The sequence below is a fragment of the Electrophorus electricus genome, chromosome 17 (genome assembly GCF_041902795.1).
Source record: "Electrophorus electricus isolate QZ-2024a chromosome 17, ASM4190279v1, whole genome shotgun sequence".
Lineage (NCBI taxonomy): Eukaryota > Metazoa > Chordata > Actinopteri > Gymnotiformes > Gymnotidae > Electrophorus > Electrophorus electricus.
The window spans coordinates 11,907,310-12,015,476 of NC_137513.1; the positions used below are offsets into that span (position 1 = coordinate 11,907,310).

Consider the following 108,167-nt stretch of genomic DNA (forward strand, 5'->3'; position numbering starts at 1 on the left):
CATTTTCTTAATACTTCTAGAGAATCTGATAATGAGTAAATAAAACATAGAAATTAGCCATGTAGCAAAATATTATTGTGTCATTAATGTTGTATATTGTACCATAAATATTTGCATCAATATCAACAGAGATTAAACAAAGATGAAACACATGTGTCTGATATAGGGCAGAATTGATTTTGTTACTTTTTTACCTTTTCATTAGAAGTCTATTTATAATCTCTTTCATCACAAAGTTTAGTTTAGGCCAACAACAATGCATTTCACAAATATTCTATCCTGTTATGTAATTTATCCTGTAAGGTTTATAGAGACAGTTTTATTTATATAGTCTCTTCATAACCTTGAAAAAAATCACTATTTTTAATTTATTTAGGTAACGTATTACATTATGTTAAAAAAGTAAGAAATTGTGACTAAAATTATATAGAATAGTGAAGAATTGTCTCAAATTTCAGAAAAGGTAATTAAAGTGAAACCAAGAGTTTTTTTCTTCATAACTTACTGCAAGGGAATATAACCATTAATATATGCACAAACCATCTGCAAAATAACTCTTTTCCACAGCAAAATCATAGCCTGCTGGTCAACTCAGCACAGGATCTGCATGTGTGATTCACATGATCAGTTGAGAGAGGATGAGCTTCAGCATGATGTGTCTGATATTCACATGCTCTACTCCATGACCTATTGGAAGATAATGAGATTGTGTGTGTGATATTCATATTCTCTACTCTATGACCTACTGAGAGAGGATGGGTAGCTCATTACCACCTCCCACTACACTCTTAGACAGTTTAGATATTTACAGTGCAGATTCTGACTAGAACAACTCATTGGATCTCACCAATTATTCTAAATATTTCTGCCTAATGATTATGCTCACAAAGATTATCTAGCCATTGTATATTTAATTAGTCATTTCTATTTCTATAACTTTAGCATAAAAATCAACTTTATTTATTTTGTGTTGTTAGACATCAGCCAGATGAGGATGTATTCCCCCTCTGAGACTTGGTTACTTTCATGGTTTCTCTGTCTGGAACTTACACATTTCACTTGCTTAGTTAGGGATTGAAATTCTCTGTAAAGCTGCTTTGTGGCAATATCTAATGCAAAAAAAGTGCTATGCAGATACATTTATAAATGAATTTTGAATTTTCATTTCCATTTCCATTAACGGCATTCATCAGATGCTCTTATCCAGAGCACTTTATAAAGGTACTCTGTCATTTACTCATAGAATACATCCTAGCCAGTAAAGTAGAATTGAATGAGTTTGTGTGTATGTCTGTGTGTGCCTGTGTGCATACATGTGTGTAAGAAAAGGGTCAAATTTGACCATGGACAATGGAAAATCAGTAGAAAACCTAACTTATGACTTAATTTTTGCTTTCATAGATGAATGTTTGATTGACAATTCCTTTTGCAATACAGTATGAACTGGTACAAAGTGTAATATTAAGGTATTGACACACACACACACACAGACACACACACACAAACAGACACACACACACACACACACACACACACACACACACACACACACACACACATACAGATATGTGGCCCTTGGGTTTTAACTATAACAAAACTGGTTAAACTCACACCAGTCATCAGACATCTGCAACCCAAACTTTCCATTCACAGCTAGGGTGGCACTTCTAATGGTAAATGAGTTACTTAACAAATACACATAAGCCACTCTGCTCACACACACACACACACACACACACACACACACACACACACACACACACACACACACACACACACACACTGAAACTGAAATAATTAAACATAGAACACAGGCATGCCCTAACATATTCATTCGCAGAGAGAGATGGGAAGAAGGTGAGAAACAGCACAGGTCATGTCAATGTTGTTTGTAGGTATGTTCGTTGTTATAAGAGAGCGCGTTAGGTATCTCTGTTAATGTGATAAAAACTTTATGCATGCGCGCACACACACACACACACACACACACACACACACACACACACCCACACCCCTGCACACATACACGCATACACATACATACAGAGAGAAACACACATGAACAAAGGCCCTGCTATGGCCTTTCTACAGTTTTTCTACACACAAACAGTAATGAATACAGTCATTGTGTGTATGTGATAAAGACTGACATGGAGATATTGAGAGGCTCTTAACCTCACTCTCCAGAATTTAGGTCTCCTTGGTAACCACGGCAAGCTCAGAATGTCAAACAGTGATAGGATTGCCTCTTTTGTCTGGCAAATTATTATTCAACACATTGATTGTCAGGGGAAATCACCTATGACCCCAGTGATAAAAAAATCTGAGAACTTTCACCATGGCTCTGAACAAAGCCATCACAGGACTTGATTTGGAGGAGCAAAACAGTAAAGTCCATAAATATTTGGTTATATACATTCAGTTGAATTGATCATTAAAGATTCTGTTTTTTTTTGTTTTTTTTTATTTATTTCAGAAAGTATGCTTGGTGGGCAGGACAGAGGAGGTGTTTCACAAAGTAGCCTCATCCAATGAGAATGGGCAGATTCTTTAAAGCTTATGTGATTGGACTTACCAACTCATGCAGAACATTACTTATAGAAAGGAAGCCAGGCTCTGGAAGGCTCAAGAAGGCACATCAAGAACCTGTAGCATCTCTTGCAGCTCTTACGCAAATTGCATCAGCTGAAGGTAATTAATATATAATTATTATATAATTATTAGGAAGGTTTATATATATATATATATATATATATATATATATATATATATATATATATATATATATATATATATATATATATATATATATATGCACACACACACACACAAACACACACAGACATACATGTGCTCTAAAAGCTAAGTTAAATCGCTGTTCTCTGTAGCTTTTTAAAACAAGCTATTCATATAAAAGGCCAGTGGAAACACTACAAAAACAAAAAGCTAGGGTTAGGGTTATTTTGAGTACAAAGAGAACTGAGAACTGACTGAAAAAGGTTTGGTCTGGTACAGCTACAGAGGGATTTTACCTAATGAAGTGCAAACTTTATTATGGAACAAAATACATATATTTCAGTTTATGCATAGGTACACACAAATTCCCACCTATATACATGTACATGACACACGACAAACGCACACAGATAGACTGTATTATGCACATGCATTAAGAAATCAGGAGAAAAGTAAAAGAGAAAAAAAGAGAAAGAGAGTGAGAGAGAGAATGACAGAAATTAGACAAATGGTGAACAGAACACTGGAAGGATTTGGAATGACAGAGGGAGAGAGTGTCAGGGGTCCTCAGTCCCCCTGCAGCTAGAATGTCACATGAGACACACACACAAATCAGCAAGGAAATGTATGATTACTACTTCCATAGTTTACACTGCTGTCCCTCTCCATCCAACAAAGTGCTGTAAAAGAAAATGAAAATATGAAGACACAGATAATGAAAACCGCAGTTATGTGTGCTGCAATAGCAGCATCATAATATAGTATGATTGACACACACATGCACACATACATGCACACATACACGCATATTTAAGACTGTTGCTCATCTTTGAGTGCTAGCATTAGTGACGTTAGGAGGAGTATTCATGCTATTCTCCGGCCCCCAGGCCATGACACACAGCGGTGAATTGCACAGCAACAGCTGCAGTCACTGTCTCCCAGGGCGAATGGGAATCATTCTCTATCTGGTGGACAAAGGGAATTTGAAAAGTGGCATTTCAAGTTCAGCAATTTTTTTTTCCACACCGAAAGAGAAAGTGCACCTCCCTCTTGTTGTCACCTGTCTTACAGCAACCACGCAGGCGTTACTCGTGGTTTGGATAAGTTCAGCGTCAGGTTTTAGCAAGTTGCATTTCGAGTTCCGCTATTTTATTACAACGAAAGCACGCCTGCCTTACACTACTCACATACCTTTTCTCTCTCGGTAAGCATGATTTGTTTTTGTTTTTTTTTACCATTTTCTAAGCAATACTGTCTATGTTTTGTGGCTAGGATGGTAAAATTCCTTCATAGTAAGTCATTTGATGTCGTTGCCTGATATTGTCTATTCATGTCATAATTTAAGAGCATTGTCACAGTGTTCAAAATGATTACTTTTTGGTACAGTTTATTTTGACTTTGACCAGAATAAAATTCTTGTCATGGGGGTTACTGTGGGTGCTGCCAATATTAAAGACAAATACATGGTAATCCAGTCAGTTTTGTAGTTTCACACACTTTTGAGGCTTGAAAATACCTAGATATCTTCTATTGTTATTCTAACTGCATTCTAATTATGACCTTTTCCAAATTTGCTGTTTTTAAACCATACCTTTATGTTTAAAAAATCATTTCTAATTATACATAGTACATCCTCTAGTTAGTAGTGAGAAACTAACCACTCCCCTACAGCTTCTCATTGATCTTAAACCCATTCCAAAGGGACAATCACCATAAAAGCCCTCAAAAATCTTTCTCAAAATAGGCTTAGGGTTAGATGAGAATGTCTTTGTGTATTTTATATTTATTCAGGTCATATTTAGAATAGTAGCTCTTAATATCACACTGTGTTGTTGAAACCTCTTGAAACTTCTTGAAACTCCCTTATTACATCCCATTTGGGTTGACAAATAAAGTCAAAACTAAAATAAAGTCAAAGTAAAACCTGACAGAACAAATGTTTTGAACCGCCTGAATATAGACCTCTATGTATGTATACAATTCTATATACTTCACTCACTATACTCTGCACTTCCCTTTTTTCAAAACTAATGTTTTCATAACCTTTTCACATCTCTCAAAACAGAAAATGAAAATGATTTATACCACCCAATCCCCAGACCATACAACTAGTGTGAGGTCTTTTAATCTGAGTATGCAATCTTTACTATATTTTATTTAATTGAGATGCAATTAGAATGTATAAATTAATCTTTCATTATATATAAAATAGGATTAATTATACTCTGCATGCAGTGTTAGTGTAGTGACTGTAACAGTACACTACAAACAGTAATGCAAACCCAAAGTTTGTCCAATGCTGACTATTATTTTAAACAATTCATATGAAAAACAGGTAAAAGCCCAAGAAATGTATTTATGTTGGGTATAAATATATTTGTTATCAAGTCACAACTGCTTGAAAACAGGCAGGGATATAAATTAATTTTTACAAAAAACTTTTATTCATTTTTACTACTATTAAAAAGGCATCTTTCTTTTTGGTTGCTTTTTAGTTCTGTATCATCTATTAAAATTCATTAAGCAAATTTAAATACAGTACATGGAACTTTTAATTAACAATTAATTAAATTTTTTTTACATTAACATATTAAAATAACACAGTTGTTTAATCTCTACCATAATTGTAATTAGTTTAAACAAGGTGATCTCCGTGTCCTCAAAACCTAAGAACTTTGATACAAGTGGGCAGGACCACATCCACCACTTTGCCCATGTCTCCAGCCTCAGCTCTTCCTGTACAACCTTTGCATCCACCTTTCATGGAAAATGAATATTTACTAACCTGAAAAGTTATCGCAGGTACGTTTTGTAGTTGTGCTAAAAACAGGCCTTGTGAGTTCCAAAGATTAAACAATGGTATTATCTGTTTTTGTTGACTAAACGTCCTTACTTGCTTTTTGTTTACATACAAAAAAACATTAATTAATTAATCCCTACAGAATTTAAATCTTAGACCTCCTGGGTTATTTTTCATCTGCGTCCAGCTGGACATATAAACAAGAGTTTTCATGAAAAGCACTTTAAGATTTGCAATGATTAGGTGTATCAGGTGATAAATAGGAGCTCCCTCTCCCTCAAACATTCATGTTCTCTGTCTTACTTTTTATTGCTCTGCAAGGCTGTGATGGAGGGTTCAGTTTCCCAAAAAGGTTATGGTGCTCCATACCTCTGAACACTAACACACCAATATAGTACAGCAAGCAGATAAAAACAGGCTCCCTCCAGTGTTTTAATAACACATCACTACGCATTGCATTTTGTAAAGTCCAACAGACCAATTACTGTAGTCTGAGGCAAACAAAGTGAGAGATAAACATGAGAGGATTAAATAACATTCCTGTAGTCTTTTTTACACATACTTTCCCACTGTGATACATCACTAATTAATCACCTGGCATCTACACCAGCACACAATTACAATGGACAAAGTGAACAGTATCACACCCTCTTGCTTTTCCCCCTTCTCTCTATCCCCCTCTCTCTGTCTTTTTCCCTCTCTCTCTGTGGAAAATAAGCAGTGGGTGGTAGTCTTGAGTCTATCATGTAGTAACAAAATTTCGCAGAATGGAGCAGAACCCGAGTGATCTCTCACAGCTGGGAAGCATTCGTGCTCCACTGCCTGTAGAGTCCAGCTGTAAGGCAAAGGAACAGCAATTTTACAGTTAGCAATGTTCAAATTATACTCTACAATGATAAAATTATACTCTTAACATAACTGTCAACACAGATAGATCCTGAAGAATTATTTATAAAACTGTGGTAAACTTTACAGAATTGTTAAATTACATAATGCTTGTATGTGTTAAATATCCTAGAATGACTTTAAGTGAAGTGTCACAGCAGAACATGCAGTGGCAGAAGCTTCAGAGTTTCACTGTAGGCTACCTCATGTTGTGACAGCATTGCAGGTGATGAATCAGCAATATCCAACTGGCCAGCAGAATAGCAAAATAGTTTTTGGTCCCTAAATTATAACTGTCCTTTTAAACATTAGGTTCATAAATTAGGTTTGCTCCAGCAACTTCAATTAGGTGGCTTTGCATAAAATGTGGTAAGATGAGTTAAGATCTATGTCAAGGACATCCCATCTCCTTATCAGCAGGTGCACAGAACCAGATAAACTCCACAAATAACTAATTATTAAAATAAATATCAAATAAATAATCAACTAATGCAGTCCAGTTCTATGGTAACAATAGATATAAGTACACAATACCAATAATAGCTGATGTTGCTGTAGCACTACAAGAAAATTTCCAATTACTTGGAATTTCACATCATTACTGTCCAGCATAGCATAGCAGAGATGGGGCATGGTTAGTTAAAGATAATAATCATCTTGATAATAACAATCCTAACAATAATAAATAATATTTCAATATTTTACTTAGTTATACCTATGTCTTTACTGAACAGGTTGGAAAAGTTAGTTACTTGCATGGACCTAATTTTTTTTTTAAATTACAGATTTAACAGATTTTAGAAGACAAATGCTTAATTTCACAGCATTAATTAAATAATACTTAACAATATAGCTGAAATAGTAATGTTTTGGTTTTCTTTTCAGTTTCTATGATTGTTATCACTTGCTGCTACATTACAGCTCACATCTTTTGATTTTGTTCTGCTTATCTTTTCAGGTTCAAACCACCACCATCACCAACATCCTTGTCCCCTGCCAGTTCCATTGTCATGGCAACCACTGCCGCCAGCAGCAGCGGCAGCAGTTCTGACAGAAAGTCTGCTACCTCCCCACTGATGGCCAAACCTCATGCTCACCAACAGCGGTTGGTTAGCAAGGATGGTCGGAGCCTTGTGCGGGGCCCCGTCTACCATGGGCGGGCAACATGGCTGGGGGCATTACGGGATGTGTGGGGTACATGGCTTTCCCTGCGCTGGCGATGGATGGTTCTGGGATTCTGTGGCTCCTTCCTCCTCCACTGGCTCCTCTTTGCAGTTCTCTGGTACCTTCTGGCACATGCCAATGGAGATCTGACCGTTGACCATGACAACCCACCCCCTGGGCACACACTGTGTGTCAAGTATGTGACGGGCTTCACAGCTGCATTCTCGTTTGCGCTGGAGACCCAGCTGACCATCGGCTATGGCACCATGTACCCCAATGCTGACTGCCCCACAGCCATCGCCCTCCTCGCCTTGCAGATGCTGCTCGGTCTCATGCTGGAGGCCTTCATCACCGGTACAGACCACAGTGTTTCTCATGCTAAAGAAAAGGGCAAACCATAGGCTCTAGAAACATAATACAGTGATACAATGAGACTGACAGTGTATATGGATGTAGCCTTTGACTTGGAACACCTACTGAGGTCTGTAGGTCAAAAACATCTGCTTAATATTGGTGATATTCATCAGGCAGTGACACACTACGGTAAGATAGAGAGTTAATAAAAATAATAACAGTTTTAATGGTGACACATTATTTTGAGTGATCCTTTATGATTAAGTAAACACTCAATAGACTCTCAGTAACATCAATGATGTAGCAGTAGGGAAGCTTCTGACTACATTCAGTAGATTAATTTTAATAAACTGTGTAAATAAGGTTTGTTCACTTTATTTGAAGTGTCCAAGTTCATATGTAGATGTTAACCTGAGAAGTCACTGAACATATAACAGGCAGAATAATACATACTCAACAAGCTGTTATAGACACGTTGTTGACTTCAACGTATAATTGAATTCTGGATGTGATTAGGTTGATTGGGTTGAGGCTAAGGTTAAGATTGGGGTTAGTATTAGGATTAGGTTTTAGGTTGGGGTTGAGGTTAAGGTTAGTTGTGTTGGTTTGAGGTCTGATCACTGGTGTGTGACCCTTGAACTGTTCTACTTTTGACCTTTAAACCTGATTCATTCATGACAATGCCACAGATATAATGCTACAGATACAATGCTACAGATACAGATACTCTTTATTAATCATCTATAAAGGGTCACACAAAATAAAGAGTTACCATTTTAATTTATATATAACCTTTGCCATATGAGACCGTGCATGCAGTGGTTTGTATTTAACCTAAGATAAAATATATAGCCAATCTAACTGACAGAATGAGCATAATATGTAATGAACACTTGGTGTATATATGAGGACTGTGGCAACTGAGTTTTTAATAAGTTGCAGTTTATTAAGAGTTTTTCTAGAAGACAAAATTAATCATCTAGAGGTATGGTAAGAAAAGCAGGCACCAGGTTTTCAGCATCTTACAGACTGAGAAGTCAGGAAATACCATGTAGCTAAAAAACGGATTGTGAACACTAGAAGGGAGTTTAATGGCCATGACACCAGCAGTGTCAACTGAGATTTTAGGGACAGGTTGATAATATATATAATGAAGAAGGTACTGAAAACTAAGCTTTGAGGGACTCCTTGTGTAACAAGAGAGGTAGAAGACTTATCAGTAGATAGAAAATAACATCTATGAGAATAAGGATACTGAGGATACCATAGTAAAGACATAAGGAGGCAGACACATTGTGTTTGTTAGAAACTAACATGGACAAAACTCAGTCAATCCTTATTTTGAAGGGTACTGACTTATTTAATAGTTACAGTGTATGTAGAAATACTATGCTATGAAAAAACAACAACAATAGTTTTCATAATGTGACTCCTTAAACCTGCAGTAAAGTTTGGACTTCTATGGTGGGGAAAAAAGCAGATTCTTTGATTCTGTGCATGTACACAGTATTTGTATGGTAGTATTCAAAGAGTATGAGTATTCAAGAATTTAAGCAAAACTTGGTGAACAAAATGTCTTTTGAGCATGTAATTGCAGTGCCAAGCCAAAATTCGCAACTCCTTAAAACTTACTGTGATTTTCATCTATTCTACCTTGCAGATTTTGTTCAGGCTGTTCTGGTTGTTAGGATGCCATTTATCAACTGCAATTTTTAAATATTGCCACATACTCAACTGAACTGAGATATGGACTTGGCCATTGTAGGATATTCACCTTTTTGTTGTTCAACCACTCTGGGGTTGCTTTCGCCTTGTGCTTGGCGTCAAAGTCCTGCTGAAATGTGAGGATTCTCCAAAGCTGCAGTTTTGGCATTTAGTAGGTTGTCTTGTGATATCTCCCTGTATTTTGGACCATGTTTCCATCCTTCAGTTCTAACAAGATTTCCAGGCCCTGAAGCTTCTCCACAACATGATGTTGTCACTCATAACTCATTATTTGCATGGTGTTTTTTGAGGATTGCAGAGTGTTTGCACCAAATAATGTTCTGAATTTTGGTCAAAACACTCAATTGTCTTCCATCTGAACACAAAACCTGACCCCATATTTTAGCTTAAAATGAATTATTCACTTTATTATCACTTTAAATAAATGACTTTTGAGGTCTTTCAAAATAAAAGTAAAAATTTTAACTTTGAAAGAAAATTATGAAAGAACTATTTGCAATCCAAGAATAATTTAACAGCAAGGCCTTGTTGTCCTATACATCTCCAGTATTAAGAAATAAAACAACAACAACAAAACATTGTTGTGCAATCTCTTTATAAACATGACTCCCAAAGTTACTGAGTACTAGGGGAAAGATTTAATGTTAACTATCAGAGTGGGCAATCAACAGCTAACCCCAAAGCTGTTGAAACAGGTTAGCTGTGGCACTGTCACTTTCCCTTTTGAATCCTGGCTCTCATCAGGTCCAGCTCTAGGAGATGTTTTTTTTTGTCGAACTTATTGAACTGGCCTAAATTTTTAGGCTTTACAATTTTTTCATGTATTTTGTTCTGTACTGACTAATTCTTTCCTTCTGATGTTCCAGTTTTGATGGTTGATGATCTATCTTAGGAGTTTGTGAATATGATAAAAGACCCGCTTAAAATAATACACAATAAAAAATTACCCAATTAATAAATCACTCTTAAACCATCAACCTTAAAACCTTAAACCTCAATCTCAATTCCTCTATCCTCAAACACAAATCCTTTCTTACTATTTGATCTCTCCCTCTCTGTCTTGCCTCTCACTCACAGGTGCGTTCATGGCCAAGTTCTCTCGTCCTCATAAGCGCTGCAGTGGTATCCTGTTTAGTCCCCAGGCTGTGGTGTGTGAGGTTGAAGGTCAATGCTGCTTGATGTTCCGTGTGTGCAACCTCCTGTCGAGGCCACTGGTTGACGTGTATGTAAGTGCAGTTCTCTATGAAGAGCGGGAGGATCACACACTGCACCAAACTGCCCTGGAATTCACCTTGGATGGCCTGGGATCGCGACCCTGCCCCCTCTTCCTATCACCTTTGACCTTTCTTCACCCTTTGACTCCGGACAGCCCGCTCAGCTGTGTCCTTCCACCTGTTGGCCAATCACAGTTCGAGCTGGTGGTGTTTCTCTCTGCTTCTCAGGAGGGGACAGGATCTGCCTACCACAAGAGGACATCCTACTTGCCTGATGAGATCCAGTATGGCCGCTGCTTCTCCAAAGCTATGGTCCTGCATGGGAAGGCACAAAACAACTTAGACACCATGTGCTATTTTGACACGCACCTCTGTCCACTCATGGTACCCAACACGCACACCAATTCTCGGGATAAGGAGTGTGTGGTGCAGGTCAATGGAGAAGGCAATGACAAGACTGAATAACTGTATTTTTTCCTGTCCACTCTGTGCATACAAAGAGGAATTTCACTTATGACCAACAAGCCAAACAAACTATACATTTCAGAATTTTCCCTGGTCCAACATGCCTGAGTTAGCACATGAAGGATTTGAGAATAGACTGATCAACTGAATCAAGTGAGTTAGATTTGAGAAATGACAACTGTACAAACACACAAACAAAACTCTTAAGGACTAGAATAAGAGTAACTGTCCTGCCATGTTATTTTGAATACGGTTTACACTAGATTTAAGCTGGAAAAACATTAACTCTATAAAGAGGGGATATAGCACAATATGGGGGCAAATAATTACATAATAATGTACAATAATGATATTCATCACTGCTGATAGAAGAGCCACACACCACTACTGTCAACATAAATTAATCAATTAAGTACCATGTGATTATGGTACTGGTTAGAACAATAAAGTATTGTATACCTTCAAAACATGCAAAATAGAAAAAAGTGGTACTGCTCACCTCTTCAGTGGATAATTTTAAAAATAATCACAAAAATTGAGAGGATACCTGGAAATAAGTTTCAAGATTGAAGATTTTACTTTTCAATCAAGCTGCCTCCAACTCTAGTTGGCAGTAGTTTGCTGAATACTGGCAGTGTAATGTGGGCTAGGAATGACTGAGAATGCTAAAAAAAAAACTGCTGACCCTTTCTCTGAAGTGGTGAACACATAACCAGGATTTCCTGGATTCTTATTATCAGGTTAAAATTTTACTCATTTAAACTAAATTCCTGTGACACTTTCCAAAGAGGAGATATTGGCAAAAAGCTGGGGCAAGCATTTAGAGAATTATTCAGTATCAACCGAAATTGAACCTATGCATAAATCTGGATGATTTTATTGGTAGCCACACACTGTATATCATCTTTATTTTCTGATTAGACCTACATAATATGTTGCATTATTATTGTAATTATCTTCTGTTAAAATTCGTTTGCTCTTGAAAATTGGTTCTTCGCTCCCAGTGTAGAGTAGGAGGATTTAGAGTATGAGGATTTTCATTGGCAAAGGTAATTGGAAAGCTGTGGTTATTTTTTTTTCTCCTTAAGAAATCAATCAAATTTACATGATTATCTTCTATTGAATATCCATTTATATAAACATCTAGAGTACTTTTAATGCTAAATTTAAAAAAAGTAATGGCATAATTTTGTAACATTTGTGACATGAGAGCTAAAAAAAGTTCTTAAAAATGAAAGCAATTTTTGGTTTTGATTTTTTGCTTAACTTTCTAAAAGTAAATCATAAGGAGAACCATTTAACCTATAACAGGTCACCTAGAACACACCAGAGGATGCCTATAATACATTACATCTGGGTAAGTTCAACATCTTTAAAAGTGATACATTTACACAAGCTTCTAACAAAGTTTTTGTAAGCATAGCATGCACAGATCCTATGCATACCATCTTTGTGTAAGCTTTACTATTTTGCCTGAAGGTACATATTACATTCATATACAATAATGAAAGTACACACACTCTTATACACTAGTTAAGAAATTCCAGACCTAACCCAGACATTAGCTAGCCTACACGCTTATATATCCCAATATGTGCGTCTGCATCAGAGATTTAGCCAATTGGCAAATAATTTAAAAAAACAAAACAGTTATTTCCTTTATGACTAGAAGGCAAAGAAAACATTTAATTATCTAAGAATTGCCTTTGCATTTTTACGCATTTGAAATTTGATGTTCAAAAACATAAAGATAACCATTGTCAGTTTACATTTCTGGTGAGGGTAAATGGGTTGGCTGAAAAGTACAAGAGAGGCAGAGGGGAGTAAATGTGAAGCAAGATGCATTGCTTTTAGCTGTTATGAATATGGTTGAAATTTGTAGAACATGGTGATGTGGCCAAATGTATTAGCCAACATGAAATATGTATAGATAGGTGTCTTTCACCAATTCATAAGTTAGTTTGATAACTATCAAGGTTTTGTGAGAACATATTTGACTTGCATATTTAATAGGATAGAAATAAATGCTTTGCCATCATTAACCCAAATCAACCAGGAAAGCTTTTCAGGAATGAGCAGAATTTCCAACATTTCTGTTAGTTTGCTTAACATACTCTGATTAAAACACACACAGAATTAGATCGTAGATTTTGACTGTGTACGTTACCTCAGGAACTTCATTGAGAAAATATTTTATTTGCAGATATGATTGGCCAATGGAGAGAACAACAGCAACATCAGACAACATATTGAAGTATTCTCTACCCACTATCCACTGACATACAACCTTATATGACATAGGAAGGACAATAGCCTGAAACATAAGTTGTGAACTATGTCTGGGATAAGAGGTTAACTGGGTACCTAAATTTTAATGTGATGCAGAACCCAAATAAAAACATAAGGAATCCCTTTCATAGAAATTACATAATATACCAGATACATTTTAGCAGTAAAATAATAATGGTCATCCGACCCAAGAGCACAGATACCTGGTGCTTTTGGGGAAATACAATTTGGCCCCAGATTGCTCTGGTATTTTAGACATTCTCTTTCCATTTCCAGAAATGATTATGCTTGAGAATGGTCTGTTCCATTCTATGGAAAGCTGAAACAGAGACATTGGCAGCAGCCAGTATAATTCAATGGCAGTGAAAGTGCAACAAGTATTGTGTGAAATTGCAGCAGTGAATTGTTAGAGGGTAGTCAGCATTAATTACTAAGGACATCAGACTTTACGTTACATTTCGTTCTCTCCATAAAATAAAATCCTTATGCTATATCTGGCAAGAATCTAAGAACACTATTAAGATAGAAACCTGTTACAGATACCTGGTTAATCTGGTGTCCTCCCTTTGTCTTCACTATGATAATTATTGCTAATAAATAATCTACTCAACAATTATTGTCAGATTTCATAATTTTAGAAATGCCATTTTCTGCAGACCCCATGAAATCAATCCATCCTCAACAGTCACAGCACCATGAGGCTTTGTAATATCCACTAGAAAGATCCTTATACAAGAAGTTCAAGAAATTAGATGAAGTTGTATTATTGTATTGTTGTATTGTATTGTTATTGGGTTGTCACAGGATTGTATGTCTCTTCCAGAGAACCAGACTCAAAGACACAAAGAATCAGACACAATAGAAGTCTGAGAATTTGGGGAGGATTATTGTGCCTCATACTGAGCCTCAGTCCAATAATTTTTCAGGTATGCCAGATAAATTAAAAGCCCAGTGGTGGAGACAACCATGTGCAGGTCAGTCTAGCATGGAGGTAACATATTGTAGCAAGGAAAAAGCCAGAAGACATTTTCTACTCAAGGAAATCTGCTTTATTGCAATGGCAAAGCATTTACAGTGGTGTTTGCCCCCTTCCTGATATTTTATTTTTTTGCATGTTTGTCACACTTAAATGTTTCAGATAATCAAACAAATTTAAATATTAGACAAAGATAACACAAGTAAACACAAAATGCAGTTTTTAAATGAAGGTTTTTATTATTAAAGGGAAAAAAAAATCCAAACCTACATGGCCCTGTGTCAAAAAGTGATTCAGGGTTCCATTTATATTCATTTTGCAAACACTTTTTGCAAAACATTAAACACACCATTGTAATCTGAAATCACTGTTTATTTTGGAACATACTGCTATGCAATTTCTTCTCCCATTTACGAATTACCCAAACCAGTCCACACATGTGAAACCACTTATGACTATGAAAACATGCACTAGTAATATAACTATTAAATCCTCTTCTCTACTGACATCTCTAGCCTTCTTGCTGCATCAAATGCTGTCTCTCTCAAATTCAGCACTGACACTGGAGAACCACAATTGTCCGTTGACAATCATACTGTAGACATGATTTAGCACCCTCTCCCTTGGAGCATGGATCACAGTTTTTGTTGATGACTCATGCTCCAAACCAAGTGATAGCATATACCTATGAGACTATGCTGGGTTTACACTTACAAATGTAATTTTTGAAATCCATTCTCTGCCTTATTCCTCAACTCAGGCAGCTGAGCTGATAGCTCTGATTCATGCTTGTATTCTTTTCAAGAAATCCTAAATCCTACTCCTGTCTCATGCACCATTTTCACAGGGTGTCTCATGGTGTTGAATAAAGGGGGTTTCTAGAAAACATTCAAAAGCGTATTCAGGGTGTAAGAGTGTACTGTAAATCTGATTCTAAATTCCTGCTTAATTTGTGCACAAATAATGTGACAATAAAAACAGTTAGGGGCCCCTTTTCAGTTTTTCAGTTCATTACAAATTGACTTCACATACAGGCCGACAAGTGGGCCATTCAAGCTAATGTTGGCGATTATTGATCAATTTTCTAAATGGCCTGGGGCATTCCTGTGTGTTAAGCAAAATGTGAAAACAGTAGTAAGAATTTTGGCAAAGGAACTCATTACAAGTTATGGAATACCAACTTCAATAAACAGTGACCAAGGTCCTGCTTTCATGTCAAGGTGACAAAGTACTTATGCAAATACAAAATATGCATGAATACTAGTGCAACCACAAAAAGTCACTTTTCAAACTTTTGATGGGAAGACCGTTTCCCATGCAATGGGTAAAGTGCCAACCAGGGCTCACCAGTGCTCAAACTAATTGTGCTTCTTATCCCTGTTTACTAACAGATAAATCAACTCACCAGTTTAAACCCAGAGACACGCTCTTAATCAAACATTTGCTTCCTTTGGCAAGATTCTTTATAGACCATGTACCACCTTCATTGCAATGATGAACAACTGTACTAACTGATGCCAGCCTCAATGGATCTATGGTAGTAGATAAAGGGGCCCCTGTTTACAAAGTGCTGTCAGGATGTTTTTTATTCTTTTTTATATCTCTCTCCCTCATTCTATTCTGACATTAGGCTAACCTGGTTATGCCCAAAATCCAGTGGTTCAGCATATCTGGCAATACTGTTTTACCCTTAAGATCATCTTACCCAGCTGGCACTCCACTGTTATCCTTTAAATCTTGGTAACTTATGCTTATCGGGCAGAATAGACACAAGGGAAAACAAAAGTGTATGTTTGCTCTTTCACCAGTGTTATTTTTAGCTCTGTTCCCCATGGCGACAGGATCATTTCATGCCCTGAGTCAGTGTGAAGGCAACACTGCTTGTGTCATGTCCCTCAGAGTAGTATCTGATGTCACTAGATCTGCTCCGTGTCATGGAGCATGACATGCATGATGCATGGGCCTAGCCCAGACCCAAATCTAACTTTGACTCTTCCAACTGTTTATTGCAATTGGTCATAGCTAATATCATTAACATAACTTTGGACAAATGGCTTGATTCTACATCCACTAATCAATTACACAGGCCCTTTATGCTTAATGTTCCCCAAAGTGGTCTCAGTGGTGGAAAAACAATGTAACTAATGTAGCACTTCAACGGTGCAGCTGCAGTATGTCTGCATATCAAACAATAATGCCTTACCATTACTCAGACATTCCTGGTGTGTCCACACCATGAGGATAGCATCACTTACACCCAGATGGCCATGAGATCTCCCACAAAAAGCAAAGTGCTTATTTAACAATCAGAAACTTGTTTGTCCATTTACAACCCTGTGGTCCACATATGTTATGTTCTGGATCTGTGACAATAGTAGCAGTGGTAGCTAATGTGGGCAGTGGTAGCTCAGTGGTTAATGTACTTGACTACTAATCTAAAGGCTTCCAGTTCAAACCACAGCCAAGTTACCACTGTTAGGCCCCTGAGCCTCAATTGCTTAAGTTGTATTCAGTCATAATTGTAAGTTGCTTTGGATAAAAGTGTCGGCTATGTGGCAATAGAGCCTGTAAGAACACACTTTAGCTGGATTGGCACTACTCCAGTCTGTCCATGAATAATATCTTTCATTAATCTTGTTGGAACAACCAGTTGACAATATTAACACATCCCTAATGCCTTTCAGGGTCACACCTGATCCTTTGACTAGTCCTGGCACAGCTATCGGGTGGTCCTTATTTTTGAGCAAAGGGACCACTATGGTCCTGAACAAGATCAATGGCTTAGCCTGGCAGGTCTTGAAATTAGGTAATGGCACCACCATTGTCGTTGTTAAACAATTAGCTTGGCCTTGACCTTCTGCTAGCAAAAGGAGGTGTGTGCATTGTGCTCAACACCTCATGCTGGTTTTAACCCTTTGTCATTTCTGTCATGAAATCTCTGATTACTAGGACCATCAAATCCATGATCATCCCAGCCTTTCTACTCATGCATGCCACGCTGGAGGCAGATGATGATGATGATCACAGCAGTCTGGCTGAAAATGTTTCCTTGTGTGTTTTATCTATTCACTAGTCTGCATCTCCAGGAGAAAGATCTCTGTCGTGCATAAAATGGGCAGGTCAGGAATTTTCCCCATAAGACTCAGGTTTTCACTTGGCCCTGTAGGAATTCTCTATTGTTATTCTGTTAGAATAAACAAGGGCAATTTAAGAATAAAATTCTTGTCAGTATAGCACATTATGTTCTATCTGCAGAACCAACTACTTCTTAGATTTCCCTTGTGTCTGTAGATTTCCCTTGTATCTAATCCCAACCAGCTCTACTCATGACCCCATGAGCTTCGCACACACTTTCCTTTCCTCACACCACTTTCCTCTTCATCACACACACCTACCTCAGCCCTACAAATACTGTTGCTGCTAATAAACTATAGCTTCTCTGATTACAACCAACTTTGATCTCTTGATTTGGGGTGGCTCTCCGAACTCATAGAGAGAATGGACTGGACAGAAATGAAGACGACTGCACTCAGGTTGAATCGCAAACTAAAAAACCTTACAGATATACAATATTGTACTCAGGCAAAGAGAACCATGAACACCATGGAGCTGCCATCTGGACACATAGGAGAGTTGTTTCGAGTCTGGCATTTTACAATCCAGTGAGCAGCAGAATACTCTCAGCTACATTTTCCACAAAATCAATAGACTTGACTCTGATTCAATGTTATCCATAAACTGCCGACATGCCAGACAAAGAGACTGAAGTAATCGCAGAAACTCCAAAGAAGAACATTGTATTGATTATAGGTGATTTCAATGCCCGAGTGGGACAAGATGCAGAAGAGTATGATGTTCTTGGACACAGTAGACACAGTGAGAGAAACGATGTATCAAACACTGGTGGATGTCTGGGCTGAACATCAGTTGGCTATCACTAACACACTCTCCATTTACACAAGAGGCACAGATACATTTGCAAAAGTCCAGATGGCATGACCAGATTACATCAGTTGCTGACATCAGGTGCTCTGTGCCTCCTCTTGGAGAATTCTCTACTCTTTTGTGGCATGTGTGAACACAGGGAGGGAGCTTTCAGTTGTAGGCATTTTCTGAAATGAGTTTGTATTTACCCTCATCTGTCAGAGGTTCTTAGGCCTTATGAGTGTGTACTGAACGTAATGTTCTGTAGGTTCTTAGATAGGGCCCTATGAGCATGTACTTTACATCTACAGGCTTTTTGTATGAAGCCTCAAGTGGTTATAATTAAATTGGAGCCTTGAGTGATACAGAAGCTAAGACTCTGGAATAAGAGTACCAAGATATACAGGTACTTGTATTTTGTAAACCTGATTGTTCTTTTTTTTTCATTGGTGTTGTGGAGCCATGTGCCTTGTTTCTTTTGCCTTTTCTATCTTGCTTTTGTGATAGGGATTTAGGGTATAAGTGGTTATTTTTTCTTTTTTTAGAGAGGTTAGTGGTCAGGTTAATGTTAGTTAATTTTGGTTGTGTTGTTGTCTTAAGCCAACCCAGAATAAATATTTCTGTTTGGTTTGGTTTATATTGTGCTTGTTTTTGTGCATTATACAGATAAAAAAAAAAAAAAAAACATGCTTGAAACCCAGTGGAGTGGGCATCACTGTAATTTTTGTTTTCTGTTGCACCCTTTTTGGTTCTAGACTAACGTGTACTTTGCTTGACTGTTTTCATTTTGGAGTGGGGTGTGTGTGTGTGGGTGTGTTTGAGTGGTTTAAGGTTGTGGTTTGACCATGTTCAGTTTAGACATGTTTACCACTGTACCTTCATTGGCGCAGTTAGACATGCTGTAAGGCAGTTATGTTGCTGATTGCTGATTTCTTCAGTATTAGGGTAAGCTGTTTCACTACAAATTTGAAATCAGTGCTGATAATTATTGGATGAAAGAGTGTTGACTGAACATACTTGTTCTGTGATGGGGAGTGTAGGCGGTGCTGAAGAAGGTGTGGAGGAAATGGAGGTGGAGGCCATGGTGGGACCACATGGCATTGCACCTACTAGTCCTTTGGCACCTGGTTCTCACCCTGCCTTGATGATACGCCTGAAGGAACTTGAGCTGGAGCTGCAGCATCGGCAAGTTCTTGCCCTGGATGTTCAGGCTGAGAAAGAAATCAGATGGCAGCAGTTGGAATTGGAAGTAAGGCTAACAGAGAGACCTGTGCCTGTCCCTCATTTGTTAACATTCAGTCGGGTGAGACCTCTGATTTTGAGATTAGTATGCAGATTTGGCTTGTATTTCAGTTTTGGGAGTTGTAAGTTGATTTCTATTTTGATGCTTTTCAGCATGTAGCCACCAGTTTGAAGTGGGCTAAAATAGTGTGGACACTTCTGCTGTAAGGCTCAGGAGCTATTCTCTAGTTTACTTATCGATAAAAACCTAGATCACGATCTGGAATAGGCTTCTGTTTGAACAGCTTACAAAAATGATTTTAAGTGTGATTTACTGGAAAAACTTTGTACAGTCATGGCCAACAGTTCTGAAACTCAAATTTTCATTTTCACAGTTTACTGCCTCAGTTTTTTTTTTGTCAGATGTTTATATGGTATAGTGAAGTACAATTATATGTATTTCATAATTGTTTTTTTTTAAAACCTTTTTATTGACAAATACATCCAGTTTAAACAAAATTATTTTCTCTGATGACGCCCAGTTCAGACTGTTTGGGACATCTGGACAAATGATTGTCTGGAGAAGAAAAGGTGAGCGAAACCATGAGTCCTGTGTCATGCCAACAGTGAAGCATCTTGAGACCATTCATGTGTGGTTTGCTTCTCCTCCAAGGGAGTGGGTTTGCTCAAAATGTTGCCTACTATAACCAAGATAACCAAGAGGCTTGGTGAACATTGAAATTTTGGGTCCACGGCCAGGAAACTCCCCAGATCTCAGTCTCATTGAGAACCTGGGGTCAATCCTCAAAAAGAGGGTGGACAAACAAAAACACAGAAACTGTGATCAACTTCAAGCACTGATCAGGCAAGAATGGGTTACCATCAATCAAGCTTTTGTCCAGAAGCTGATATCAAGCATGCCAAGGTGAATTGCAGAAGTCCTTAAAAAAGGGTCAACACTGTAAATATTAAGTCTTTGCTTAAACGGAATGTTTTTTCAATAAAAGGTTTTTAAAAACTTATGAAATGCTTAGAATTGTACTTAACTCTACCATATAGGCATCTGACAAAAGGATCTAAAAAAATTGAGGCAGTAAACTTTGTGAAAACCAAAATTTGTGTCAGTCTCAAAACCTTTGGCCATGACTGTATGTCTTTATGAGGCTGCTGTTGCCGTCAATGGGTATGCGTTAACTCATAAAGTTGTTTTTCCGTCCGCTGTACAGCTGTACATGTGGATCAAGTCAGACGATTAGTCCCCAATGATTATAAACTGAATGAGAAATGTGATAATGATTCAGATAGTACTAATGGACCTGAGACTTGTGTATGTTTTCATTGTTGCAAACCTGGTAACCTTATCGCTGAAGAGTTTTGAAAAGGAAGAATGCACTGACCTCCCCCAAGGACGTTGCCCTGATTAGTCAGCTAAAGCTTGTGGGTTGTAATATTGATGAAAAAGATCAGTGCCTTGGCAGCTGAGACGAGTTGAGGCTCAGTAACATCATGACATCAGGGGTAGGTGTACCTCGGCAGAAAGAGAGAATAGATTATTAGGCATGTGCAGGTACAATGGTATGTAAATTCTGGTGAACTATAATGTGCAAAGATAGACTCTGACAGATCTAGCTATGGCAGCATAGGTAAAAGGATAGAGCCAGAAGGAACCACAGGCACCCTGGAACATCAGCAGACCACCACACTCAGTCAACAAACTTGCATGACAAAAGAGAGGTGAAGTGACAGCATCATAGCATCCCAGTTTACCATAACTCTCAATGCACATGGACATCCAAATCTACACCTTTACATAAGATGTGTAGTTAATAGTAGTTAATAAAATGCCTGACTGTACAGATAGGTTTTCATCCTAGCCTTAAATATTGAGACTGTGTCTTTAATATTTATAGGAAGGTTATTCCATAGTGTGGGAGCTTTATAGGAAAAGGCTCTGCCCCTTGCAGTAGATTTTCTTATTCTTTGTACAAGTAAAGTGACTGCACCTTTTGATCTAAGCAGACATGTTTGATTGTAATGCACTAGGAGTTCTCTAACGCACTGTGGGGCAAGACCATTGAGTGCTTTGTAGGTCATTAGAAGTATTTTATAATCAATACGAAAATTTACTGGGAGCCAATGTAAAGTAGCTAAGATAGTAGTGATGTGATCAAACTTTCTAGTTCTAGTAAGAACTCTGGCTGCTTTATTCTGAACTATTTCTAGCTTGTTTAGGCATTTAGTTGTACAGACAGATAGTAAGCCATTACAGTAGTCCAATCCTGAAGTAATAAATGCATGGACTAGCTTTTCTTCATCATGTGAGGACAGTATGTTCCTAATCTTTGCAATGTTCCTGAGGTGGAGAAAGGCAGTCCTAGAAAAAATATGTACATGAGCTTCAAACGAGAGATTGGGATCCATAATAACTCCAAAATGTTTAAGTGTTAGAAAAGATGTAATTGGGAGACCATTGAGGTTCAATGAGTAATTAGAGTGCGAGGCCCTAGAACAGATCCTTGTGTAACACCATAGCTAACCTTGTTATATGCTGAGAAGTCTCTATTTATGTTAACAAACTGGTAGCGACCAGCTAGATAAGATTTAAACCAGCAAAGGACTATTCCCCTAATCCCAACAACAATTTTGAGTCTGTCTAGTAAAATGTTGTGATCTATAGTGTCAAATGCTGCACTCAGATCAAGCATTAACAACTTTAATCATTAAGGTCATTAACTACTTTAATCAGTGCTGTCTCAGTACTATAATGAGGCCTAAACCCTGACTGAAAGACTTCATTTATCTGGCTCTGATTCAGGTATGAGGTTAGCTGTTAATCTACAACTTTTTCTAGGATCTTGGAAATAAATCGTAGGTTTGAGATTGGCCTGTAGTCAGACAGCTGATGGGTCGAAGTCAGATTTTTTGATAAGTGGCCTGATTACTACTAATTTGGATGATTTAGGTACATAGCCAGAACTTTAGAGAGCATAGATGAAATCCATGATGCTAGTTCTACAATAACAATGTATATGTGGGATGATGGCATATTTATATGAAAGTGGACTCCACTGACGCACAGTGAAAACCAGACGTGGAATACCATTATTCAAATAGTTGTGCCTAAAGAGTACAGACCTCAGGTTTTAGCTTTAGAGCACATGATCACTTTTTATGTTCCTTTTGATATACTTATTTTATATATGGACAGACATTTTATGAATGTGTACTTCACACATGAAAATAAAAAAACAAACATTGAGCAGTTAGTCCATTGTGCACTTAGACTTTAGACAATACTTTATTGAAACCAAGAATATCATCAACTGAATGTGTGTCAAGAGCTTGCTGACCCAGTTCGTTTCCTAGATTTGGTAAAATCCAGTTTGTCAACTGTGACACAATATTAATGGAAATTACCTTCAATTGAAACTGCATGCAAAATGTTACCACACATAACCCACATCCATGTTTAGTATGTACTTGACTTTCCAAAACAATGGAATCATTTCTGTGTGCATATGGCCCATTACGAAGACATCACCAAAGGAGTAGTTAACATTATTTACTGATATATTAGATATACCTTGAAGCACCTTTCCTTGAATCTGTACTTCTCTGAGAGCATCAATGAATTAAACAGCCTTCTGTAGGTCTGCTGGTAGAGAAGAAAATGGTCTCTTCAAAATCACCTAAGATTCCTTTAGAGGAAAACTATCAGCATTGTTTCATCTGATGATGGTTTCTCAGAATCAAAGTTATGTTTCTGAAGTTCCTACATTTGCTAGTAATATTCTTAAAATATTGTTGTTTGCTTTCAAATGTCATACACCACAAAGCACAAATATTTTCATACATTTTCATAAGACTGGAATAAAGTGTTAAAACATTCTGAAAAACATTTGTCATCAGTGAGAAAGTATTGTACCTGTAATCCCAGAACAGCAAGCTCCTCTTTTCTCTCTCTGGCAGCCATAACATCACCTGCAATTTCAGTGCACAGTAAGAAGACATGCTAGTATGGACTGTCAGGTGGATCACAATGTACCATTAGGAAAGGTAGCAATCAGAATAGGCACCAATTTTGACAGGCTCATCAAGCAATTCCAGAATTCAGAAGTAGTTTTTCAGTGTCTTATTTGCCAGTTTTGCACTGTTTAATCTGTCAGTCATTTTTTTCCAACAGCTATATTTTTTAGATCATCAATAATCTTGTATGGTTATGTGCTTTTTTTTAATGAGTTTCATAAATAACCAATTTCATTAGTAGAGGCAGAACTCCTAACAAATCATACATAACATCTAGAGGAGGACACATCAAATTTACAAACATCATACACATTTATAAGCATCATAGTCTGCCACTCTTGGGGAGGGTAATAATGGTATTATGTCCTCCTGGGAGTCTGTTTTCCCTGTGTTCCAGGTTTTGCCTCTGACTCTCCAGTATTCCCTATTCTGATCCATACCAGGTTTTCCAGTGAGTAGAGGACTATATAAAACAGGAAGAGAAGAAGGGTTCTGCTTAGGGCTGGTTGGAGAAGTGACTGTTGTTGATGCATTTTGATCTTGTGATTGCTTGGATTTGTGTGTATGACTTTGGAGTTCCCCTTGGTTTGGTTGTTGGATAATATGTATCTTGTATATATTGTCTTGTACATACACACTGGTGATAGGGAGTGGCAGCCATTTTGTTTGGGTGTGGGTCTCTCTGTTTATCTCAGTGTAGTCATTGTATGTTTCCATTTGTTATCTTAGGCAGTTGTCTTTCTAGTGTGGTTTTGTTTGTGCTGGCCTGGGCCACTCCTGATGCTGTTGCACCAGTTTCTTGTATTTGATCACCAAAACTTGTAAATACATTTGACCTTTGCAGTCAACCTTGTTGTCTGGTTTGCATACCATTATTCATTTTACTGCTGTTATACTCAAACCTTATGTTACGGCCTCCCAGTCTTAGATAGGGTCGTAACAGCGGTCTTGAATTTTCTCCAGTTGTACACAATCTGACTGGATTGGTGGAGGCCAAACTCTTTAGAGATTGTTTTGTAGTCTTTTCCAACCCGATGAGCATCAACAACTCTTCTGGAGTCTTCAAAAATCTACTTTGAAGTTCAGACTTTGCTAGATCCCTGTTCTTTGAATAAAACAGGGTGCCCACTCATACCAGATGGTCAGGTGTTGTCCATCAACGGAATGACATTCATCTTCAAATGATCTGCAATTCCTAAAGGTTCACATATTTTTGCCACTCACACATGTAATATTGGATCACTTTCCTCAATAAATAATGGCAGAGTCTAATCCTTTTCTCATTTGATTGATTTGGTTCTCTTTATCTACTTTTATGACTTGTGTGACAATCTGATGAAGTTTTAAGTCAAAGTTATGCAGAAATATAGAAACCTCTAAAACCTATTTCAAGTACCACTATATATACAATATGCATCCTTCTAACAAAGCAGTTGCCTAATGTTTATTAGAGTGTTACATTTACTGCATTTAAAATGCCATGGATTCCTTGCAGGATACAGTTAACTCATGTAATGAGTATCTTGCTTCTACAAAGGTCCTTGCGGTGAAAAACAAGCCCAAGATGAGGCTAGTATTGCTCAACTGCAAAAACAAAACACTACATGGCTAGACCACATAGCCAACATAGGAAATAGAACACATAAGCCAAACCTTTGTATGGTAAACATTCTAGAAAACAGTAAAGACCTGACACAATTCATTTCAAATATGCTGATGGAGTTCATGGGTGTTTGTTAAACATCCAGAGCTGGAGTGAGCACATTGGCCCAAGACCAAAAACTGGACTGGCTGCCCAGACCTTTTGTTGTGTTCTTTCGCCATTATAAAAAGAAGGAGTACTCAGGCAGGCTAGAGAGCCTGGAGTAACTTATAAAGGGAGTGCTCTAAGATTGCATCTATACCTTGGCACTACTTTGTTGAGGAAACGTTCAGCTTACAAAAAGATAAATAGTTCTCTATTTGAGAAGAATATGTTTTCAGCTGCTGTATTCAGCTCAGCTATGAATAAATTTTAAAAAGGAGACATTCACATTCAGCTTCCCAAAGGAGGCCCAGATGTTTTTATGGAATAAGGACACAGTGCCCTGTTGAGGCTGACTGAATGGAGTCTGAAAGACTGAAGCATGGCCATATCTGTGATTTGGTAACTTGTAATTCAATGGACCTTTGAATGTCATACATATAGCAAGATGATGTAAGACCACCACACCATGGTACACACTTTAATTCTTTTTATCATCACTCAAAATAATGTTATCTCAGTGAGGTAATTCACTTGTTGGCATAATTGCTATTATTGCAGATAAGTAAATGAGTGCCAAATTATTAAGCATAGTTAGCTTGATTTCAATTATTTGGACACCTGCACAGTGAATCACTGTTGATAATATTGGGAGTTTCTGATTTAGTATAGCCTGCAGTTGACCAAGTTCTTTTAGGCTAGCAAAGGCAATGTTTATATTTTTATTACTATTTTTCTTAACATTTTTGTTTAATATTATTGTTTTTTTGTGAACATTGTGTGATCTGTCATGGTCAGACTAGCATTAGACATTTGGTCTCTCCGTTACTTTTAAAAACATACAAATGGATAGTATGGTGAACATCTAAACCAGAAGGAGTTGTCACTCACCTTGTAAGTTGGAATGTCAAGGTCTTCTCTATTCACCCCCATTAATTTTGGAGTCTCTCCCTGGCTCATACATAAACAAACCCAGAAAACATTATTGTCTAGTGGCCGGCTGCAGTAGAACAATTATAGGTGATAATTACATATCTAATCTTGAAGGAGTGAACATGGAAGCTATGTATGCTAGCTGATATTCAAGAGAGCATATCCTGGTTGTTATGTCGTGATTGCTGACAGCATTAAAAGAGAGGGGGCATGCAATAAATGTGGCCAGGGTTCGGGTGGGGATACTGTCCCACCTACAGTCTCTACTATGCATACCCTGGCTCCAATTTTGTTTTATCGCGCAAGCACATACAAGATGGCAGCTCCCATTTTGGCTAGCTTGGTGGCATCAAAAATCCACAATGGGAGTCAGAGACATACTATCCATTTATATATGCAGTCTATGGTAGGCATCCTCTGGTGTATGTCCACAAAATTTGCTACAGAGCTGACTAGCTTTACAGCCTTTGTTGCCTTAGCAACTGACCTACACTTATTTTGAGCTCGGTTATTTGAACAGAAAAACAGATTTCCACAAACTCAAGTTAGTTATTTAATGATCTGGATAAGTTGCTAAACCCAAATACCCACTAGTAGTAGCAGGTAAAGGTAAAAACCCAATCCGAACCTCAAGCCCTTCAAGCTTTAAGTACGACCTTGCTTGACTCACCATCCTTCAAGAATCATAGAAGCCAAGCACCAAAAGTTTTAGTCCTAGCACCCAGATGGTGGAATGAGCTTCCACTAGCTGACCAAACAGCGGAGTCCCTTGCTGTCTTCAAATGCAGAATGAAGACTCATCTCTTTGAAAAAATACCAATTGAACTGAATCAGACACTCGTAAGAAGATTTTATATTTGCACTTGACCTGTGTTGTTTAGTAATTGCTCTCCAATTGTGTTGCAGTCTATAACATATCGTAATGTAACCTGTTGTACTTGAAGGGATGAAATTCATCTTTCCCACTCTTCAAAAGGAAAGGATGTGCTGATTACTGAGAACTGAAGTCATTTTTCTTCTTTTCTTCACACTTTTGCAAACATCCTAACTGACTAGAATTTAGATCATAGGCTTTCTCTGGCTAGACGCATCTGTTAATGCAATTAAAAACAACGTATTGCTTTGACATGTACGTGACCTAGTAACACATTAAAACAATTCTGATTAATGGAATTTCAGTTCCAGTTTACTCGCTATCAGGAGGATAATAAGTAGATGTCTGTTCAGGTAATCTGCTGGGCAGAAGGCAAGTAACAGAAACGTCTGACCAACCTAGCACTGACACTTGGTTCTTGCAGTGTCTCGGTTAAGAATATTTTTTGACTCTAACCAATTTATGCTAAGGATACAAAGCACTTTTGTAAGTCACTCTAAGAGTGTCTGTTAAATACCATAAATGTAAATGTTGTAGCAGAAACAATAAATGATTATTTCTCTTTTTACTTAAAATACACTGATTTAATAATTGATTTCATTAAATAAAATTCTAAAACATTGCTGGTCTAATATTTAAACATGAAAAGTCAAAATGGAACCCACAAATTCAAATAGTATTAAATGACATTTGTGATTTAAATCTTATAAACAAACTAAAGCAAGACTTTAAACCTACGATATTACAATGATTCTATCATATTATTGGTTATAAGTACCCACAAATCCAACTTTACATATTCCTTAAATGTACAATATAACATATTTAAATTCTTTTTGATTGTATACTTGTTTATTATTACTATTATTTTTAAACATAATGTAAATGGTAAACATAGATAAAGCTATATCTGTGGGTGGTTTTAGCTAGTTACAGTGACATTTTTCAGTGGACATTTGTGCTTCAGCTTTCATGAGTACAAGATACAAGGTTCAGCATATAGTCTATGTAGTGTGATATAGTCGCCCATTTTATCTGTGTCCCCTTATATCAGAACATGTACACTTTTTTCTATCCTTTATGCTGTGTATATGTGTGCGCATGCATGCAGGATTAGAGACTCTACTTCTTGAAAGCATCTTTTGTTTAGCCTTGTGGTGTATTTATGTTTATGGCCAAATTTTTGTGTCACAGAATTATAGTGTGATGGGTTTGCTTCGAAGCGTATGTGTGCTTGTGTGTTTAGGAGCAGAATGCAGACTGCAGCTCCTTAAATGCAACGTGCCGCTGTTTCCTCTCTTCTTCCACCCTCCTCTTTTCCTCTTGCTCCTCACAAAGCTCTGCCTCAAATTTACTGCGCACAGAGAGCACCTGAGCCTGCAACACACACACACACACACACAAAAAGATTAATCAGAGGAGGACCTAAACTAGCAGGCTGTCTCTACAATACGACTCTCTCTCACTGGACCTGGTTCCACACCACTTAAAAAGACTGATTATAAGGGCAAAGTTGAAAGTTCCATATGGTGAGAAAGGTTCATTGCAAGGTTTTATTTTGGTAATTTGAACTACTCCTTATCCTAATATATGTGCGCCAAGCATGCCAAACACCCCATCTCCAACACTCACCTTGGCTTCAAAGAAATCACAAGCACTCTGCACCCCCTCATCTGATACATTAATCTCAGAAAGGCGAGCCAGAGCCATCAGACCGCTCTCCTGCAGCTCACCTGCTGCTGCCCTCCGGAAAATGAGCAAAAACTGGGAGATATATATGAGAATGAGAAAGAGATTGTGAGTATGGATTATTACTGTTGTATTAAAGAAAAACTTAAATTGCCTTTGCACTGTGCAGTCATAACTTGTAGGTCTGTTGTCACACTATAAGAAACGCTTTCATTGAAATCCTCCAAATTCCATGACAGATTATACTATAGAGATTTTCTGGCCATAAACCCAAGATGTTGGAAAATTATACCATTATACTTGTCATACATATGCAACAATTATTTATTTATTTTTTTAACAAAATGAGAAATCAAATGCTCTTTCTTTTCTCTGCGGCCCCACATCCACAAAACGTTCTTCCTGAATACCACATAATTAATTTTTTTTGACATGTTCCTATTTAAATTGTTTATAGGGTGAGTTGTGAATAATTCCAAGATGCTCCTTATTGGTTGTGTGTAGACAGGTCATTCTCCGAAAATAGTCACTTTCTGTTTTAGAAAATTTTGCCTCAAAAGTTTTTGTCTAATAAGTATTAACATGTCAGCAATCTTAAATCACACAAATGTCAAAAATGCATCAAAATTATTTGTGCACGTTTTTGGTCACTGGTGTTACAACTGCTGTATGTGTGAATTTTGATAATTAAAAATACTCAAATAAAAAGGTTAACATATTTCAGTGTAAAAACAGGTTTATAAATTAATATGCTCTAACTACTAAAAGTTAAAGTTTAGCTGTGAGGCATGTTTCTGTTTATGCCATTCTGTTTTTTACCATACAATGACCAATAATTGAGTATACAATTAAAATATTTTACTGAGATGCTTAAAAGTATTACAGTTGGACAAAAACAATATTTGCTTCTTAAAACATTTACATTATGCTACGTTTTTGAAGGGACAAGGCGAGAGGCAGAACGCAAATGCAGGAGGCTATTTAATGGGCAAGGGTAAAAACAACAAGGGAAGCTGCTAAACAGAGACACAGAGAAAACACTGAGGCAAGGTAATACAACTAGGCAAATGGAAACGCAAGGGCAATGACAGTGATAGCAAGAACAATATGAACATGACTGAACAAATCAAACTTACCAAAATAACCGACAACATGGGAAACCAAACACAGGGCTTAAATATCCAAGACAATCAAGCACTAACCAGACACAGGTGAACAAAAACAAGGACCGGAATTAAGGAACAGACAAGGGGTGAAGAAAACAAAACCAAGAAATGTAAAAACCAGGAAGCAAAGGAAAACAGACACAACAGGGAAACTATGGAAACAGATGTCAGCAGAGTGGCCAATTTTTACACATTACACCAATAAAAAAAAAAAAAAGCTTTTGAGGAGTGCAGGCACTGGTTAGAGAGAGCACGACACCCCTTTTTGGTCATCACTAACCACAAAAACTTGGGAGTACCTCCAAAACGCGAGGAGGCTCAATTCCAGGCAAGCCTGGTGGTCGCTTTTTTTCACCAGGTTTAACTTCCATGTCACATATAGGCCAGGAGAGAGGTATGTGAAGGTGGACGCTGTCTCTCGGCAACACCATGCAGAAGCCCAGTCTACCAGCATGGAGCCAGTACTTTCACCCACCTGCTTCTTGGCAGCTGAGCTGGGACCTGGACCGACAGATAGAGACAGCAAATCCGCATCTGCACTGCCCACTAAACTGCCTTTGTCCCACTCCGCCTCCATCAAGGTCTTATCATGTGGGCTCATACCTCTGTGGGGACAGGCCATCCAGGAGCAACCTGCACAGCGCAGCTACTCGATATTGGTGGCCGGCCATGCACAAAGACATAGGGAGGTATGTTGCATCTTGCGCCGATTGTGCTCACAGAAAGATCCCTCACCACCTGCAGGTAAGCTGCTGCCACTGCCCACATCTATAAAAGCCTGGTCTCACCTGGCTATTGAATTTAATCACTGACTTTCCTGTGTCTGAGGGCAACTCGGTGATCTTGGTCATAGTGGACTGATTTTCCAAGATGGTAAGGTCCCTCCCCCTCAAGGGTCTACCTACTGCCTGGGAGACGGCGGACCAGCTCTTCCACCACATCTTTTGGCAATTTGGGCTACCGGAGGACATCGTCTCAGACTGAGGTCCACAATTCACCTCCACAGTGTGGAAGAAACTGCTGGGTAAGATGAATATCACAGTTAGCCTGACATCTGGGTACCACCCCCAGGCCAACGGGCAGGTAGAAAAAGGGTGAACCGGGAGCTAGGCAAGTTTCTCAGGCTGTACTGTCAGAGGCACCCTGAGACTTGGTGCACCTACCTCCCCTGGGCAGAATATGCCCAGAATTCACTAAAGCATGCAGCGACAGGTTTAACAACCTTTGAGTGTGTTCTAGGGTTCCAGCCCTGCTGTATCCATGGAATTCCCCCACATCCGACCAGCCAGTGGTAGAGGTCTGGTGTCGGTGCAGCAAGCAGGTGTGGAAGGAGGCCCACCAGAAACTGCGCAGAGCCATAGCTGCATACAAGCAGAAAGCGGATAGGAGGCGTGGCGATACCCCCGCTATGAACCGAGACAAAGGGTGTGGGTATCAACAAAGGACAGCCACGCAGGCTCCATGCAGAAACTAGTCGCAAAGTACCAAGGCCCATACACCATCTCTGAGTGGATTTACGAAGTCACCTACCGCGTCGGCTTGCCCGTTACATGTCTAGGGCGTTCCATGTATCGGCCCGGTAGTAGAGGGTCCCCTTGTGGAAGGAGATATCTCCTCTAGTGCTCCTCCTCCCCCATTGGAGATTGAGGGAAGTCCTGCATACACAGTAAGGGCTCTCCTTGATTCCAGACGTAGGAGTTGGCAGGTCCAGTACCTCATGGACTGGGAAGGATATGGACCTGAGGAGCGCTGCTGGACCCCGACCTCACCACCTCCTTTCATTGGAAACATCCTTAAAAGCCCGTCCCCTCGGCAGCCAGGTAGGCCACACGCCAGGAGGCTGGCAGGGTCTCCGGGGGGGTTCTGTTATGGTTGGTCGGCTGGCTAGCAGGAGGGACATGCCCACTCTTCCTACGGATCACACCCCTTACCTGTCACAATGACTGGAGTACTCATGGAAATCACCTGTTCGTAATCAGTATCTGCTTATTTAAACCCACAGATCCCAAGAGATGGGGCTGCACATTAGAGGACCCAAGATGCCAGTCTCGTCTAATAACTGTGCCCCCTCAGAGAGACATTGTTTAAGTGTTAGTGTTGCCAGACGCCGATGGATAATAAAAAGCACTTTGCTGCAAACCCGCCTCTCGCTTATTCCGTGCCACAAACGTCGCAGTAACTTTTCCATTTTTCTTCAATACGTTTGTGCAATCGTCTGTGCCGAGGTTGATTTTCCCCTCTATTTACAATGCTGATACCCCTATTCCCTCTTTGAGAGCGCATTTATTCCCTTACTTTTCCCCACTTGTAACATCTAAATATTTCTGATGTTTTTTCTGGATATATGCTGACCTACGTAACGCTGCCTTTAGAAACACTTGCTTTTATGCTGCACTTAACCTTGCCATGCCTGCCAAAATGTAAACAAATAAGCTTATCATGTGATGACAAAACATATTTTTTTCATAAAGTGTTACAAGCAAAAGCTGTAACATCAGAGACCGTTACACCAATGACACTTTGATACACAGTTGTATTCAAAATAGTATTTTTAAAAAAGGTGAGTAAAGCTCAAAATTATAATAGCTTTTATTTTCATACAAATACATTAAGAACACTGCACATTCTATTCCAAATCAAAACATGAATTAAAATTAATCAAATTTGTTATTACTTTACAGAAAAGGAAGAAAGGGAATGTTAGGCTGTTTACAAAATAACAGTGTTTGCACTTTTATTTACAAACTCAAACATTTACTGTATAAACTAAAAAAAAATGCTTGAATATTTAGCTTTCCTGAGAATGAATAAACTAATATTTTAGTTGTATAACCACCATTTCAGAGAACTGCTTCACAGCTGTGTTGCATGGAGCCAACCAACTTCTGGCACCTGTGAACAGGTACTCCAGCCCAGGGCGATTGGACTACATTCCACAATTCCTCTGCATTTCTTGTTTTTGCCTCAGAAACCACATTTTTGGTGTCACCTGACAAGTTTTCTATTGGATTAAGGTCCGGAGATTGGGCTGGCCACTCCATAATGTTAATCTTGTTAATCTGAATGTTGCATGCTTACTGGTGTGTTTGGCATCACTGTCTTGTCGAAACACCCATTTCATGAGCATTTCCTCTTCAGCATGTGGCAACATGACCTCTTCAAGTATTTAGATGTATTCAAACTGATCCATGATCCCTGGTATGCAATAAATAGGCCTGACCCCATAGTATGGGACATATCCCCATATTATGATACTTGTGCCACCATGCTTCACAGTGTACTGTGGCTTGAATTCAGTGTTTGGAGGTTGTCTGACAAACTGTCTGCGGCCCCTAGACCCAAAAAGAACAATCTTGCTTTCATCAGTCCACAAAATGTTGTGCCATTTCTCTTTAGGCCAGTCTATGTGTTCTATGCAAATTGTAACCTCTTCAGCATGTCGTTTTTGCGACAATGGGACTTTGTGGGGGCTTCTTGCCAATAGCTTGGCTTCACATAGGCATCTTCTAATTGTTACAGTACTCACAGGTAACTCGAGACCTTTCTTGATCTCCCTGGATTCTTTGCCATTTTGACTATTCTTCAATCCATTTGAATGGTAGTTTTCTGTTTTTTTCCACGTCTTTCTGGTTTTGGTTGCCATTTTAAAGCATTTGAGATAATTTTAGCTGAGCAGTGTTGTGGGAATTTACTTTGTTTCGCTTTACTTTGCTTTGTGTTTCTATAGTCACAGCATAAAAGTCCGTAGCTAGGCGTGAGAGCCAAGGACATCAGCGGCTCACATGCTGTTCTACCCATAAAGATAGAAGAAGACTGTAGAGAGAGAAGACGCCATTGGCATTCAGGCTAACCGAAACAAAGTTCAGATACCTTGTAGGAGCTGTTTTTTCTTTTTTTTTTTCTTTTCTTCTCCGTGTATAAGGGGAGACGGATTTGTACTGCGAGTCAGTTCTCTTTCTCTGTTATACAGGGGACAGAACTCAAACTTTTTACTACTCAATGCCTAAGGCTGTATGTGTTTGATGTGCTCTCATTTTTCCACCACAATTTGGCGTAGTCGGCAGGATGAGCAGCTCCACCGCTGAGGAGGGAAAATCAACACTTCACTGAGGACACTCCTTGGCAAAGCTGAGCTGGGAGGAAACACCCAGTCGGGGAAAAGTACCGCCAGAGTGAAGGTGTTTTCCCTCATCTTGCGGTGCCTGCCTTATCTTCAAAAAGAACCATGAGTGGGAGAGAGCAGTGATTGTGCAATTACACAGACCTTTATATTCCCTCTGTGCGGCCGTTTGGGAGTTCTCCTCTAGCATAAGAATATTTCAGATGTACTTGGAATAGCTTTGTTACGACGGTGCAAAGTAAAGTGAAACAGTAGCCTGCTGAGAGTGAGGCACCTATTGCTCAAACATGAGATTAGGGATGTCTAGGAGACATAATACGTCCGGAACTGGGAGGAGAATCAGTCCATGAGCGAACGGAGCATATGATACGTTAACGGGACTAAATTACAGCAGCGCATGCATTGAGAGAGTAATAAAATGGGATCCTAAAATACTAAATTAATGCAATATGACCCATCCGAGTGGAACCAGCCCTTACATAATGACATGCGAAGGGATTATGGGGAGAGTGCCCTAAAGTGGTTGCCCATATGGGTAGATTGTTATGGGTTCCCTCAGAATGGGAGCTTGAGTGTGAAACTGCTTAATAATATACTTAGACATATGGAAAAACGACCAGGGGATTCTGGTCATCATAAGGTATGGGATAGAAACCATGGGAATATTATAGCAAGTCTTAAAATGTGAATAATGGGGAAAAAACCCCAAAACAAAACAAAACAAAACAAACTAAGGGGACTGGGAGGGGGAATGAATCTAACTCCACTTCCTCCAGAGCTGATCTTGATCTCGACTCTGCTCCACCGCAACCAGCAGCCATGGTGCCTGATCCAGTGGCAGCGGAACGTCCACCCGCCTATGGACTACCTCAAGCAGGACCACACACTGGTCTCTTAGATGAAGCCCACGCCATAGAACGAAGGCATCACCCTCAGAGCGGTTAACCAGGAAATGGATGCTGACACCTCGTTTGGACTCAGCAGACTGGCTGAACACTATGCCAGACATCATGAAGCTCAAATTCAAAGAACAGAGCAGACAACATGGATCAAGCTATGTTCACCATGATGCAACAAGTGGCTCCCAGGGGGAGAGGACGAGGAAGGGAGCAAGATGCTCCAGGAGGGAGAGACATGTCATGGAGAAATCGATGTTACAACTGTGGAAAAGAAGGACATTTTTCCAGAGATTGTCCAAACCCAGATGGCCAAACCGCGAGAAGCGATCTGGAAGAGGTGGACTGATGGGCGGAAGAGAGGCGGAACGGCTGTGAGGGACCACTAACCCCATTAGAAAAGGGAATTGCCAGATTTTTATTCTATGTATTCTCAGCAATTAAGTAAGGGACCCCTAGCATTACCTCAAGTAACTTTAACCGTTAACGGCAAACAAATGAAGTTTTTAGTAGATAGCGGTGCAACGCACTCAGTAATTCAAGCCAAGGGAATGATGTACCGATTACTAATAGGACGGTGTCTATAATGGGTGCGAGTGGAAAGGTGGTGCATGAAAGAATGTCTGCGCCTCTCCAATGTCAGGTGGGGGAATGAGAGGTTCGACATGGGCTCCTTATTTCTTCTGTGTGCCCAATCAACCTGCTGGCTCGAGATTTGATGTGCAAATTGAGTTATACTTTAGTAAGCTCCCCAAAGGGACTCAGTGTTACCTTCGTGAAAGGCAAAGCCAGTGAACAGATGGTGCAGCTGGGAGAAGGGGAGCCGGGATATATCTACAAGTGGGGGTTGCAAGGTGGGTCAGGGAAAATAACTGAACACATGATTGAAACTGCCAGAAGGGCAACTATGGGTAAATTAACTTATATGGATGCGGAATGTTTGCATGTGACTGCATATGTTTCCGATGGTCCAGATAAGCAGTACGCAGAAGCTCTTTTCCGTCATTAAAACCTAGAGACCATTAGAACTATATATTTGTATTGGGATGATGATTTTGTAGCTGCGCAAGCTGAACTGTCCGATGAACAGAAACGGTATGATGTTGAGTACTCCATCCCCCATGTCTCACTAGGCAGAAATAATCCTTTTAGACAATGGTGCGAGGTGGGACCATGGATAAGATGACTGAGTCATCTCCACAGATGGGAACCCACTGAACAACCCACTATTCACTATAATGCAGGAGTAGATGCATTCTGAATGACTCTGCCGTATGTAATCACTGCTAACAGAACTGTAGAGCTTACCTCACCTCATCAGAGTATACCCTTGACTAACTTTGTAGCATCGGAATCCGAGCATAATAATTATTTGAGCGAGGTACCAGATATCTTATGGGCTAAAGGGAAAAACGATGTGGGATTAATCAAAAGTTGTGAGTCAGTGCAGATTACGCCAAAGGGCGCATACAGACCGAAACAACCCCAATACCTGTTGAAAAGGAGGCTATAGAAGATATTAGGCCAGTATTCCAATCCCTTTGAGATGCCGGTATAATAATACCATGCCCATCCTCGCCTGTTTGTACCCCCATATTTCCTGTGAGGAAACCAGGGCGTGATGAGTGGAGATTTGTACAAGACTTACAAGCAGTAAATGCAACAGTACAAGCAAGGGCGCCTGAAGTGCCAAATCTGCACACTATATTGTCACAAATACCACATGACAGTCGATGGTTCACCGTTGTGGACCTGGCGAATGCTTTTTTAGTGTACCGGTACATCCAGATAGCCAGTATTGGCTTGCTTTTTCCTTTGAAGGAAAACCCTACACGTTTACTCACCTCTGTCAGGGCTATTGTGAATCGCCAACCATTTATAATGCAGCATTAAGACAAAGCTTAGAAGGTCTTACCCTTCCTGCAGGCAGAACTCTGCTGCAATACATGGATGATTTAATTATTAGCGGTGCCAACAGAGGAGTTGTGCAAGCAAGCCACTTTATGCCTGTTGAAACATTTAGCTGCAGAAGGGCATAAAGCTAGTAGAGTAAAATTACAGAACTGTAAAGAGAAAGTAACTTTCTTGGGGCATATCATTAAGAGGAATACACACAGGCTGTCTCATAACCGAGCACAAGCTATAATTTTCGCTACCTAAACTGACCACAAAGAAACAGGTGTTAACTTTTTTAGGCATGTGTTCCTACTGTTGCATGTTTATTCCGTCCTATGCAGAACTGGAGGGACCACTACGGGCCATTATTCCCACCAAAGCTGGGAATGCGGTGCAGTTGGCCTGCACCCCAGAGGCGGAAAAGGCGTTTGTAGAATTGAAACAAGCACTACAAAGCCTGCCTGCCCAAGGTTTACCTGATCCCAACAAACCTTTTACTCAGACGGTAGATAAGAAAGGTGGTTATATGACGTCGGTTCTATGCCAGAAACACGGAACACATCAAAGACCAGTAGCGTACTTCTAGGCAAAATTAGACATGGTGGCACAAGGACTACCAGCTTGCCTCAAAGCAATAGCAGCTGCCGAGAAGGCCATACTAGCCTCAAGAGATATAGTGGCATACTCCCCTCTTACTCTTTTAGTCCCACACGCAGTACACCGGATAATGCAGGACCAGAGAGTGTCACACTTATCAGTCCAGCGATGGCTACGATACCACACCACCCTCTTAGACATGCCTAACATAACTCTTAAAAGGTGTACAACACTGAACCCAGCTACACTCCTTCCTACGGAGGAGGATGGAGACCCACATGACTGCACAGCAGTCTTAGCTGAGGTATGTACGCCATGGGTTGATCTTTTTGAAGAAGCCATAAGTAACCCAGACCTATGCCTCTATGTGGATGGGTCAGCAAGCAGGGACAACACCGGGGTCAATAGGGCAGCGTACGCTGTAGTAACAGATCATGAAACACTCAAAACAGAAGTGTTACCGTCTTCCTGTTCAGCGCAAGCTGCATAACTAGTAGCACTAATGGAAGCATGCAAACTAGCTGCAGACAAAAGTGTTAATATTTACACTGATTCCAGATATGCCTGGGGGGTTGTTCATGATTTTGGAGCCATATGGAAGCAGAGTCGATTCCTAACAAGCTCAGGTAAATATATTAAACATCACCATCTTGTAAACACACTGCTAGAAGCCATTTTGCTGCCTAAAACAATCGCAGTTGTGAAATGTGCAGCTCACAGAACCACAGAAGATCAAATTAGCAAGGGGAATAATTTCGTAGACAAGGTAGCAAAGGCAACCGCAACTAAAACTGCTGTGCAAGCAGTGCAGGGAACAGCTGCTACCCCGTAAGCCACATTATGAGAACTTCAGTCGGGGGCCACTGCCACTGAACGCACCAAGTGGAGGCAATTAGACTGCACAGTGCGTGATGGCGTTTGGACACACACACCCAAGGGCAAACCTTGCCTACCTAAATCTTATATGCAGGGCCTGATTAGAATTGCTCATGGGCGTAGCCACATGAGCAAAGGGGGAATCGTAGACAGCATATCAAAGTATTGGTTTGCACCAGGAATCACAACACTTACCCAAAATTTTTGTTCCAGCTCTCTTGTTTGTGGGCAGTACTCCCCCAAGGGAACCACCACACAGACCCCAGTGGCGGGACAACTGCCAGCAACCGAACCATTTCGACACTGGCAGGTTGACTTTGTTGAATTAACCCAGGCAGAGGGTAAGAAGTACATGCCGGTGTGTGTGTGTGTGTGTGTGTGTGTGTGTGTGTGTGTCTGTATGTTCAGCAAGTAGGTAAAAGCATTTCCCACGACCAAGCAAGACGCACAAATGGTAGCTAAGATGTTCCTAAGGGAAATCATTCCTAGGTGGGGCCTACCAAAGCGCATCTCAAGTGACAACGGCACACTGTTTGTACATCAAGGCCTTATAGAACTAACCAAACATCTAGGTATTGACATGAAAAACATTGCAGTTACCACCCCGCTAGGGCAGGGGTGGTGGAGCGGGCTTACGGTACTCTGAAAGCGGGATTGGCAAAAATGTGTCAACAGACAGGACTTAACTGGGTCCAGTGTTTACCATTGGTCCTATGGCAGGTGCGGACCAGACCCCAAAAACGCACGATACTCAGTGCCTTTGAGACGGTTTTCGGCAGACCACCCAACACAGGTGTAGGGCCTCCACTGACAGATAGCGTACTCCTAACTGATTCCATGGTACAGTACTGTATGTCATTGCACCGTGCCCTGTCCATTGTATCTAAACAGGTGCAAGCTGTCTTGCCGAGCCCTGCAGACAAGCACCTGCATGACATCGCTCCAGGCAACTGGGTATTGGTGAAAGATCTCAGACGAAAGCAATGGAACCAAGCACGGTGGACGGGACCACACCAAGTCCTGCTAACAACCCACACTGCTGTCAAAATAGAAGGACGAGGAACCTGGGTGCACCATACACACTGTAAGAAGGCTCCGACACCAGCCCCAACTCCAAGCAGCAGCACCCCAACAGACTAGGTCGGAACTGTGTTGAGTAGGGTGTTGAAGGCAAGGCCTAACCTTTCGACACTCGGAACCGTCAAGAAACCTATAAGATGGGTGTGTCGGAGCTTGTGATACTTGGGGTCTGGCATAGTATCCACTTGAGTACATCCAAACGTATAACCTGGGACACCTTGTCCTCCGGTTATTGGACCAGGCTAAGTAACGGCTATTTTAGTACCACTAACAAGGAACAAATTCCTTGGTATCAAGCCTTTAATAAGCCAGTGCAGCAGACAATTACAGGTCACCTGAGAGAGGACACAACAAAGCAGTGTCACGTTATCAGGGTTCCGTCAGATTCTTATGATTATTCTGCAAATAGAAAATATGTATGGGACATCAGAACTGAAAGCGAAGTTAAGCAATCAGTCAGTCTCGCCATTGCCAACACACCTGGAGATGGCAATGCCATTCAGATAACATTATGAGGAAACTGGAACATGACTAACCCCAACGGCAGCTATCTGTGCTGTGTAGAAAGGGTGGGTACTGACATTTATGCACCACTGACACTTGTAGCACTGCCATGTAGAGTAGATCACATTCAGCTAACACATAGACTGCATATTGATATGGACGATGCGTCTCACAACTTGTTGGGAGCATTGTTACTGTTCCAGGGCCCCAACACCACTGAGGCAGAATGCTTAGCAGCTAAATGCCAACATAATACAGCATGTATGTCAGCCATCGTACATGCCCAGCATATTGAGCAAGATTGTCTGGTATGCCAGCACACCAGAGTCCCATGGACTGTAATTCCTTTGAATTTGAATCTCTATGTGCCAGGTGATTAACCAGACCTCACACTGTTCCAGCCCCACTGACGCTGCACCACCAAAAATGATGCTGCATGTGGCAGCTGGAAAGGGTGAGATATGTGCATGTCAGATGAAGCAGCAGGTTCCTGTAGGCTGGTCTAGGTGCGTCGACTATGTGCAGGTGCACAGCAATGGCACTTGCAGTAACTCCAACAGCAGCTCCCTGTGGAACTGCTCCATGACAACCCCACAGGGATATCGGAATGTGATGTGGGTCTGTGGTTTGGTAGCCTACGGTGAATTATCACATAATTGGACTGGTTGTTGTTATCCAGCTGTAGTGCGCCCAAGGACGCAGGTGTATGCACTTCCCCATGCCGAGCAGCGCAGGGCGAAGAGAGACATAACCAACACAGCCTATCGTGGTAGAATTCTGAGGGACCCATGGACCACTCCGGGTGAAACCATTGGTTGGTCCCTTTTCCTGGGCGGTGGCACAGTAGCATCCCTGCAAAACATCAATGGCTTAGCGTATCAGTTACTGCAAGTAGTTAATGACATCTCAGCAGCTATAGGTGCCTTAAGGCTAGAACAAGAAGCGATAAGGGCAGCAGTGCTACAACAAAGAATGGTATTAGATCTCTTAACCATGAAGGAAGGTAGAGTATGCAAAATTATCAACACTTCTTGCTGTTTTTACATTCCAGATCTTAGCGCTAATATTACTGATTATATGAATCATAGGTGATATGCCATCACTCCACCATCTGCAGTTCCAGGTGGATTCTGGGACTGGCTGACGGCCTGGTTGGGCAGTTGGGCAGCGAACCTAGCGGCTGTAGCGTTGCCCATTCTGCTACCCATTCTTCTTCTTCTGTGTTTGCCTCCTCTTTTGTCCCTGTGTGTTAGACATCTCTCTAGTGTGTTCACCATGCTGGCTCTCAGCGACCTTGCCGCTGACTGACCCCACGTCTGTGAGGATGTTCCGCCCCCCGAGACGGGCGGTGTTGGTGGCCCACTCAAGGACAACGTAGTGCTTTTCTCTGAAGAAATGTGTGATAGTCTGTGATATAGAATCAAAGGGGGAAATGTGCAAATTTACTTTGCTTCGCTTTACTTTGCTTTGTGTTTCTATAGTCACAGCATAACAGTCCGTAGATAGGCGTGCGAGCCAAGGGCATCAGCGGCTCACATGCTGTTCTACCCATAGAGATAGAAGAAGACTGTTCTAACCATAGAGATAGAAGACACCACCTGCGCTCAGGCTAACCAAAACATAAAGTTCAGATACCTTGTAGGAGCTGTTTTTTCTTTTTTCTTTCTTTTCTTCTCTGTGTATAAGGGGAGGGGGACTTGTACTGCGAGTCAGTTCTCTTTCTCTGTTATACAGGGGACAGAACTCAATAAACTTTTTACTACTCAATGCATAAGGCTGTCTGTGTTTCATGTGCTCTCAATTTTCCCCCACAGCAGCCTATCATTTTCTGCACTTCTTTATATGTTTCCCCTCTCCAATCAACTTTTTAATCAAAGCACTGTTGTGGAAATCTCTAATAAAAGAGTCAGAGTCGTCCTTACAAATTCAAAGAAGAGAAAAGGTGTAAGCATCTGGAAAGTGATGAGAATGCGCTCTGCCCGATGTACATGATGTGCCCCTTAAAAGATACAAAAAAGCCTGTATGTAACGGGTTTAGTCTTATCTACTAGCACCAAGCTTCATTAACTGTATCACTTTTGTTCTGTATCAAGGACAAACACCTGCAGACAGCTTCAGGGTGCAATTTCAAGTTCTGGAAAGAGCTTTCTACTTGCTGGCACATTTAAAACACAATTCACAAACTAAGACAGTATGTGTTAAAATCAATCTCTACATATTTGACTCATTATATATGAATTTCTTCCACTGTTCTTCTGAACAATCTCTGGAACGATCCATTTTCCATTTTTATTTTTTAAAAGCAAGAAATGCACTATAATCAGTATGCACAACATCTGCTACTTTCATCCTTTAATAAGAGCCATCTGTTTGACACCTGTTTTTTCACAGAATGAATGACCTCTCTAATTGAACTTCACACTGCTATTATTTTGAACACACCCTTTAGTTAATGATTCAATTACACAGAATCACCAGCATGCATGTCACAACGGTTGGGTCTGCTGGTTTTTTATTAGTCTACTACACCTACTAGTAAATTCTTTGCCATGTAGAAATATAAACTAGTGAGTGGTTTATTTTCCAAGTGCTGTTTTAACATGGTGTGACCTTGGGTCAAGAGTTTGTGTGAATGCCTCAAACACTAGAAACCAGGTACTCATTACCTGTTCATGTGTGCGTTTTAGCACAAAAGTGTGTACACACCTCTCTGTAACTTAGCTTGCCATCATAGTCCTTGTCCACCTCTCGGATCATGGTTTTCAGGCCCAGATGAGTCTGAGGAGCTCCAAGCTTCTGCATCATCATCTTCAGCTCCATCAGATCAATGAAGCCATCCTTACCTGAGTCAAACCTATGAACCCATGCCCCCCCACAAACACAAACACAGAATCACAGGAAAGCAGACAGCTGCATTCAGTATAAATTAAATGCTTAAAAAATGAAAGAGACACTTAAATCACAAATCACATCTCAATGAATGAAAGACTCGAGTTCTCAATTAATTAAACAATGATGTAACAATCAGTGGAAACCAAAATCATCAACCCATTCAGGCCTGGATTCAAAATCTCACTAAAAATTAAAGGGAAAAAAAAAAAGGAAAATCATAGGCTGATCCAATTCATGTGTATTTGATCACAACAACCCGTAATGTAGACTCAGTAGTGTGGATGGCCCCCATGAGCCTTTATGCATTCCCAATGTCAGGGCATGTTCCTGATGACACAGCAGATGGAGTCCTGGGGGATGTCCTCCTACACCTGAACCAGGGCATCAATAAGCTCCTGGACAGTCTGTAGTGCTACTTGGCATCAGTGTCCCAGAGGTTCTCACTTGGATTCAGGTCTCAGGAATGTGAGGGCCAGCCAATGGCATCAATGCCTTCATCATCCAGGAACTGCCTACATACTCTGGCCACATAAAGACAGGCATTGTCCTGCACCAAGAGCAACCCAGGGCTCACTGCAACAGCATAAGGTCTGACAATAGCTCCGAGTTGTTCATCCTGGTACCTAACAGCAGTCAGAGTACTGTTGGCCATCGTGTGGATTATTGTGCGACCCTCCAAGGATACGCCTCCCCAGGCCATCGCTGACTCACTGCCAAACCGGTCATGCTTGATGATGTTGCAAGCAGCATAACCTTCACCATGGCACCGCCAGACTCTTTGATGTCCATCACATGTGCTCATTGTGAATCTGGTCTCATCTGTGAAGAAAATGGGGTGTCAGTGGCGGACCTGCCTATTCTTTTGTTCAGCTGTACAATGATCTTTGTCCCGGTATCTCCTCCATGCTCTTGAGACTGTGCTTGAGACACAGCTAACCTTCTTTTGACACCACATTTAGATGTGCCATCCTGGAGGAACTGGACTTCCTCTGCATCCTGAATGGGCTGCAGGTTCAGCCTCATGCTACCAGTAGCAACAAGGACACTTAAAAAATGCAAAACTACAGTACTGTAGAGAAGAATCAGTCAGGAAGGATAAGGAGAGAGTAACTGGATCTTGTCCCCACCTGCATTCACTTTTTAGGCCTTTCGTGCTGTTGCCTCTCCAGTGCAAGTGCACCTGTTGTCACTTTCATTTGCACTAAAGCAGGTGAAATTGATTCACAATCGCTTATGCTCCCTAACTGGAACTGATATCCCTTAAGTTTAACTGACCTGGTGTTATACTGTTATTAAGAGTTTCCTACCACACCAAAAACGCCAGAGCATGTAAAAAAGAGTGAATAATATGAATAAGAGTGAATCCAACAGTTTATCCACATAACTTCCCATACAACAGCTACCGAGAGAGCAAGAAATTGAAATAATAGGAAAAAGGAGCAGAAGATTCTATTTTTATTGTATAAAAGCGCCCCCCCCAAGTATACATACAAAGCTCTTATCAGGAAGTTTTAATCTCTTCTTACCAAAGGTACCACATTGTTCAAGAACAACAACTAACAAACCCATGAGTCAGTCAACCAGTTATGTAGCACAGGTGAGTTAAAACCACATCAACTAGATCAAATCAGAGAAAAGTTGTTTTGTGTTTCTGCCTTTATCCCACTCACAAAGACCCACTGACAACTGGAAAACTGCTGATGAAAAAAAACAACTACTGAAGAACAAAAATGCATTTAATGTGCACAAACACACAGGCACCTTTTTAGCTTTCGCAGAATCTAAAACACAAATGTTTATGATACGGTAAACATGTATGCGTCTTTGCCCTTGATGTGTATATTAGGGTTGGGCAGTATACTGTTATTAAAAATGTTACAATTACAAATTTTTTTTTACAAAAGACAAAATAAACACAAACACGAACAGCTGCAACTGGCAAACACACAGAAAAGCTCCCTTGCCATCATTTGTTTAAATAAAAAATGCACATAGTTTTGAGCCTTTTATTTAACTATTTGTAATAATGGTGCAGGCAGGTTTCTCAAATGTAAAGTGCCATTTTATGCCTTGAACTGATGTAGGTATAAGGTAACACACTATATTGCCAAAAGTATTCACTCTTCTGCCTTCGCACGCATAAGAACTTGAGTGACATCCCAATCAACAGAAAGCTTAATCTGATGGATAGATGAAAAATATAGGTTGTAATTGTCAGTCAAAATTCCAGCATCTACTTAATAATGCTAAATTCAAAATTGTCATTATATGCAAAAAATATACTGCCAGCTGATATATCATACATCTCTATGAGCAGTTATAATAAATATCATCATGTTGCATTGAAGATGTTCATGGTTCATAATAGCCTTACACAGATCATTTAGATTTTGTGTGATGCTAATGGCTAAATCAAGTAGCCACTCTGAAATTTATACATGTGAATTGGTTATGGACACATGTCTGGGCAACTCACCCTAATACTTTATGCATTGAAAAAAACAAAAAACAAAAAAACATTTTGTATTCAAGGAAACATTTTAATTAAAATTAGAAACTTTATCGTAATTAAAACATTAAACAAAAAAATTGCCTTAATAGTTAAGATTTCCAAGATAATTAAGATTTATTCATTTTAAAGTCTATATAAAAAGTAATAAATATTCTGTTAATAATAAAGGTAATCTGTTTTATTACTTTTTTGGTTATATTGTGATATTGTCTAGATAGTGAAAAATACTGTGATATGATTTTTCCTCACATCACCCAGCTCTAATGAGTATATTGGGCCCCTGTGTTTTCTACTTTTGTGCTCTCTGGTTTCCTGCTGTGGTATTTATAGATGCCAAGGCCTGGCATAGTGAGCTCCAGCAATCTCCTTCAGTTCACTAAATACAGCACCACCACACTGATCCAAGGCCTGCAGAGCATCAGCTCACAGACTCAGGATCAGTAGAATGCCAAAGCACCTGCACAAACTCTCCATTACAAATCAGCATAGGTCAACAGCAATGTAGTCAAGGGGCACATATCTATAAATTATTGGGAGCAGGAGTTAGCAAAAGATGCTGTGTGAGAACAAACACATCCATGGAAACATAAGAGGGCCAGCTGGAAGCAAAATTTAACACAGAGTTCATCTGTGTGTGCATATGCATGTGTATGTGTTGTGATTGCTAGCAAGAAAGAGAAAACTGTTCTGAACACTGAGACATGAAATGCTGTTTTTCATTAATTGCAGGGGTTATTTTGAGTACTTTTTAAGAGTTTGTATGTTAGCGCATGTAAATATAAATGCAGACCTGGACCAGAAAGTGTTAAGTATTATATTAGCTTGTGTGCAAGTTTTTTCTGAGTGTACTGAAACCCATGCACATGTTGCACCTATGGGTTTCATGACCCATTTTCATTTTATCTACGGCATGATTTTTCCTCACTTGTATTAAATAAATCAGGTCAGAACTTTATATAAAGATGAGCAGTAATTCAGCTAAATGTTACAGAGAGACCATAATGGGGACAATACTGCACTGGGAAATAAAACGAAGTGGTGGCTCATGCCTCCCTTTTATGCAGCTGCTGAAATGTTCACTTCTTCCCAAACTAGTAGAAGCTGAGTAGTAAGATGTACATGAACCCACAGAAGGTAAAGAACATATAATAATTACGAACATATAATAATGACAAACAAAAATAATACTTTTGGCACATCTCATTTCAAGGGACAAGGAAAATATACTTAAAACACCCACGAACTAAAGCTCATGAAATCTCCTATAATCATAATGCATTCGTTAATGAGTCTCAATCTATTAACAATTCTTCCAACAGGTAACTGCTAGAAAGGAACAGCCAGCTTCAACATGCAAATACATGGCTGTATATCTTATATATGGGTCTCTGTTTCATCCTTAGATTAGCTGTGTGTACAGACGCACAAAGAGGAGGTGCCAGTGGGGTCCAGTGCCTGGCAAATAGACCATTGTGCTGTTGTAATGAGGAAAGGCTGTACAATGGGTGTGCTCACAGAAAGAAAGAGAAATACAGAGTTAGCAATCCAGAAATGTTGAGCGAATATTAAAATTTTTCAGTGGGTCCGTTTTGAGGCGAGCAGAGAGTGTATTGCAAAAGAGGGTCTCGAATGAGCAGCAGAACAGATTATTAACAGCTCTGTTTTTGATAGAATGCAATAACAGCCTGTGTATGATTGGGCATAATAAGGTACGTCGAACAGTGCTTAGAAAATAAAATCTACTCTAACACTTTTTCGGGCGCGCATTCATATCTTAAACCTCAAACACCCAGACAGAAAAAAAACCCCAAAATGTATAAAATATCACAAGATTCCCATACAACAACACGGGCGTAGGAAATAAAATTTAATAAAGTAAAGATAAGAGTAGCAAGTTACGACTATTTACCTTTTAAACATTTCCTCCATATCTTTCATCTGCTTGCGGGTGAACTCTTTAAACTCGGTATATGGGTTGAAAACCTTTTTTTGTTTTGGCTTCACAGTGCCATTGTAAATGTCCAGCCTACGGTTCAGTTTTGCCGTGAGTTCGGCTGTTGCGTTACCATTAACAACAGCCGTCCTCTCCCGCTGTGACTCTACATCCACTGTGTTCGCGGGGACATCTGCTGCAGCCGTTTTGGTTTGGGATATTGAGAGTTGTTCCACGTCCAGTCTACGTTGCAGTTTCAGCGCAAGTTCTTCTGACGCCATCGCGGTCGTCTGGTTGATGTTCTCTCGATTACTTGTAAGCTCTGCCCCTGCCTGTTACCCTTTCAGCTCTGCTTCACTGTTTCTGACAATTCAAGGTTCCAGGGCCTCGAAGAGTGTAGAAAGGGGCGGGACTGCATACGGAATCTTAAATCTGTTATATGTAGATGATCTTACTCATTCAATTAAAAATCATCTGAATAGCTTTTTTCGAAGTTTAATAAAATTATCCACTGTATTCACGGCACATACTGGTATAACTATAAGAAGCTGTGATGGGTGTTGTGTGTCCGTGCAATGTGCGGAATTTCAACCCTACTCTAGGTGTTCGTGTATGTGGGGAGAAGAAACACAATCCTCCAACACACTCGGGTACACAATTAATTGCGCCTTTATTGCAGAGATCTCCGGAGAGGCACTACACCACGCCGGGTGCACCTAAATCAGGAAGTAGCTCTGCCTTTGCCGGCGAACAAACATACATACATACATACATACATACATACATACATATATATATATATATATATATATATATATATATATGTATGTATGTATGTATGTATATATGGAAGACTGCACCCCAAACACCTCCTCACAAGCATTCTTTGTGTTTCCCACCCCATCTGTTTAACTGAGACGGCAGCCTTTTGATCACCTGTTTTACAACACCCTTACACACACATACTCTTTTCACCTCCCCCTCGCTTCTTTGATCTCCGTGCGTTCTCCTCCATTGCCAAGTTTCTTCCTAAAGCTGCAGTACTATATGCAACAAGCCTATGCATTATCTAATAGCCCTAATACCTCTCACCCTTTAAATAATGCAATGTAATTACTCGGCCACATTCTATACGTCATGCTATGTCACGTGCCTTTCCTCACTAACCCCAACTCACAAATGTCATGCGCAAACCTATTCAACGGCCTATCGACGCCATTGGCGTGGTTGCCAAGCTAACTGCTTAGGGGAAAATGTCAAAATGTACTGACTAGAGGCAATTGTTAAGAAATAGTTATAGTCATTGTCTATGACAATTTCTACAGTTCTTAATCTACAACCTTCCGTCTGTCTTCGCTGTGACGTTGGTGATCACGCCGTAACAAATCCTGCTGCTAAATTAGCCATCCGTTTAGTCACGTGCCTCACATTCTGTAAGCAGAAATGTTCACTAGCAAACTGTTAGAATACAAGAAACAATGACAAATGTCTTTGGAAAAATGATGTTCATGTAAATATGAAACTACGTCTCACAAATGAAAAAGTATATGTCATATGTTGCGTTTTCTTCTTGCTACTGGAGGCACAAACACCTGATTGTTGAACACAATCAGAAGTTGACCTTTCTGCAAAAATGCAAGGGGTTTCCAATTTGTGATTTTTAATCAGTACACTGGAGAGCCAAATATTAAACCCCCCCGTCAAACCCCCCCCCAAAAAAAAAACATTAATGTGAGACCACATATACAAAGACTACAAAAAACATCGTTGTGGCTCGTTGGTCTAGGGGTATGATTCTCGCTTAGGGTGCGAGAGGTCCCGGGTTCAAATCCCGGACGAGCCCGTATTTTTCTCACTCATTGATTCTATTTAAATACAATAAAAAAGGCACATTTATTTAAAGTGATCATAACAATGTACTTCACAATATTGTTATCGGTCGGTACATGTTACCACACAAAACTATAAAGGTTTGGCCATTTCCGACGACCAGATCAGAGCAAAAAAAAAAAAAAAAAAAAAAAAGGAAATCCCATTGCAGTGCTGATACAGCCGTGTTTGCTGTACGTACATAAATAAAATAATCGTGAGAGCCACCATACAAGCCACGTACCCAAAAAGGTTAACCCCGACGTGATTTGAACACGCAATCTTTTGATTTGGAGTCAGACGCACTACCATTGCGCCACGAAGTCATTGAAGTTTAGACTTAGTGCAAGCCTCCGCCCTATTAAAAGTATATTTACTCTATATGGCTTTACAGACCTCGTGGCGCAACGGTAGCGCGTCTGACTCCAGATCAGAAGGTTGCGTGTTCAAATCACGTCGGGGTCAACCTTTTTAAGGCATACAGAACTTAGTTTCCCGAAAGCTGAAGACCCACCTTTTATCACCTACTTCGTTGTTTGCATCTTTGGAACCATCCTCTGTTCACCTGGTTCACCTTATATCACAGTGACGGTCTGATTTTTATTTTATTTTATCTGGGCCCCTTTCTATTAGTTTTCTATGTGGGACGCTAGAGAAGTAGCTAGACCTTTTTTTTTTTTTTTTTTTTTTCCAATTCTGCAAACATCCACGTAAAGTGCTGTGTATTTCACACATGAAAATATTCCTCACTGCAAATTTCATGAAGGCATCAATTTATTAGGTAACAATTAGCCTCTATAGTAAAACAGTCTATAAAAGAGATTTATGGCATTTGATATTTAATTACAGATATCCATATACAAACTTGATATAGTGATGTTTGCCACTTAGGCATTACTGTATGTTAAATGAACACACATTCTGAAACAACAACACATGCCAAGGAAGTTCTGTAAACCACTTTAAAAAAGAAAAGCATTATTACAGAATGGGCCCCCATTCTCCAACGGTGTGCCTAAATGTCCATTGTTATTCTTACAATACTTAACAAGGCCAGACTGCATTTCAGCCATGCAGGAAGGAGCCTTCAGTGTATATAACTTGATAAGCACAAGATGATCTTTTTTTGTAACCAGGTTATTTACTTTTTTGCACTCAACTGTTAGGACATACATACACTGATGAGACAAAAGCCCCACACATTTCTGAAATAAAATGGATGATTATGCCTAGTAATTTTTTATCTGCTTATATGCTAAAAACACACAACAAGGATACGACATACACCAAATTAATTGGTCCACTGCATTTCCCCATGTTATTCCCCCAATAAAGACAGCTCTGTCATGGCCTGCAAGGCTATAGTCATATGAATGAAAAAGCAGGGGAAAGATTCTTGTGTTAAAACTTAAAAACTCCTAAAAACACAAACACAATTAACAGTCACATATAATAATTCAGGGGAAAATATTGTGATCACCAGTGAAAAAACAGCATGTAGTTTAATGGATACGAAGAATAAAATGAGAGAACTGATATCCAATAACTTTAGTAGCTTGATGTTTCTTAAAGAAAGACCATTTATTAGGAAAAAATGGGCTGAAAGTATGCCTCTAGGGGGTGTACTTCACACAGGAGGATCACAGAGTCAAACCGGCTGGCCAAGCTAACTATTCATACATCTTAAGATATGTGGGATTTGTTATAGCCATATAGCAACTGAAGGTACATGACATCTAGTCTACACACAGTTGTATAATTAGATATTTTGCAACAAACTGAAAAAAATAGATTAAGAAGAGTTAGGTAAGCCATCTAACTCGCTGATTCCACCTTTTGGAATGTCCATTTGGACCCCTCTAACTTGCTGAATTCAAATGGTTAAAATGTGCAAAATCTTGCAAGAGGCATAGCAGGTAATACGTACAACGTAGATGCTACAATAGTTAAATTAACTACTTAACTACAGTAAGTATCCTTCTTTGATTAGTTTTACTTTGGGTTCAACATAGTAAATGTTCATGATTAACTCAGAAGTCATTGAATAATAAATAATTTTAATTTTATTTTTGTGCACTAGTTTTCAACGACTGGGGGTTAATTAATAGCTGAGAACTGTAAAGAGGTCCCTTTTTTTTCTTACCCATTTACTGGACTGTATCTGATGGCATTTTAACTAATTTATAAATGGGTATTGGCCTTGTTGAAAACAGCTCTTCAGGACATTTCCTATGAATCAGCAACCCAGAGAGCTTAGTTGTCTGGAAAAATGGACTTTGGCTAAATCTCAGTTCTAAATGTCAGAGCACAGAATGCAAATATATAGTACTCATTGGTCTTGTTGGTGTAGGAGGTGCTAGTATTAAGAAACAAAAACTTCAGGACCCTCCCCCTTTTTTTCTCACAAGCATTCTTTGCAACTGTCATTATGTACAATATAGGATCTTCATATATTAAGTAAGTACATTATTCCAATACGTTTAGTCCTCTGCCATTATATTCTGAATATGTACAATATAAATTACTACAGTTTCAATGATAAATAAATAAGGTACAATGGCCGTGGCATCGAAGTTTCTGTAGTTTTTTTCCCCTTCTACTTCTTCTCATCCTTTGCAATAAGTGAGGTGGAGGAAAGACTATAGTGGAAGGAATGTTTCAGTCTCCATGTTGTTCTGCAGTTCATCAAAGGAAAGTGATTTACAGAAGGATAGATGGCATAGAGACAGAAGTAAAGATGTGTATAATTGAGTAGAATGAGCCTGTCTGCATATTTGTGTTACATGTCTTTAGATAAGCTGTGTTTTTGTGTTCTCCAGGATGGTAATTATGACTAAGTTATAAGTCTGGATGAGCTGAAGGTGAGGAGTAACATTCTCAGTGTAACAGTGATACCACTGCAGCACACTACCTCCTGGTATAGGATAGGAAGCCAAGTCTCTGAAAAACAGGAAGCAAGAAGCGTGGGTACAGGTGATCAAGCTTATAGTTCTGTTGCTGGCTATACCACTGTCCCACTCGGTGAGTTTCCATTTTGTGTTGATAATGGTTGTGAAGGATGCTACATCATCAAGGTAAAAAAGAGACATTTATGATGAATTAGTTTTCAATTTTACAAGACCATGAAAACACAAAAATGTACACTGAAGTAGCTAAAGAATGTAATATCATCTGGCGGAATTAATTTCTTCCTCACTATCTTTACCATATTTCAAGGACTCACCACTTTGCCTGGCCTTGCCCATGTACAGATGAGTCCCTCTTGACATGCCGTGATGATGCAATCATCCATGAAGACCAGAACTGTGAGTCTCTCATGGGCGATCTTCTTACACACCAGTGGCTCCAGCAACGGCACCTCATTCATGCGTGGGCACAGCGTTGTTCCTAGCACCTTGGAGGCATCTAGGCGGTTGCTACGTGGCGCTACATTGATCTTGTCATTGCTCTTGCTGATATTTCCAAGGCTGTGGTAACGTTTGTGCTCTTTTTCTCCTCCTGTGCCCGATTTGTCTGATTTTCGCTCCTGCAGAGACAGTGTTGCGAAGCGTCCAATGCTGAATGGCGTACTTCCTCCTGCACTGTTGGATCCTACTGTCCCTCCACTCTCTGTCACTCCCTGGCTTTTGGTAGCATTGGCAACAGCAGGGTGGGGGAGGGAGTTGGACCGGGACAGTGAGCGAGGCAAAGGTAGGGGCAGCGTCACTGGCTGATTGGAAGGATGATGGTGACCTTCAACCCCTCCACTTCCACTTGTGCTGTTCATTCCACCACTGACAGAAGGTGGCGCATTGGGACTGAAAGTGTTGGTAAGGGCACGGGACAGCGGCAAGCGTGGATACAGAATATCATCAGTAAGGTCCCACAAGCAGAACTGTGTGTCCTGTCCGACTGATCCAAACCGGTATGACACAGAAGGTGCTCCACCTTTGGAACTGTGACGAGAGAGACGGGACAGAGTACTGCTCGTGCGCACACGACTGAAGTTCAGTGCTCCCTGGTGAAGGTCCTCTTCACTGCCACTTAGTTCCATTGGCTCTTCTTCTTCTATGCTGGTGGTAAAGGGGTCAAAGGCCACTACATTGACCCATGACTTGTGGCCGTGACCCCGAGCAACCACGCGGCTCTCCGTAAATGACCACACAGTGACCAGGTCATCTTCACCACCTGTAGCCAGGTACTTCCCGTCTGGGCTCCACGACACGCAGAGCAGACCGCCAAAGTAACTCTTCATGATGCCTTGCAGTTCCATTGAGTCAAAGTGGAAGACACGGAGACAGCCATCCTGGCCCACGCAGGCCACATGTACACCGTCCGGAGAGAATGAAAACTCATTTAGGCCTCCCTCACCTACTGCCCAGCGCAGTAAGGGGTTGCGAGGTGTCTTGGTCTTGCATGCGTAGACAGTAAAACCCTCCCCCTGTCGGAGCAGCGAGTATTGTGGAGCAGTGGTACCACAGGGGTGCTCTACATTGTAGAGGTAGAGGTGGCCGCTGGCATGAGAGGCCAGGAACAGATTCTCAGATTTGGGCAACCATTTCAGACATGTCACTTTAGTTTTGTCTATTAATCTCTGGAAAGCAAAGGAGAGATAATACCAGGTATGTTATAGACTTTTCAGAATATCTAGATGGCCATTATTACTGATTTCCCATTTTAGTTCCCAATATTAGTTTTTCCACTTATGGTACAACAATAAACCCAACTAAGAGAATGAAGACTGCATGTGATAAATCCTTCAGTTTGAAGCCAGCAGACCTTCACTTTATGAAGTAGATTTTCTAAATTACTTTCTTACCTGCAAACCCAAATTAGACTAGTGCAGTGTTTTTTAATCTTGGGCTGCAAGTTGACCTGCACTTCACATTTTAATTTAAACTACACACACCCAACACCAAATAAATGACAATTCACAAATTTAACTTTAAAAATTTGCTAAAATGTGAAGTGTAGAGGAATTTGAGGTCCAAGAATGAGTGCTCTAGTAAATGTCTGAATAGATCAATTTATCTTTCTGCAGAGAAGAACGGTTGTCCAATGCCTTCCAGGCAAGCCAGCAAATCCAAAGGTTCATTACAAATGTGCTGCAACATTCTAAGGTAGGTTTATGCCTTTTTTCTCCTAATTTTATTTGTTAAGCCATTTGCTGTAATACAACTACCACCAACATATGTTCAATGTAGTTGTCCATGCTGCAACACAGAGCAGCTGAACCGTCTTGGAGGAAAGCACTAACTGCCCTCATCACCAAACATGAGCACACATTCTCAATGTGTTAGTAGTGTAGCTGTGATTCACAGGGCGCATAGTAACACCATGCCTCCTACCCAGAGTGCAGCAACAATTTTGCTCCCTTGGACTCCCTGGCTGTGGCATCACTGGTACTTGAACCAGCAAGCCCATGATGATGGGGGAAAAATGCTTATCTGTTGTGGAACTCAGGACCTAAAGCCAACTTTTGACACATCTGCCCCTCTGAGATGCTTTGTTTTGTACCATTTTTGTTCCTAATTTCATCAGCACTCTTATCAAGAGCTACTACAATCATTCAAGACACGTACAGGAATGTACAGGAAATATATAATAGTGCTATATGAAGCCAAGCTAATAAAGAGAAAGTCATAATAAAAGGCAGAAGAGTGTACTGATGACCTCATGGTCAAGATAACTATTAGGTGCAAGAGCCAGTTTGGGGCTCTGAAAAGCTCAGCATATCTGATCTGTACAAAGAAAGTCTATCGGACTAAAAAAAAAACAAAAACAAAAACAAAACAACTTTGGCTATAAAAGTGAATTTGATTATTCTGAAAGCTATTACATGCTATTCAATTTATACAGCAAGTATCTACTTGTATCAAGGATCCAGATTTATAAGAATAATCTAGAAAAGCAGACATGCAGATATTGATTCATTAGTGATTATTCATTATTAGTGATTATTCATTATTAGACAGAGTAATCCTGATAACTCATCCCCATTCACTTTCTTTATTTTAAACATTTTTCAGTTTATTACTTCTTTAAAACCTTAACAAGTCAGTGTGAAGGTTAGATCATGGAGAGGAAAGTAAATTTACTTTGGCTGAGAGCTGAATCAGGAAATCTTGATCAAGCAGGAAACACTCATCACACCTTCAATACAGGTCTTTTTAAGAAATAAGAATAATCTCACACAAACGTGCACGCGCAGACACACACACACGATGTCATTCACTATTCAATGTTGTTAGATAGGCCTATTCATAATTACATTTGTAGTTAGAACAAAAATACCTCAAAAAAACAACAAAACAACTAATGAACTTTGTAAGGCCGAAAAGCAGTGCATCCCTGGCAAGATAGATTAAAGAGAGCAACAATTTCATCAGCAGATCACAGTGTAGTTATTTTAAAATGTTTATCCATGTGCTCCTTTTTAAGTTTGAGCACCTGCTCCTTTAAGGGTCTCTTCAGGGCCCTGATGTGAACTTCTAATTGCCAATTCACAAACCTCCAATTGTCACAATGAGGTGTGCTACTTACTGTTCTAACTATTTCTCATATTTGTTGTTTGTATTGTTTTTGTTCATCATTTGTATTGCATTTCATTTATATTTATTTTGCTGCTGGCTTTTAAGTGACATCATGGTTTCCATCATGGTTTCCACAGTATCTATACATAGCCATCATGTCCATCTTAATATGAAGAAGGAATCTTGTAAAAGATTGTACAACATAAAAGTCACTAACTAAAATTCACAAATTTTAATTTGAACTTTTTTTTGCTATGCACTTTCGGTTTACAAACACACCTCTTCATTGAAGAGCTTGCTGGTCTCTTTCTTGATAGGGTCCAGGTACTGCACCTGGCCTGCAGAAAAGCCCACGATGAGAGCCACACTGTCTGCAGTGGCGGAGTACTGATTGAAGTCATGACAGGTGGGCTGTGTCCCCTTGTATATACGCTTATCTATAGGCTTACTAAGATCCACGGCCTACAGGGACACACAGAAAGAGAGACAGAGAGAGAGGTCAGACACCATAAAACAATCTACCAGTGTATTTACACTTTTCTGTCATGGCTATGCCTTTTGATGCTTCACCCATCCATCCCTTTTGCTGTTGAGGGGCATGGGCGAAGCATCTTGCAAGAAACCTGCTTTTCTATTAGCACCTAACCAAGTTTCTTCCCACTTGGATTTAGATTTTTGGAAGGACAACAGTTCAATATGAATTCTGAATTCTTCTCCTTGCAGCACAATAGACAGCAGAATGAGAGATGACATACTTTTACCTGGTAATATTTTTAATACTTTATTAAAACATTAATAGAATAACATGCAGCCAACTTTCAAACTTCCCAGACATACCTAACAGTTGCACCGAGTTGCACGTGTACCATATGTCATAATGAATAATATTGTTTGTGTACGGCATTGGATGATTTTTTTTTTTTTTTTTGTCTTGATGGCTGCAAAATTTGCTGCCACCAGATAACCTTTCTTCAGGGGCAAACAGCAATCCATGATGTAAACATTGTAGTGGGTTGTGAACATAAAACCATGTGCTCAGCTCACAAAATAGAAGTAAATGGAGGAAAAGCCTGAGTGCTCTGAACAAATTGCTTTTTTTGTGGCGGTCTTTATATAAGGTCTCAGCATTATCTAAAAAGATTTTGTATTAAAGCAATGTAAATTACTTTGCAGCACTGCAAGAATGACCAAGAACAGCAGTTTTCATTACACTGTCAACATAATACTGTATTCAGCCATGAATATGGCGGTCGTAGCGCAGTACCACTGCCCTAACACTGTAGGTACTTGACTAGTAATCAGAAGGTTGCTAGTTCAAGCCCCACTGCCTTCAAGTTGCCATTGTTGTGTCCCTGAGCAAGGCCCTTAACCCTCAATTGCTCAAATTGTACTCAGCCATAATTGTAAGTTGCTTTGGATAAATGTGTCAACTAAATGCCATACATGTTTGAACAGTCAAAGATATATGTAATTAACACAAGAAAATGAACTGAAGCTGGTCCAAGCATCATAGTCTTTGCCATATAGCTGGCAATAAATAACTAAAATAATCCAAATTGCACACCCCCTCCTCACCATCAGCCCCCCATTAGACTACAGCTGATTCATTAACCATCATATGCCCTTTGTGTTCTGCAATAAATTCTTCTAACAAATTCCTACTGGATGATGAATGGTATAGATTCTTGATATTCTTTACTGATGCTAGAAGATAAGTCATAAAACATTGAATGGATTTGGTGCAGTCAGAGCCTTTTGTGATTATCTTACAATTATTTTAATCTGTTAAGGCTGTCTGAGCCAAGAGGTACACTTTGCACTCATTGCTAAACAGTGGTACATTGCTATAGCCTCTCTTTTGTTAGAGAATCAGCAACTCTCCAATTTTTCTCTTACCATCATCATGTGCTGCATGGCTGCCCTTTAGGCAAAGTACTGCTAGCATAAGCAATGTCTTCTACAATTGGATTTCTGACAAGATGGTGAACAGAGTATGCACATGTTTGAACCTGTCGTCCATCAAGTACTGTGTTGCATTTAAAAACGTCCTTACATCACAGTTTTATATTATTCCTATTTTGAGATCTGAGTTAACGATTACTTTCTTAATTTTTGTAATCTTGATGAACGGTTGAAACGTCCGTCCTGGATGGATCATCCATCATCAGTTTCCTTGGTTTCCTTGCAGAAAGTCACAGAAGACAAGTGCTATCTCTCCTAGCCTGACCAACTATAGATTGGAAATGTGAACATAGCCAAAGTGATTCTGTTAAGTGAACTGGTTTTATTTTCTTTTCAATTTTCTGAAAACAGGTGATATTCATGAACACAATAACAAAACAGTCTACAACAAGAGGGTTTCTGGTGGGTCCTATGAGGTTGCATCCCTTTTTATGGACAAGGATGCTCTTCTGGCTTCCTCATATAGAGGCCTTCACCATGCACTTCAGTGTTTTGTATGTGAATGTGACATGAAAATGATAAGTGAGTGAGAACCATTCCTCCAAAAGGAAAATTTTAAGTACCTTAGGGTCTTGTTAATGAGTGATGGGAAGAGGGATCGTGAGATAGACCACAGATTAGAAACCTGAGCTTCGCTGTCCACCCTATTGCCACCACAAGCCTAAAATGGACTAACATTAATAAGACTAACGATGAAATGAGATTAATGATAATTATGAAGCACTCTCCAAATACTTATACATGGGAATTTGTCAAATATAATACTAACAAATTTTCAAGACATTGTAAGACTGTTCCATAATATAAAAGAAACTGAACTAATTAAAACAAATAAGCTCTTTCAGGGTCAGAGAAGAGGATGAAAATATAGAACTTGTAAACCATTAATCAAAACTGGACAAGATATATACCAGAAAGATGAAGAGTGCTTATATTTTGATGTAGCAATGACAAAATGGGCCAAAAATGCCATTCAGTTATTCCTTCTAAAAGATAAACATAGATTTGAATAATTGGAACTAAATTTAGCCCCTATGAGCACCACCAGTTTTAAACTAATTTTTAAATCTGAAATTGTACACATTACACAATGATTGTTCAGGATTCAAATTGAAGTAGACACTTGGAAGAAGACATGCATTTACATCCAGGCTTATTTTTTCCATCATATAGGTTCCATCTGAGCTCAACTAATACAGAAGAAAATGTCAAAAACAAAAAACACCTATTTTGGGGTTTTATAATGTGCATTTGGATGCTGAAGATTCATTTTCAGTCAGACTCCGTATCTCCTGATTAACCAGGGTACTGTCCAATAAAGTGAAAATTTTTGAGCATATACATGAAATTATTTAGGAGCTACACAGTACTTTCCATTAGTTGTGCTAGACATCTTCAAAGAGCCCAAAATCCTCTCCAAATGCACACAAAGTCATTAGTCACTATACATCAAGTGTTCAAGATTTTTCCAGCATTGAATGTAAACATCCAGTGATTAGCAATACAAACATCGCAGTCCACGCTAGAATTCTCTCAGCTTCCAGCTCATAATGCCCCCAAACGACTCCACATAAACTTCAGCTACAATAAGCCTCTTCCTTTCCATAATGTCCAAAAGCATTGGCGATCAACTTATTGACTAAAAACAATATCTATGGCTGCATCAGTTTTGCCAAACAGTGTCACACGCAGGCACAGCACCATCTGGCTTAGAATGCAATGTTTTACTGTGCGCATGGCTATAGTTGACTGAGTGGTTGACCAAATGAGGCAAGTGAGGAACGCATGCTTTTGTCTAAGTGTCCTCTATTTGTTGAAACTGTTGCTAAAATCACACCACTTGCGCCTGGAAAACTTTTGGGAAGTAACCAAAGGCTTGTGCATTTTTTTGCATTAGGTTACTAAGGAAAGGAACACAAATAAAGAACTTTACTAACATTCTATGTACTTTTTAAAACATGTCACGCAGTTGCTTTGATGGTAATTGAATTTTGTTTGACAATATGAAATTATTTTATACTGGAAGCAGGTTCTAAAAGGCTATTTAAAAAGGACAGGCACAATAGCTGTGAAAATTTACCAATAAAAAACCCCCAAAAAACCGCACAGTGTATTCAGTATGGGATTTCTGGTCAACGGTTGCATGTAGACATCTGAAGAACAAGTGGGGGGGGGGAAGAAAAAAAGAAAATCGGTAAGCGGGTACTTATATTAGTCCTAATAAATTTTATGTTGATAATAGTATTGTATTTTAAGAATATTCGATGTCATCAAGTGATTTAATTGAGTATACAGGTGCACTAACCAGATAAGGCACACAAATTCAAGAAATTTGGCAACAAAGATGCTTTACTCTGAAGGAAGATTTACATTAAAGTGCTATAATTGTTTTTTTGTTTTATTTTTTTAAATCAGAAAAGTAGGCTAAGGACAATCTTGATGCTAGAACACCCAAAATGCTAACTAGCATAAAAAATGCTAATGGACAATGTGCCCTTAGGTTGCTAGTGGGGGAATGGTAGGCTAACTGTACCTTATATACAACTTTATTATGACGTTCCACAACCTCGTTGTCGCTGATCAAAATTGCAGAGTACAAGTCACTCTCTCTGTGGCTCCACCATGGTCAACATATGGTTGTTGAATTATTTGCTCTTTTGAGCTTAATCTACATTCCATTTTCAATCAAATTTAAGTGATGTGTGACTCCTGTCCATCATACAGTCATCCCCCCAATTGAATATTCATCTTTCACAGTTGAAGGTCTGGGTTTCTTAACATTTCGATTACATAATCAAATTTAGAATGGCTGTTGACGGCAGTAAATAGATCAATAGCAAAGTTGATGGAGGAGGAGAAAGAAACTCATTTATAAAAGCTTGAAAGGAGATATGTAGACAACATGTGACAACATCTTACTGATGATGAAGAAAGCTCTGATCCTGAGACCAATCACTAAAAAATGAATCACAGTTGCATTACTACATATGATAAGATTTAATTTGTTTCTCATTTCACAATTAGTTGAAGTAGCTAATTTCATGGACCACAATATGCATAATAAACTAAAAAGAACTAGGTTTTGCTCTGAAGCATACCAATTGCACATCTCGAAACTTGCAAATCCTTTCCTAAAGAATCAGTTACTGAATTACTTTTATATTTTATTACATTTCCTGTGAGCCACCATAGCAGAAGTTGTCCAGACGTTTCTTTATATATACACCCCTCAAGCAAGATTGATACTGCTATTCCATAAGAATGACATTGAAACGACTGACCACATTTTTACTGTGCAAATAGCAAGAGACTTTTTTATGTTCACTATGAAGACATCTAGCATGCTTTCTCTCAAGATAGAGAGAGAGCATTGTGTGTCTTGGAATAGAGCTTTTTGTCATTACTGTACTGCTTGTTACCATTGTTTATTTTTGAAATAGGCTTGTATGTTACCTTAATGTTACCTGAATGTATGTCACTTGTTACCTTAATGTTGACCTTCACTAATTTTAATAAAAATAATATTGTAAAAACAAGTGCATACATGAAATGTTGATTCCATTTATTATGCATCAATACAGAAAGAGTAATATAAGCAGTGTCCACTTTTTATCAGTGTATAGAAACAGTGAACTGACAAATTCTACAAATAAACAGGAAATAATACTATTTTTACCCATTATGCCATAAAGCTTAAGCAGAAAGAAACTTTGTTGGTTGAGAATGTCCTTACAATTATGCAAATAGAAATTTTCCATCCATCCCTCCCTCCCTGGCAAACGTACGTACTATACGTGTCCACAAGGGATTGTGGGATGGTGAACAGTGCAAACATAACTGACAGCAAAATGACAAATATTGAGATAGTTTCAAATTTACCCAAAATCACATGCAGCAGCATGTGATTTGACCAGTCAGAAAAAAGGCCCATTGTCCGTGCAACACCAGGATGTGACTACATAGTTCCAAAACTTAAATTCAAACACTTAAATTCAAAATTAAAAGAAATGCTGCATGCCAGAACATTTCTGACATACTTAGATCCAGCATGCCATCAGCATGTGTTTAAGCTCAGTATTTGCAGATCAGCACATTTCAAAAATATCATATTTAAGCAGGAATGCGTCAACGGTTGCCTTTAATACAAATGAGGAATGTTTTAACTACAAGTCTACCATACTTCACTGAAATATTTAACCCAAAAGTGTATTTCAGAACCAAGTTAATGAGCATAGCCTACATGACTAAAAAAGAATTAATTTGAAAACCAAGACCTCATGATTGACATCATGAGTATCAAAGATGTGGAGAGAGAAATCGTTCATACATGCAGTGAACACATACCATTAGCCATGCCAGAACAATGTAAATGCATCAGAGGAAAATCTGTTGTAATATTAAAAGGCCTACCCTGCAGGACAGGTTTACAAATGATACACAGGCAAACAATTTGATGAACTGATAATGTGTGATCTATTTAAGCCTCAAAGTAATATATGCTAAAAGGGCCAATTGGTAGGATCACAAGATTCCTTTATCCCTGCATTTTCTGTGCACTTCCTGTCAGTGCAAACAGGTTTCTTACACTTTCAGCTACCCCATGATTCCTGTCCTTAAAGACTCTGTAAATCCTCATGCTAGCCAACCATATGTAGGTTAAACAGACATTGACTATTGTACAATAAATAAATATATATATATATATATATATATATATATATATATAATAACTAATCACAATGCATTTTTACCAATGCGTGCGTTGTCAGAATCGAAACGGACAACAAATCGTGACGGTTGGAAACATGGAAGGCCTCATGGTGGCCCTCCGAACCTTTTTTCCCCATGAAGCAAGTTCTTCATAAACTGATCCTTTCTGGATTAAAAGCCAACTACCTAGCTAGCTAACGAAACCACTATCTGGGGTTTACGGGTTTAACTGTAACACATGGCACACACCTACTCCTACTCTACTAGCTGGAGCCGACAGATGATACTGCCGTTATTGTGGTAGCTAACTGTTTGCTAACATTTTATTGTCTTATCGATCGTCCGCATTTGGAAGATATCTCTTCCAAACAGTCTGTTGAACACGACTAGCTACAGCCAATAACTTCTTATGTAACTAGCTAAAATCACTTGAATTTAAATGTAGCTAGATTTAATAACAGTTAGGTTATGGCACATCGGTTTATTTATCCAAGGACACACAAACTACATATAAAGCAACCAATATGCATTAGCTAGCTAGCCTTCTAACAAAGTGGATAACGTATTGGTAAAATAGACATACTAGTTTGCTAGAGCTAGCCAAGTGGGTCGCTAGCAGGGCAAACCTCAGGTTAGCAACAATAAGCTTGTGAAGCAAACCAAATAGGTAACTAGCTACCTAGCTAGCATATATGCATGCCAGTTCAGCAATATTAGATTTCCTGGTGCTCTCCCACCTTTTTGATGTTTGTGTACGTATAGAAGTAAAGTTCCCTGCCGATGTTGAAACAGACTCGTTCGGATTCCTCACTCGGGTCTTCCGGCTGAAGCTTCACCATGGAGACCCGAACCGGGGGCAGGAAACCTGCCGGAGAGGAGTTGGCTGCGGCACTGGAGGAGGAGGTTGCCCCGGGCCCCTGCACCAGCCCAACACCACCGCCCGGTATCGAACCCGGTCCAGCCCCGGGGCCCACTGTGGAACTCGCTGAAGGACCCCGGGATAACCCACCTCTTTGCTGTGAATCCGAAAGCGTAAGTAGCTTGTAAAAACCCTCTCTAGTCCGGAATTGGCATTTAATCTCATTGATATCCTTCAGAGCGCCTCCATCACCGGCCATCTTTAGTACAAACAAGCCGCACAGGAAACACCGAATCCCTGACCTGGAAACAATAGTCAAAAAACTATAACGAAAACTGGTGCGTAAAAGGGTTGGTGGGAACACTGGAAAAAAACCGAACGCATCTATCCAAATCGATAGATACGCAGAATTTAAGTTCTTAAAAAGAGAAGAATCCGATTTTCATTATCCCGCGGTTCTAGCTTCATTCAGAACGCAGTATGATGTCATAGACAAGCGTGCGTGTGACAACCCCAAAGAACAGAAAACTCATTACACAACGGCAAATTCGGGGAGGCGTTTGTCCGCGTCTATATTCAAGATAAACTAACACTTTTATGCAATCTCTATAGCCAGATTTGCGGTCTCGTGCAATACTGCATATTCGCAACGCTGAGCCAGCCCGCACTTTTAGTCCAGTAATTACAGAACCCTGCATATTCTTGATTAAACGTTTGATAGAAATACAGAGTGACAAAACCGTAAAGTGAAGTAGATTGTTCTCGATATATTTTCCATAATATCCCCCCAAATAACATGATTCGTTCTAGAGCGTTATTTTTAAGGTCATTTAATTTAGATATCTTTTTACGTTTTCCAAGATGACAGCAGAACAGCTTGTCTTTGTTTTCCCTTTTGTCATTCTTGTACAGAAAGCAGTTGTTACACCACTATGTATATTTTTTGTATTAACTTTGTGAAAAAGAGTAACTATTCGTCTGTAGATAATTTTACTTGACTAATGCTAACCACATACTAGAAAAGTTTGAAACCAACCTTCAAAATACTTTTAAGAGAATAAATTCGGACAACCTATCACTTATAAAGACATTACATTTTTTTAGAGAAACTGTTAAACAATGGAACAGAAGCAGCTTTTTGTCATAGCTCTCCATTTGTGTGTAGTGATTTGTACTAAAAACAGTTAAAAATAGAAAAAAGACAAGAACCTTGTACCCTGTATCCTCTTTGCTGCTCCCTGTTTGGTGCTGGAGAGATCTCATCTATTGGTTGTTGACAATGTCCATGTCATTATAGGCATAATCTTTGCTGGTGATATTGGGGACATGTTCCCACCTATTTCTGAAATGGCTGATTTTGTCCCCACACCTTTTTGAAAATGTACTCTAAAATGTTTTATATAACATGTTGTATAACATTCACTATAACTTGTTTTAGTTAAAAAAACAAAATGCATTATGTTACATAAAACACGCATGCTTATATTTTGTCACAAAATACTGAGTTAATAAATATGGCACAAACATTTCATGAAACAAAACAAATTTTTAATCAAAATGAAAAACAATTGTACTACAAATATATATTTAAATCATAGTACTCATACTCCTTCAAACCCATGAGGCTTGGCAAATGTGGCTATAAAACCTTTCGTGAACCTTTACCTTTCAGTCCTAGCAATGATTTCTTTTTAATGAATAGGCTTGCCTGAAGATTTGATTTCTTAAAGGGAACCTGAATTTGAGTTGTAGACTAAATTGTACGCAATACTTGGTCTTCTTGTCCTCAGCACTTTTCAATGAAAAGTTATGCTCATGTATGTTACTATTTGGTTATTTATTTGGCTTGTTATTTATATGGCTGGATGCCAAGCGCTCTGACAGTAACCCAGGAAATGCCAAGTAGATTGGTTGAAGAAGCATTTCAACTTGTTCAGCTGCAGACTGGAATTCTTTAGATGGTGCAGTACAGCTTGCAGTTATACTTATCAGAGTGTTCACATATATTGTCAATGTAATACATTCTGTAAGCCCTGCAGGATTATAACCAACGTTTTCTGAAAGGTAATGGTGCTGAGTCCCATACAGGACCCAGCAGAATCCCAACAACTCTTTGTGCATTACAACAGCATCAGGTCCTGGCTGTCCAGATGCAGCAGAACTTGATATGTGCTCTGAGGATGATCATTGAGAATATTGTGGCCCCTTTCACCCTTTCAGAAGTGAAAGCACATCATCCATGTGCTGCAGTGGACAGCTGTCTATGTTTTATTGAGCTCAGAGACTGACACACTTGGCAAAGCATCAATCCTTTGAACGATGCCCTCTCTGATCAAGCATATCAGCAAAGTAGAGACAGCAATTTGCAGTGCAGTTTTGGAGAGACAGAAATGGCTTTATCTGAGACCTAAACATTGGGGATAAAGACCTTTGCACAACCCAGAATGCCTGATGAAGGAGATGCAGAGAGGCATCTAATTGGGGTGAGCCCCCAAGGTTGAAAGGAGGAAATAGGTGGCAGGATGTGGTGGCTGTCATTACAAAGATGTAAGCCTTTTAATGAGATCCACACTGATCAGCGCAGAGCATGATAGGCAGAGAATTAGGTTCTGAGATGTCAAGCAGATAGTAGTTTTTCACCTTGTATTGCAGTATCCAGAGGTTCACCTGTGCTCTGATCTATTTGACTCTCACACTTGCATACTTAATCTTACTAAAACTGCCTTTCCTCATTACATGCAATGAAAATTGGCCCACACTTTTATTTAATCAACACTAGATTACTGTAATGGTCTTCTAAATGGATGCTCTAAAAATTTATTGAGTAGGAGGATCACATGACCTTTCAGCTGTGATGCCCAGATAGTTTTGTGTGCTGCTCACAAACCTTTCACCTGATTTAATCAAGATTAATTATAATTGCAATCCATATTTATGTCTCTTAAATGATCTTAGTTGGAAGTTAGTGCAAAGTAAAATGTTCTTTGTGGGTTTTACCTCGGCTAAGAAAACAGTCCTCTAGAATTGGATTACACCTAGGATCTATATGCACTTATTTTGAATACCTAATCAGGTAACGATAGTAAATCTTGAGGGCACACCAGCACTGCTCAACCAAGACATACTACTGCTGTTGAAGCTTGCCAATCCTTTGCATCACACATTCTAAAGTGAGTGACAGGACCTGGAGAGAATCAGATGAGACAAGAGAAGGAAGAGGAAGAATCCTGCAGTGAGAAGAACAGAACCAGGGCCCTGTGTGGCATCTGGAGACCATATGGTCAGCTGGACAGGTTAGTGGTGGCAGCTTTGTCCTGAGCATAGGACATGGCAGAGTTGTTGTCATCCTGAGTGTGGCAGAGGTAGGGCCTCCTGCGAGTAGGGCATCTCAGGGCACAGCAGGAGCAAAGCCCTCAGTTTGGCAAGGCATATTGGAGGTGATGTCCTTGGGTTGGCAGGGTATAGTGAGAGGAATGCCCTTAGAACATTGCGGAGGCAGCGCCTTCAGGGATAGCTCCCTCTGGTGAGCAGAGCACAGGAGGAGCCCCCTCTGGTGCAGGACATGAGTAGGGTGCCAGGACTCTGGTGCTGGAGCTTGGGATGAGAGAGGGGGAGCCAGACAAACAAAATCCTGGGCAACCCTTTCACTTCTGAGTCTTGGTTGCTCTCAAGGTTTCCTCATGATCTGAAAGTTTTTCTTTACTAATGTTGCCTTGTAATTGGACTCTGATGTCTGTACAGCTGGTTTGTGATAACACCTGTAATGAAAAGTACTATACAAGTAAATTTGAACTGAATGATACATGGGTAAGCTCATGAAATTTAAGATGATTTAAATAAAATAAACAATTTTATTACCATGATAAGTCTGTTTGCTTTACTTAACTTTGATAATTGAAAGATTGCTGTCTCCCCCACCCCTTCACAATTTATCTCTATAAACATTTATCTAAAGGTTCACAAAGAAATGTGGTTTTAAAATCAGTAAGTTGAGAATTGCCTGATCTGGAGTGGGTCTGTAAAGACGTCCAAGATTGTCTGTTGATAGTAGTCGAGTGCAGTCATTAAGTGTCCATCAACAACGCAAGATGAAGTTTCTCCTCGCCAACTTCCAGCTGTGGTAGGCACCTAACCATGGTCACTACTGCTAGGTCCACTAAACCTCTAACTAGCTAAGAACTGCATGAATAAATGAATTATCAAACAAATTAACACATATGTGTATCCCAAAAAACAAACAAACTTGAGCACTGGTTTATCAGGTGATAAGATCTGTAATAGGCTGATCTGACCTTGTTCGTGAGCAATTGGGCGAATTATCTTACTATAAAGCGGCACTTTTAAATGCTGTTGGAGGGATGCAAAAGCTGTGTTTTAGAGCACTTAAAGTGGCGAGTTTTTATTACGGAGTTTTAAACTGACATATAATGGTTGATTTTTGCGCCGTTTTACAAATAAAATGCATTTACTTTGAGACGAATTTTGACTATTTTGGCTTTCCATAATGTAAAGCCCCACACGAGTTCTTATCGAGAGGGAGGGGATAGGACAGGTGAGATTGAATGAGACTGATGGAAGCTCATAGCTCCGCACTTCGATGCTCTTCCAAAAGTATTTTAGAATAAATGTCTCTTTTATGTTATCGTGGTTTAAAATCGTTCCATAAAAATCATGTAATTTAATGTTTAAGTATTTAAATGTCCACGATAAAAGTTATCATTTTTAAATTAAGAGCAGGTCGTAGACTACTTGGTCCGGCCTTCCTTATGACGGATAAAGAGTACGCTGACGTAGAAAGAGTCGCTCAACAGAAAGAGAAAGTAAAAAACGATAAGCCATAAGCTTATTCACTGTCGTCTATTTACACGACTATAGCAAACGTTCGCTAAATGTGATCATTTGCTGTAGGACAAAATATAGTTTACTAGTTATTCACGATGTCTCGGGGTTCAAACGCAGGGTTTGATCGACACATCACTATATTCTCGCCAGAAGGCCGCCTCTATCAAGTTGGTAAGCTATTCAGGCATCCTATCTGGCTTCCTTAACTTTAGACTAATGCGAATTAAGACGTCTGGTGCTCCTAGATGTTTTACAGGACTTCCTATGCTAGCTAAGTCTGTGCACATCGGTCTCGTCTTCGACATTTTTCAACGGACAAATGAAAGAGCAGCTGTGCATTTTTATAATGTATATGCTGATATATGTATGTACAGGTCACTAAGAATACATAGGTAAGGTAGGCCTCGACTTATTTTCCGCAATGACGTGAGTCCGTGACTTCGACTTGTTTGACTTCAAAATCATTTACATCAATCATATTTAGTCTACACAAAGATTAACACGTTACACCCATTTTTTTGACATGACGTACATGCATACGTTATCTTAGACAAATTTAGTTTACACAGGAAATAAAGGATGTTGTGTCTGATCCATATGTAGCATATGTTTTACTCATGGACAAAAATGTGATGCTCATATTCTGCTGAGACACCACCTGTGTCTTTCACACCATGCTTCTTTCTTAGTTTCTGTCTTTCTTTCTATTCCTTTCTTTCTTTTCTTTTGTATTTACAATGTTAAATTCAGAGTATGCCTTTAAGGCCATTGCACAGAGTGGCCTGACCTCAGTGGGCCTCAGAGGAAATGACTGTGCCGTGGTTGTCACACAGAAGAAAGTTCCGGTACGTCATCCAGGCTACACAGCACAGTTTCTCAGTTATCCAGATAACACAAAAACAAACATTCTTATTTGGCAAGTGGGAGAGTTAACAGTCAATGCCTTTAGCTCTTTTGGTTTTGCCTTGATGCAGGTGATTTTATAAATATCCTAGGAGAGGTAGAGATGTAAGAAGTGAAGATGTGAAACGAAGACTTTTGAACTATATCTATGTTATGCAACCATAACTTTGGAACTTTATAAAAACTTTATAAAAAGACATTCTAAAGTCAGGTGGACCCCAAGGGCTACTTTGAGAAATGCTGCTTTAAGCGATCAGATTTACATTTAAATTAAAGTGTCTTGGGTGTATTTACATTTTCATATGGATTTTTCTTACTCAAGATTCATGATCAACCAAGTGTATACAGGAGTTAGTGCACAGTTTGCATAAGGCTGTCTCATATCTATCAGAGAGTCATATTCTTAAATTACACTGGCAAGCAGAGTAGCTCAGTCATTATTGTCAGTATAGTCCAGTACACACACACAGTGCAAAGCCAAATAGAATGTGAGATACTGTTGTGTTACACTAATAAGCTGATATGTTATTTTTGAGTGATTGGGTATGTGTGTGTGTGTGTGTGTGTGTGTGTGTGTGTGTGTGTGTGTGTGTGTAATTATAAGGAAGAAAGAAAGTGAGATCCTCTGGAGCTACAGTGGAGAGATTTGGTGGTGTTGGTGTGCTTGCACTTTCTAATTTGTATTTGAGTATCCGTGAGATCTATTACTTTTTCTTTCTTCTTCCTCACATGCAGGACAAACTTCTAGATCCTTCTACTATTACAAACATGTTCCGTCTCACACAATGCATCGGGTGTGTAATGACTGGACATTATGGTGAGTGTCTTATCTTACAGTGCTGAACAAACAAACTGACACAATTATAAATGTTCTCCCATACTATCTTTGTCACACACATACATATAGAAACACATACATACAGCTCTGCTTTTCTCTATCTTTCTCAAACAGATAATTGTCTTCACATAATGGTATTAATTTTGTTAAAGATCCACTCAAACACACACACAAACACACAAACTCTCACACACACACCTTTATGTTGTGCTTTGTAGCTGACAGCCGCTCTCAGGTGCACCGTGCTCGTGTGGAAGCTGCTGAGTGGAAGTACAAGTTTGGCTATGAAATCACAGTGGATATGTTGTGTCGGCGCATTGCGGACATCTCGCAGATTTACACCCAGAATGCTGAGATGAGGCCTCTTGGCTGCTGTGAGTCTACTTCCTGTTCACTGTCTATCGTTTGCTGTTTATGACTTAAACTTACTGCTTAACCTTTGCTTTATTATTGTATTCTTTTCAAATACTGTTATTACCCCAATCCCAACAAAGGCATACACGGCACATCCTTTTTATCAGGACATGCTTGAATGTGCTGTAATGTGAAATTACTGCTGATGACTATTACTTTAATACAATTTTATGGTGCATAAAGAATCACAAAGCCTTCCTTGGTCTGTTTTTTCTTTAGGTATGATCCTGATCGCCATGGACCCACAGCGGGGGCCTATGTTGTACAAATGTGACCCTGCTGGGTATTTTTGTGGTTTCCGGGCCACAGGTGTGGGTCCCAAACAAACAGAGGCGAATAGTTACCTGGAGAAAAAGCTGAAGAAATGTCCAGAGCTCACTTACAATCGGACTGTGGAGGTGGGACAACACCACATGCTTGTGTACTGAGTAAAAAAGATTCACAAATACAATCAGGACAAGGTTCTGAGTTCACCACGTCTAACCTAGCTGTATTTTAATCATGAAAAATATTGCTGAGCACTGTTGTTTTCAGTCTGTGATACTGTAGGTAGGATGTTTTTTAAGTTTGTTTATTTAAGATCATTAATGAAAATGAAGTAATATTTTTTGTTGTGTGCTTTAATTGTTTTACTGAAACAAAGCATCAGATAGGAAGAACATGTTAAATTGGCTGGTATGACTGCCATTTTAACTCTGTAAAATGTGGTTTTATTGTTCCGTTGCAAGTCATTGCAAAATGTTATTCTTTTTTTCAATAGGAATGTATAGTGTCTAAGTAGCAATCTGGTCGGTTAAACCCTGTGTTGGGCCATGGAAGCTTATGTGGTTGGTCACGTGTTCCAAGTGTTGTAAAAAGTTGGGAACCTCTGCCTAAGCAGCTGGTCACAATGCACTATATTAGGGGGAAAAATAGACTTCAGATACTGTTAATTTAGTTTCTTCTGCTCAGTCCGTCAAGCCTTCTCAGTTGTTTACAATCTTATCCAAGTGTTATTTGGATACTCATGATACCTGGAGTCAGGGATGATGCCTGGAGTCAGGTATACTTCATAGGGTTTAGTTAAGTGGTAATGGCTGCTATGTATGAAAACTCACTCCTATTGCACATTTGTGTTTTCCTTCTGTCCTATAGTTGGCCATTTCCTGCCTGTCATCTGTCTTATCAATGGACTTCAAGTCCAGTGAAATAGAGGTGGGCATAGTTAGCAAAGAAAACCCCAAATTCAGGTATGGAGCATGCTATCAGATGTATGTGTGTGTGGTTGCATTTCCAAAACCTGTAAATACCTTTCAATATTCAGGATGAGGCTACCATTCACCCATAGTCCATATGTTGTAAAGGTTTTGGGGAATGCAGACATATTGACATGGCTGATATGGGTCAATGAATGGCTGTTTTTATTACTCCCTTGATTCTATTTGGTTATTACTTTAAGTTGTCTGTGTGTTCTCCAAGAATCTGTAAAAATTATATGGTTTAAAAATTTGTTTAAAAACTTGTTGACATGCAAAGTAACTTTACTCCTTCTAATTCTCTTTCTAATTCTCTCTCTCCCTTTTTTTTCTCAGAACTCTAAGTGAGGAAGAGATTGAGACTCACCTGACAGCGATAGCAGAAAGGGAGTAGACAGGTGTGCTAGTTGCATCTGCCCCCAGAAATTTTAAACCACACCCACAAGAGGGTGGAGTCAGACTGAGCAACGCTCACCTCGCTTTAGCCAGCTGTCCTCTTTCTATATAGCTTGTTTTCAGTAATAATTTTCTAAAAAACAAAACACACCACGTTGTAGTTTTATTAAGTGACTTAGGTTAAATGTCTGTTACCCGTTAAGGAAAACTTGATGTCACTAACTATGTGTTTGATTGTGCAGATGCGGCCCTTTTTAATGCAGACTCTGTTTGCCTTACAAAGTATCACTCAAATAAAACTAAAATAATAAACTGCTTCTATTCACATTCTATATTCCCTTTTTATAATTACTCTGTGTGTGCAGTTCTTGGTGTGACCACAGGATGATGTAATATTTCATATTTTTCATTAATATCATACTTAAGTAATAGAGTCACTATAATAACTACATGTAAAGAGAGTAGAGCACTAATCAGCCCTTTAGTGGTAAGGCAGATGGTAAATTTCCATCTTGATTCCTGTTGTACAGTAAGTTGTTGATCCAGTAGTAGAAGGAGGGGGAACACCGAACTGACACAAATCTGAACTGACTCAAACTACAAACAGCATACCAAGTTTTGCAGGATGTAGTGTAAAGACAACTGCTGGCATCATCTACAGATTAATAACCTCTGTATGTGACCTGCAGAGAGTCCTGGAAGCTGTCAGTCATGATTCTGAAGTGCTATAATATACATGTCCCTTAAATAATTTCATGACTTACAGAGGTTAAAGCATCTGGTCTGTAGCCATTCAGTGAAGAATTTAGTTTTTTAGAAAGTGATATGATAACACAGGGTTTAACACAAAGCACAACACACTGAGTGAGGAACTGATTCAAGAGATCAACACTTATAGGGGAAATCCATTCAACACAATTCTGCTTTCCTAGGCTTCAGTTTCCTGTATGGCCTGATGTTCGGTGATGGTGATAAGTGGTGGATAAGCTTTTAAACTAATATAACTGTAAATTATTATTCATATTTAAACTGACACAATCACCCAGGTTTGTAGAAAATGCAACACATTAGAAAGTTTCTCAGCCTATAGTAATTTTAGGTCATTTTCACACTAGAGCTTTTTCCAGGTTCGCTTGGTCTGTGAATTCGATACTTTTGGTCAAGTATGAAGCTGTTTTCAAGCTCGGGATCAGTCCAAAGCACTGGTCCTTCTGAAATCAGTGGTCTGAGGTTTGCTTCTAGTGAGCTCCGGTGCAGTCCGCAGCAGTTGTGGAAGCTATCTGCTCCAGGTGCCATGTGTGGAGCTGCGTGATTGGGCCATTTTGTAACATGACTGCTTCGACTTTTCAAGTTTGGTGTATTTTCTGAGCAAATATTGAAGCACATATACTAAATATGATTACCATCCAGAAAACCTTTTAAATCCATTTTTCTCAAGTACCGAAAATGCTCGCGTAATACAATAGAGTACATTTTGCACGAAAAAGACCATCTATAGATGTCCAATGCCACAAAGATCTTCTCATATGAGAACAGCTCCTTGTTTGCAGGTGCTCCTGCATGGTGAAATCCCAAAAGCACTGTTCCTTGCCGTCTGGGAGTTTATATCCAAGCAAAATAATAAAAAGCAGCAAATGGATGAAGCTTCTACATTCAGAAAAGTGACGTATGGAATTGTGCAATCAAGTGTTTCAGACAGAGATTCAGTGTTAAAATGCAATTAGTGCTTTCGGATTGGTGAGTTTTATCAGTGATGAGACGTATAAAATGATTCATTACAAATGTCCCCCTGATAAACTGATTCAAACGTTTTGATCATGCATATGCGCCAATCACAACATTCCCTTTACCCACAACAGAAATTAATTAATGCACACATGTATTACTATATAGCAAAATCACAAACGTGTCTGTATACAGAGAAATTTTGGCATAGCCTATTTAATGTTTCATACATATGAACAGCATTTGAATGCTTATTTTCTTTTTAATGAAACAGCCTATAAAATTACATAACCTAGTCCTAGATTAGACCCTCTGCCATAACAAATGCATTACCATAATCCATTTTGAATTTTGACAAAGGAAGGTTGTTCAAAATTACGACAAAGCTCAGTGGCTTGTTTGACACTAGTTTTCAAGACTAAGGATATGTTAGTGGTAACTGAATAATTTAAGATTATGCAGTGACTTTAGTTAATATGGATTATGCTATTTTCATTTTACCTTGAATACCATCACTTTACTTAATGTATTGATGTCATTGTGCTCAAAGTTTGTATTTTCCTCTCTTCATTTGAAGACTAAAAATTTCCCTCTTTACTGTTTCACAAAGCAATTAAATATGCATTAAAGAACTTTTCCACTCTAACCAGAGCTTTAGCCTGATAGTATTCTTAACATTGAACTATCTATTCTCACATGAGGAGCATATGTATTTTATAAAGATTACAAAGCACTTCTGTATGTCGTTCTGAACAAGGGCATGTGCCAGACACTTTAATTAATATTTAAATGCTACAATAGCAATAAAACAATGTCCTCAGAACAGCATGGGAACTGGTATGCCTCTAATGTCTTCATCTTACCAGTCTTCACTGATAATAAATTTAACAGGATACCAAAAAATTGCATGGCAAATTTAGCTAATCTCTTATTTTTTGTATGTCAACCATATACTTGACTGGGTGCTACTTCTATCAATCTAAAGCTATCCCTTATTTTGCTATCAACATAATTTTTTTCTTTTACTTTCTTTTGCTCCTAATAGTTTGTTTTAAATTAATCTCTTATACTATATTAACACTACAAGTGTTCTCATTGAATTGGCACCTTAATGCCTCTAGAGAGAGCAATAAAACAATTGAAGTAGCCTTTGTTTTTTTAAGATACTGCTTTTCAGTGCATTTCAGATAACATTTGGTGATTTCACCTAATTTGAAGATGTTTGTATTGTACTGAAATGTACACAAAATTTATTCATAAATGTATCTAGGTCTCTGAACTATTCTGCAAATTTTGTTTTATATAACTGCTGTCAGCAATCTCCACTGAATTTTAATATTTTGTCTTATCTGATTATTTCAATATTTATATAGGTAATCTATATAGATGATGACATTTTTGGGCTGTCACAGTATGTGAAAGGTCCCACCTACAGTCAAGCATATACTGTTATTAACTAAGTTTTTACAAAAATCTTTCACTGTCATATAAATTCGCAAGCACCTGTAACAGTGTGCGGTAAGGAGGTGGAAGCATGTGCGGAGAAGACCGAGATTTATTAGGGGCAAATCTAGAGTCATAGTCATTGAGCCAATACAGAGAGTATGTGGATACATGATAACAAAGACAAACAAAAATACACGAAGGCAAACAGGGGAAGCAGGCTATAACAGAGGCTAGGATAAACTCAGAGGCCAAGATAAACACAAAGGCACAGAGTACAAACTTAGCTAAGGGCTTTCAAAAAACATCTAGACTTACAATGAACAGCCAAGACACAGGGAACAAGACAGGGTTTAAATACATTACCTTAAGACTAGAAATGAGGAACAGGTGTGGAGAACCAAATGAGAGGTGGAGAAAATGAAACTACAGAACAGAACCAAAACAAATAATGATAAATGATAATGAGCTTCTTCTTACTCTACCCTCTTTCATGTGAACCAGTGATGGTGACTCAAGTCAGCGACTCGAACTCACATCTTACATATTTTGAAAGACTTATGTGCCTTTGCTTAACTGATTCATGACTGGCCTTGTGACATAAAACTCATGAAATTTAGGTATGGGGAAAAATATAACCGATCATTTGAATAAAATTTATTTTCATGTTTGCTTTTCAGGGAATCACAGAAATACAGTGGACACAGAGAAATAAAGTGTACAAGATCAAATATGAGCCAACAGTTTCTTTGCAAAAGATTCTTCTTATGGAACTTTTTATATGAATTTAATCAAAAATGCATGTTTCTACTTTATCTTGTGCAATTGTTCATCAGCATCTTTAATAAGTGTGTAGACCGGTAGGCTGGCCATACAGAAAGAGGGACACTTCTTCACATACCCATTCACAGCACCTGCCCTGGTCCCAGTCACCTGCCTATTAATGCTACTTACCTGTTCCTTATTTTCCCTGTCCTTAATTAAGCCCACAGGTTTCTTACATCGGTTCTGCACATTATCAGGTGACCACACTACCTACTGTGCTTCCTCATAGTGCAAGCCTGTGTCCTAACTATTTCTATTTCCTTTTTACTGCTGCGTTGCAGCCTGTTAGTTTGTATTGTTTGAATCACGGAGACTAAAGTCTCCTTTGTTTTAACCTAGCCTCTTGCTCCCTCTGTGCCGCCAGAGTCAAAAGTGTTTTTAATTAATTGCAGTTTAATTGTCTAATGACTAATGTGACTAACTGTATGATTTATGAGTGTATTTAAGGGAAAGATAACATGATTGAGACAGTAGTTTGCTTTTGCCAGTAAGAAAAGCATTTTGGAGTTTGGATTTGTGCTTAAGGTCTAGAAGAAATGGGATAGAATTTTAAAAATGCTTAATGGAACAAACTGAATTGTTCTGTGTTTTCACCCCTTCATCCGAATGCCTGATGAAGCACCACGCTTGGTGGAACCACTAACACAGCCATATAGATTAGTGCCCACTGCACATATCACACAATCCATTACATCAGAGGATTGAGGCCAATGCTGGATTAGAGCAATGACAAAGTGACAGTTTTATGAAAGTGAGGAAAATTATGGCAAGAGGGAAGGAGGAATGATGAAGGAACACGAAGTGGGAGAGCTATAAAGAAAAGAAACCAAGAGATAAAGTAAAGTGCAGCAGGAGAGAAATAATGAATGGATAAAAGGGAACCACTCTCTAGCATCTGCACTTTCACACATTTTCAGAAAGCATTATGACCAATTTTGTTTGCAGATCTAAAATGATAAAATATTCTATACATCATGTGGCTGAAATATATGATGAGGAATTTAAACAGTAATGTATGGCTATTTTGATATAATCTTCAAATTGTGATGTTTGCTCCTATTATTTGAGGCTATTAAAAGGCTATTGTTTCATTATTCTGTTCCTTACCTGTCTCTTATTAATTCACATTATTTATCCTGATCACTTCATTTTTAGGTGTCATGAGTAGTTCCTCCTGGGTTCCGTGTTCCGTGTTTTCCCTGTCTTGTGTTTTTTGTTTCCATTTCATGGTTTCGTTTTCTTCTCCCCTCATTTGATTTTCCACACCTGTCCCTCATTTCTAGTGTTAGATACTGGAGCCTTTCTGTCTTCAGGCACCCAACACAAGGTCTCTGCCTATTAGCCATGACATGGCGGCTTGACCGCGAGCTGGTCACCTGAGGTCATCTGCTCCCTCTTCTTGTCTCCTTTACCCCTCCCTTTCTCTTTCTCTCTCTCCCTGTCTCTCTTTAAGCACAGGAGTGGCTGTGGTACCTCTCTGAGGACATTTTGATAATGATTCCTTCTCCAAAGCCAGAAACATCACACCACATCGAGATTGATAAAGATATCTGGTCTATATTCTAAAAGGTCCACCTGAATGTTGAGTGGTATTGATCTTTTAATATTGATGTTACTGTATTATTTTTAAAATATAGTATTTAGGTTATGCATTTCTTATACCCCTGTGTTGGTTTGAATCCTTTAAGCAACTCTACTTTTAAAACTTATTTTCTTATTCTTCTACTATGGGTTTGATGCATGTTTAATGCACATTACTTGTGATAAAAATGTACTATTATTTACTTTTAATAAAAATAATGATGGTGAACAAAATTAGGCCTTATGCTATAGATTATTTTAGTAATCAAATGATTGATCGACAGTTGATTATTTGAGTAATTGGATAAGAAATACTTCTGCTTTATTAAAGAGCAATAAACCTTAATTTGATAAAGCAATAAGTGATTTTTAACAAAATTGTAGATGGCACACTCAGTGGGCCTCAACATTTGTTTGAAAGCAGAAACGGTTTTGAAAATGGTAGATTTCAGAACACAGAGCAATTTATTTCTTCCCCATAGATAGGTAAATCCAAAAATATAAAATTCAACATCTCTGCCAATAAACATGACAAGAAAAATTGTGCTCCAGCACAATTCACCATGACTGCAGTGATTTCATCTCACATAGCTAAACTAGCTGCGCTGCTAGATAGCCTTTCATAAAACCACAGCGGCATGACTGCATTAAGAGCACTCTGCTGTGTGAACCTCTCCTGTCTCTGCAGTAACAACCCACTTTTTATACCACCGCTTCATCTTTTCTTGCTTTTGTTAACATTCTTCTTCCCATTCTTCCACTTCTTTCACTTGTCAGATGAAGATACAAAATTGTGCTTTCATCCTTTTGCTGCTATCACTAGTACTAAAGTGTGGCTGGGTGCTTTGGGCAAATCAACTTCAGCATTAGAAGAGCTGAAGGGACAACAACCAGAAGACAGAAGACTAATACACCTGAACATTTTTCGTAACCGTTCAGATATTGTAATTATAATGTAAAATAAGAAATGATAAATGCATATAGTACTGTGCAAAGGTTTTAGGCAACACAAGTGTCACAGCATGGCCCCCTCCTCCTAGACGTCTCCCTGTATGTGTGTGTGTGTGTGTGTGTGTGTGTGTGTGTGTGGGGGGGGGGGGGGGGGTTCGTTTGCATGGCCAACAATGTAACAATGTAAAAATATATTGACTTTGGGCATACCAGCATGGCAGATTGGCCACTTCCATTTTTTTTCTCAGAGTGTGTTATTTTGTCAGATATTCATTTTATGGTTGACAACCAGCGTCAGGCCAACTGGCCAAAACATTGTTGGCCCAACATGATTTGCCAACATTTGTGTTTGGATATGTTTGTGAAATGGTAGAAAACTGATTTAGTTATTGCTTTTAAATACACTGTAAAACATAGCCCCATTAAGCTATATGAGCTTATTATTTTTTTCTCTTGAACTTCACATGTCATTACAAGTTTTGAATAATGATCTGAAGAGTATAGGTTTTCCAAGATCAAATTTACAGTAATCCATTGTCTTGACTATTTGTGAGTTTTGTCTGGGTTGTCAATGTTCATTTAACTCATGGCTGTAAGTTACACATTGAAAAAAATTAAAAGGGAGTAGCAGGGGCGATGCTGAGCAAATATTCATTTTTGAGCTAGACAGAATAATTAGTATAAAACTTACACCTAATCATCCTTATACAGTGGATAAGCAATAATATTCCAGGCTGAGCGTATTGCGGAAAGTTCAAGAAAGTAAGTTGAATCTCCGCTGAAAAACACGAAGCCGACGAGCTGAAATTATTTTTAATAGTGCTTTTGAATTTGTGCTGATAAAATCTAATGACGTTGCGCTATCTTGCGTGGTAAAAAGAAAAATTCAGCATATTAAATAGAATTACCGCAATTTTCCCTTGCTAATTTCTCAAAGCTTTGAATGATGGCTTTAGTAACTTAGTTTAATAATAACTTACACCACTGGGGTCCTAATCGGATATTATAGTTGTGTTCGTATTTAGATTATAAGTATCATTTATATAGCGCCTTTCTCATGCAAGGTCGCTTTACAGTTCTACAAAGATCATTAGCGCTAAGAGACAAAGACATAGCAATACAAAGAGTACAAAACAGCATAGAAAGTAGTGAGGAGGGTAGGTAGCCAGTAAGCAGCACCAAAAAAGTTAAACGTGCTCACTATATTTACAGTGTACGGAACTGGAGATGGACCGTCGTTATGGCATGGAGCGATAGCTAGCTAATTGTCCCAGCCATTAGCATTGGTGTTAGCATGCAGTTCTTCGTCCAACGGAAGTGAGGATACCCCGTCAATCCCGAGTAAGAAACGTTAGCTAGTTATATAAATTATAAGTGCGTACGACGTTACAGTGGTGAACACTCAACAGTGCTTAATTAATCCTGTGTTATTCTGTGCCTTAGGATGCACATTGTGAGGGTCTGATTTGGTTTTATTTCTATTTTAGGAGGTAAATGCAGGGTACATGGAGATAGAGATGCTGTCAGATAGCTCCGCTTTTCTGCTCTGTAATCAGCAGGTTACACACACCCGAAATATGGCTACAGATAGACGGTTCACTCTGAGGAGTTTTTCCACTGAAAAAAATAGCATATTTTAGTCTAGATTTGACAATCATCCGATGCGTTTTAGATGTAAAAAAATGATGGGAAAGGAAAACTGATTAATTATTGATGTTATGAGATTGAGAATCTTTAATATATGTCTACTTATTTCAGTTTTCTGTTCCACCTTAAATGGTGCGGTGCTGCGTTTACATGGAGGCACTGACTCATAAACTGACCGTTTAGGAAATCTGTTTCGATGAACCGAACTGAACTTCCCTTCACAAATGTATTTCACCAAGACCAGAATAGAATCAGTTCACTGTCCCATTGAACAAAAACAATTTAATAAATTCTCTCAATTTGGAAGGTCAGACTTTGGCTTATATAGCATTTTGTTAGTATTAGTATTTATTAGTATTTATTTTCTGACATATAATTGTCCACTAATTTTTATAATCCAACACCTGATTTTTAAAATGTAATTTGATGTTATTACCCTTTGTAGATAAGGATAATAACTTGAATAGAGTTTTCAGTGGTAAGACACTTAAAATGTCTTAATTTTTTTTCCTTGATAGATTTCTTCAGGCATGTCCCTTTCATGAAGTGGAATTTTAAGTTTTGTGCCTTCTCCACTAATGGTTAAGGAAGGACACTATAGCACTACAAAGGGCGTCTTGGGCATTATCGAAGGTGTTCAGGCCTCATCGGTATTCATAAAGACTGTTTGAAATCATTTCAAACCCAAGCAGAACTTAACAATCATCTGAAAGAACATGCAAAAGAAGCTTATTAAACTCTAGCCAAATTATCCTGTGATTTGTGTAATTTCTCAAAGCCAAGTAACATTAACAAATACTTTACTCATCTGAAGAATCACTGGAGAAACAGAGGTTGGTAAATGTCCCTTTGCAGGTTGCTCTCCCAGTTTAGTGTGCTGTCCACATTTACTGCTCATAAAATACACAATCATAATTTTCCTCCTTAGAAAAGACTGAGTCTACCTGAAAATGGAAAGGCCATCAAGCATCAATCACTTGGGAACTTTGTTTCTTCACATGTAAGCACTTTTGCAAGTATCAAATTCTGGAATACAGGATGTAATTGATTAATTATTTGATATCAGAGAATTTGCCCATCAGAATATTAAGACTGTCATAGACAAAGATTTGAAAGACAACAATTGCAAAGCTGATCCCTCTCTAGCAGCATTGACTGAACAATTACAAACTTTTAACCTCTTCAAATTCCTCGCAAGGCAGAGCCCTCTTGGCACAGAGCGCAAAAGACGATAATTTTATAGAAAGTATTTTACTGTTATTGAACCAGTTGAGTTAAATGCACAAGAAAAAAATCATGCTTTTGTTTATGTCCCTATTTTAGATGTGCTCAGAAAACTGTTGTATAGAAATTAGATACAGGGCCTTGAAAAAGTATTCATACCCCTTGAACTTTTCCACATTTTTTTATGTTACACTTACAATAAATGTATCTTAAATGTATCTTATTGGGATTTTATGTGATAAACGAACACAAGGTAACAAGCAATTGTGAAGTAAAAAGAAGATGATACATGGTTTTCAAATTTTTGAATAAATAAAAATATGGAAAGTGTAGCATGCATTTGTATTCAGCCCCCCTGACTCAATACTTTGTGGGATCACCTTTCACTGCAAGTCTTTTGAGGTATGTCTCTACCAGCTTTGCACATCTACAGGCTAAAAACATTGCCCATTCTTCTTTGCAAAATGGCTTAAGCTCAGTCAGATTGCATAGAGAGCATCTGTGAACAGTAATTTTCAAGTCTTGCCACAGATTTTCAATGGAATTTAGGTCTGGACTTTGACTGGGCTATTCTAACACATGAATGTCCTTTGATCTAAACCATTCCATTGTAGCTCTGGCTGTATGTTTAGGGTCGTTGTACTGCTGGAAGGTGAATCTCTGCTCCTATCTCAAGTCTTTTGCAGCCTCTAACAGGTTTTCCTCCAGGATTGCCCTGTATTTAGCTCCATCCATCTTCCCATCAATTCTGACCAGCTTTCCTGTCCCTGCTGAAGAAAAGCATCCCCACAGCATGATGCTGCCATCACCATGTTTAAAGGTGGGGATGGTGTATTTAGGGTGATGTTCAGTGTTAATTTTCTGCCACACATAGCATTTTGCATTTAGGCCAAAAGTTCAACTTTGGTTTCATCTGACCAGATCATCTTAATCCACATGTTTGCTGTGTCCGCTACATGGCTTGTGGCAAACTGCAAATGAGGCTTCTTATGGTTTGCTTTTAAAATTGCCTTTCTTCTTGCCACTCTTCCATAAAGGCCAGATTGTCTGGAGTACACGGCTAATAGTTGTCCTGTGGACAGATTGTCCCACATGAGCTGTGGATCTCTGCAGCTCCTCCAGAATGACCATGGGCCTCTTGGCTGCTTCTCTAAGTAGTGCTCTCCTTGCCTGGGCTGTCAGTTTAGGTGGACAGCCATGTCTTATTAGGTTTGAAGTTGTGCCATACTCCTTCAATCTTCGGATGATGGATTGAACAGTGCTTCGTGAGATGTTCATAACTTGGAATATTTTTTATAGTCTAACCCTGCTTTACATTTTTCCACAACTTTATCCCTGACCTGTCTGGTGTGTTCCTTGGTTTTCATGATGCTGTTTGATCTCTAATGTTCTCTAACAAACCTCTGAGGTCTTCACAAAACAGCTGTAGTTATACTGAGAATAAATTACACACAGGTGGACTCTATTTGCTAAATTGGTGAGCTTTGAAGGCAATTGGTCACACTGGATGTTATTTAGAGGTATCAGAGTACAGGGGGCTGAATACAAATGCATGCCACACTTTCCAGATTTTTATTTATTAAAATCTGAAAACCATGTATCATTTTCTTTTCACTTCACAATTACTTGCTACTTTGTGTTCATTTATCACATAAAATACATTTAAGTTTGTAGGTGTAACATGAAAAAATGTGGAAAAGTTCAAGGGGTATGAATACTTTTTCAAGGCCCTGTAAATAAGACACTCAACAAGATGCATCTAGTCAGCAAGATGGCCATTAAGATGGTCAAGATGGTCATTACTATTCGGTTAAAGATGGAGAATACTTTAAAGGGAAACAAAATTCTCTCAGAGGAAGTAGGCATAGCTCTTGGACTATGTATTGAAGATTTTGAACTTTGTAAGCCATTAGGTACTTCAAAAAAGAAGCACAAAGTTTGTGCTATATATTAGTTGCTTGCCAATTTACCCATAAGTCGATCAACATTATCATCAATTTATCTAGCTGTGTTGTGCAAAACTGTACATATAAAAGAATATGGCTTGAAATGGAAAATTTTGAGTTAATCAACCACCTGAACAGTTTGTGCAGTAAGTTAAGATGTTACAGGTGCTTCCTCTTGTCTCTCTGACCCCGACCTTGCCCACTATCTGACCAACCCAGGTTCTGGATGCTGGTGCTGGGAAAATAGGTGCAGCAGGACAAAACAACTCTTAGTAGCGAGTTGTTCCTTTTTCTCACTGCTTTGGATGAACAGTCTAAAGATGGGCTGAGAAAGGGGGCGGGGAGTCGCCTTCTCCCTTACAGACGCATAATGGAAGGAGTATGGTATGGCCACAATGGTAAGTCCTGTCTGCCAAAGAAAATGTTCCTGTACTATGCTAAATTGATTTTTGTCTTCCCAGTTCTTATTCGTCTAGTTTATTCTGCTCTCCTGTACACGGTACGTTATCACGATGCTTTCGTTTACTTTGGCGATAATGGATCATGAACGCAGTCTCACTCTCTCCCTTACAGGTGTTTGTGTGTGTGTGAGAGATGCTGTCTGGCTGAGTCTTAGAATAAACCTTTTTTTTTTTTTTTACCCTTGCCTCTGAGTTATTTCATAGCACTGCAATTGCATTATATTTTTTGAGCCCCTGATTAGGTATCTTGAGTTCCTTGAGAGAGAAGGTGAATATTGTGCCAATATTCAGCAGTATAATAGAAGTTGGGTTTTTACTTTGAGAACACCAGAATTTTGAAGCTGTTTATGTGCTTAATCAAGGTGATGTGACTTGTGTTGATGGAGTGAAGGACTGTCCTTTAAACAGGCTGGCTCACTTCCATGCTACAGGATTTCTACCTGGTTTTCATGAAAGAATTGTACCTGTGGAACTCTGCCTATGCCTCTTGGATCTGATTTCTAAAAAGTATTTTACATTGAATTACCTTAATTGTAGAATAACACTTCCCTTTCCATGCTGTGACACAATGAATGGACAATACAAACCAACTTGGAACCATAGGTGCAATGGACATGAGAACTGAGCACTTCTGAAATTTCTTCCACTGTAGCTAGCTAACATTCCAGAATGTGGAAAGGCTTGGCATATAATCCTTGAGAAGTCATTGAGTTGTTATGCAGCCCTTCAATCACAACAGAAACCCTGTGCTACCTCCATGCCAAAATTTCTGACCACTGATAGCTGCTTTTAGAAGTGCTTCCTTGTATTAAATTGCACCCTAAACATCATTATTTGAAACATTACCCTATGCTGATCAAAACATTTGGTCCCCCACGAGAAATTTGGACCATAAGGTTTGAGGCAAAATACTTTAAAAAGGTGATACATGATTCTGGTAACTTCAAAAATATTATGCACACTTTGGCCACAAGACATTAGGGCTATGATCTGGGGTTGCTGCAGTTGGTCAGGTCTAGGTTCAGCAATGTTATGTGCCCAAAGAATGAGGTCAGCTGACTACCTGAATATACTGAACGACCAGATTATTCCATCAATGGATGTTTTCTTCACAGGCATATTCCAAGATGACAATACCAGGATTCATTGGGCTCAAATTGTGAAAGAGTGGTTCAGGGAGCATGAGACATAATTTTCACACATGAATTGGCCACCACAGAGACCAGACCTGAACCCCATTGAGAATCTTTGGGATGTGCTGGAGAAGGCTTTGCGCAGTGTTGCAAATCTCCCATCAATACAAGATCTTGGGCGAAAAATTAATGCAACTCTGGACAGAAATAAATGTTGTGACATTGCAGAAGCTTGTGGAAACGATGCCATAGCAAATGCGTGCCATAATCAAAGCTAAAGGCGGGCCAACGAAATATGAGTGTGACCTTTTTTTTGGCCAGGCAGTGTATGTTTATTTGACAAAATAAAATACGTTCTCTGAAATGTGAAGTAGGGAGTTGTTTTAACACATTGTTTCAAGTTGAAACCACTAATGATTATTAGTTAAATAGCTTTTTGAGTTGAAATGAAGGTTGCCATCAAGTTAGGTTTATTTACATTTTTAAGGCAGCAGGTGACCTTGAGTTCTAAGTTTAATCAATGCTAAATGCTGCTAAAATTGAGGCCTACAATCAATTTCCAGGCCATTTTTTCCATTTATTTTTGCTTTTAGTATCTGCAAACAAGGTTTAAAAGACAGGTCCTTGTAGGAGCAATCAGTAGCATGTAAGGAAATGATGGGTGGGCAGAAAAATACAGGTTAGCAAGCTATCTGCAGTCTAAAACCCTGAGACTGAAATCCTCCCACCCAAAAACCAGTAAAATAAAAGAATAAAATGTTTTCTGTTTTCTAGAAATCATGAAATTCTGAATAATTTGTGACTACCTGTATCATTTTAACTCATTTTTTATTTTTGCGAGAAAAAACCACTACCCACAGATTGTATATCCATATCAATATTGGTAGTTACTATAGATGATGGTAATGATAATGTTACTAATAATGCAAAGTAAATTACCACAATTTTACTTCAATGAACTAGGCTTAGAGAAATACTACAGTCTACAAATGGACCAGAAAACACAATAATTTAAAACAGCAGGCCTATGAGCCTTTGTTATATGATTTATATTTTGGTTATTGAAGAAACTTTTAATTTATTATAGCTCTCGTCCAAAGAGTTGATTAACTTCCTTTTGTTAGCAGTTAAAATAACAAATTTGGTCTAGTTGACTGGGTTTCAGGTAAATGGCTACCATGAAGCCTTTGAATGAATAAATTTGTTTGTGTATCAAATGTGTTCTACTAATAAGCCCTAGGCAGTTGTCTCCCCGCGCTACCTGGTTTAACCGAAACACTTGTACTGTTGCCCAGCATCTGCTTTTCTGTCAGTGCAAATGGCAGGATTAACTTGCATGAAACTCTGATGATTCCCTTTCCGAATTTATTAAATCGCTTTTTATAGCATATCAGTTTCCAGCACCAGTGTCTTGTTAAGTAATTCAGTATATCTTAATGGTACTATATGTAAACAAAACTCACAAGAATCTAGAATGCTTTGGGTTATTTGCTCTGGAAAAGGCCACCCTCTACATTCTTCTGTTGAATTCATCTCAATATTTCTTTGCTTTTCTGTACATCTTCACACTGATTTATTCTTCTCCTCTCATATCCTCAGCACAAAGGTCCCCCAAAGGCCTCTGCATTTTGGATTTGATCTCAGAATCATTTTATTTGGCCACAGCAGATTCTGAAATAAGTACTAGTAAAAACAAAGAGAACATTTTCCATGTACTACAGACTATAGTGTGTCAAATCTGGCGTAGGCCTATATAAAAATACAAAACCAAAAATTCAAAAACAAACAGACAAAAAAAGCACTCAAAACAAACTGATATGGTTGACCCATAGGTCTCTTTTGCTGAATAATGTGGCTGAAGGCATTGGCTGTTACCTCTCACATATTATATAGGCCAGAATTTCAAAATCCTCATGGGCCAGGCAGGTTTTCACCTTTTCCTCTTAGAATATAACCAACAGATACCCTATTGCTTGGTCTCCGCTCAGTCTTCACATTGATTGTCATTACTAGATGTTCATAGCACTAAACTAAATTAACAATATAACACAGGCTACATTTTTGTAAGATGACAACGAAACAAGACTAAGATGTTAAGCAGTTTCAAGAAAAATGAAAAGAATAAGAAGCAGTTATTTTCATGAAATTTTCACTAGACTATTCATAATACAATACTCGAACTTCATCTAAAATGTACTGATCACAATATTTATATTAATTATAGCTTTGCTTGTCTGACACCAAATTGATTTAGTGGTTATATTTTTAGATTTACATGTTGTACATTTATAATATATTTTATATTTTTTAGTCTTCTTTAAAATAATATCCAGTGCAATAATCCATCGTTCATGCTCAGAAAAAAAGAAAAGAAAATCAGACATTAAATACATGGTGTCAAATAATTCCCTCCTCAGTCGCCCCGTTTTACTACAAGACTTGGAATTTCCATGAATTCTGATCTTTGTAGTCCAGGCAATCTGAGGCGTTAAAGCTGAGTTTCCAGGATGTTTGGTCCTTGTAATCCAAATAGTCGACGGCCCCAAAGCCAAGTGACGCCGCGGTATAGCCCTGGGAGGACAAAGATGCCGGCGATTGGCTAAAAGATCCTCCCAGGGGTGAAGCAGCGATTGGGCTGAGAGCACCCCCATTGGCGGACAGCTGCGGATGCATGGGAGAAAGGTATGAGCTGCAGTCTAGTCCAGTTAAGTATGAGGAGCAGCTCGCATAGCCCTGGGTGTAGGCTGGCGCCTGCGTGTATGTCATTGGGTAGGCAGTGGTTCGTTGCATGCATGAGGTGGTCGAGACAGACAGGGGGTCCGGCAGAGATGAGATAGAGGCTGGACTCCAAATAGAGACGGTAGCGCTGGCACTGCTGGAAATTGGAGTAACTGCCGTCCCTCGAACAGGTGGAGCTGGACTATAAGGCATGTTGGTGTTGGAGCTGGGTTCGGAAGCGATCTCTCTGGCGGGAGAGCCTTTCTTTTTCGACAGGCGGGGCTTTAATTGCCCGCTACTCTGTTGCTGCTGTTGACGGCACTTAGCGCGACGGTTTTTAAACCACACCTATAGTAGACAACAGGTCAGACAAAGTTTTATCCATTCGTAGATTTCAGTCGTTTGATTTCGATTTTTTAAAAAATATTATGTTACCGTACCAAAACCTTACCTGAACTCTTGACTCTGGGAGACTGATTTTTAGCGCGACCTCCTCGCGCATGAAAATATCAGGATATCGCGTTTTAGCAAACAGCGCTTCCAGGATGTCAAGCTGTGCGCGAGTGAAAGTTGTTCTCTCACGGCGCTGTTTTCTGGGAGTGTCTGGAAATGAGGTGTAGACATTAGACCTGCTGAGAGATGCTTCAATATTATTTTGTACAGTGTTCTTGAATTCGATATTTAATTAAGTCAAAATATCTATATTCTATAAACAACTGTTTTGGTTTATACTTTCGGCCGCTTCGCTGAAACAGTAACAATCAGGAATTTACAATTATAGCCCAATTATCTGTTTAGATGGTTTCATTTTTTCCCCTCAAAGGCAAAACAACAAATTTCTGCTTTTAAATAACAAGTTTGTAGAATGCCATTTATTTTATTAGGTCATCGCCCAGTATGAGAAAAAAAAAAAACACGGTGCAAGTTAAAGTTATTCTAAACCTTTGCGCGTTTACTAGGATATACACAAAACGAATTATAAGGTGGCTGTACCATCTTGAAAAACGAGTGTACGCTGTGGTAAACATGCTTTGATTGGATAAATAGAGCACGGCAAATAATCCTTATCCAACAAATCTTACTATTATTGAGACTAATATACACAGTTTGTCTAACACTAGTGAAGATGTTTAGGTTTTGTCGGGTGTAAAGGCAACCTGTGGTACACAGTGTAATTAAACTTCAAACCGTTATTCAGCAGAATTTGGATATACGCTTAGTGGGAATAGTGGGAATGTCCGGAAACCAACTTTGACACGATTTTTGTTGTACTGAGTAAAAGTGTAAAACAGCACCTAAATTATTTAGTGAAAAGATAAGCGCATCATTTGATTTTTTTTTGTTTTGTTAAATTATTATTATGGCTCATAGAGTTTAGTAGTCGCAATGGCATTTATTGTTGGTTGAGCGTCTACATTTCTGCCATCAAGAGTATCTCAATTGTTTTGGCTTACTTTTGTTATGTTAAAGTATTTTTGTTCCAGTTAACCTATTATTGCAACTTATTATACTGAAGCTACACCCACAATTCACAAATTTTACAAACGGGAAAAATAATTTCCCCTTAAAATGACACCTTGTCGCATTATCTCCTGCAGCGTAGTAGACAGGCTTTTCATTGATGCTCTTCTACGTTGTACTTCTAACTGATGGCTTTTCCGATTATTACGGGAGGTTGTAATTTTTAGATTTGCATACACTATTATTTCTCAATAGCTACATTCATTATATGCATGTGAAGCATACATAAATATGGTTCCTGTCGCCTCTGTCTCACTGTTTCTCTATTTTTGTCAGTTAAATGCGTCTAAATTCTATAACACAGGGAATCGTTTGTTTTAATAAACCTATAAAATCAAAATGTAAAACCACTTACTTTGATATCCGACGGCTGAGTGGAGGAGGTCCATACTCGAGCCAGAGAGCGTTAACCCGTTCACGGCGAAATGAGGCTGCTTAATGTAAGACATCATCCGTACGCGGCCTTTAAGCGCTCTCTCTCTCTCTCTCTCTCTCTCTCTCTCTCTCTCTCTCTCTCTCTCTCTCTCTCTCTCTCTCTCTCTCTCTCTCTCTCTCTCTCTAAAAAATCACACAAACAAAGTGGCTTCTGTCTTTCTATGCTTCTCTGTTCCTTTCTTCACTTTATTTTAACTATCGATTTTTGGTGGTTCCTGGTAGTTCGACAGTTTTCAAAATCCCTTTTCAAACAGATTCGACGCTTGTGCTCTGGAACAACTTTTGACTCGATTTTCTTTTCAGTTCGTTTGACGCACATCAAGTCTAGTATTCTTAACTACACTGTCCACAGTGCACATTTATTTTGTTTTATCCTAAACGTCCCTACCGAGAAACTGTGCATACCGTATATTGTCCAGGCCGTTCAGTGCTCCTTTAAAACAAGTGCCACGCACTACGCGCGACTGATTTGGTCTTGCTGCGGCTGTCCTTTCAGAGTAAAGACCCGCGCAGTTGTGAAATGTTAATGAGTTGGAGATAGTGCTGAAGACTGAGCGCACCAGCGAAAAGATCGGCTAATTAGAGACGAATTCTGTACAGTGTACAGACTCACCCCCCCCCCCCCCCCCCAAGAATTTCATGGGCCTATTGGCCTTGAATAATTTGCCATTATTTAAATGTTTCTAGAATCAATCACCAGCATGGACAATTCGTCTATTAATAGTCCCGTTTCTCTAAAACTTCTATAGATGGGAAACAGACGTATTCGCAGTAAAATATAAGTTTATCTTTTCAGCTTGAAATGAACTATGAAAAGCCGCGTTGTTCTGTCTAAGCTTTAGGTCTGTCCCCTGCTTCTTTCGACCACAACTTTCCTAATAACAACAACAACAACAACAACAACAACAACATTATTATTATTATTATTATTATTATTATTATTATTATTATTATTATTATTATTATTATTCCTTAACAAACTTGTTACGTTTCGAAAACAAATGGCATTTCTGCTTACAAAACTTTACTTTTAATAGTATAAATTAGTATCAGTTTATGTTCTTGTCCACGAGATCAGTTAGCGCGTCTGTTAGCTATGAAAAGTTAATTCGGCTTGATAGTTAAAAACTATTATAAACGATTTATTTACACTTACTACAATCATAAGTTTACCATACTTTTTCATGCAAACTTAAAAAAAACAAAAACGAAAATAAAAGGAACTATTATGAAAACCAACAAAACCTCTATAAATCATATTCAGACCGCTCTGCGTGGACTTGTGTTTTACTCTGGTGGAATGGACTTTTGAAATAACATTTAATTATAACATGCAAATGTTATTTCAAGGCTTCGTTAAAAAGTCCACTAAAAGGACATAATGTCCAAAATGTTAAATGCATTGTATTTTGAGTTTACCTGATTGCTTCCTATACCCTAACCTCCAGACAGTTTCAGCGCGTCCAAGGCCGTCTCTCTGCCCTTAATTTAATCGGATTTCTTATAGTTTAAATTCAGTAGAGGCACTACAGCCTAAACTGTACAAGAGGTTTATCTGAATCTCTAAAATCAAAGAGGAGATATAAAGATAGGGAGAATATACCTCAGTGTAGATGAACATTTTAAAACTCAAATCTTTGAATCGTCTTTCGGTGGAGTCTGTCGACCCAACTGCAATTTACAGGTAGGCTGTGGTTCGACATTGTCTTTGAATAGTAGAAAGTTAGAAGTAACATTTTTGTCGATGGATTTGAAAGAAATTGGAATACACTAGTCTAATCGCCGGAAGGCAGAGGAGATTTGTTAGCTCGAAAACTTAAAACTCTGTTGCGTACTTAGAGACGTTAATTGTGTGGTATCAGGTGAGCTCACACATACTGTTTAATGCTGCAGTAAACTAATTTATATTACAATATTGCAGTCTAAACATTCTAATTGTACATAAATAAATTATTTTTCCCATTTTAATTTTGGTAATTTGTTAGAAATCTATTATTAAGTTTTTGGTATTTGTCTTAAGCCATATATACTATTTAGCTATATAGTCAATGGAAAATCAGTAGAACTATGCAAATACGTATTTTTGTTCCTCAGCATACGCCGATTTTGTTTGTTACGCCTGATACGTATGTACTATATATATATATATATATATATATATATATATATATATATATATATATATATATATATATATATATATATATATATATATATATATATAGTATTATTTTGTTATAAAGATAATTGTTGGTTATAACAGAATTAGTCTTAAATCCTTTACTTGTGTAAGAGATCCATTATCGTACAATCTTGGTCTTTTTAAGCAGGGCCCACGATTTAAAGCAAAAACGACTATTGTTGGCCTACAAACTTCCCTTTCTGTAGCTTGTAAATGCTTATGTAGACCCGCAAGTCTTGGTGTTTAACATGGATATTCAATACAACATAGTATTTAAATTTGAAGGATTCGCAGATTTTGAATTAATGCATACAATGACACAAATTCTGTATGTGTATCTATATGTTTTATAAATATTATTACTAGCATTATGTATGTATGCACGTATGTCTGTATTTATCCATCTGTCCGTGTTTTTTTATTTGTGTGATTGTCCTTTGGGAAATAAAAAAAAAGTAAAAAACGTGGCAGTAGGACCCAGTAGAGATCGAAATTAAGGACACAGCCACGAAAGAGGCTTATTGTTTATAATCTGAGCAGACAGCCCCGCGCCCCGACACACACACACACACACACACACACACACACACACACACACACACACACACACACAGAGAGACAGACAGAGTACAACAAACTTGCATAGCTATATTTGAGTTCATAATTACTTTTACCTTGCAGTCTTTTCACATTTGTACTGGATTTTGAGTTTCAAAGAGAATGAAAACTGGACATCTGTTGGTTTTGGTCACTCACAATAGACAGTCAAACCATAAAGATTATCAGCATCTCATCAGAGTCCATCTTGAGGTTATATTGCAGATATATGATATATAATAAGACCTGGAAGGAAAAAGGCAACAAGTTCAAGTTCAAGTTCAAGTTCGGTTTATTCGTCACATACATAGTCATACACAGTATAACACGCAGTGAAATGGTGGATCAAGATCAAGAATGCGTCATATAGTGAGCTACAATTCTGGCATTATGTACTGTCATAGTGCTACAGATGGCTTGGTCAGTTTTAATTACACAGTCTTACTGGCATACAGAACAGCAAATGCATGCGCGTGCGCACACACACACACACACACACACACACACACACACACACACACACACACACACACACATTTCAGCCAATTTATCATATGCTTTTTTTTAATGATATGCTTTTTATAAACAATAAGTTTCTTACCTTGAGATAAAGAGAAGATTTGTACTCAGATTAATAGCAATGGATAGGACAGACAGAGCAGAAATCAATCATGTGGAGAGAGAGAAAGAGAAATGAAAAAGCCAAATCATAAACTTTTAGATGCACTTTGTACACTTTGTCCACGAGAGCGTGTGGGTTCTCTTATACAGTGAATAAAACCAATTGATTCTAGTATAGAATATAAAGGCTGATCTCAAAGGGTCTTGGGCACTATCAGAGTGAATGTTGAAATCACCAACAATAATCTCTCTTTCTAAGTCAAATGTTAGAGAGGAAATCTGCAAAGTCATTAATTAATCCTGAATGGGGTCCAGTAAAAAGTCTTAAATGACGAACACAGGGGTCAGCTCAGAACAAGGTGAGGAAAAGGCTACCTTGCTCTTTATAAGAGAAACTCCCCTATTTCATTTGCTAGGTGGTATGAGAAAGTTCTTGAGGGTCAAGTCTATGGATTCCTTTAGACATACTAACTTCACTGATATTGGCTTGGCATTCACAAACAACTCTAAAAGCATTCCACACTGTATCTTCACAGGTTACATCCACACTGCTAATAAAGAACTAGAAAGCTGATGCCATAGTAAAAGGTGAAAGGTAAAGGTGAAAAGTAAAAAAGTGAAAGGCAAGGCCACTAAAGGGCCAGTTTCGCATTATTAATATATCCAATTTTACTACTGTAACATTGAGAAGTTAAAGCAGGATGCCGGGACGAGTCACAAAAAATTGAAACATACATTTATTCTGACACGACACAACACAACGAAGACATAGCATGCAGCTTATCATGGTTATGCTCCATACAATGTGTCCATGCGCCTGTAGACACACACAAAAGGCATGAGTATACAACAAATAGACGCACCTGTAGACACATACATAAGGCACTTAGACACAGCACCCACAGAAAACTCCTGGGGCATGTCCTTGGCCCTACTGGACATACAGAGGGGCATGTTCGCCCCGGATCCAGACATGCTACTACATTCTTCCTGTTGCCAACCACCCAAGGAGAGCCCCAGAGGTAGTCCACCTCCTGGGCTTTGGGCAGACCTGTCCAGTATTCCTGGCCTTTGCTTGGAAAAGGGATAACACGAGCTATATCCTCGCCAACCAGACACCTCGCCAGCTCCACCAAACCAACTACACTGCGGTCCCCCTGGAGCCACTCGGCTCTCAGTGGTCCTAGCTTGGTAGTCCAAGGCCCCCCACACAAGAAATTCCAGGGGATGTTCCCTTCCTTCTCCAGAATGGCCGCAAATGCCAGTCATCCATGAGTATGAGACATGAGTATGAGACAGGCATGGACTCTGCCATTCTTCCTCATACTGGGAGGTCTAACATAAAGCCTGCTTTATGTTGGGTGGGCACCACGCTTTGCTGTTTGAAATATGTGTTTGTGTGTATGTATACATGGCAGCATGGGGTACGCAGTCCTGGGATGGATGGGGGTTCAGTCATGGACTGCTCCTTTGCTAACTATTCACGTGGTTCGGTCCGCTGTGTGCAGTGGGAAGTCATTGTATTTGTCTTGTTTGTAGCCACTCCATCCTTACTAGCACACACCTGCACATGGTTTAGTGTTGTTTGTCTATATGCATTTAAACCCCTCTTGGTGTGTGCACTGTTTTTGGTTATTGATCATGTTAGTGTTCACATTGCTCACGTTGCCTTTATTAATGTTCACATCGTTAATGTTATTCGTATGTGTATTCATGTTTATGTTATGTGAGTGCCTTTGTCGCCCGTGTTATTTAGCAAATGTTTGTCTCCGTCAAGGGAGTCTGTACATCCTGCTCCTTGCCCTGTGGCACTCGGGCCATTACAAATACATCATTACATTATTTCTCACAGGGATGATGACATGCCATGCAGACATTTGTTGCCAAGGGAACTTTTAAAAGGGATGTGGCAAAAAGGTCTACAGTTGGTCATTTAAACAGGACACTTAATTACTTATTTGTTGCTGCCTGTTAATGTGCTGCTGTCTAAGCAGCATCTGTAACAGTCATTTTTAAAATGGCTTAAATAAATTCCAACTAATCTGATGTTAATCAGAAAAATATCAGTGTCAAACTTGGATAACTAGGTAGCTAGTTAATTTTGAGATCATTAGCTAGTTTGTACACAAACTGCAATTATATGTTCTTTATTATACATCAATGATTACTTGATTCTACACATACATAAGAGGTTAATTTCTTTGATCATAACTTAATTTTGTCTATGTGGCATGCAAAAAAGTAATAGATGGCTATAAAATGAAGATGGTTTGGCAGGCGATGATCTTATTTTAGACACTAGCCATTGGGTGATGTAACCCCATCTAGAGCTGTAACAGTGTGAAATGATAATTAATGGAGAAATAAATTAAATTGACAGAGATAATAAGGTGAGAAATGTATCCATGTATAGTAAGTATTACATGTATATGTAAAACTTGTAAGGCTTCAGAAGTGGCCCTGTGCAAAAAAAGAAAACCCACACTAAAGAAACAAGGCATCTACATACCCTACAAAATGAATATACAATTCTACACATACTAACTGACAAACATGAACAGAACCCCAGCCCCAAAATAAACAACCTCTGATCTAAACCAACTAACAAAGAAACATACTAACAGTTCTAGAATCGTAAGGCTAATCAACTCAAATTTAGCAAATTCATATATATATATATATTCATTCCCCACTGACTCTCCAGGCTCTCCGGTCTTTTTCATTCAAGCTTGAGTCCTGCATAGTATCTTAGCTTTTCCCAGGACTGCTCTCTTCTGGGCCGAGGTCTTGGATGCTGTTCCTGGTATCTGTTGGAGCCATTTTACCAGTTTGGGGGTTACATCCCCTAATGCTGCAATTATCATGGGAACCGCAGTTGCGCTCACCCCCCACATCTTTTCTATATCTTCCTTCAACCCTTGGTATTTCTGAAGCTTCTCATGTTCTTTTTCTTAATGTTGCTATCACTCAGGATTGCCACACCTATCACTATGGCCATCTTCTACTGTTTGTCCACCACTACTATGTCTGGTTGATTAACCATTACTATCCTGTCTGCCTGTATCTGGTCCCACAGGGTCTTAGCATGGTTATTTCCCACTACCTTTAGGAGTGTAAGAGTGGACAAACTCATATATGGCAAAAGGCAAGGCAAAATATTATAACAATGCTGGACATGTACAAAGGCTACTGGCAAGTTCTATTGTGCTAATCAGCAAAAAGAGGTTTTCCAAGTGCCAAGTGTACTATACCAATTCACAGTGATCCCCTTCAGACTGCATGGAGCTGCTTTCATGTTCCAGTGGCTCATGGATGACAAAGACCAATGAATGAACAGGACTTTATATATACACAAACACTGACCCCCGAAGGAGTCCAGGAGCCAAGACAAAGAAAAAAAAGGGGGAAGAAGCAGCATTGCTGCTCCAAACCAACCCATAAATGAAAATCCTCCATTCTGTAGGGCACACTCTCTGCCATCACATCAGGGGAGAGTATCTCTGGAGGATTTTGGGGGGCTGTGGTCCAGGGTTGGATTCTGCAGAGTCCTACCTACCGTCACTGGACTACTGGGACTGGTACAATCATGAATACCAGCATCCAAGGTCAGACTCTGCCTGGTTCTACTATCCCCCCAGGGACTACCAGGAGCGTTATGAGGGTTACGACAGGAGTGAGGAATATGATGTCATCAGCCTCAGGTCAGGAACAGAATTCGACCACTTGGGGGATCCACCAATGGAGGTGGAGGACACCCACCAAGAGGATCCTCCCTTGGATTCATAGATCGGGGCAGCGGAAAGTGATGAGCCTTCAGCACCTAAAGCTCTACCCAAGGCCAGCCACTCTAGAGCCAGCAAGCTGCCCTATGTTACTTTCAAAGAGGTACACTCAGAGGACGCTCCCTCACCTAAGGCACGCAGCCTTAGAGCCTGTGTGCCTACTCATGCACGTCGATGAAAAAAATGGAGTCGTCCAGCGGTTCCCCCTGGACATGTCAGACTTCGTCTCAGTTGAAGGCTGGGACTGGCTGGGGCTCCTCTCAACCTCCCCAGACTCTTTTCCCCTCAAAATTGTGCTTTCTTATGTACCTGTGCCTATCACCGTCCATGTTCCCATTACTGTTACCATGCTAGTCCTTTTATGTCCTCTTATTTTCTCCCTTTATGTCTGTTCCCCTTCCTGTTAGTGTGCCTGTCTGTCTGTCATCGTTTTAGTCCCTGTCTTCCTTCCCTCTGTCCTGCTCATGCTGGTCCTTGTCGGTTCACTCCGTCCTCCAGCCTCACCGCTTGGTCTGTTGGCTGTAACCCGATAGGCTGGAGCACTGGGAGTCACGCAATTTGGGGGGGGGGGGGGGTTTGTCATGGCATGGCCCCCTCCTTCTAGATGCCTCCCTGCATGTGTGTGTTCGTATGCATGGCCACACCCCTTCCGTGTATCACACATGTTCCTTGTTTTACATTGTTACTGTGTATATATAAAGTCCTGTTTAGTCATTGGTCTTTGTTGGTGTTTGACCCATGTCTGCTGTGCTTCAGCTAACCATAGGCACCTGCTATGTTTCTTGTTGCTCATGTCCAGTGATTATCTTTCGTCTTGTGTGTTAATAAACATCTATCACATCCTGGCTCATCTTGGTATCCTGCCTCGCCTCACATCACAAGTCACTCAAGGATCACTTATTATTCCATTTTAAACTCAGAACTCAAAGGTAATCACTCCCTAAATCCATCTTGATTTATCATTCTAGACATGACAATGACATGATGATCTACTCATCTGCTCAATTCTATATGTACCTGAGACACTGAAAAACCATCTTTATGGATGGTCTTACCTAAGATATCCTAATCCACAGCCAATAACTAATCCTTCCAGCTACTTCTGCTAATTAATTCACAGCTACCCAAACAATATAGCATTTAAAACCAAATTTCACAAGCAAAGATATAGTGTATGCCTTTTTTCTTCCACCCATATTTTCTCACCTCAGTCATCAAGTCTGCATGTTCTGCTTCTCCCTTTCGAAAGCTTCTGACCATCTCCAAATGTGGGTTGATGGGTTATAATCTGATCATAATGGGTCCTGGGTTTTCATGTGGCCAAATAAAATCCAAACATGATGCAATGTCTAATATATATGCCTCAAATATGCTAATATTAAATTTCCATGAATGCTCTTGTACAAACAGCACTATTTAGACTGGCCATTTACCCATTTGGTGTATTTACTACCATTTGTTGAATCTAATATGAATACAAAAATGTTCTTTCATGAGGCTCAAATTCTCAAGATGAGTCTGAAAGAAAGTGTGTAAATTTTGCTGTACACTGATGCTTAAATAAAGTTATCACTGCAAAATCTTTCTTTAACATACCTTAAACTTTGTTAGGTTGAGTTTGGACTTGCAATAATTTAGATATACTGTGCCCTGATGGCATGAAAAGAAAAAAAAGACAATGTTTCTAACCCTTACCCTAACCCTAGTTAAAATTAAAAGTACAGTTTACTTATGATAGATTATTATAAGAGGAAAAATGCTTTGGACCTTTTGGTATTTTTACAATCATATAAAATCCTTTTATTTTAATATTCAATATAACAAGAAAAATGCATACAGTGAAAAGTAATGATTAAGTATAATAAGTGAATGTAATGTAAGATAAAGAAGTGTGTTTGATTACTGCCAGCCTACTGTATATTTTCTATTCATAAAACATGATTAATCAGCTCATGGTCAATGCTGATTATGCTTGTGCCAAATGTACATATGCATAGCGCCCCACACAAATGCCATACAGTAGAACAAATGATTGTACACATTAATGAACATCAGCTTTGGTTTCCGCTTGGGACTTGTGTGTGTGTGGGGGGGGGGGGGGGGGGAGAGAGACAAATTTCATGCTGTAACTTTGGTTGGGGGTTGTGAGGTTGGATTAATGTAGCCATTGACGGGTAGGGGGTAGGGTGCATGCCTGTGTGTGTGTCTGTGTGTTTGTGTGTGTATACTTGTGTCCATATGGTATCAGACAGAGAGAGGGCACAGGAGTAATCAAGGAAGTGGGGCAACTGCCTAAGCTGAGCTGCATTAATCCTCCACCAACCTTAGCCACGTGCCACACAGATGCACAATCTGGAATTGCACGTATGGGCGCACACACACACTCATTCAAATCAGCACATATACATACAAAAACAACCACAGAGTCACAAGCACAAACATGGTGGTGAAGCATTCTTAACCATGCCATGGTAATGGCTGGTTGGTAAAAATTGTACAGATATCAGTGCATCAAACACGTCATGTGTCAGCATTACATCTCATTGAAAGTGATTTGCTACTCAATCTAGCCATTAGTAATTCTGTGCACAGCATAACAAACAGCAACTATTACACTTATAAATTCTAATAAATAAATGTTTCTAATAACGGGGGTGATGAGGGTAAATCATGTAAAAAAAAAACCCAAACAAACCAGCAAACCCACACACCCCCCTACTCTTTGTGTGCTTGTGATGCAGAAGACCACACAATGGTCCTCTGATGCCTAACTGGCAGTGTAATCCTAAGGAATGTGTCTAAAACACACTGCTGGACAAGCTCTTTCCCAACTGACGACCACATAATAGGCTACTGTTATACCCACACCACAAAAGCATCATGTGCTATAAAAACACAAGGACCTTGCAGGACTTCTCACAGTTCAAGATATTGCATGCGCTTGTGCTCGCTCGCGCGCTCGCTCTCTCTCTCTCTGTCTGTCTCTCTCTCTCTCTCTCTCTCTCTCTCTCTCTCTCTCTCTCTCTCTCTCTCTCACAGACACACACACACACACACACACACAAAATGTGTATTAATGTAAAATGTTTCTGTGTGATGATGCAGCAGCATGGTGGTGAGTGTTAAAATAGGTTACAGGGTTCACCACTTCACAGAGGCTTCCAGGTACCAAATCAAAGTTTTATTGCAGTACTAATATGCAAGAAAGGAATTCAAAATGGTAGTGAAGTACACAGAGTTTAAAAACAACAACAACAACAAAAAAAACAGGACATTTCAGACACTTCTGTGAGGTCCTTTAACAGCTGTGCAAGCAAAGTGCCTCTGAATTAGTAGGATGGGGAACCAGTTTTTATAAAATGTAGATATTTCAATGATAACATTTCTGGTTTTGTAAGTTTTGGACTGTTCTTCATTTCACTCCTTTTCTTGCCTCATATGTTTTGTCTGCATTCTCTCTGGATAATGACCTACACATGTTTTCTGACAACAGGTCTGGATTATCCCTTTGTTAATATAATGCACTTGGTTGATCAGCCAGAGGAGGATGGGCCCCCCACCCTTTGAGTCTTGGTTCTGCTCAAGGTTTCTTTCACATGCTTTTTCCTTGCTTCTTTCACCCCTTTGCTTGCTCACTGGGGGCTTGGACTCTGATATTTGCAAAGCTGCTTTGTGACAACTGTTGTAAAAAGTGCTATATAAATAAATTTGACTTGACTTAACTTGATCTTTTAATTTTTTTCCAGTTTGTTGAGTTACTGGTATTTTCTCCAAATCAACATTCCAACGTTATCAGCTGACTTAACAATGTCACTACTGTTTTTTTTTTTTTATTTTAATTTTAATTTTTATTTTTACAGGTTTGTTTAAATGTATGAAAATATTTATCTTTCACGGGTATTAAGATAATAACCTAGTACTTTGGATTCTCCTGTAGGAGATTTCGATAAAGACTGGTTGAGATCATTTTCCATTGAAAATTATTCAGTTCTGTTAACTAACCATTCCTCCAAATGAGGCAGTGAGGCAGCCTTTTGTGTTTTATTCAAACTGGTTGAGCATCACACTGTCACATATAAATGTTATTGAAAATGCATAAATATGTTTTTGACCTTGGGCAAGATACGGTGCTGAGTTCGTCTTTACAATTGTCCAGAGCAAGGATACCAGATAACACAGTATGATTCATAAATTCCTCTTAATGCTGGCAATATAATTTCTATTTAATTCAAAAATAAAAATGCAGACTTGAAAATTACTTGGTCCTGTTCTTTATTGCAGGTCAATATTAGTAAGCATTATTGAGGCATCCTCTGGTGAATGTCTGTGTAACATGTGGTGGCCCGAGTGCCGCAGGGCCAGGGGCAGGACACACAGACTCTCTTCGACATGGACGAACATTTCATTGAAAAATAAAGAGATCCTGCTGGCTCCACATGACCGCCCTCTTTCTGGTCATTGTGGTGTCCCTCGGTCCTCCTTGGCCCAGGCTCCACAGCCTTAGGCCCCTGCCAAGAAAATCCTGGGGGTGGTCCCCTCCGCCTCCGGAGAAGACACAGACAAAGGTCGCGGTCCTCTCCCCAATATCCTGGGATCCAGGCAGCGGTGCAGGGGGTGTTGATGCACCTCCCGCGAGGAAGTCCGTTTTTTGCCGCAGAAGCATGCGTCCTATGGCGGTTGATTATTCTGTAACGTGTGGTGGCCCGAGTGCTGCAGGGCGAGGGGCAGGACGCACAGACTCTCTTCGACATGGATTTAATTGAAACATAAAGACGATGGCACTCACATGTGTTACAAACAATGAACGCAACACGGTTACCACTGAACAAACACGATTACATTTAACAACGGCAAGAAAAACATTTAACGTTCACTGCACACAACGACAAGAGTTTAAATACACAAAGACTAACACAATACAGGTGTGTGCAGGTGTGGCATGACCCTCCTACTGCACGTGGCTGGCCAAACCACATGCTTCGCGGGAAACGAGCGTTCCGTGACAGTCTGACAATCACACAAAAACCCAAATTTTAATAGCATTTTCAGGAGTGATTACATAATCTCCCCACCTTTTTTTTAATTTTAAATATCCACCATTGTATCCAAACCATACATTATTCAATATATGCAAACTGATATTCAATACCTATACCAGTTGGAGCATGGTACCATTAAAGTCCAAGAGAAGACTTTTCTTAAAAAAAAAGACTTCATCTTATATCTGCAAAATAGTGTTACTTTTCTGTACCATTATGTACCTGGTGGAGAGATGATGTGCCTTACATAGAGGTCTGCAGAGTTTTACCCAGAATCCTTTGCAGACTTCTACAGACCACTACAGAGGTCCTGCTCTGTGGAGAGATCATTTTGTAAAGATACAGAGCCTCTATGATCATTTTATAATCATGTTATTCAGTGCTACAAAGAGCTACAGGGAGATCAGAATACAACAATGATCAGCAAACAAGACTAGCAAACACAGGGTTTTAAATACACAAGGTAAAGACAAGACAACGAGGAACACCTGGAGACATTCAAGAGTGGAACTAAGAACAAAAACAGTGTTCTTTAAATCTCAAATCAGGACCATCTTGTAAAACAGATTTACAATAGGGACCATAATAATTTACTAAAGACTAAAATCTACAAATCAAATGTTTTACCAGGATATTTAGCAGAACAGATTTTAGAGCTAAAACCAATGTGGCAGGTCCACCTAAAGCCCAGGAGGAGGACTGCTTCTAGGGCTGCGGTCCATGACGGGCTCCCCCTGGGCAGTTTGTGGCTTGTGGGCTTCTTGGTGCATGGTGCCCTTCTCTGCTGGGTTCTGCCAAGGCTGCGGCCTGGGGTTCACTGTTTCTATGGTGCGTGCTTCAGGAGCTGCGCCTTCGGGGAAGAGGTGCTGTAATGGTACATTCCCCTTCCCACAAATCATGTGCTATGGCCTGCCATGTACTCATGTTGTGTTTTTGTTGACTGTTCTCACTGTGGTTGCCCCTTATTTGTAACCACGCCCCTTTTGTCAGCATTGTTACTTGTTACACCTGCACCCTTTTAAGCATATCACTTAGGTATTTAAACCCCTGTACTTGTTGTTGTTGGTCATTGTTTGTGTTGTTGTTTCTGTATCTGGTTGTATTCATGTTCCTATTCATACTTGTCATGGTACGGCCCCTCCTTCCAAAACATCTCCACGAGTGCGTGTATGTTCGTCTGTATGGCCACGCCCTCTTTGTGTTTCACACCTACTCCTCGTTGTGTATCATTAGTGTGTGTGTATAGCCCCAGTTGTCAGCTGAGCCACAGTGCAACCCGCCTGTGGAGAATTGCCCCTTGCAGATTTGGGGGGCGGCAACCTTTGCTGTCCCCCTTCAGGAGGCGCACCAGCCACCTTGTTCATCTCTGGAGTGGGCACTGCTGTTGCCTCCTTCCTACCTTTATGAGACTTCGGTACGGCGCACGAGTTCTGGGGCTGTGTGCCCTAGTGAAGGGAGTTTCCTCCTCGAATGAGGTCGCCTCTAGGTATTTCACGTGGGCTTGCTTGCTTGCACCTAGGCAAAACCTCCTGGGCAGAGCCATGGGAAGTATCGTAGGTGCTGGAGGCTCGTCGTTCCCGGAGACGACAGACTGATTGTCACTGTCCACGAGAGAATCCCCATAGAGGACCTCCTCCACCTCCATTGGTGGTCCTCCACATAATCGGACCCCAAATCCGACCGCAGACTGATGTCACTGTATTCCCCTTACTCTCCACAATTAGCATAGGGCTCATAATATTCCATGTAGGGATCATAGGACCCAGTGGAGTCCACTTCCATGTGCCGATTCTCGTAGTCAGGCTGGTCTCTGCAGAACTCCGCAGAGTCCGACCCTGGACCATATTCAGGGCCACCCCAAAATCGTCCAGTGGTCTCCTCCCCTGTTGTGGGAGTATGGAGTGAGACCAGAATGATGAAGGGTCTCTCCGCAGGGTAGTAGGATCCTACAGAGCCCGATATGGGTCTGTACGACTCCACCGAGTCCCCACCCGGACCACACTCCCCTGCTGTGGGAGTCAGGATTGTGCCCAAGAATAAGGAGGACTTCCCTGCGAGGTTGTGGGAGGACATTTACTTCCCTTCTTACCCTTCGTTTTTTTCCCTTTCACAGGCATCCTTGGTCGGTCAGTGGTTCTTTGAAGGCAGGAGGCAGGGACAAGTTGTAGGTAACAGAAACATACGTTTATTCAAACACTTAACAAAGAACATTTAGCACACAGGCTATTTGGTTCAAACACCGACAACACAGACACATAAACAATAGACATTTATACACGTATACTATTGACATGATGATAAGCAGGTGTGAGACACAGGGAGGGCGTGGCCACACTGACGAACACACAAACGAGGAGACATTCAGGGGGAGGGACCATGCCGTGACAACCTATAGGAGATGTTTATAATCAGGGCTAGTAAAACCTTTTCTCAGTAGATACAAGAATTCAGCCTACCACTATCACAATTTTGGTGATTTTTGCAGCATATATATACACAGCTCCAGAAAAAAAGAAGACCACTACAAAATTATCAGTTTCTCTAGTTTGACAATTGATGGGTATGTGTTTGACCAGGCTGAGCAGTTTTGTTTTATTCTATAAACTACTGGCAACATTTCTTCCAAATTCCAGATAAAAATATTATATTGGTTAAAATAACGAAACAGTTACAGAAATTTCTGACCACAAATAATACAAATAAAACAACACATTACTATAAATTTATAATTTAGTAATTTATGAACAACACATTACTAATATTTCAACTTAGGATGAGTCAAGAAATCAATATTTGGTGGAATAACCCTGATTTTTAATCACAACTTTCATGCGTCTTGGCATGTTTTCCACCAGTCTTTCACATTGCTGTTGGGTAACTTTACACCACTCCTGGTACAGAAATTCACATTCCAGAAGTTTTCAATGGGGTTCAGGTCTGGAGATTGGGCTGGCCATGATAGGGTCTTGATCTGGTGGTCCCTCATCCACTCTTGGACCTGGCTGTACGACATGGAGCATTGTCCTGTTGAAAAAAAAACAATTATCAGAGTTGGGAGAACATTGTCAGAGCAGAAGGAAGCAAATTTTCTTGCAGCAGTTTTGTAAGTGGCTTGATTCATGTGTGCTTCACAAAGACAAATCTACCTGATTCCAGCCTTGCTGAAACACCCCCAGATCATCACTGATCCTGCATGAAATTTCACAGTGAGTGCAAGACACTCTGGCTTGTAGGCCTTTCCAGGTCTCCATCTAACCAGTACATGACCAGGTGTTGGACAAAGCTGAAAATTGCACTCATCAGAGAAGATGACCTTACTCCAGTCCTCTACGGTCCAGTCCTTATGGTCTTTCACAAACTTCAGTCTGTCTCTTCTTTGCTTCTCATTGATGAAGGGCTTTTTTCTAGCGTTGCATGACTTCAGCCCTGCCTCCAGAAGCCTGTTTCTAACCATCCTCGCTGTGCAATTCACCCCAGCTGCTGTATGCCATTCTTTTTGTAGGTCATGATGTCAACTTACGGTTGTTAAGTGATATACGAATGAGGTGGCGATCATCGTGATCAGTAGAGAGTCATTTTCGACCTCCGCCAGTCTGTAGCTGTTGTTGTCCCATGTGTTTGCAGCTTGACCTTGTTCTTATGAACCGTAGTTTTTGAAATTTTCAAGATAGAAGCAACCTGGCTCATTGTATCCCTCTGCTAGTAAAGCTACAATTGAACCCTTCTTTTCCTCATTAAGAACCTCTTAATGGTCTGTAGCTGTATTTTGACTACACTTACTCTTTGGGTAGTCCTATCACTGCTTTTTCCATCCAGCTGGTTCTATAACAAGAGAATAGTGATGACAGCAGCAGTGGTTTTTATACTGTTGGTCTTTAAAATAGGATTTTGTTAAGGTGATCACCTATTCACCTAAGTAGAATGAGGTGTGTCTGTGAAGGAATTCAACAAACACTTGAATGGATTGGCTGCTGTACATGTGGCGATGCTGATTTAAGAAAAAATTGTAGTGGTCTCTTATTTTTCCCCTCTATCTATCTATCTATCTATCTATCTATCTATCTATCTATCTATCTATCTATCTATCTATCTATCTATCTATCTATCTATCTATCTATCTATCTATCTATCTATCTATCTATCTATCTATCTATCTAAAATTGTAATGTACTCAGAGTTTCCAAACAACACATTTTGGAGCATGTCTTTGATGTTTTTGTCTCATCTGTAGGAGAGATCTCTCTCTCTCTATGTTCACATTACACACCTCCTTGTTCAATTCCAATTTGTTGTAATCTTTTACAGTTCACATTCATAACTGAAAGTCACCCATATCTGACTTTAAAGTGAACACATCTGTCCTCCAAAATGGCATGCATGCACATATTGATATGTTGTTGCATGTCACCTGTGTCACCAACAACAAAAACTTCATATTTGCGATAACTCAAATTGTGATAATCAAAATGCCATACTTTTCCCCCTACTTCAAATACTCTATACAACCTACAAAAATAAATGTTCATGTGGCAGCTAAAACACTTTAATTTTAACAATTAATGTTTAGGCTGCAAAAGTGCAGTATTGTAATACAATATATTTTTCCTGAGATGTGTGTTTTTTATTCAGTAGTTCTTTATTCATAATAAAAAACAACAGAACAAAAGAGAATATTGAATACATACATAGTGAACATACTGAAATATCTTTGGGTTGAGGATTTTATACATCTACATTTATTGTAATATGACAATAGATCGTTATATTTATCACACAAGGAAGGAAAACTAATGCATAATGGCTCAGTGGTTAAGGTACTTGACTTATAATTGTAAGGTTGCTGGTTTAAGCCCCACCACTGCCAAGTTGCCACTGTTGGGCCCTTGAGCAAGGTCCTTAGCCCTCAGTTGTTCAAGTTGTAATTCTAAGTTGCTTTGGATAAAAGTGTCAGGTAAATGTAAAAACCATAGTGGGGATGCCCCCTATGTGTTAATGCTGGGTATGGCATAGCATGCTTAAGAACAAAATATTCACTGACCACTACTGATACCAAAGCTGTACTGCTGCAATATAAACATTATTTCTCTTTTTTTAAATGTCTGTTTTATGCTTGCCTGCACATTTTGTTACACCACATGAAAGGTTGCCCCCTGCTGTTTATACTTTATTATAACAGCATAATAAATTTGTGGACATGGACTATGATTACATCATGGGAGTTAAAGCCCGGTCCAGGATAGGCACAACACTGTACAGTGTACTGTTTCCCTGCTTAATAGGAATTTGCTGATACGTCAAATTGTGCAGTACTTTTACTACTACAGTGCACTCATTACTGTGTCATTTGTAACAACTCTTCAGTAGCTGGAAACAGTATGCCCACACACTTTGATCTTTTGTTTTTAATTGTAGATTTATATAGTGAAAGATACTTAAAAACAGTAAATGAAAAAGGGTAAGTGATTCTCTCTATTGACCATAAGGTGGAGCCACAGAGTTCCATAAGATGATAAATTAATTGCATTGCCCAAAAAAGTTTTTATCATCAATTCAGTAAATAAACACAAGACTTGTAAACATGGTACTGTACATTGTGATGTTCTGGACAGAACTGTTTAATGACTGGAAAGTATGCAGTCTCACCCACTGGTATATTTTCATTTTGAAACGTATACATTGCCATCTTTTTTTTATCTAAGTGATTTCACTTGTCAAAAAAGAATGAGGAAATATGGACTGTGCTCTTAAAATGTGTATTTTCTTAACATCCATGTGATATGTATAGAGTTAGGAAAACAAGCTGCTCTATTATTGGAATTTCTTACAGGACGATTCAAAACTTCAGGATCTTGCACCACTGAACTTTGTTAAAATCAGCAGCTTTGCATAGAGTAAAAATAGAACTTTAGATTTCACTATTTTAAATGAGCAGGGGTTTTATCATGTGTTTTATGTTACGTGTTTTGTGTCTATGTGAAAATTCATTATATGTATGTTAATATATTTTTGTACATATATAGAATATATATTCCTCTATGCACCCCTGTTTTCTTTTTCCTCAGTTTGGACAGAGCACTCTCAATCATTTCACTATGAGTTATACTGTGTATGACTATGTATGTGACAAATAAACCAAACTTGAAACTTGAAACTTGAAACTTTAATCTTAATCTAAGTGACATTTTCTCTCCTGCTTAAAAGGTAACAATCAATCAATCAATCAATCAATCATTCAATAAATTGAAGTATTCTGATATTGAGTGTGAGTTCACATGGAAGCTTCAGCATGAAGTTTTTCTGGTTTC

At 39.3% G+C, this 108,167-nt stretch overlaps 5 protein-coding genes and 2 non-coding genes across 12 annotated transcripts; 4 read left to right on the forward strand and 3 right to left on the reverse strand.

Annotated features, from left to right (window-relative positions):
- Window positions 1-2,575: 2,575 nt before the first annotated feature.
- kcnj13 (potassium inwardly rectifying channel subfamily J member 13) lies at window positions 2,576-11,475 on the forward strand. Of its 2 annotated transcripts, none has more exons than XM_035533899.2 (3): window positions 2,576-2,691; window positions 7,380-7,939; window positions 10,742-11,475. In XM_035533899.2, exons 2-3 carry the CDS (start codon window positions 7,432-7,434, stop codon window positions 11,341-11,343), a joined length of 1,110 nt encoding a protein of 369 aa, XP_035389792.1. In that variant the 5' UTR covers window positions 2,576-2,691; window positions 7,380-7,431; the 3' UTR covers window positions 11,344-11,475. The 2 variants fall into 2 exon arrangements, with proteins under 2 accessions (XP_035389792.1, XP_026878719.2); XM_027022918.3 differs by lacking the exon at window positions 2,576-2,691 and adding an exon at window positions 3,723-3,940.
- A 16,424-nt stretch (window positions 11,476-27,899) lies between these two features.
- On the reverse strand, window positions 27,900-47,944 carry efhd1 (EF-hand domain family, member D1). Of its 3 annotated transcripts, XM_027022942.3 has the most exons (5): window positions 47,468-47,608; window positions 43,670-43,865; window positions 42,861-43,008; window positions 28,963-29,094; window positions 27,900-28,707 (listed from the first exon to the last, which is right to left on the reverse strand). In XM_027022942.3, exons 2-5 carry the CDS (start codon window positions 43,846-43,848, stop codon window positions 28,573-28,575), a joined length of 594 nt encoding a protein of 197 aa, XP_026878743.2. In that variant the 5' UTR covers window positions 43,849-43,865; window positions 47,468-47,608; the 3' UTR covers window positions 27,900-28,572. The 3 variants fall into 3 exon arrangements, with proteins under 3 accessions (XP_026878743.2, XP_081556092.1, XP_026878741.2); XM_027022940.3 differs by lacking the exon at window positions 43,670-43,865 and having other exon boundaries at window positions 27,902-28,707; window positions 47,468-47,924; XM_081699966.1 differs by lacking the exons at window positions 28,963-29,094; window positions 43,670-43,865 and having other exon boundaries at window positions 47,468-47,944.
- A 1,318-nt stretch (window positions 47,945-49,262) lies between these two features.
- trnap-agg (transfer RNA proline (anticodon AGG)) lies at window positions 49,263-49,334 on the forward strand. The gene has a single exon. It is a non-coding gene; the product is annotated as a tRNA-Pro (tRNA).
- Window positions 49,335-49,753: 419 nt separating this feature from the next.
- trnaw-cca (transfer RNA tryptophan (anticodon CCA)) lies at window positions 49,754-49,825 on the forward strand. Its single transcript has one exon. It is a non-coding gene; the product is annotated as a tRNA-Trp (tRNA).
- A 291-nt stretch (window positions 49,826-50,116) lies between these two features.
- On the reverse strand, window positions 50,117-63,870 carry zmp:0000000529 (WD repeat-containing protein 20). Of its 3 annotated transcripts, none has more exons than XM_027022938.3 (4): window positions 63,554-63,870; window positions 56,152-56,334; window positions 52,584-53,933; window positions 50,117-52,421 (listed from the first exon to the last, which is right to left on the reverse strand). In XM_027022938.3, exons 1-4 carry the CDS (start codon window positions 63,626-63,628, stop codon window positions 52,362-52,364), a joined length of 1,668 nt encoding a protein of 555 aa, XP_026878739.2. In that variant the 5' UTR covers window positions 63,629-63,870; the 3' UTR covers window positions 50,117-52,361. The 3 variants fall into 3 exon arrangements, with proteins under 3 accessions (XP_026878739.2, XP_081556090.1, XP_026878740.2); XM_081699964.1 differs by having other exon boundaries at window positions 50,117-52,300; window positions 63,282-63,868; XM_027022939.3 differs by having other exon boundaries at window positions 63,282-63,867.
- Window positions 63,871-68,186: 4,316 nt separating this feature from the next.
- Window positions 68,187-72,363, forward strand: psma6l (proteasome 20S subunit alpha 6, like). Its single transcript, XM_027022919.3, has 7 exons — window positions 68,187-68,416; window positions 68,996-69,090; window positions 69,884-69,965; window positions 70,205-70,360; window positions 70,620-70,798; window positions 71,535-71,629; window positions 71,972-72,363. Exons 1-7 carry the CDS (start codon window positions 68,341-68,343, stop codon window positions 72,027-72,029), a joined length of 741 nt encoding a protein of 246 aa, XP_026878720.1. The 5' UTR covers window positions 68,187-68,340; the 3' UTR covers window positions 72,030-72,363.
- Window positions 72,364-85,523: 13,160 nt separating this feature from the next.
- otx5 (orthodenticle homolog 5) lies at window positions 85,524-89,749 on the reverse strand. Its single transcript, XM_027022948.3, has 3 exons — window positions 89,562-89,749; window positions 88,137-88,288; window positions 85,524-88,033 (listed from the first exon to the last, which is right to left on the reverse strand). Exons 1-3 carry the CDS (start codon window positions 89,656-89,658, stop codon window positions 87,398-87,400), a joined length of 885 nt encoding a protein of 294 aa, XP_026878749.2. The 5' UTR covers window positions 89,659-89,749; the 3' UTR covers window positions 85,524-87,397.
- Between the last annotated feature and the right edge of the window lie 18,418 nt (window positions 89,750-108,167).

Bases quoted from the DNA above. Each gene is read 5' to 3' on its own strand.
- efhd1 (XM_027022940.3), bottom strand. From the start codon at position 47,772: ATGGCGTCAGAAGAACTTGCGCTGAAACTGCAACGTAGACTGGACGTG. The intron at 29,095-42,860 runs GTGTGTACACAC...TATATCTCCCAG, and splicing joins GCAAGCTAAGTTACAGAGAG to TTTTTGCTCATTTTCCGGAG. The intron at 28,708-28,962 runs GTGAGTGTTGGA...TGTGTGTTGCAG, and splicing joins GTGATTTCTTTGAAGCCAAG to GCTCAGGTGCTCTCTGTGCG.
- otx5 (XM_027022948.3), bottom strand. From the start codon at position 89,658: ATGATGTCTTACATTAAGCAGCCTCATTTCGCCGTGAACGGGTTAACG. The intron at 88,289-89,561 runs GTAAGTGGTTTT...CCTCATTTCCAG, and splicing joins CTCAGCCGTCGGATATCAAA to ACACTCCCAGAAAACAGCGC. The intron at 88,034-88,136 runs GTAAGGTTTTGG...TGTCTACTATAG, and splicing joins TCCCAGAGTCAAGAGTTCAG to GTGTGGTTTAAAAACCGTCG.
- zmp:0000000529 (XM_027022939.3), bottom strand. From the start codon at position 63,662: ATGGCCGGTGATGGAGGCGCTCTGAAGGATATCAATGAGATTAAATGC. The intron at 56,335-63,281 runs GTGGGAGAGCAC...GTGTCCCTGTAG, and splicing joins CGTACACAAACATCAAAAAG to GCCGTGGATCTTAGTAAGCC. The intron at 52,422-52,583 runs GTGAGTCCTTGA...TTGATGATGTAG, and splicing joins GGGCAAGGCCAGGCAAAGTG to CATCCTTCACAACCATTATC.
- kcnj13 (XM_035533899.2), top strand. From the start codon at position 7,432: ATGGCAACCACTGCCGCCAGCAGCAGCGGCAGCAGTTCTGACAGAAAG. The intron at 7,940-10,741 runs GTACAGACCACA...TCTCACTCACAG, and splicing joins GCTGGAGGCCTTCATCACCG to GTGCGTTCATGGCCAAGTTC.
- psma6l (XM_027022919.3), top strand. From the start codon at position 68,341: ATGTCTCGGGGTTCAAACGCAGGGTTTGATCGACACATCACTATATTC. The intron at 68,417-68,995 runs GTAAGCTATTCA...TGTTAAATTCAG, and splicing joins AGGCCGCCTCTATCAAGTTG to AGTATGCCTTTAAGGCCATT. The intron at 70,799-71,534 runs GTGGGACAACAC...TCTGTCCTATAG, and splicing joins CTTACAATCGGACTGTGGAG to TTGGCCATTTCCTGCCTGTC.